The 131,868-nt window shown below is 54.9% G+C and overlaps 2 protein-coding genes across 3 annotated transcripts in view; both read right to left on the reverse strand.

The window, feature by feature from the left end:
- The window catches only part of SEMA4C (semaphorin 4C), a 56,365-nt gene extending 54,161 nt beyond the window's left edge, over positions 1-2,204 (reverse strand). Inside the window, exon 1 of one of the 2 annotated variants that reach the window (XM_044437491.1) lies at positions 1,871-2,204. The gene's annotated coding sequence lies outside the window, so the exon portion shown is untranslated. The remainder of the gene's footprint in view (positions 1-1,870) is intronic. The other variant, XM_044437490.1, reaches the window with a different exon arrangement.
- A 25,758-nt stretch (positions 2,205-27,962) lies between these two features.
- Positions 27,963-93,762, reverse strand: FAM178B (family with sequence similarity 178 member B). Its single transcript, XM_044437687.1, has 8 exons — positions 93,701-93,762; positions 89,646-89,822; positions 86,227-86,324; positions 71,488-71,578; positions 60,256-60,387; positions 31,998-32,075; positions 31,299-31,466; positions 27,963-28,295 (listed from the first exon to the last, which is right to left on the reverse strand). The coding sequence occupies exons 1-8, from the start codon at positions 93,719-93,721 to the stop codon at positions 28,260-28,262; spliced, it is 801 nt and encodes a 266-aa protein (XP_044293622.1). The 5' UTR covers positions 93,722-93,762; the 3' UTR covers positions 27,963-28,259.
- Between the last annotated feature and the right edge of the window lie 38,106 nt (positions 93,763-131,868).

Here is a 131,868-nt window from a genome sequence, read left to right on the forward strand (position 1 = left end):
TGGTGGTGCATACACACACATACACACAACTCAACAGGGACCTTTATGCGTTGCTCTGCTTTAAAACAAAGGAAGCTAAGCCAGACATGGGTTAATCCGTTGGCTGGCTAGCCCCATCCTTACCAGCTAAAAGAGCTTTCCCCTTGCCCCAGGTGTTTTCCAGATGTGTACTGGCTGGAGACTATGGGCATTGTAGTCCTAGACATCAGAAGAGCAGTGGGTTAGGGTAAGCGGCTTTAGAAGGACCCAAAGGTGTGTTGACAAGAGACATTAATGGAGCATGTGGTTCTGCTTTCTTCAAAAAAGCCTGTGGCAGGGATGGGGGCGCCGATGACAGTAGATTAAAAAAAAAGATGGGGAAGGAGAGGAAAGGCTGAGCAGATGAGCTTTCATCAGCCAAACGTCTGCTAGAATCATTTTCACGATTCTCTTGCAGGCAGCTGGCTTCTGGTTGTCAGCCTGCTAAGCAGGATCCAAGAGCAGCAGCTTCAGCCCCATCCACCTGTGCGAGGGAGACACGAGCTCCAGGCGCACTTTAGAGCCGCAGCTCAGTGCGCGCACACCGAAAACTAGGAGCGAAGTCCCGCTGGGCTCGCGGGGGCTGCTGTCTGGGAAGATGCGAGCACGCGCCGGCAGCAGACGCGCGCACTCCGCCTGGGCGCGCATGCCCCACTGAGCTCGGCGGAACTTACTTCTGAGTAAACAAGGGAAGGGCCGGCCGCTCGGCTGCCAAGTGATGGAGCAAGTGCCCCGGGGAAGAAAGGGGGGAGCCCCCGTCTAGAGCAGGCTGGAAGCGATACGGGAAGAAACCTGATCCGGATCAAAAGCAGAGACTACAAAACACCCCGGAGTGCGCACGCAGAAAGGAGCGGGGGATTAAGGCGAGGGTGGGCGAAGGGAGCGGCAAAACTTTCCACAGCTGTTTCTCTCTGGCTCAAAACGAAAACAGGCACAATGGAAGGTGCAAAGGTTTTAACAAACCCGCAACTTATGTGTAAACGCTTAGAAACAAAAGCAAAAGCTACAGTGAGCCACTGGATGTGGGGACAACAGAAGGGGAGTCGGAGAAGACGCTTGGACACGCATCCACTTGGGGCAGGAAGTCCGGCTGGAATCAGTGCAGCTTACTCCCCTGTAATACGGCGCAGAATGGGGAAGGGATGATCCAATGCCACATGAAAAGCACCGCCGCCCTTCCACACCCACCCACTGCAACACCCTCGCGATCTCCAAAGAGGGCGGCACTGCCCAGCTTTGCCTAAAAGCGACCCGCTGGATCCCAGGGTCGAGCTTAGTCGAGGGGCGAAGGATCGCGACCCGATCCGAGACCCGCTCCTCTTTCCACGGAGCCTAAGAACGAATTGCAAATCCGAGTGGGCTCTGCGCAACAGCGGGGCGATCTTTTAGAGAATGCGTGTGCGGGGGGAGGGGGGGTCGAAACACGCAATGCACCGGGGGGGGCGAAGTTCCGTACGCGCGCCCCTGCTGCGCAGGTTGCTACCGGAAAAAGTGGGGGTGCGAATGGGCGCGCGGGGGGGCCTCCCCGAGGAAACTCCCTCTTAGTTGGCAGGGCCGAGCGTGCGCAAGGAGCAGCTCCTCCGCACCCCCCCCGCGCTCCTCTGCACGGGGGGGCTCCCGCCTCCCCCCCCCCGCCTTTCTCTCCCTTTGGCTTGCCGCGAGCGATCGGGAGTTGTGCGCGGAGCGGCGCCCCCGGCCCGGAGACCCCTCTCCAGCCGCCCCCCCCCCGCATGTAAACATCGGGCCAGGCGCAGGGAGAGGGAGGCGGCGAGAGCGAGACAATAGCGGCTTCCCTCCGGCGCGCCGCGCCGCGCCGAGGAGCGTCCCTCCGGCTCGTTGCGCCCGCGCTTACCTCTGGCGCCGGCAGCCCCGTCGTCCGTCCGTCCGTCCGCTCGCCGATCCGCGCCCCGCCTGCCCCCGCGGCTCGCCCGGGCTCCCGTCAGCTCCGCCGGCGACCGGGATGGCGCTAGATCCAAAGGCGCGGCGCGTCCCCTCCCCGCGCGCTCCGGGGGACAAGGGAACGCCGACACGGCCGCCCTCCCGGGGAGCGAGGCGTGCGCCGAGGCCGCGCTTCAGCCGGCCTGCGCTGCCCCGCGCGGCGCAGCCGGAGCCGCCGGTCCCCTCGCCTGCCTCCTGGCTGCGCGCCGCAGATCCGGCGCTGCCGCTCGCTGCCGTGGCGCGGAGGCTCTTTCCCTCCGCTCGCCCGCCCGCCCCGGCTCCCTCTTTCTTCCGCACGCCTCCCTCCTTGACGTCAGGGAGGGGCGGGCGCCTGCCGGAGCGCCGGGCGAAGGGCGGCCCGCGCGCCCGCCCGCCCCGCGAGGGGACCGGCCTCTCCGGCCACGCTGCCCGGCTGGCCGAGGGCGCGGGCCCCGCGCGCTCTCAGGGCGCCGCTGGAGGCCCGCCGCGCGCTTCTCCATCCGAGGCGCCGGCGACGCGCGCAGCGGGAGGGGCGCAATCCGCGCCGAGCGCCGCCCAGCCCTTCTCGCCCGTCGGCTCTTGCAGCGCACGTCTCCGGCGCGGGTCCGGGGCGCCTGGTGCGCGCTCCGCCAGACAAAGCCGGCGCTGCGCTCGCCGCGCACCCGCGCGAGGGAAGGAGCGCCACGAGGCGCGGCGGGGTGCCGGGCAGCGCTGCCCTCTACTGGGCAGAGGCCGGCCGGTCTGCGCCGCCCCGGTGCCTCTGCGGCCTCCGGCGTCCCTTTCCCGAGGATGCAATCCTGTGCGCCCTGCCGGGAGTTGCAGGGCTTCTGGCTGCCTCAGCGCCCTTACCCGTGTATTCCTTGCGTGTTCCAAGCAGGGTTCGCCTCCCGGGAACTGATCCCAAATGCAGGACTGAAGGTGCAGCCCTTTGTCCGTTTAATCAGCCTGGCTGGGAATGGTAGGCTTGGGTAACCTGCGGTGGGTTGTACCCAAACACTTGGGTAGAATCCTCCCCCCCCCCCGCCCCCGTTCAAACTGTAAAGGCCAGAAGACCGTTTTGGCCACAAGAGAAATAAGGCAGGAAAAGATGCTTTTTGTAACATCTTGCCTTAAGAAGAGATCTGGAGAGCCTGAAAGCTTGCACATTTTTGTTGAGTTTAGGGTTAGCTGAACCAAGCTTAAAGCTGCTGTGCTTTAATTGGGAGCCAGTGAGGGGTGATAGTTTGGGGTAGGCCTACAGAATCTGGGTTCTAGTCCCCACAAAGGTGGCTTGGGGCCAGGCACTCACTGTCAGCCCAACCTACCTCACAGGGTTGTTGTCAGGATAAAATTGAGCTATGTAAGCTGCTTTGGGTTCTTTGCAAGAGGGAAAAAGGTGAGCCATAAATGCAGCATAACGATATTAATATCCTACATCGCCAGCACCACCACTGTGCGCAACGCTCCTCAGCAGCAGCATGCCTGTAATTCTTAACGCTTTTGTGAGGCAGGCCAGTTTATCCTTCCTTAGCCTGAGCACTGGCAGGACATGGCTTGATCAAGGTTTGCTCTCCAGTGAGTTTGTGGCTAAGGTAAAATGTGACCCAAGTGCTTCCTGGTGGGTGAAGGAGATGAGATTGGATGCAGACCATTTGTTTGATTCAAGTAGGAAGTCAACTGCGAGTGGTTTCAGCCCCCACGACGCACATTCTTTGCCCACTGCCATTTCTGCTTGAAATGAGAGCAGTCGCTGCTGCTCTCCCGTCAGAGGTGGGCAGCAACTGAGACGGCGTCATCCCCCACCCGTATGTTCTTCGCTGCTTTCCAATTTTTGTGTTTCTTTTTTCTATTGCACTGTGTAGCATTTAATTTGCATTTCATCGCACTGTTCGTGGATACTGGTGCAAAGCACCCAGAGGCCACTGGGCAGTATAGAAACAAACAATAACCAAAATATTAATAATCCCACTTGTGGAATTCCCAGAGTGGCTTACCTGGGGCGGGGGGGGGGGGGGGGGTGCTATTCTTTAGGAGTGGGAACCATCCAGACTTGGTCGCACCACTGCCTAGACTTTCTGGGGCTGATAGGAACTGCATTCAGAAATGCTCAGGCATTCCCGCCCTTCCTCATTTGTTTCCATCATTATGTTGTCTTACCGTGTTCTGAGGCTGAGCCTGTTTTAATCCACTTGTCACCAACCAGCCTGGCATCGCTTTTGATGTCGGGGGGCCCAGATAGATTAGTAAAGGACGCTGCCGCCGCCTCCCCACTGAGCAATCCTTCCTGGTGTCTCTCCTGCCTGTTATCTTGCAGCGGCTGGGCACTTGCGCAACAGACTTTCCTTCCCAGGCCCTGGCAGATTGCGCCTCCTGTACTACGTGGAGGACACCATGCGCATACTAGGCCAGAGCGCGGCTCCCTGTGGCCCCGGATCGCCAGCAGCCAGCATCTCCCCCAGCTTGGCATCCGGGCTGCTGTACGCGGCAAGCTTTGAAAACCGCAGCAAATTCTCAGGCGGAGGAGGGTGCTTTCCTTTCAGCTGAGAAGATGCTAGGTACTGACCCTGGGGCAGATTTATTCATTTATTTATTTCAAGTTTTTAGATGCCGTCCAATACTAGAAAGTCTCCAGATGGCTTACCCAAAAAACCCCAAAAAACAAAAACAAAGCAACCATATGCAACACACAACACAGTGCATCTGATAAATGATGATAATATCAAGGATAAAACCAATTAACTGTTGGAAAATAAAAGGGTCTTTGCCTGATGCTGAAAAGAATAGAGCGAGGGTGCCAGGCAACCCTCCCTGGGGCGTGTGTTCCACAGTGGGGGCGCCACCGCCAAAAAGGCCCTTCTCCGGTAGCTGCCGCCCTAATTTCCTTCGAGGAGGGCTCCTGGAGAAGGGCCTCTGCCGCTGAGCTCAAGGGGCAGCCAGGCATATAGGGAAGGAGGCGCCCCTTCAGGTATCCAGGACCCAAGCCGTTTAGGGCCATATAGGTCATTGCCAGCACCTTAAATTGGGCCTGGACTTCAATTGGCAGCCAGTGGAGACGATAAAAGTCCGGTGTGACATGGGAGTATCTACCGGTCCCCGTTAACAACCTGGCAGCTCCATTCTGGACCAATTGAAGTGTCCGGACCGTCTTCAAGGGCAGCCCCAAGCAGAGCACACTGCAATAGTCCAACCACAGAGATTCTGTTGCTGGTACTCACGAGGGACTCTTTCCCGATCATCCTCGCTGTCATTTATGGTTGTATTTGCATCCCACCGTTTTCCTTCTTCAGATCTTGGAGACAGGAAGCACAAGAAGCACGTGTTCCGCCGGTGGCCAGAGGCAAGGTGGCGGGGCTCCGCCTGGATGTTCCACGCCCCAGAAGCTCCCTGGCCAGCCTGGCAGACCTAGGAGCAAGCGAGACGAGCAGCGAGGCTTTGGCTCCCTGGGCCTTTGCCTAAAGCGGGCGCTTGCGCAAGCGACAGCCGACGTGCTGGATCTGGCTGGCAGGGTCCAAAGTTCTGAAGGCAACCTTCCAATTACCCCAGAAGACGTGTCCACAGAAGGGCGTGGGAGAGCTCGGGTGTGGCCAGGCTTCAGGTCTCCGGCAACAACTTTGGTTTGAGTTGCCACGGACCCAGGGAGAGGTAAGAGGGCCCCAGTGGGAAGGAAGCTCGGGGCAGGCATTTCCCTGGAGGCGAGGCCTGGGGGCATCCAGTCTGGGACTGGCCCAAGGCCAGGGGTGGAAAGCCTCCTTCCTTCCACGAAATGACCTTAAGCTAAGTGAAGCAGCTCTTCAGTGGATCCTTGCTTGGGGCAGCCCCCATGCACTGATGGGTCACCCCCGCAGGAAGTCTTCTCCCCTGCAGGAGGCGTTCGGCAGCTCTGGATTTCGTGGATCAAGCGGTGGAGTGATGAAAAGGCCTGTCCCAGTGCGCAGCCCAGCTGCGTTGTGTCATCACAGATGACTTCTGGCCTGGAATCCACGGCAAGAAACAACTGTCTGTTTCATGGTTCCCACGTCCTGCAATGGACTATGGTGACCTCCAGACCTGGGAGCACTCTTTCCATTCATGGTGAAAAGACACCATAGAGTACTGTGGAAAGAGTGGCACCAGAAGGAGCTGCTTCTGCCATTCGATCTCCGCTACCCATGGCTGCCTAACAGCAGAGACGTCATCACTTGCTTTGTTCCTGTTGGCTGCACAGGTTCTGCCTTCCCCTCCAAAGTGTACCTGCTTGCCTGTGGTGCTTCCCAATTGCTCCAGCCCCCACAGAAATGCGTTGCTGTTGCTGTTGCCAGTCGCAAAGTCAGGTCGGACCCGTCGCGACCCCAGGGACAACACTCCTCCAGGCCTTCCTGTCCTCCGCCATCCCCGGAGTTCACCCAAGCTCACACCCACTGCCCCAGTGACTCCGTCCAGCCACCTCACTCTCCGCCATCCCCTTCTCCTCTTGCCATCTATTGTGCCCAGCATTAGGCTCTTCTCCAGGGAGTCCTTCCTTCTCATTAGGTGGACAAAGTATTTGAGTTTCATCTTCAGCATCTGGCCTTCTGAAGAGCAGTCAGGGTTGATCTCCTCTAGGACTGACCGGTTTGATTGCCTTGCGGTTCAGGGGACTTGCAGGAGTCTCCTCCAGCACCACAATTCAAAGGCCTCAATTCTTCCGCGCTCAGCCTTCCTTATGGTCCAACTTTCAAAGCCATATATTGCAACTGGGAAAAACATAGCCTTGACTATATGCACTTTTGTCGGCAGGGCGATGTCTCTGCTTTTTAGTATGCTGCCTAGATTTGCCATCGCTTTCCTCCCCAGGAGCAAGCGGCTTTTAATTTCTTGGCTGCAGTCCCCATCTGCGGTGTTCTTGGAGCCCAGGAAAATAAAATCTGTCACTACCTCCATTTCTTCCCCATCTATTTGCCAGGAAGTGAAAGGACCGGATGCCATGATCTGAGTTTTCTTAATGTTGAGTTTCAAGCCAACTTTAGCGGTCTCCTCCTTCACCCGCATCGAGAAGGAGGCTCTTTAGTTCCTCCTCACTTTCTGCCATTAGAGTGGTATCATCTGCATATCTGAGGTTGTTGATATTTCTCCCAGCAATCTTAATTCCAGCTGGTGATTCATCTGGGTCCGCCTTTCTCATGATGTGCTCTGCATATAAGTTAAATAGGCAGGGTGACAGTATACAGCCTTGCCAAACTCCTTTCTCAATTTTGAACCAATCAGTGGTTCCATGTCCAATTCTCACTGTTGCTTCTTGACCCACATATAGGTTTCTCAAGAGACAAATAAGATGGTCTGGTACCCCCAACTCTTTAAGAACTTGCCACCATTTGTTGTGATCCACACAATCAAAGGCTTTAGCATAGTCAATGAAGGAGAAGTGGATTATTTCTGGAACGTCCTAGCTTTCTCCATGATTCAGCGTATGTTGGCAATTTGATCTCTAGTTCCTCTCCCTCTTCGAAATCCTGCCTGTGCTTCTGGTAGTTCTCGGTCCACATATTGTGGAGCCTAGCTTGTAGGATTTTGAGCATCACTTTGCTAGCATGTGAAATGAGTGCAATGGTGCAGTAGTTTGAACATTCTTTGGCATTGCCCTTCTTTGGGATCCGAATGTAAACTGACCTTTTCCAATCCTGTGGCCACTTTTGCATTTTCCAAGTTTGCTGGCATATTGAGTGTAGCACTTTTACTGCATCGTCTTTTAGGATTTTGAATAGCTGAGCTGGAATGCTGTCACCTCCACTAGCTTTGTTGTTGCTCAGACTTCCTAAGGCCCATTTGACTTCACATTCCAGGATGTCTGGCTTGAGGTCAGTGACCACCCCATCGTGGTTATCAGGGACGTTAAGCTCTTTCTTGTATAGTTCCTCTGTGTAATCTTGCCATCTCTTCTTAATCTCTTCTGCCTCTGTTAGGTCCCTGCCATTTTGGTCCTTTATCATGTCCATCTTTGCATGAAATGTTCCCTTCATATCTCCAATTTTCTTGAAGAGTTCTCTTGTCCGTCCTAGTCTATTGTTTTCTTCTATTTCTTTGCACTGTTTATTTAAGAAGGCATTCTTATTTCTTCTAGCTAGTCTCTGGAATTCTGCATTCAATTGGGTGTATCTTTCTCTTTCTCCCTTGCCTTTCACTTCCCTTCTTTCCTCAGCTATTTGCAAAGCTTCCTCAGACAGCCACTTGGCTTTCTTGCATTTCTTTTTCTTTGGGATGGTTTTAGTTGCTACCTCTTGTACAATGTTGCAAACCTCCGTCCATAGTTCTTCAGGCACTCTATCAGATCTCATTCCTTAAATCTATTTGTCACCTCTACTGTATATTCATCAGGGATATGATTTAGGTCATACTCGAGTGGCCTAGTGCTTTTCCGTACTTTCTTCAATTTAAGCCTAAATTTTGCAACAAGAAGCTCATGATCTGAGCCACAGTTGGCTCCTGGTCTTGTTTTTACTGACTGTATAGAGCTTCTCCATCTTTGGCTGCAGAGCACATTGTCAGTCTGATTTCTGTGTTGACCGTCTGGTGATGTCCAAGTTTAGAGTCGTCTCTTGGGTTGTTGGAAGAGTGTTTGCTATGACCATCATATTCTCTTGACAAAATTCTACCAGCCTGTGCGCTGCTTCATTTTGTACTCCAAGGCCAAACTTGCCTGTTATTCTGGTTATCTTTTGGCTTCCTGCTTTCGCATTCCAATCCCCCATGATGATAAGGATGTCCTTTTTTGGTGTTAATTCTAGAAGGTGTTGTAGGCCTTCATAGAACCGGTCAACTTCAGCCTCTTCAGCACCAGTGGTTGGGGCAAAGACTTGGACTACAGTGATATTGAATGGTTTGCCTTGGATTCAAACTGAGATCATTCTTTCATTTTGGAGATTGTATCCCAGTACTGCTTTTCCTACTCTTTTATTGACTATGAAGGCTACTCCATTTCTTCTGAGGGATTCTTGCCCGTAGTAGTATACCTGATGGTCATCCGAATTAAATTCACCCATTCCTGTCCATTTTAGTCACTGATTCCTAAGATGTCGATGTTCACTTTTGTCATCTCATGTTTGACCACGTCCAGCTTGCCTTGATTCATGGATCTTACACTCCGGGTTCCTATGGAGTATAGATCTTTCCAGCATCGGACTTTCCTTTCACCACCAGATACATCTGCAACTGAGTGTCCCTTCGGCTTTGACCCAGTCGCTTCCTTCTTTCTGGCACTACGAGTACTAGCCCTCTGCGCTTCCCCAGTAGCACATTGGACACCTTCTGACCTGAGGGGCTCATCTTCCGGCATCATATCTGTTTGCCCTTTGGTACTGTCCATGGGGTTTTCATGGCAAAGATACTGGAGTGGGCTGCCATTTCCTTCTCCAGGGAATCACAAATTTGGCAGAGCTCTCTGCTGTGACCTGTCTGTCTTGGGTGAACCTGCACAGCACAGCTCAGAGCTTCATTGAGCTACGCAAGCCCCTTCACCACGACAAGGTGAAGGGAATCCATGAAGGGGATAGAAATGTGTACTAAGGGAAAATGAGCAGTTTCACACAATTCCTCCTTTCTCCCTCTGCATTTTTGCACTGTCTCCCTGTTCCCAGGTGAGGAACACATCGCTCAGCCAATCAGATTGAAGCAAGCCACGACACATCTGTTGCTGGGGTGCTAAGGGCAGGAGAGATAGAAGGCTAGAAGCAGCCCTTTCCATGGCCAGTCTTGCCATGGGACTCTATGGTGCTTTGACACCAGCAATGTTAAAGGGACGCTCCCAGGTCTGGACCGCCAGGGAAGCTGTAGTGAAGCGCAGAAGCCTTCGTAATATCCTTCACAGAGGGTTCCCACGGAGGAATATCTGTCCTGTGACACAGGAAACCTGCCAGGGAAAGATGCCAGCCTTCATCAGTGGGCTTCCCAGACAGCCCAGGGCACGCCACAGAGCAAAAAGCGACCCCTCCTGGAATTCCAGTGTCTCCTTGGCAGGTCTGGTCTGGCTTTCTTCCAACAGTCCTAGTGGCTGCGTTTTCGTCCAGGACTTGCCACCGGACTGCCCTGCATCGTGTGGGGAGATGCTGCTGTGGGGACTGGGGCGTGCAGCCTCAGGTCTGGCTGAAAGGGAAAGGGTCCCCCCTGCCCCCGCCTCCCCCCCCCAGGCCGGCCAGCGGTGCTTCTCTTGATATCGAGCAGGTCCCTCTGCCTTCAGGGATGGTTGGGAAGGCCTCCCTGAGATGCAAAGCAGCCATGGAAGAGTGTCAAGGGTGCTGATGGACCAGGAAGTGTGATCCCTGCCACGCCCTTCACAAGCAGGTTGAGGCGCACAAACCGGCGGCTGCAGCAAGCAGAACTTTCCGCGGCAACGAGAGAGACGCCGCTCACTCAGGACTGCGCCTGGAGCAGTTGCTGCTGTGGAGACTGGCTGAAAAGTCCGTAGGCATGGCGAAAGAGGCGATGACAGCTGGAATCGGAAAGCATTTGCTCTAATAGCAAGGCCTGCCGAATCGATGAACGCCAAGCCAGGCGCTGCTTCCGCAGGCAGCTCCTCCCAGTGCAGCTGCAAGGCTCCTCCTTCTCCAAGGGCCGAATTCCATTGCCAAGAGGCCTTGCGGACCAGACCCCTTCCAGGAGTAATGGCAGTGGGGCCCCAACGCATAAACTGCCCGCATATTTCGCGGAAGGCTGTTTCTGCCAGACATTCAGCCGCAGGCAGGCATTGCGAGCTTCCCGCATCCAAGAAACCTACGCAAAAGCCGAGAGGCCGTCAAAAGACTTGCGCTTCGATGTGGCCGGGTGGAGGAGGCATGGCCTTCTGCGGAACCTCAAGGGCTGCACTGGGGCCTCAGTCCCCACCCAGTCGCAGGGGAAGATGCTGCATGAGGCCAGGAGAGCTGGGGGACGTGGGAGCCATTGGGCAGCTGCTGGGAGCCAGCTCCACTGGACTTTGCAGAGCCCTGGACAGGAAGCACAGGAAACTGCCTTCTGCTCGACCAGAGGCATTGCCCTCTCACTTAGTTCTGCCTGCTCTGACGGGCAGGATCTCTGCACGGTCGGCCTGGTGGCTGCAAGGCACCGTGGCCAGGTCTCCCGGGTCCCTGAGGGCACACAATCTGGACCTCTTCATCCAGCCTGCAACTCTGGAACGCTTCTCTGCCCACAGCGCCGCCTGGGGAGAAGCATCCAGACTGGCCCAGCTTCAGAGCCAGAGGAGGCGCCTTCCAAACCAAGGTTGCTTGCACCGGAGTCTGGAAAGTCCGATTGCGCTGAATTGCCAAGGGCCACTTCCGGGGGGGGGGGGCTGTGGAGCCCTCACCTTGCCTCATTCCCAGGGGTCTGCAGGGTGTCCAGATATTCCCCCGCTCAGGTTTCCCCCACTGTGCCTTCCATGCTTTTTGTTCTCCATGAAGACCCAGAGGTGTTCCCAAACTGCTGCTGTGAGACCCAGACCTGGCACTCGGGGCTGCTTGGGTTGCGTTCTGGGCTTGTTTAAACCATAAGTTTGCTGCTGGGTCGTTTCCCAAAGCAGAAGTAAAACAGAAGTGGCTTGTGCCTGGAGCAGGGAGCTCGACTGCCCGCCCCGCATTTTGGAGGGCTCCCACTTATAGGGCTGCCTGAAGTCAGAGGTGACTTGGTGGCACACCAGGCGGCCTTTTCTGTGCGCTCTCCGTTCTTCCATCCAGGTTTCAGACTCGGTTCATCCAACTGGCCTGACTGGGCAGGAGTTGCCCCTCCAGCATTCTGCCCCCTTGGAAGGGTTCTGAGCTGCCCTTCCCAGCTTGATGCCCGTCAGACACACTGCAGCACAACGCCTGACGCCCCGGCCAGAGAGAGGAGGGGGCTGATGTCCAGCACATCTGCAGGGGAAGGCAGCCTGCAGCATTTCCATTCTCCCGAGCGCAAAGGATCTGGGAGCCTTGCATGTGCAAGCAGAGCCGTCCTTCGTTGCGATACTTCATCTCGGCCGTGGCAGTGGGGCCTGTGGGCTGGTGCTCGGCTGACGCAGATCAGGGCTGATGCAGCGTCTGGGGAGCGCCTGGTTTTATGACAGCCCCCTCTCTTTTCCGAGACCGAGCCTCGTTCGTGGCCCGGCTGTCGTAAGCATCCCAAGAACATTTGGCCGGAGTTAAGTTGCTCGGCTCGAGAGTGTCGAGCAGGGAGTGACACGGGGTGACGTTCTGCAGCAAATTAAAAATGAGCAAGTCCCTGAGTCAGAGGGGCACCAGCCCAAGAATGCTTCACGGAGTCATCTGCAGGGCTGCTCGTTTCCCAAGAACGAGACGTGCTTTCTGGTGGCAAGGGAAGGTCGTGAAAGCCCAACTCCAAAGATAAAACAAAAAAACTTAAATGAAATAGAACAGTATCTTCCCCAGATCTGGGGAAAGGGGAACAAACTGTATGATGAGATTTGGTGCAGGGAAGTCTCAAGTGACGTGCCCAGGCAGGGTCCGAATCAGTGGTCCGGAGGCTGTGACTCTCAGGGAAAACGCCATGCTGGCGGCAAGCCGTGCTCCAGGAGCTTCCCAGGTAGATGCTGCAGTGGGTGCTGAATACTTTCAACATGGAGCTTCCCTTGAGGGTCTAGCAGCTGCAGTGGGTGCGGAATACCTCAGCCCAGGTGCTGTCAGGAGCACCAAGATGCCGGCATCTCACACCCTGCGTCAGCTGCCAGGGACTTACCAAACCCAATTCAGGTCGTCAATTCAAAAGCCCTAAACGGCTCAGGACTTGAGTATCAGAAGGACAGCTTTCCCCAGTACTGACCAGCCCATTCGTTCGGACTGACCAGGCCGGGCCTCCTCGGTGTTGCCACCCCAGCAGTGGAACTGACTTCCAGGAGAGACCTGACTGTTCCCCTCCCCGCCCTCATCCCAGGGTTGTCATTCAGGCACTGGTTAAAGGCCTATTTATTGGTGCACGCTCTGGGGACATCGGCCAAGTATTTTTCCTGTGTGGTGATGGCTTTCTATGTCCCTTGTGTGTATTTATCATGTTAGGCTTACCATCTTAGTAGGGTTTTAATAGGAGTCACAGCTTGCCCTTTGAGGGATAATTAGCTGTCCTGGGCGCCTTAAGAGGAAGGATGGGATAGAAATGAACTCGGGGCCAAGGAGACAGGACCGAGTGATGTGTTCTCCGGTGTCCCCCCCTCCCCCCCCTTTCCTCTTTTTCGCAGAATTAAGCAGAGCCATCCCACTCGGCCCGGGACAGTGCGATCTGCAGGACCTGCTGTCCTCACAGCGGAGGGCACCAGTCTTGGAGAAGGGGTTATCGGTGGCGGAAATGGTGCGTGGGAAAATAAATTCTCGAAACCTTCTCTCAGCGGCGCCGCTCCAGCCCACGCTGAGGAAAGCCGCGACCTTCGACGTGGCAGCAGCGGAAAGGGCGCATCCCACCCTTCTGGGCTCTGAGGAGCGGAGCGGCAAAGCACGTGCCTAGGCAAAGATGGTTTTCCATCTTTCTGGATGCAAGTGTTTATACACCACTTGCGTAAAAACAAAACGTGTTATTACAATGGAAGACATGAGCCAACTCCAAAATGTAATAAAAATACTTAGCAATTAAAAAAAGACCACACACAGAGGATGGGAGAGAGCAAGAGAAAGGCAGAAATGGGAAATCATGGCATCAAAATATTCCAAGCAAGCCGAACCGGACACTTTACAAAGAAAGAGAGGTTTTTGCCTTTGGGCTACTGGGCAGTATGAAAATGTAATAAATAAAACACTGTTCGGTAGACAAAACGGTGCCCAGTGACCTTCCTTGAGGAGGTTGCACAAGATCTTGCCCTCCTTGGCACCCTCCTGCAGACTACAACTCCCATGATCCTTGATGAGCCGCTCCCCCCCAGAGATCCTTGGGGCATTTCTCCCTTTCCAAAACCCTAGAAGGGGCTTTCGAAGGGGAGTATTTGCATTCCTGCCCACAGTTATTCACTGGAGGGAGGGCGGGAGGGCGGGCAGAGGGGCACGCGTGCACGCGTGTGCACACGTGTGTGCATGCAAGGGGGAGAGAGGCAGGTAGCGGGGCAAGGGCGGTGAGGTGGCTTGCAGTGGGCAAGCAGCAACCCCCGTGCCGTCCCCAGCAAGCTGCTGTGCGAAAAAGGCACGCCGCCGCGGAGATTTCCCGACCTGTGTGTCTCCCCAGCTAGACAAGAAGCCTCTCTCGAGGAAGCAAGTAAAAAGCATCCTCCTGAAAGAAGAACGGCCGAGTAAATGGGCTGCAGCTCTGTGAAGGACAACCTGCCACAATCCCACTTGTCTGTCTGAGGAGTTATTAGCCCACCCTTTGGCCAAAGAGGGAAAAAGCATAAAAGGAAAGGTTTCCAGAGGGCCTCCCCTGCCCTCAGGCTAAATGTCAGGACACAAGAGGAAAAGGACTTGGACAGGAGGAGGAAAACAGCAGGCCCAGCCATGGTGTTTGTCACAAAGCTCTTCCAATGACCAATTGGAAGGGAGAGCTGCTCTAGAGAACAGCCCGAGGCTGGGGGCTTCTGCCCCCACAGATGCCTGGGGGAGAGAGGAAAAGGTGCGTGGAAGCAGGTTCTCGGGGGTTGGCGCTGGCTCCGGGCAGATCGGTTCGGGTCCCTCGCTCTGCCGCAGCTGTCGGTTTGACCCTAACCAATCTGGCATGCTAGCCTTTTGGAGGAGTCCATGGCAAGTGGGTGAGCCTAGACCTGAGTGGCGGGGGGGGGCGGGGGGGCTGGGCCAAGATCCCCCCGTCAAGACGCATACACAGAGCTAACACGGTGCCGCGGCATCCCTTGCCGGGAGGGAAAAGGCCAGTCGCTGGTCCAGCCCCCAGCTGCCCCAGGAAGGGAGTGACTCAGCCGGCGCCTGCTGCGCCCCCTCCTCTGATGAGCAAGAGCTGCGAGCCACGCAGATTACCGGGGGGAGCCCCTCCGTCACAAGCGCCGAGGACCTGGAGCTCGCACGCCCACCGTCCCTCACAGCTCCTCTTCACCCATCTGGTGCTGGGCGGGATGCGAAGCGCCCCTGGCAAGGCGCAAACACGCGCGGCGCCAGCTTTTTAACCAGCTCGGCTCCTGGGCCTGCCCTGTCTGTGGACTGGTGTGCAGAGGCTGAGGGTGGGAAGATTTGCCCATCGCTCATCTTCATGGACGGCATCAGGCGAAAACCTGTTCATTCCCCCAGTATTTTAATTCTCAGATTGTTTTAATGGGTGGTTTTGCCCTGAACACTGGGTGCCGAGCTATTCTGACTCTTGCTTCTACTTTATGCCGCGTTGCCAACGGTGTTGTAAACTGTTCCGAGATGTCTGTGTGATGGGACAGTATAGGAAAGTTTTAACTAAATAAATAAATATTGTTAATGATGATCGTGTTTACGGGAGCTTGTAGCAGGGCAAGGGCGGCCTGCTTGCCTTTCCAGTGAGCCGGCCGTGCCCTCCCCGCAACTGCTCCATTCCATTCCACTCCCAGCCGGTTTTTCACCCAGCCCCTCCAGCTGCTTGGCATGCTCCGTCAGACCCATCCATCCATCCATCGACCGTGGGGTGCTGCCCACTCATGGTCCCCTTCCCCGACTCGGCCTCCTCCACTCTTGCAAGCCTCCAGGTTCCAGCGACTCCCTGGAGCCCTGGAGGGGACAGCATGGCGAACCAGGTCATTGGGCCTTTCAGAGCGGTATGACAGGCACGGACTGGCAGCAGCTGCTCAGCGTTCCCAAGGCTTCCCCCACTGTGCCGAGTGCTTTGCAATTCCCCTTTTCATGGTAGCCTGTGCTCAAGGCAGCCCATAATGCCCAAAAATATATACGCAGTGAAATTCAGTAATTCAAGCTGATTCACTAACAAGTACAAGCCAGCAAAATTAAAATAATTGCACCACAATTAAACAGCCCAGTAATAATTCATACAAGGGCCCATCATCAGAAATCCAAAGCCAAAAATACGAATTCTAGTAGCAGCAAAAATAACCCCGTTTTTTCTTTGACTAAAAGTTGCACCCCAGGAAACACTTGCGCTCGAGCAGTGCTTCTGCCTTAAGGAAAGAGGGCCCCCGTTTGTGTGGCATTTGCATATGTGAACGTGGCTGTGTCACTGCACACTTGGAGCGACTTACCCAGCCTGGTGCTCAGGGGAGCCTTGGAGATGCAGTCCAGGACTTTGGGAGGGAGGCCAGCGGGGGAAGACGGACTTACACCGCAAAGCGGTGCGTCTGGTCACGTGCCTGGGGGCCACCCAGGCGTTCGGTGCTGAAAGGTCACTTCCACGCCGCTGCTGCCCACCCTTCTTGGCTCCTTGGCTTTAAATCAGCCCCAGACCGGGCAGCCCATCAAACAGAGGAGACTTTCAAGCAGAGGACTGTTCTCAAGAAAGGAGGACCACTGGCTGCCCCGTGACTCATTCCGCACCAAGGAGAGATTTGCACTGGCGGTGGAGCCAGCCACGGCTCGGTGGCCCTCCTGGCTCAGGTGGAGATGAGCCAGACGAGAACAGGGCTCAGGACTCCCACTCCCATGGCGTGGTGGTCCTGAAGGCCCTCGCCCCTGTTGCTGGCTACCAAAACTCTGGTGACTGGAGCATCCTGAAAAGGGCCTCCACGAACAACTAGGCCGGTGCATGCATGATAGGTGGACCCTTAGATTATTATTCCTGCTAAATGGCATCTATCTCTTTCCTCTAGGGAGGAACCCAAGGCAGCTTACTTCCGTTCTCCATTCCATTTTATCCTCACAACAACAACCCTGTAAGGCAGGTTCACCTGGGAATGAGTGACCAGCCGTGTGTGAGCTACATGTGCTAAAAAATATCGCTAGCATTTGCACAGCAATGTTTTGATATTCAAAGTGCTTTTTACAAATGAGCATGGTCTCCTTACAGCAACCCTGCAAGGTAGGCCAACATTACTATCCCTTTTTTACGGGTGGCAGCAGGGCAAGACTGAGAAATAGCCCTGCTGCTTCTGTACCTTCGAATGCCACAATTTCCAGGGAAGGCTTTCAGGAATACTGGCAGTATTGTTCAGTAAAGTCTGCCGTTCCAGCAGTTGCTAAAGGCAGAGAAGTTGCAATGAGTAGAAAGGTTGGCCAACACGCCAACCAAACTGCAATTTGGAGCCAGGCCTTTCTTGTGCGCTTGGAAAAATGGATTATTTCTCATGTTGAGCCACTGTTAAACAGACAGGAGCTGCAGCTGATGGATGGGAACCAGGGAATGGCTAACTCAAAAGGTGGGAAAACGCTGACCTTTATTCCTGAAGAAATAACTGCCGCTCTAATTAGCAGTCCAGGTTCACCTCTGCTCACCTGCTGGGATATGACGGAACCAGGAGCGCAGCCAAAACGGACTCAGGCATAATATGGGAAGCCCTTCTGTCTCCGTGAGATGCTGGCTGGACGCTTCAGGCTACTCAGGTTCATCACCTACCCCTGCTTCTCTTCAAATGATAATTTGCAATTTGCAATTCCCATCTGGAGCCACTTTCGCTCTCTCGTGGTGGAAGGAGACGCTGACCCTAGCTTGGCCAGGCCTGTAATTAGCTCCGTCTAGGAGTGGGGCAAACCTGCAATTGGAGGGAGCCCTCAGGTGGGTCACACCTGAGCCCACGCAAGGGCAAAGTGTTCATTAGAAGCAGGGTGAATCACCCCGAGTGACCACCTGTGCCGTGAGCGCGGCTGTTTGCTCAGGATGCAGTCCCGCCGAGTCCACCCACGTGAGGCTGCGGTGGCATCGCTGCGCCTTCGCGTGCCAGGTTCAGCTCAGGGTGGGGTGAGGGATCTACAGCGGAAAAGAGGCGGGGGGTGCAACAATCCCCTGCCAAGCACCTTCCCCCCTGCAGCTTTTCTCCCGGCCGGTTTGTTTTCAGACCTTGCCTGTGGGGCAATGGGCCACGGGTTGGCAAACGCCACTTCTATATCCACTATTTTGTGGACTGCCTTTCTGTTATAGAAGAAAGCCCTTTCCGCTTATTCCCTACGAAGACTGTCTTGCGATGCAGTTTGTCAACCTGTAACTACAGAATTTGGGCTCCGTATCTGTGGGCGTGTCTTTCATGTGTTCATGGAAACCGTTTAGGAGGAGAGTACTTAACATGAGCCTATGGCGAGGTTTGCCCTGGGCTGCGGACACAGTGGCTCCCCCACCCCACTGCAGCTTGGGAGTGCTCCTCGGCCCAGAGCTGTCGTTTGAAGCTCAGGTGATGGCGGTGGCGAGGAGCGCTTTCCTTCAGCTTCAGCTGATCCATCAGCTGCGTCCCTACCTGGAGAATGACTGCCTGGCGACTGTGACACACGCATTGGTAACTTCCCGGTTGGGCTTCTGTAACGCGCTCTACATGGGCCTGCCCTTGAAGACAGTCCGGATACTTCAATTGGTGCAAAATAGAGCTGCCAGGTTGCTGACGGGGACTGGGCGTTGTTCTCATATAACCCCAGTCCTCTGTCAGCTGCACTGGCTCCCCATCGAAGTCCAGGCCCAATTCAAGGTGCTGGTTTTTACCTATAAAGTCCTCAACGGCTTGGGACCTGGCTATCTAAAGGAGAGCTGGCATCCATATATGCCCTCCTGCCCCCTGAGATTGGCGGGGGAGACCCTCCTCCAGGAACCCTCCATGAAAGATATTAGGAGGGTGAGTACCCAGAGGAGGGCCTTCTCTGTGGTGGCGCCCAACCAATGCAATGCGCTCCCCAGAGAGGTCCACCTGGTGCTGTCGTTATTTGTTTTTTGGCGCCAGGCCAAGACCTTTTTATTTAAATGATATTTTAATAATTATTAATATTATGTATTGGTTTTAAAATCTTTTAGCCAGGATGAATCCAGATTTTATATGTTCTTGTCTGAATAACTGTTTATTTATGATGTTGGAAGCCGTCCTGAGGCTTATGCAAATGGGACGGAAAAAAAATTTAGACAAAAAAATTTCGACATCCTTGGTTTGGAAGACCCTTGCTGGCAGATAACTGCCTTGCTCCCCGTGTTGCAGAAGCCTGGCAAAGCTGAGAGTAAAACCAAGTTGGCTGGTGGAACATGTACCCTAAAAGCACACAGGTTTTTTAAGAGGGACTTTGAAAGAAGGATTCTGCGCCCAATGGGAACATGTTTGCTGCCAGTACAAGTCCATATTGGCTCTAGACTAGTTTAACTGCCCTGGTTTCCCCCAAGGAAACATGGGAAGTGTAGTTCAGCTGAGGGGGCAGAGCATTTCCTGTTAACTGAACCACCCTCAGCCCAGGGCTTCGGTTCCCGGGTTCTCCTTGGAAGAGGGAGTTGCTGTGAAGCCTGCAACTGCAGTGTGTTTTGGACTACAACTCCAATCGTCCCCAGCCATGCTGGTGTGAACTTTTGGAGGGTGGCCAGTTGGAGCAGCTTTTCTTAAGGCTCATTTCCACACTTTAGTTGTGGCCCACAGCAGTGGTGTGTGAGACAAACGCTTCCGAGCCACGGGAGGCAATGCTTTCCCGTGGAGGCTGTGCAGGAGAACTTCCCAGGTGGACTGTGGCCCGTATCCGTTAGCGGCAGGGGTCTGTGCCGTTTGGACTTTTGCCTCAGGTGCCGAAGCATCTCGGCTGGGCAGCAAGGCACCCGTGTGTGCATCCTGCCATGCAGTGACGTTTGAGGAGACCCACCCAGTTGCCAGCTGCTGCGTTCCCTTGTACTCCCAAACAGACTGAAATGCATCTTGCATGACTCATTCTCGTCCAGTGTTAGGGAACATGTGTTTTTCTCAATCATAAGCTGGAAACACGCTTCACTGCTGCACCTGAAAATGCTTATTTCTAGAACACAGAGGAGTATGAGCAGCTTTTCCACCCTTTGGGGTCTGCATGAGTCCATGATCTGGGAGTGGCTCCTGACGAGCGGGAGGCAAGCTCAGAACAGCAACTCTTGCAGAGATGCGGCGGGCTGTTCATTCAGCCTCTTCTTTGTGGTGGGAATGGTTGGATGCATGAAACAATCAAGGCAAAAGCTAGGTCAGATCACTGAATCCTGCAAAAATCCGCAGCTCCCGTCTTTTGCAGGTGCCATTGTGGGCTCCTAAGAATTGTAATCTTGTTTTGTAGGAAATCGCTCGTGGTTGTGCAATTCTGCTTTGTAGCCTTGCTCGTGGTAGTGCACAGAGAGCTCCGCCAAGCGCGATTTGGCGATGGCTGACTGGTTTGGAGAGGCCGCTCACCTCTGCTGGTGACACATGCAGGAACGCTGCACTGAGAACGTCTGGGCAGAGCGAGGCGGGCGCACGCGGCTTATGCTCCATGAACATCTGTGCGCAAAATGTCACGCATGGCAGCTGTCCTCAGGGAGGGCCAGAAGCCCGGCCCATCGCGTGAGGGGAGCACAGCTGGAGCGGCAGATGGCCTGACCGTCATTCGGTGCCGACGCACAGAGAGGGGTTTGTTTGCAGGAGACGTTGGCTGCGAAGAACAGAGTGGGAACAAGCAGGCTTTGAAAGCCAGCGCTTGCTTGTGGACGGGAAGAAAAGGGGCCTGTGTGAACATACGGCCGAAGGCCCATGGCCGGGTCTGTGTCATGGAAGCCTCTGTAAATGCCCACTGAGAAAAAACCTCCCCACTTTCCATCTGCGGCGTTCTTGTCCTGCCTTCGCTGCGGTGCCTGGAGTTCGCTTTCGGCTCACAATCTTGCCAGGCTTTTGCGGACAGGTTTTAATCACGAGGCGGGATCAACCCCCTGGCCAGGAAGCGCACTGTGAAACTGCCTCTGAGCCTAACCATCTCCTGGCCCAGCCTGATCCACAGGTCATTGTGAGGATTGAGTGGGCTTTTAGGCCACCCCGAGCTCTTTGCAGGAAGGATCCGCTCACGGCACACGACAGGCTGGGGTGGTGAACGGACAGCTTTAACGGAAGACTGCAAACTAAGGATTTCTTTGCCCCTTCACTCGAGCCGTATGTAAGGATCATGCCTCTCAAGCAAGCACAGACGAACCAGCCAATCCAGAAAAAATACCACTCCTGTTCTGCAGCAATAACAGTAATTTAATGCAGACTGGTGCATCCCACCCCCCAATATGCACTCTTTAAGCGAAAGAAAAGATAATAATTTGAAGAGCCCTTTCATCATCCAAATCACACATATGTGTATTATGTGGTAAACAGACCTAGAAGAAATAATCCGGGGCTGCTGCACTGAAGACAGCTCCGAGCTGATGAGGGAACACTTCTGGACCCATTTGCGTCCGGCTTCCGGCCTGGATGTGACCCCAGAAGAGACTCGGAGGAAGCTCTATTCCAGAAGAGAAGTGGGGAGACCTACCTGCTGGTTCTCCTCAATCTTTCATGAGTTTGGATCCCACTGACCACCGTGTCCTTCTGCAAAAGGACAGTGGAGCAGGAACGGTGATATTGCTCAGGACGCGGAGACCCCCGGTGCTGTTGCCCATCTGCACGAAGCCTCTGGGAGCTGCCGGCCAGAGTCCTGGGTACAGCGGGATCAATTAGCCGAGGACATCCTTCTCCATTTGGCCCGGGTCACTGTGCGATCACCAGGCCAGAGGTGGAAGCAGGAAAGGGCTGGATGAAGACCAGTCTACCAATGCCGAATCTAGAAGCCCCGGGAGTTGTGAGCAGTCTGATGCCCAGGGATTGGGGGCCGTGGAGCTGGCGTGCCCCTTGCCTCCAGCTGTCCCTCGTGGCCCTTCTGCTCTGGCCAGTCCACCAGCTTCTGCCATTCCGAGGTCAAACTGGCCTGAGTTCAGGGTCGTGCTTTAGTAATAAGCTGGCAACCCACAGCTGTGCGCCCAGCATGGTCACCATTGCAGGCTCTGGGCAGCAGATGTCTCACTGTCTTACTAAGAGTAGAACCTAGGAGGGAGCGGAGCAAAGAGGGGGCTGGGACCCACTCCATCGTCTCTTTCCAAGCGGCATCAGTCCCGCCCCAAAGTCCAACTATTCCAGCAATGGTCAAAGCCATCTTCCCCGACTTCGGGCATTTGGGCTCTGATGCAGTCGTCTAAGTAAAATCCTTGGGCGCTGCAATCGCAAGATGTCAAGGATGCTTATTTTGTCTATTACTTGAAGGCTGGGCTCCTGTTTGCCTGTTCACTGCCCCGTGTTCCCGCGTTGGGAGTCATGCGAAACCAAAACATATCGAATGAATAGATGTGGCAACAGAAACGATCCTGGTGAGCACTTTTTGAGTGCTTGCCATCCTTTGAGGGGTCCTGGTATTCTTTCTCGCACCCTGCCATCCCCATATTGCAGACGGGGTGCTGAGGCAGCGGTGCCGGCAGGGTGGGATGATGGAGAAAGTATCTGCCCCCCCCAGCAGAAAATGCGGCTTGCCCATTTTGAATAAGTCGTGTGCATACACCCCATCATCTGAAGCGTGGCAAGATTGTTCAGTCCAGGGCCTAAAATTAGCTAATTGCACCTCTGGTTTGAGGAGGAAAGAATGGGGCCTCAGGCTCTTTTTCCCCTTCTCTGTGTAAATGAACAAATCCATCAGGGGTTTAAGGCGCTCTCCTCCAGAAGCGCCAGCAATTTGCAAAGATGCCCTTTGGCAACCAACGGTGTGCTTCTTGGAGGCAAACACAGCGGTATTGTTAATTGTGCATTCTCAGTGGAAGCAAAGTGCCTTCCCCTCCCCGAGGTAAGTCCCCACTTCTACGTTGGTTCTTTGCAATAATGCCAATGTGTCTCTTGTGTGAGGATTCACCCCATCCTGGGTTTTTCCAGTTCTGTTGAAAACAGTTTCTTGTGCAGCTGCCTGGCTTTGGTTTCCCACCCACACAGCTCTCTTTTGCCTTCCTCTGGTGCACCCATCTGGCTGCGAAGGGACACCTGGGCGCCAGCACACATTCCCCCGCGGCAGGTGTGAGAAAGGCACGGCGTGAGCACAGCCTCGCCTGCCTGGCAATTGGCCGAAGGCCTTCTCTATCCTTCTGGCTGGCCCATGATTGTTTGGAGGCTAGGAAACCCGAGGGGCCCCTCCTCTTCGTCCCCACAGCCAATTTATCGCAATCGTAACAGACCCGGTGGAGAAGCAATGCTCCAAGTCCACGTGGTCACTCCCCGTCCCGCTGGCCATCCATTCCCCCCAGTCATGGATCCTTTCCCCAGCTGCTGGAAATGAATACAGTTCATTCACTGTGGGTTTTGACCAACGGTTGCTGTTATGTGCCATCAAGTCATCTGTGAACGCCTTCCAAAAAGTCTCGCCCTCGACAGCCCTGCTCAGCTCTTGTCAACTCGAGATCATGGCTTCTTTTATGAAATTGAGTCATCTCCTAGTTAGCAGTCCTTTTCTTTTGTTTTCAACCTGCCTTGCATTTTCGTCTTCTCTGGGGAGTCTTGTCTTCTCATGATGTGCCCGAAGAATGACAGCTTCAGCTTTGTCGTTTTTGCTTCCGGGGAAAGCGCTGGCTTGCTTTGCTCGAAGACCCCCTTCTTTGTCTTTCTGCTGGTCCAGAGCATTTGCAGACATCTCCTCCAGCACCATGTTTCAAACACATCAGTTCTCCTCCTGTCAGCTTTCTTCACTGTCCAGCGTTCACACGCACACACACAATCCTGCATGTAGATGCAATTCGGCATCCTTTGGTTAAAGCATCTCAAACCGTGCGACTCGGCTGAACCCAAAGTCAGGGCCACTAGTCCCTCTTGCTCAGTCTCTCCAAGGACTGAGCTCGCAGGCCCTCCCTTCAGAAATCCTTTGATAACCAAAGATGCTCAGCTTTGAACCCGGACCTTTCAGTCCCGGGCATGCAGGGAGGGGAAATGTTTCTTCAGTGCACGTGCTGAGCTGGTTGAGCCTGGGTTTCAGAGCAGAGGCTGCTGGTTGCATTCCCAGTGGGGCAGTGGCTTTAGCTTGGACCTGGGAGGAGCTCTCCACGGTATCGCTCACAGCAGAAACTGGTTCAGCACCACAGACAGGTCCTCCACAGTTCAGGCTGAAGCCTGGAGCAGATGTACACCCCACGGACACTGCAGGGGCCTCCCTGGATTCTGAGAGGCAGGCCAAGAGCAGATGCTCAAGGCAGCAGTTCCGTGTAGCCACACCTTGCTCTTTCCTGGCCGTGCCATGGGACCCCAGATCCTTGGGAGCCGCTCTCTCACATCCTCTTTCTCCGACAGGCTGTGGACTTCCTAGTTGTGCCCAAGCACCAAAGGTTCCCCACCTGTGCATAAGGAGATGTGCTTCTTAATTTTAAAAAAACAACCACCCTGTACTGGCAGCGTTGCTCTCGAATCCTCCTTAGGTCAGGTCGCAAAGCCCGTGGTGTGGCCACGGTCCACCAGCTGAAAAGCGGCACCAGGCTCTTTGCGCTGCCATTCCTCCCAAAGCAGGGCGGCGACCAAAAACCTCTGGCTGGTGGCTCTTGGGGAGGCAACCCAGAGGCCCGAAGCTTCACCGTGATGCCAATCCCACATTGTGAGAGAGAACCAAGATTAGGGGAGGACGTGGCCTCTTCACCCTGGCGGGAAGCATCGGAGCTGATGGGTTCCCCTGTCATGGCACTTTTGCCGCTGCAAGCGCGGCACCCACCGCAAAACTGTGCAGGCACACTAACAGACAACACTAGGACCCCCCTCTGATGAAGAAGCCCACAGACCCTCCCGGCCTCCTGCAGCCTCCTTCCATCCCCTGGGCCAGAACAGAGTTCCTGCGCGCAGGCTGAAACGCCTGGCTCGTTCAATCCCCGAACTGCGGCTGCAGCCGTTCACTGTCCTGGGCGGGACCCCTTTTGCTTGGGCAGCACGGCTGTGTGGAGGTGGACTGTGTGTGTGTGTGTGTGAGTGAGTGAGTGGGGAGAGCGGGGCTGCAGAAATCAGGGCTGGGATATGGGGCGGGGGAGACCGTGATGGTTTGCAAGAGTTGGAGGGGCTGCACGGCAGCAACGGGGGCGGGGGGAGAACCCCACGGTTGGAGTAAAAAGGATAAAGAAGCTGAATCGCAATCTGGCTGGCTCACCGTGCTCCACTGCGGAGATCTTAGTGGAAGTGGAAGGGGCCTATAAGGCCGTCAGGTCCAGCCCTGGCTCAGTGCGGAACCCCAAGGTCAAGCATCCCCCTCTGCTGACTGTTCAGAGGCCTCCTGAACACCTCCAGTGTGGGGTGCCCACCACCTCCCTAGGCCCACCACTGCTCCGCTCTAACAGTCAGGGAAATTCTCCTGACGGCTGGCCAGAATCCGGCTGCCTGCCACTTAAGCCCATTATTCTGTGTCCTCGGCAGATCCATGCACGCATCATCGCCTGCTCTCTTAGCCAGTCTGCTCCAGCGCCTTTCTGAGGGCCATCAGACACGTGGCCCGGGCTTTTCCTGGCGTCCTGCAGCTTTTCCCACCCGGGTGCCCTCAGATGCACTGGATGACAGCTCCCAAAACGCCCACTATCATTTTAAATCCTGAACCCTTCCTGGCAGCGCCCGCCAGAGTCCGGCAGGTGCGCTTCCAGAGGGCGGGCCCTCTGCAGCCCGAAGGCAGGCAAGCGAGAAGGGCCGGCGGCACAGAGAGGCCAGAGCCGGGGGGCTGCGTGGCTGGGCTGGGGAGGGAGAATCCCACGGGGGGGGGGGGGGCGACGACTAATGGCAACGAAAGAGGCCGCACCGCAAGCACACCCCCTGCCTGCTCCTCCCCTGGGATCACGCCGGTGTGTGGCCAGTGCGTGGTAGCCAAAGCAGTGCGAGCGGCTGCGCCCGGCCCTGCCGCCTTCCGCCTGGCGGCCTTCTGGGCACCGGAAGAGGCAGGATGCTTTGGCCGACGCTCTTCTTGCTTTTCTGGTCAGTTGGCAGCCTGGAGGGAGGGTGGCACCCGCAGGCCGCTCCCTGCCCCGCATGTGCGCTTAGTCCGCAATGGCAGTTCCAGGAGGCCTCGTCCTTTTGGGAACATGAATCAACGGGAGGTGGCCTAGGCTGCCGCAGACTGGGGTGGGTGGGTGGGCAAAGCAAGTCGCATTCCGCACCCCCCATGCTCAACACTCTGCCTTATGTTACGTCAGCCCGACCCATCGTGACCCCATGGACGACATGCCTCCGGGCTCGCCTGTCCTCCTCCAGCCCCGAGCCCAGCTAAACCAGCGCGAAACCTCAGAAGGGGCCGCAGCGGCCTAAGGCAACCCAACAGGACCGGCCCCACCCGCAGATTCTTTGCCTTGCTGTGGTTCTCCAACAGGTTGAGATGCTGTCCTAAGCTTTGCTTCTCGCAAAACTCGGCCTGGAAGTTTGGTACTTGGGGACCCACCCCGTTTATCCAGGGACATGTTCCCTTTCCTTCGGTGCCGGCCACATTGGAATGTGATTCTGGAGAACTTCTCTGGGGTGCAGTCTGGCCTTCAGGCTGAAAGGGGTCCAACACTCTGTTTTGATTTTTTTAGCTTATAAGGACAGGCTTCTGTGGCTCCCCCTTTCGCCTGGCTCACACTGGCCGCCTACGCTTTCATTATGCATTCTGTGCGGCACAGACTTCCAGGAGAGGAGCCCCAAAATACACGGATGCATCTTGCTCTTGGGGCGGGGACAGGCCGTGCACAAGGCCTCCCACTTCTGTGGGCAGGCCTGGGAGGAGCAGGGAAGGCGGCAGCGAGCGAGACGGGGCAAGGCGGGCTCCGGTGCCCCTCCAGGCCCTCTCCTTTCAGCACGGCCCATGCAAGGGCCCTCCGCAGTGAGTCGCCCGTGTTCATGTTGGGTTGCTCTTTGGCATTTCCACTTTTCCCCCCCCCCCCCCCCCCCCCGACTCGGCAGCATGCCCTGGATGGGAATCCAGCGGGATGGAGTGGATCACACCTCGACATCTGCTTGGACTGGGCGTCTGTGCGGTCGTGCGAGGCGACGGCCAGGTGACATGACTCCAAGGTCAGCGCAGGTTATCTTGCAAGCCTTTTGCTTTCCATTTCTTTCTGAGTTGGCTTCGCAACTGCTGCTCTGCTTGTTGTTCAGCCAAGACACGCCTCAACGCTATCGCGGAAGAGGATTTCAGAGAAAAGATGGAACTTGGCCCCGGTCCCACCGGCATGTTTCCGATAACAGCCTGTAAACCCTCTTCAGCCAGAGGCCGGGTAATGGGATTTTGCTTGGCTGCTGGCCTGCGCCTGGAAGGTTCGGACTTTTTTAGCTCGAGCTCGAGGGCTAAACCTCATTTCGGAGAAGTCCTAGGGGGCGGAGCATCCCCAGGGTGGATGGGACCCAAGGCAAAGGAGGCAGGGCCAACATCCCAACTTATTTTAAAGTGCTCCCTTCCAGTAAGGAAGGGAAGCCATTTCAGTCTTTTAGAATGGAAGGAGATGGCACAAATGCTAGGAAAGAGCCACATGCCTGCTGGAAGGGGAAGGGGAAGGGGCATGGTGGGGGTATTCCAGAGGACCGGGTGGGGATTCCAAGGGGGCTGGTTTGGGGCTCCAGGTCTGCAGACTTCCACCCCTGGTTGTATAATGCCCTCTTCCTTACCCAGCCTTATCATGTCAGATGTTTAGTCAGCCCAGGCCAATTCGTTAAGGACTCCCTGCTCAGCTGAGGGCCTTCTGGCTGGAGGAAAACAGAAGTTGAAGACTTCACGCAAGGCCTTCTTTGAACAGACTTGGGAGAAAAAGAGAGTCCAGCTCGCACTTGGATGCAACGCCGTCCTTCCGGACCAAGCCAGTGCACCTCATCTCCTTTAAACATTAAAATTTGCACTTCTCTTGAACTTTGCGATGGAAGTCCCCAGTCAAAAATGTGTGCGGAAGTACTGCTGGAATGTGGGGGCAAAAACACATATATGCTAAGTGAACACAAGGTTCTAGGAACTCGTGTTTGGAAACCTGCTTCAAAAAGTGTGCATTAGGTACAGAAATGCATCGGAATGTTAATGTAGTTTTTTAAAAAAAATCTCTCAACTTAAGGGACAAACCAAGCTTGTTGGCAAAATAAGAAGCTACGCGAAACTGAGAGAGACAGCCAGAGTGAATGGACGTCTCTGGGTTCCGCAGCCAGGCCCCGTTCGGCCCAGCAGTTCTACGGGGACGCAGCCTTTGATTTCTCCAATGGCGTTTTGGATTTCTCTGTGCAGCCAGCAAGAATCCAAGCTGTTTTAAAGAGGCCCTTCTCCCCCCCCCCCCCCCCCGCAGTAGAGCACTTACTGTTACAACCTCAGGGAACAGCCAAGTAGAGAGAACTAAAATCCATTAAAAATGACATTTATTTTGGCCTCCTGCGTGCAGGGAGGGGTGGATATTCCTTCCCTGACTGTTTGCTTTGAAAGCCGGGCTTCTTAAAGGCACAAGGTTGTCTAAATAAATAGCAGGCATTGTTGGCTTAGCCCTTGCAAGAACTTTGCTTTTTTGAAAAACAAAGGGTTAGAAAGCCAGAGTTAAATTGCTTCTGCTTATGAGAGAAAGGGGTGGGGGAAAAGGGTGGGGGCCACAACTGAACTGCCCCCCCCCCGCCTTCGTTCCGCTGCGCTGGTTTCCTGGACGCTTCACCACGGTTCCCTTCGCATGCTTTTGCTCGGGCCCTAAGAAGAGAGGAAAGGCGCAGGAAGGAGACTTCGGGGCAGGCCTCGCAGCAGGCGGCTTAGGAGTACAAGCCGCCTGGGGGCACAGGGCTCCTGGCCCGCAGCCCCCGGCCCCCTCCTGTCTCCAGCCCCACCCGTCCAAGCCATGCTGCTCCTGTGCATGGTCGCAAGCAGGCGCAAAGCCCTATTCAAGGGAGCCAAGTGTCCCTCCGCATGCACAAAGTGCCTTCTCACAGGTGAGCACCTCCCTCCTGGGTTCACACACACTGAGTCGCGGAGCAGAGCCCAGGGCTGGCGCCGGCACCCCCCCTTTGGAAATGCGGCACGGCTCTTGTCCCACCCGGGGGGGGGGCACGCCGTGTGAATGCTGCCCAGAAGAGGTGCAGGGGCCGTCGCTGAGGCTGCTTAGATGTACGGCTCCTGGGGGCACAGTGACTGCACCGCCAACAGGCAGGCGCTTGGGCATATGCAGAACGCCGATGCTGGAAGGCGGAGGCACTGCGAATGTCAGCAGCTCATCTTGGCTGCCTTTCCGAGGCGGCCGGATCCCCGACAGGGAGGCCGGCTGCTCAGGCAGATGCGCGAAGGGGGACCAGTGTCTCTGCTGGGTTCATGGAGCTCCCCCAGACTGGAGCTGGGGCACCCCAGGCCTACAGACCCAACCCCCCCCCCCCGAGATTTCTGTTCAACCCTCTAGGATTCCCCACATGGCTGCACCTGTCTGAGGGGCAGTTTCACAGCCTGTGTGCAGCTCCCCCGTTTTAAAAGCTTGGGACCCTTCTCTGGGGTTCTCAGAGCTACACCACCCTGCCTGTTGTTGCTTTTTCCCCTGGCACCCCTGGAACGTGGGCTCTGGGTGCTGCTGTGTGGAACTGGGTCCGTGGGGAGAAAGCAGGTCCCCAGCCGTTCCAGATGGAGGGCCCCTAACGCCACCAGGGAAAGCTACGCCAGCCAGATTTGAGGAGGGGTCTCAAGCTGCAGTTGTTCTGCAAAGTGCTCCTCGAAACGAACCCGAACGGTGAAAGAGCCCAGTCCCGGTGGCTGGTTTGCAGGGTTCAGTGAGGGGCTACTGTCTTGACGACGCAGGAAGGATTGCCGTTTCCCTTGCTGACGCACCGTGTGCCTGCTCACGCCCCCTGGAAAGACTGCAAGCATCCCCTGCGCCATGGCTCTCCAGCCCGGCCGATCAGATTCAGTGAGCAAAGCCACCCGGTCAGGAAGCAAAAGGAGCTCATGGGAACCTGGACAACCATGACCCCCCGACCCCCCGATGGCAGCCACGGCAGTGGGCACAATTTCCCCTCTCCAGCCCAGTCCAGAGCCTTTCCAGGCCTTCCGGCTTCAGGAGATCCTGCCCGCGAGAGTTCCTGGGCAAGTTGGTTCTGGAGTAACGGAAGGATGCTTCTGTCTTCCATCAAGTTTCCAAAACAGAACGCTGGCGCTGGCCTGGCCTGCCAATCTAACCGTGGCTGTCCGGGTGGAGGTGCGCCCTTGTGCCACGGAGCACCCGGCTCTCCATGGAGCTCCCTGCCTGGTTCCTGAACACCTTGGCCCAAAGCGCCTTCGTGGGCTCCTCCTCCCCAGCCTCCGCGGCAGAGTTTTGGATGCATGAAGGTTTCCGTCATAGTCAGGCACATTTCAGCCACCCCTGCAGGGGCTGCCTGAAAAGCCACCTGGCCCATTCGGGCTTGGCCTGCCGCCTCTTTTCTGCTCAGGCAGGCAGGTGAGAAGGGGCCATTCCATCCTGCCTCCTGGCTGGCCGGCCACGCTGACATTCCTGCACAGAGCCCGCTTCTCCTGCTGCCTTTTCAACAGCCCTGGGCCACTCCATTTGGGGAACAGTTGGGCAAGAGGCCATTTCCTCCTCTTGCCATGTTTGAAACCACATCTGAGTATTTCCTCCTGTACTTCAGGCAACTCTTTGGCTCTACACGTTGAGACACACCTGCTACAATCCAGAAAATGGCTCCTTTTGCTTGCTTCTAATGTTTAGAAATCTTATTGCTGAACTGTGTAAACGGTGGCACAAATATGGTGGATTCTTTTGTTTTAAAGGAGTCTGAAGAGCTACTCTGAAAAGAGCGAGTGCTTTGCAGTAGAATGTGGCCAGCCATCAGCTGCCATTCAGAGCCAGACTGTGCCCAAAACTGCAGTGAAATCCCCTTGCCCCCTTTACTGAAATGGCACTCGCTGGAAGCAATGGGGGCGGCGTGATTTCCCCGTACTTCCCTGCGTGTGCAGGCTCCAGGTGTTCCTTTTCGTTGTTTCCTGGCCTGCTCCTAGAGCTACTCAGAAGCAGAGCTTTATCCATGGCGTGTGGCCACCCCTGCCCTTGGAGCACATGCAGAGCCTTCTGGGTGGATCCGCGGCAAAGGCCCAGCCCAGTTCCTGCGAGCCCAGCCCGCTGCCAGCTGTGGGCTTCCTGCCACAAGCTGAGCTGGGTGCGCAATATGGAGCCGGTGGCACCGAGATCTCATTCTTTCCAGGCAGACTCCAAATGCTGTTCTGCAGCACCACAATACCACTCGCTTGTGCAACCACCTTCTCCTGGGTCACACGGGACAGGTACTGGGGGGAAGGGGTGCTGCGTGTGGCCTGGGTCGCTGCCCCGTCCTCCACTCTGGACCCCCATTCAGCGAAACATGTGAAAGGGTGCATCCACGTAGAGCCTGGATGTGCGTGGACCCCATCTGGGTTTTCCACGCACCCGTCACTGGAACACACGGCAAGGGCCACTGTGATCCTGCTCCTGCCCCGCACATTTGCTTGAACATCAGAAAAGGTGTGGGCCATGCATTACAAATGCCCCCTGCCCACCAAAAGGAGAAAGCTGGCCTTCCAGCAGCAGATCAGAAGCCAGGTGCTCTAAAGAGAACATGGAACTCCTGAGGAAATCAGCTGCCCCCGGGAAGGAGGAACTCCTCAAGAATTTTCCTGGGGCTCCAAGTCTGTTTGCCTCGCTTGCGCACTCGTTCCCAGGGCTGTCCCTCGCACGGAAGTTACCTGCTGGGGACAGCTGTGCAGCCAACCCTGGGAGAGCAGCTCCTGCCACTTGATGTACGTTTTGGCAGCCAAGTCCTTGAGCTCGGTCCGGTACATCAGGCAGGGGTCTTCTCTGATGCCAGCGCTGACGTGTTGCTGTAGGAGGGCGCAGAGCTGCTGGAGATGGCCCTGGGTGGGTGGGGCGGGTGGCCGGGGGTGGGACAACAAAAAGAAGCATGAGAGGCGAGCAGCGGCTGGTTGCTTCCTCCGGACAAAATCGCAACAGAGCAGATGCAACGCTGTGCCAGGGAAAGCCGCATTCTGCTCCAGCGCCCACCAGTCACGGGTCGTCTGCCCCTCTTGGCTGGCCTTGCAGAATCCCCTCTGCTTTTGCAGAACTGCAGAGGGCAATGAGGGGGCCCTTGAAAGGTGAAGCCCCCCTCTGAAATGCGGGGGAGGCAGGATCCGGCATCCTTCAGGCCATGTGTGCAGCTCGCCGGCTTTGTGCCATGCCTGGCCCCAGCCAGCACTGCACGGAGCAAGGGCTTTTTTGCCTCCGTGGGCCCCGCGAGCGACTTGGCGCCAGGGCATCTGCGAAGCCAGCGCTCTCCTCCAGACTCGATGTTGGGTGCAACACAGCTTCCCATGCCTCGCGGGGTGGCCAGAATGCGGCTCCCCGGATCAAGCGACACTCCCCCACCGCCCGGGTCCCCGACTCACCTGCTGTCTCAAAGGCACCGCCTCGGTTCCCACAACCACGTTGGCCAGGGTCAGGAGGCTGTAGCAGAAGTAGTAGGCCTGGAGGAGAGTGAGGAGGGGAGACGGGTCAGGCGGGACAAGGTGGAGGCGGATGTAATGCCCCATCCTGTCAGCCTTCTGGGGCCGGCCACTTATCAATCCTTCTCTGAGTGGGATCCACAGGTGGCCAACACAGCTCATACTGGGCAAGAGGAGAATGGTGGCCACATCAGTTCTGTCTGGAGCCAACTGCACGTGCCTACCGACCATCGCACCGCTGCCCGGCCTGTGAAAGGGCAAGCTGCTTGCCTGTAACGGTCATTCTTCAGGTGGCCACCTGTGCATTCACACGTACGGGCACACGGCTCCTGCATGTGTTGCACAGAGACCAAGAGGAAATGGCAGGCGTGGCTGTGTGCCACACACGGAGCGCACCCCTTGCGGGCCCCCAGTCCAGCCAGCTCTTTCTTCCCCGAACGCTTCCAGGTGAGCGCATCCTAGCAGCATCCCTCACAAAGCTTGTGCAGCAATGCCCCTCTGGACACAAGGACCCCTGAGTGCTCCAATTGGCACATGATGCCTTCCTCCGAGCGCCACTTCCAAGGGAGGGCTGGGAAGGGCATGTCCAGGGTAACCATCCTGCCTCCCACTGAGACCTGCCGGGCAACAGCCCCGTCATCTTCTCAGCTCATTCTCTGCTCCCGGGCATGTCGTTCAATTTCACGTCATTGTGTGTTTGCGCCAGCCGCCTTTTTAAACAGGCCTGGTGCTTTTACAGGAATGTTTTCCGCTGTTTGGATGGTTTTAAATCCTGCACACTGAAAAGTGAGATGGTGTGTTATCAGCTGGAATTGTAGGAATCGCTGTGAACTGGCTCAAGGACCTTCCACTCTTGGGTGGCGGAGGGATGGGATTACGTAAATAAGCGCCGGACTGTTATTCTGCCTTCCTCTTTTTTGTGTACTGAGAAGAAGGGTGGAGAAAGCGGTGGGAAGGCACAGGAGAGCGGTTTGTGGAGGGGAAAGTCCCTGGATGTCCCATGGCGGGCACAGCATTCCAGACTTGAGGAAGGGCAGGTGCTCAACAGAGGCCTGGTCTGGAGGCATCCCAGGCTCTCTTCCCAAGCAGCCACCAAACCGCTCCACGCAACAACAGCTGCCTGGGCAAACTCTCTGGCCTCGGAAGCCTCCTAGCTGTATGCCAGGATTCCAGTCCCTTGGCTCATCTCCGCTCATCTCCGCAGCCCCCCGTGCAGAGAACCTCTCAGCTGTTTCTGGTTTGAAAGACGGCAGCCAACGTAATTGCATGGCTACGAAGCAAAAGAGGATGACTCTCTCGGTTTAATAACAGATGTGTGGGCACAAAAAGTATCAGCGAAAAAGCCCTGACAATGGAATCACTGAACTGGGGAAGCTGAGCCGGCCCTGCAGGCCCTCCTGTCCAACTCCCATCTTGATGCAGCGACCCAGACCTGGAGCTGTTTGTTTAAAAATGGTATTTATTTAAAACAATAAAGATAGCAATGCAAAGCAAATAATCTTCTTTCTGGCATGTCGATTCAAACCAGTGTAAACAAGGAACAGGGTCTGAATCTCAGCCTGAAATGCATCATTCCAAATGGGATAAACTCTCCATTTCTCAGCAAACCTATTTTCATGTTTTTGCTTCCTGCTTGCCTGTCTGTCAGAGGTGAGGATCATGTGGCCCTCTGAATGCTGTTGGACTGCAATTCCCATCATCCTTCACCACCAGCTATGCAGTGACATCTGGATGTCCCCACTCCTGGTTTTATGTCATTGTAAGTGTAAGCATGATAGCAACGTCTGAAATGCCCCCAGACATGAGGCAATGGCGAGCTGGTGGTCCTTTCAGCAGAAGTGTCAGCTGCCCTGACAACCATCCACAAATCAAACATTTCCATGCAGCACTCAAAGGCATCCTTAACGCTACATGACCTGTCATAAAGTCAGTAAGGTCCAAGTCGAATTAGTCTTATGGAATGGCAAAATATACGCATACAAGCAGCACCTTGATTTCCACATCTCCAACTTCTGCGGCAAGCCTTACTTTACACCACTGCTGGTGCAATATTTCCAAGAATGTTTGCATTCAGCCCATTGCAATTGTACATTTCCATCAAACCGACTGCCAGACTTCTCCTTGTAACACCATTTGCAATTTCCCTTTCTGCTGGTGTCTAAGATGCCTTGCATGTCCGTTCTGTCAAAGCTCTAACTTCAAAAAAATCCTGCCACTCGAGCCCTTCCAAGTATCACTTCTCTGTTAGTGAGAGCTTCCCAAGAGGACCATAGTTCTATAAAAATGCAGAGATAACACAATCTAATCTGAAAACAAGCAAGGAAGCCCAGCCCAGCTCGATACTGCTCCAGCTGCCCAGTGGTCCTTCACATTCCACCTTCCCATTGACCCCCGGAGAGGGGAAAGCTCTGTTGACCTGGCTCCTACCACCAAAATAAGTCAGCGGCGCTTATCAAATCGTCGCACGCGCTGGGTGCACGCGGAAAAATTACAGCCCAGGCGTGATTCGCTTCACCACCACATGCCCATGTGGCAGGGCTTGTCGGGGAGGGAAGCGCCCTCCTCACCAGCGACCGACCCACGTCGACCTAGTGAGCTTCACACTGGGCAGGGAGGGGAGCCCACCCGACGTCTTTGGACTGCCAGCCCAGCGCTCGAACCGCTACGCCACACTGCCTCTGGATTGGCTTTGCGCGGATCTAGCCCCTCCAGCTGCTCTCCACAGCTGCGGAGGCGAGCAGGGATGCACCAGACAGCACTGCGATGCCCCTTCCCGTGGTTGCTGCCTTGATTTTCTAGCTACTGCAAGGCTGCCTTCCGTTTCCAAATTCCGGAAGCGCGTAACCCTGTTAGTCTGCTGCAGCAGGAACTGCAAAGTATCACTTTAAAGATGAATAGATGTGTTGCGCACTTTGCAAGACGCATGAAGCACCAGCCTCCATGGGTGGATAGAGACATGGGCGCAGCAAGGGGCTGTTGGGAACAGGGGCCCAAAGGCCTTTCAGGGCAACCCAAACTTCTGGGCAAAGCTCAAAGCTCCAGGCACAGCACGGCGGCCACTGGCAAGGGGAACAGCGAGGGATAACGCAGCCTCGCTGGCTTCTGCTCTTATCTCGCAGACATAGGAGCCTAGCAGAGATTAGAAATGTCACAGACCCCCGTGCGCTTCCTGCCTTGCATGGCCTTTTGGCACCGCGGACGCCAGTTCCCATGCATGTGCTCCCGCCCGTGTGCGTGGGCTGCTGTCAACAGAGGATGCATTTCGCGGAACTGACACTTGTCCATGAAAGGTTGTGCTACAGCGGACCTGCCGGGAAACCCTTGATAGTTTTATCGGCACGATTGTGAGTCTTCATTCGAGCAGCTGGTAGCACTGCGGGGAAGGCTGTGGGGAAAGCGAGCTGGGAAAATGAGTCATGTCGAAGGGTTTTGGGGAAGCAAAGAGGGAAGGATTCCAAGTCACTGACACCAAGCACGCTCACATGCTGCAGACCTGGTAGTCAATTCTTTCTGGGAATTTCCTGATCTAGCCAGGTGAGGCCTGTCCCAATTCTTGCAAAATCCTTTGAAGAGTCTGCCTGGGCTGCTGATCTTTCCCCTTCAAGTAATCCAGTAGCCAAAAGGAAGGAGGAGGGAGGGGAGTTACACAGTCTTGCACAAGCTTGGCGGAAGAGGTCAGCCGGTAAAGGGGTTTGCAGGTAAGCTGTTTGCTGTGGGGACGCCAGTAAATTGCATTAAGAGATTGCCGGACAAACAGCTTAAGCTTCAGGTGGGGGTGGGAAAGAGGCCACCTTCGATTTTCCTGCCAAGTGCCAGGAGGCAGGGCAGGGCTGGCCGGCCCAGGCTGCCATCCCGATCTGGCTGTGTGCACAGGCTGCCCTTTCTTTCCTCTTAGAAGGACCCACAGCACAGATGCTCCTTGCTGTAGCACTCCAGCACTGCTGAAGAAACAAACCAGTCCTTGTTATACATCACGGGTTCAGACTTGGCCCCTGCAACTTTGGAAGGGGATGCAGCGTCCGTCAAGGACCTCGGCCTTTGGGAGCAGCTTTGGAAAATTCTTTACGGAATGGGGGGGCCCTTGCTGCGGAGATCAACAACTGTAAGGCAGCTGTGGAAACACCTGTTCCTTTTGTTGCTTGTGCAGAGTTTAAAACCTGGACGTTCTTTTGCAAGCAGGGGCTCGGCCTCTGACCAGGGGAAGGGGTAACGGAGATGCCAGTGCCTCCAAGGATCTGTTCACCTGCCCACTGAGTAAGCGCAGTCACCCACAAACATCTGGAAATGGGGGGCAGCTGTTGACCGCCAAGAGGGGACTGCCTGCATCAGAGCAGATGTGAGCTTCCCCGAGTCTCTTTGCAGAAGCAAACCCAGAGGCTGGCGTGCTCCAGACAGGCCTGCCGGCCTCTTTGCGCAACATCCCCCGTAAGCACAAACCTCAGCGCTCCCTTGCTTGTCACCTGGAAGCAAGGCAAGGAGCGCAATGATTCAGTGCCTCCTTGGCACGCGGCTCTCCCTTAAGGCTGCACGTCTGTTGGAGCTGTGCCTTCTTTCCTCTTCACATCTTCCTTCAGCCGGAAAAGGGAACAGGTCGGGAGCTGCCAACCCCGAGTGGCCGGGTTCAGGGATGCCGCCGTGCTTTCCAGGGGAAAGGCTGTACCTGGAGCCAGTCCAAGTAGGGGAAGCGGAGGACACAGGCGGAGAAGGCAAAGGCAGGCTCGGCAGCGACTGACTGCAAGGGCCATGGCTGACGAGGCGAGCCTTTGGGGGACTGCGTGTGAGAGAGAGATGTTAGAAGGTCATCCTTCAGCATTCATGCCAAGATCGGAATGGAGGAGAGCTGGCTGGTGGGGAGGGATGCTTTGCTCTTCCAGGCATTGATTGTCCTTCAGACACTCCCATGGCTGCTTTCACAAAGTTTTTGAGCCCCAGCTGAGCTCCAAAAGCAGAAGCAAGCCCAGCTCGGGCACAGAAGGCTTGGCTTGGCTTGGCATCCCTCTGTGCTATGCTCCTTCCTTTAAGCACCCCCCGAGGCTTCCGCCATTAACTGTGGGGCGAGGAACAGCATGGTGCCCATGGCCCTGACACCTTGCTGTTTGTGGACGAGGGGGCAGCCACAGCAGAGACAAGGAAGATGACTAAGCCTGCACTGGAGGGGGGGTCCCCAAAAAGCTCTTATCACCATTCATTCAGAAAATTGTGCGACGTGGCAGTACCAAGTCACTCTTAGGTACATACAACAATCTGGTGTTTCCCACTGTTTCTTCCATTTTTCTGTCCTGAGGAAAATCCATTAAGGGAGAATGGAAGGAACGGTCGCACGGTGCCTTTTAAAGGTTAGTGCTGGAACCTGTGTGCTGGAACCACCGCCGGCTGGCTTTCAGACAGCACTGAAGGCACCAGGCTCCGAAAAGTCTCTGGGACATTTTCCTGGGGTTTAAACCTGATCTGGGATTTCCTTATGGCTTCAGTGATGATTTTATTACCCTTCCCATTTAATTACTTCAAGGCTTCCTCCTTGCGCATTTTAATTGCATTTCACTGGTGGGTTTCCGACTCTGTGAGCTCTTTTGTCAGTCTTGTGCAGGGTGAAAGACAGAAACCAAACAAAGACACAGGTGGGATGCAGCCAAGTTTGGCTCCAGCTACTTCAGCAGTTAAAACACAGAGAAAGAAAGCCTTCGAGCTATTGGGCAACATAAAAATGTAATATAAATAAATACATAAATAAATAAAGCAGGTCTGAAAATGAAGGCGCAAGGCAAGGAAGAGGGATAAAGCAATGCCCACACTAAAAATGGAAGCTTCTCTACCTCTATAAAATAGGTCATGTCACAACCTCTACGGCCAACCAAAACTGCAGCAAACATCACGGTCTCCTTGCACAATCACTAGTAATAGGTTATTAGCAGTGCACAAAAGGTAGCAGTCTGCACCTTTAGCAACATATATCCATAAAACAGGCTCTCCACTCAAATGAAAGCAAGGGCCATCCTCTCAGCAGCATCTGATGGAGTTTGCTCCTGGCTCACATCTTTCTTTTTGCCACAGAGCGTCCTCAGCCTGCTACTGTTTTAAAGGGTCCACACGTGCCCAGTGTTTTCCCCACTTCTCCCGCACAGCGTTCATATATCTGTGTACAACTAAAGAAATGTTAAGTGCAGTTATTTGAAGGATAATTAATTAGGCAGCTGGGGATAAAAGGGGGAGTTTGGGGAGGGTTATTTTTAATTGCCAGTACTGAAATATGTAATAATAGACTTTGGAATGCAAGTCTGTTTTTTCCTGGTTTTGTTGAGTAGAGAGAAAATGCTAATAAATATGTATCTTTCCTTCCCTCCTCTTTTTTTCTAATCCTATACTTTTCCCAGTTGCCTTCCAGCCAAAATTCTTGGAGCAATTAAAAGAGCTCTAATTAAGCATGAAAGAAAATATAAAACCAAGGCAAATTAAAGTAATGAGCTGGATCGGTGGGCTGGGAGTGAGGAGAAGGCAGAGATTTCAGTGCTATCGTTCAAGCCTTGAATGCAGTTATTCAAACTGTAAGAGGAAGGGTTCCTTGTGCTGGGAGCTGTACAGACAGAAAAACAGGTGGAGGAGAGGTTATTCCCTGTATGTCTGGGATCCGAGCTTTGCCTGTCTGATCTTTTGAACTTTGTTTTAAACACTGCAGGCAAAAGAAGCAGGGACACTGTCTGGGGGGAGGAACAAGATCCAGGCGCTCAGTGGCAGCGTTCTCTGCAACATGCCACTGGAGCAAAATCACGTACAAGAGTGTGCTTGTACAAGATGGTGATGTACAAGATTGTGGCGGTCAAGTTGTGTGCAGCTTCTGGGACCTATGGATGAATGACCTCCGAAAGCACCCCTGCTCAGCTCCCACAAACGCCAGGCTGTGGCGTCTGTGATGGAGACCCCCATCTCATATTTGGTCTGCCTTTTGTTTCCCTTCGACTTTCCTGAGCAGGGTGGTCTTCTCGGGGGAATCTTGCCTTCTCATGATGTGTCCAAATCACAACAGCCTCAGGGTTGTCACTTTGGCTTCCAGGAAAAGCTCCGGCTTGATTTGCACCAGGACCAGCTCGTTCCTCTCTCTGTCAGCCCACAGGGTAGGGGCAACGCTCTCCTCCAGCCCCTCTATTTTCCTCCAGCCGCTTTCTTCCTCACTGTGCAAAGCCTTCATCTGCTGATTTATGCAGATGAGGCTGCTGCTAAAGGCACACAGGAACAGGTTTGTCCAAGACCCTGAGGGGGAGGCTTTAGAAAAACCATCCTATGAATGCTGTGGTTGGAAATGCTACCTTTGAACTGCTTCTGTGCTTTTAGCAGGCGGGCTGACAGGTAGAAATTAGGCAGGCCAAACTTTTCACAGCGCGGAGACAGGAGGCTGGGAAACAGTCCCCGCCGGTTGCAGGTGTGCTAGACTGCAATTGTCAGAGGCATGGAAGGGAGCCCTAAACCAGATCTTAAAGGCAGTGCAGAGAGAGCATGTGGGTGTAGCCGCAGTTCATAATAAAAGACCTAACCTTGCAGCACATCAGTGCCACCAATTTTAAAATCAGCTCCTGCATGCATATATATTTGCTTTTGGGCCTTTTGAAAGCTTGATCTATAGAGATATTCTATAGATATTCTTGATCTGTAGAAACCAGGTGGTGAAACTTTATGGTATCAAGCTGCTGCTAAAGGCAGAACTACACTGGGCAATGGAAAAGTTGGCAACCCAAGGGAAAGTGTATGGACCTACACTTCAGTGGCTCACATGCTACACAGGGAAGAGGCTGGCTGCCTGATTAAAGGAGACTCCAAGATAAAAGCCCAGCCTGCTGGTCTCCAAGGCATTCTTCTACCACTTGTTGAAGTGGACTGGACTTCTGGGAATTCTTAGCAGGAATCTAGCTCTCCGTGCATGGCTGTAAAGAGAAACTTGAACACGTGGCCAGCAAAGCAGACTGAAGGCTCAGGAGCCAGGGGAATCAGGAAAGCAAAATACTTCGCGTCCCATCCGTGGCAGTCGTATTATTTGTCAGCCTCTACCCTCTGTCCATCTGACATTTCTTGCAAGGGAGGGCAACAGCTCCCAAGAAGCCAAGCAGCCTCATCCATGGGTGGCTGCCTCTTTCCCAGCAATGCTTGTCCGGAGCCAAATGGAAGACAAATGAGCGCGCACTTCCTCAGCCGCCTCGTTCCCCGAAAGGTCAGGTATGGATCATGGGAGGAACTGTGCAAAGCTGAGCCCAGGCCTGCTTCGCTGGGTGGAGGCTGAGCTTAACGCAAGGGCCTCAGACGGGGCTGCCCCAGGCCTGCCTGGTCCTGCCCGACGTCGAGCAAGCTGCAAGCAGCTCATCTTCTTACAGGCAGGATTAGGTCTGTTTTTTTATGGAGCAGTCGAGAGGTTAAAGCTGCGGGAAGTGGGTCAGAAGCGAGAGCTTGTGTGACGCCAGGCGAGTCAGAGGCCATGGAGCAGCCTTCGGCTTGTCACCCCTGTGCTCTCCGGGGGCAGGAGCTGGAGCAGCGCATCCGGAGACCTTGCCCGGCTCCGAGACTCGGGCGCAGCCAGATTTGGGAGAGGCGTGGCTTTCCTCCTCGGTTAAAGGGTTCGCCTGCCTCCAAGCCCTCAGGCCAGGTCCACTATGGCGAGGTCCACTTGTGACGGAGAGATGAAACCCTGCACGGGATTATACCTCCCCTGCTTTCTGAAAGGGAACCCCAGAAGATGGCAAGGGGGTTCAGCCTCAGCAAGCTCACCTTCGGACTTGGCTGGATCAAACCTGGGTCCCTCCAGACCAGCCAACCAGCTTCCCCATGAGAAAGCCACTGGGAGGACTGCCAAGCACCTTCCGCCCATGTTCCCCAGCAGTTGGTCTCTGGCTCCCGATACGGAGCCAATGTGCAGCCAACGGGACTAGAAGCCCCTCCACAGGCTGCTCCAAATGGGTGGCCAGCGCGCCTTCCTCTGGCACCGAATGCCGCAGTTTAGTTCTGCACGAGGTGCAGAAGCCTTTCCTGTCCTCTGTCTGGAATTGCCCACCACCATCGGGTTCTTGTTATGGCGGCGGGGACGACACGTCCACCGGTCCACGCCCTCCACTCCATGCACGATTCTGTACGCCTCAGTCTACTCCTATTGGCCTCCCAAGCTTAGCAGCCTCCGCTGCCGCCCCGTCCAGTGAGGAGCGTTTCTCTGGCCCCCGGATCAGTCCGGCGGCCCTTCCCAAGAGCTGCTCCTGCTTGCTGATCAGCAGAGCTGCGGAGCAGAGCGATGGGCAGGCGAGCCTTTGCCCAACCGGAGGTGCTCCCCCCGCTGAACTCGTGCTGGCCGTGCTGCTGTTACGAAGGGCCGCGAGCTGGGCCACCCTCTGCCAGCCACCCTGCCTGAAAGCCCGGCAGAGCACGCAAGCGCCTCCCCGCACACACTCCCGTACGCCGAATCCAGCCTAAACATGAGCCACGCTGGTTGCATAAGAGTCCTGGAAAAAATGCTTGGTCTTTTGGGACTGGCAGCCGGCCTACTTAGATGCTGCGCTTGCTTTTGCAGAGGGAACGTTCCCCTTTGCCTGAGAATTACAAACAAGGAAGAGAAAAGCCGCCCGTTCAGCAGAAAGAGGGACTGAGTCACTCCGATGCCCTGGCCTTCGCTGGGCTTCCTCCTCTGCCACTCTTGGCGGCCACCTCCTGCGGGGAGGAGGAGGAGAGCGGCTGGAGAGCATGCATGGAGGAACCAGATGTTCGGGCTGGCCTTGAAGTCTGGAGCCGGTGCCCAGCTGTTTTTCTTGCCTTCCAGCTATTAGATTACAAACTAAACCAGGTGCCATCTGACAGAGATCTCGCCAGCCCTGCAAGATAATTGCCGAGGCGGTGGGAAGGGGGGAGCAAGGGGGGCGGCACAGGTGTGAGCGTATTTCCAGACAGCCGGCTCGGCTCCGGGAGCCAGGCAAGGACACTGTCCCGCTTTCCCTCTTGAAGAGACTCTTGCAGGAAGAAGAGGAGGGGGAAGACCCTGGAGGATTACAAATAGGGAAAAAGGATCTGTGAATGGAACAGGTGAATTGCCCCATAACTGCACGGTAACAGTCACTCTGGCGGCCCCAGATGGCCAGAATGAGACCTTAAGCCGCTGCCGCCAGTCTGATGTGCCCGCCAAAGGCCGGGGTACAACAGGCGGCCCCAGGTGGAGGTGCTACGAAGAGGCTTCCTGGACAAGCCATGCCCTTTCAGAACCAGCTTCTGGCTACGAAAAGGCGTGTGGGGGGAGACAGGCGGTGGGCCTGAAGTCAGAGGGGTCTGAAGGGGGGATCTCTCTCTGCCTCATTCATACACACAGATGTTTGTGCTGCAGCCGATTCTCTCCAAGGTGAACCAGGGCAAAGTGCTGAGAGGACTTTCCCAGGAGAGGCAGGGATGGAGGGACCTGGAATGGAAATCCGCACCCCATTGCTCACAGACCAGCCGGAGACTGCTGGAAACCTTTGACACACGTACTCTTCGCACCATCACCCATGAAACAGAGGGGCGGGCCCTGCACTCAGGAAAGGGGGAGAAAGCAACCCGCCAAAGGAGCTTAGCCTCGTAAAACTGAAGGTCTGCAGGGGCAAATGGGCCCTGCTTCCGGCAGGAATGTATGCCCGTGACAAAACCACAGAGGAACTGGGAGATTCGTTGTAGCAAAAATGAAACTGACTAGAGAATTACGAGCTATTTGGCTTAACAAATACATAAATGTTGGCAACAGGGAAATGAGAGAGGTGCTAGAACCTCTACTAACCCGGCCGCTTCAGGGACCTCTGGAAATTTTGTCAAGCCACTTCCGAAGTGATACGCAGAAGCCACAGACCTGCTCACTGCTGAGCAACTGGTTGGCTTCAGAGACACGCATCTGTTCAAGCTGTGTATGCCAAATAATCCCAGAAACTCTGAATTTAAAGCAGGAGGACAAGACCACCTGTGGGGGGCTCAATGCAGCCCTCCTGGGATCCAATCCAGTAGTGCAGGCAGGTGGCTGCACTGCCAGTGGGACTCCTTATCTGCTCCAGACGTTCCTCTGAACTTTAAAGGAGCTCTCTGTGGTGCTGAACATATTTGGAGGCCAGGAGCCAACGCTGGGGAAATGCCCGTAAAGTTCAGAGGAACATCTGGAGCAAACACGGAGCCAGCCGCCTCGTCTCTGTCCCTGAATTTCCCCCAGCCCTGGTTCAATCCCTCCCCCGCCGCCATTTTCAAAGGTTGAAATGCCTCTCCGAAGGCTCCATGGCCGGCAGCACAAGCTTTCAGCCGTGATGTGCCGGTGCATTTTCTGTTTTGCCTTTGCTTGCTTTGCCCCTGGCATCTCCATCACCCGAGGAGGCCTGCAAAATGGAATCCGGCCCTTGGGCGGAAAGATGCTCAGCACCCTCTTCTGCGTTGTGGTGGTTCTGCATCAAACGCTCTGAAGGAAGAGGAAGCTTGGGTACCATGTGGGGACAAAACCATGGCGGAAGAGATGTGGCGGGCAGCTATTTCTTTCACAGGGATGGAACCGGCCAAGGCACGGCCCAACCGGAGCTGCAAAGACCCGGCAGAGGTTGGATCCTCGGAAAGCAGCGGCGCTTGCCTCCAAGATGCAGCCACCTCTGCTCACGGAGCGGCTTGTGTCCACCTGTAGCTCAGAGAGCGGAGCCACGCGGGTCGCGAATGCCCTCCAGAAGGTGAGTCTGCCCTTCTCCACCTCGTGGGCAATGCGCCATGAAGCGGAGGTATGCGGGTGGACAAAAATTCGGTTGCCACTGCACATCGTGGTGCCAGAGACCTGGCAGTGGTTCGTGCTGCGCTTGGAGGGAGCTGCACGGCTCGAGTGGCCGTCCCCGCTGTCACGCCCCACGGGGAATCCAGAGATCCAGGCAGCTGCTCTGAACCCCATCAACAAACCATCCTAGCCGTTCTGAGCTGAACCGGGAGCAGGCCTTTGGTGCAGCTAATGAGCCTTACTTGGCTATTCAAGCCCAGGCCACCCCAAGCTGCTCCGCATGGCAGCAGGGAGCAGAGCTTGCTGGAAGAATCCCTTCTGTCCCAGCTGCAGCTCCACTGGGGGGGGGGGGGGCGCAGATGTGTGGGTGAAGCAAAGGCGGCAGGGAATTAAAAATGCCAGCCCTGCTGCAAACTCCCCAGCAAGTGTGAGATTAACAGATGGCCAGTGCTGCTGTTTTCCCACAGGGCGGACACGCTGCAGCCTTCACACCTCCCACAACTCCCCAGGAACCAAACTTTTCAAGTTTGGGAACGAGGATGCCCGTGATAAGCCTCGGCAAAGGCCTATCGATTGCAAGATACTGCTCAGGATGTGCCGTGGCATCCTATCAGCCCACAGCCGCCGTTCTGGGTTACACACCCCAATCACTGCCTCGCCGAGATTGTGCAGTTCCCTTTTCGCTAGGGCAACAGATTAAAAAGCGGACAGCGAGCCGGCTCTGCTCAGGAGACTGCTCTGCGAGGTCCACCGATGTGCCGCCCTCTGGATGTCAGCAGGTTGGCGCAAACAAAAGCTTTTCGCTGAGGAGCCGTTTCCTCACCAGAACCAGATTTGTTTCTGGCGTGGAAAAATATCCCTCGATACAAACATTAGTGATTAATAATGATAGATGTTTTCCGTCACGGTTTGTCAGTTCTCTAACATCTCGGGTTCAAAACACAGTTGTTGTTCTTTTGAAGTGAAAATAAATTAGATGTTTAAAGGGAGAAAAATGCTGATGGTTAATGCTATTGGCAGAAGCTGGTGGAGGGGGGCGGGGAGGGGACATTTACTCAAAATATGCAATTTGTTTCATGTGAAATGGGCTTTCTGGCCATGGGTGATTGAGTATTCTGAAGCATTACAATTCTGGTGTCACGTACATCGAATTGTTTTGCAATGTTTAACTGTCCCCAGTTGCCCTGGAATTTGGCTCAGGGTAGCAAAACATCCCAAAAATTAATACAAGGGTGCTTGGGGTCAACAGGGATGCAGATTGGCCTTCTGTGTTGCTCAACTTCTATGGAGTTGGTTTTCGGGGTAGGGATCCTGGATGCTGCTTTATCCTAGCCAGACATTCCGCCTTGTCGTGCTGACTTCGAAGAGCAGCAACTCGGCCGGGTCTCAAGCAGGGTTCTCTCCTGCTCTACCTGGAGATGCTGTGAACTGAACCTGGACCGCCTCTGATGCCTTCGCAAAGCCTCAGCCCAGTCCTGACAGGGCCAGGTGCACATGCGAAGGAGGAAGCGACGCTAGGAAGTGCCACTGAAAAATAATTTAGGGTTGTCCTCCGTGAAGTACTTTACATTTCCTCCTGACCCCCGTTGCTTCCTTCTTTTCACCCTCAAGGGTAAAAGTGGTGCCAGTCACCTACTTTCCGTCCTTCTGGCTTCTCCCAGTCCCACAAGAGCTGCCCCTCCTCAAAGAAGTTACTGCAGAGAGAAAGGGAGTCCTCAGTGCAGCTGGGGGGACCTGTTCTCCAGGCATGCGGTGGCCCCGTCTGGCCGTGCTGAGGGGCCAAGGAGACACAGTAGTCTTCTTGCCACCTGTGGCCTGATAAAAGCCCAGTCCGCATTTAACGACAAGCTCTGGATTGCTTAACCCCCTGGTTGTTGTTGGGTTAGGACGCCGGGTGCTTTCTCACTCAACACCCCAGGGTTCAGCCACAGGGCCTTCCCGGACTGTTTGCTTCGCTGGATGCAACGGGGAAGTGGCAAAAGCATGGGATGTGCGAACAGGTCAAGGTGTGCACACAGGACCCCAGGTGTTGCGTTGCTGTGTCTCTTTAACCTCAGAGCTTCCTCTAGTCTGTGGGGAGATGGCAGAAAGTCCTTCTGTGGGGCAGAGCAGCGAGACAGTCTGGCCAACAGGCACGTCAGTTGCAATGGTCCCTTCTTGGAGAGCGTCCTCCATGAGAGGCTCAGCTGCCAGAAACAGCCAGACATTCCAATGCGTTGCGCAGTAACTGTGACCATCAATGTGGTGTTCTTGCACAAGAGGGCGGGTGCGATTTCGGGGCAGCGGCAGACCTTCCAACTGGGCAGTCCCGTCAGGGGCCAACTCGGGCTGCCAACCAACTGCAGAAAGGGCAATGCGTGTGCCTCTGCCAGATTTTCTCAGCTGTCCCAGCGGGAATGGGCGAGGAAGAGATGGGCTGCGAGGTTGCCTGGATAAACCCATCATGCTCCCCAGTGTCTCAGCAGCTTTTGTTCCTCTGGACTGGGAACTCCATGGGTGGGGAGGTGTTGTGTCCTGGAGCCTCCCTTTGCTTAATGGAAAAGGTGGGTGCGTTCTGTGCTCTTCTCCCCTACTGCAACCCCATGTAAATGAAAAGGCCTCCAGGCTGCCGCAACGAGCAGCTGCCTCCCAAGCACCTGGAGCTTCGGTTTCATCAGAAGTGCTCTCTTCCCAGGCCAAGTGGCCTAGGGCATGAGCTCCTGAGAATGATGTGGATTAATGGGGAAGCCACCCAGTTAGAAGAACACAAGCAAAGCACCCAGGGATTTCTGGTATGCACGTTGAGTAGATACCACGAAGGATCACAGGAAAGGTTCCTGCGAGGAGTCCAACGGCCAGGCCTCCTCCTCGTGAGCAGAGGGGACCACGGTGGGCTCCCAGTAACTGGAAGAAGCCTCTCTCTGAAGCAGCAGCACCTCCATCTCCTCTGTGGTCCTGCCCACCTGTGAACTCAAGTGTGGGCTGCTGCTGAACTGTGGGCTGCTGTGCTGTCTGGACCCAGCGTGGTGAACCCACGGTTCACAACCCCATGACAAACCATGGCTTGTTGGCACAGCTGAATTCGGGTTCAGCCTGCTGGGCTCAAGAAGAACTCGCACACAGCCCCCGAGTGTGGGCACGCAGGCACTCTGGGCCCAGCTGTTATCTTCCAAGGAAGCATTCTGGGGCTCCCGGGTGAACCCACATCCTTTACATCAGTCCCGTCTCCTTCTCACTCTTTGGAAGGACACTCCGAATACCGAGCAGACGCGCCAATGGCTGCGGGTTGGTGGGAGGAAGCGCCACTGCAACCAGCGCTCCCCGCTTGCAACTGCTTCGCAGAGCCGGCCGGCGGTACTGGCATTACCGGGACTTTGTGCTTCCTTTTCCGAGTCTGATCATGAAGAGAACGGGTGGCGAATCTGGAGAGGCTTCTTCCGGGCCGCTGCTGCTCTTCTAGGAACCCGCCTTCACCCCTTGATAAGCCCCACCAGGGACCGCTGCAGGAGATGCTGGGAGCCAAGTGCCGTCTGTGGGGAGCAGCCTTCACCAAGGGTGTGTTGAATCAGCTGGCAACCCTTGACTAAGCTGTCAAGCCAACTGGGTATTAATGGAATTGAGCTGGCCGTGAGTTGGCAAGGAAACGGCCGGGTCGCCATCCCGGCAGCTGGGGCTGCTCCAAGCCAGACGGTTGCCCAAGCCGCGGTTGCCCAAGCCGCGGCTGGTCCCTGGGGCCGGGGTGAGCGGGGGAAGCTGTGCAGTATCATCCCAGCCAGGCGCTTCACGGGGCTCCCTTCAGGGCTGCCACCGCTGCCTTGCATGTAAGCACAGGCGCGCGTCTCTGCCCACCACCTGGGAGGACCCAGAGAACCCCCGAACCTCAACCTAGATAATGCTAAAAGTAATGATAACATCTGCTTGTGAGGAACCCCAAGGTGGCTTACATGCCCCTCGGCCTTTCCATTTTGTCCTCACAACAGCCCTTTGAGGTAGGCTAGTCTAAGAAGTCAGCAGGTGAGCTTCACGGCTGCATGGCTAGAACCTGGATTTTGGGGAGGAAACTCTCCTAAAACAGATAAAAAGAATTAAGGCCAGGGCAGAGAGTCTGTCAGGGCCCTTAGAACTGCGGAAATACACTCCAAAGGACAGAGAGCTGGAGTGGTGGTGAAGAGTGCGGGACTGAGACTCGGGCAATCCGGGTCCGAGGCCCTGCTTGGCCATGGAGCCAGCTGGATGACTTTGGGCCAGTCGCAGAGTCCTGGCCCAGCCTACCTCACAGGGATGCTGTTGCAGGGATAAGACTGAGAGCAGCAAAGGGGAGAATGATGTCAGCTGCTAAGCATTCTTGAAAAAAGGCAGGATATAAATCTAATACATACATACATACATACATACATACATACATAAAATATGGACAATGCCTGCTGAAATCTCAGAAGCCAGCAGGGGAGTTGAACAATATTCCTAGATGTGCGGGGAGAATAAACTATTCCATACAAGACAATTACGGCACAATGTCGATTTGCATAGACCACACAGTTCACAGTGTGCCTGGGCACAGAATTTAGATTGTGTATCGTACTTAGCAATTCGGGGCAGCTTTGCCTAAAGCCCACAGCAGTATTCTAGCTTGACTGGAGACTCTCTGGACTTCTCAAATAACTTACCAGATCACTATCTGTTGATTACTGAGAGCCAGTGTGGTGGTTGGGGTGTTGGACTGGGAGCTGGGAGAACTGGGTTCTAGTCCACACTCAGCCTGAAGGCTCACTGGCACACTCTTGCACTGAGCTACCTCGCAGGGTTGTTGTTGCAATAATAAAAGTGGAGTGGAGAACTGCATATTATTGTTATTGTTATTATTAGAACATTTCTATGCCGCCCCTTGCTGAAGCCTCGGGGCGGCTTACAACACAATACAATACAATACAAAAATAACAATATAAAATTAAAATTAATAATATAAAATAAATAAAAAATAGAAACGATATAAAAGAAGTTATAAAAGAAAAGTTATAAAAGAAAAGAAGTTGCCCTGGCCAGATAAATAAGTAAATATTGTTAACAATTAAAATGACGTTTAAATAAAAAGGTCTTCACCTGGCGCCGAAAAACAAATAACGACGGTGCCAGGCGGACCTCTCTGGGGAGCGCATTCCATAGATTGGGCGCCACCGCAGAGAAAGCCCTCCTCTGAGTACCTACCCTCCTAATTTCTTTCACGGAGGGTTCCTGGAGAAGGGCCTCTCCCGCAGATCTCAAAGGGCAGGTGGGCATATATGGATGTAAGCACTCCTTCATGTAACCAGGCCCCAAGCGGTTAAGGGCTTTATAGGTCATTACCAACACCTTGAATTGGGCCCGGACTTCAATGGGAAGCCAGTGAAGCTGTCGGAGGACTGGAGTCATGTGAACATAACGCCCCGTCCCCGTCAGCAACCTGGCAGCTCTATTTTGCACCAATTGAAGTGTTCGGACCGTCTACAGGGGAAGCCCCACGTAGAGCACGTTACAGAAGTCAAGGCGGGAAGTCACCAGCGCGTGTGTCACCGTCGCCAGGCAGTCGTACTCCAGGTAGGGGCGCAGCTGATTAATCAGCCGAAGCTGAAGGAAAGCGCTCCTCGCCACCGCTGTCACCTGAGCTTCCAATGAAAGCATAAGACAGCTTTGGTTCCAAGCAGAAGGAAAAAGACTGGGATATGGCACGCAGTGTAACAATAACAACAATATCGACAATAACAGCTCCAGGGCATAGAAAGATGGAGACATCCAACAACTGCCAGCCCGCCCCCTCTTTCCCCACTGACAAAGGGACCCTCCAGGATAATCGCTGCCAAAAGGGCCTCAAGCCCCCTTCCCGGCTTCTCAAGGCTCCCCTCCCTCCTCGGGCCCATGAAATCAACGTGGAGAGGGGGCAAAGGCCCGCGGGCCCGATGGAGAGGAGAGCAGCAACGCGTAGCTGCTTGCAGAGGAAGGCCTGTCACTCCCATGCAGGCGGGCGGCGTGTGCTCTCGCCCGTCACGCTCACACACGGGCTTCCTCCAAAGGCGGGCCTGCTGAATCTGGAGAGGCTCCCTGCCAAGCGTGCTCTGGAAAGCAGCTCATGAGCCGCCCCTTGGAGAGAGAGAGCGAGAGCACACAGCCGCCATTGCTCCCCCTACGACACTGACTTGGTGGCTTGCGTGGCCAAGGCTGGCCCTGAAGTCCCTTCCTTTCCCGTAACTCCCGGAGGCGCTGGGAGGGGGGCCGCTGCAGGGCCTGGCTCCTTCGGTCTGGTCCAGCAGGGCTTGTGACCAGGCTGGGAGACGCTGGGCAGGGCCGCCCTCACAGGAGGCGGGGGGAAGCCCTGGCCCCAGGCAGGAGAACAGGAGGTGCTGGGGAAGGCCCTTCGGCCCTGCTAGGCGGGCCTGGCCCTGCCGCCTCCAAGGACAGGCAGCCGCTCCAAAGTGCCCCGCCGGTCCAGCTGGAGGGGCTCACTGGCACATCCTCCCTCCCTCCCGCCCTCCCTCCGAGGCGGCCCTCCAAGCCAAGCAACAGCCCGGCAGCTGCTCTGCACCATCCAGCCCCCAGCTTTGCTTGGGAGTCCCCTCTGCATGGGCCACAGGGAGGCAGTTCCCTGGAGAGACGGGCTGGCTAAGACTCTCCCGAGGGCCTGGCAGGCCAGAGGGCCTGGTTCAGAGCCAAGCAGTTCCTCCAGCCCGCCTGCTTGGGCGATGTGACGGCGTGGCAATGCAGTGGCCTTGGCGTGACAGCGGTAAGGCGAAGCGGAGGGAGCGGGGCGCAGCGAGAAGGCGGGTGCACGATGCAGCCGGGCTGCCGGGCCCCTGGTCCACTCCCGGAGCCCCGGGGGCCTGCTGGGGCCAGCTGCCCCACAGGGTGCAGCTCTGAAGGGGGACCGTGGCGGAGGAGGGAAGGGTTGATGGTGTCCTTCTCCCGTGCTGCAACCTGCCCCCTTCCTGCGATAAATCTGTCCTCACCTGGCAATGAAGCCTAGAGAAACACTTCTTCCATTTGCTTAGCGTGATCTGCGGCCGGATGCAAATTAATTAAAGAATGTATTTCCTATGAAATTATTTCAAGGGGAAATTAATTGGCTGACATTGCCTCCTGTGAATGTTAAATAATTCCTAGTAATTATCTCTACATTTGCATATACAGATATAAATCAATGCATGTATGTTTTAATGCAGATTTGCGGGAGATGAGCTTGGATGGCTGGGCCCCGAATTTCTCATGTGCCCAGTGACACCTTTCGCTTGGAGGAGCTTTTCACCGGCTCCCAAAGCCTTTCCTTAGAGATGCCAAAGTCAGCACCACCTTCACTTCAAAGCTAGACCACTTCAAAGGCACCTGCTGGAAAACTGTCCTGCAACCCGGACGCCATTTCTTCATAAGCCCAAGCAGCCAGGAACTCATTTAGAACGCCATAAAGATTCTGGGCCAGGTAACTAAGAGATTCTGCCTGCCCTCCACGACAGTTTAGCATCTCGAGGAAGGCTTTCTGAAGTGCGATCTGCCGTTATGTCAACTTCTCAAGGTGATTCACCTTGAGAAACACGAAGACCGAATCTGTGTTCTCTAGACAGGGTACAAAAGGCTTCTATTCCAGTGGAACTTGGGTAGCCAGGGATGGGACAGAATAGCTGGCATTCCTTGGAATGATGTGGACTAGGCGCGCACGCAGTCATTTTTTAATAATTGCAGGCCCATTGTGATAATACTCACTAGGCCCACTCAGAGAGAGATCTTGGGAAAGTGCCAGGTTCGGAGAACCACTGCGAGGTTCCTTTTGACAATGACAGTCACATCCGCACCTCCTCAGAGAGGAGGCCTTAAAGCGGATGCCAGGTGTCACTCAGGAAGGCTTTTGTTTCCGCGTTACTGTGAAGTTTTGGCACCTTTCGGACAGCCAGCTAGAGCGTAATTACAAAAGCCCACCCTTTACAAATGCTTTTGTTTGCTCAGAGGTACAGTGTGGTTTGCGAAGTGAGGTTGGGGCGCCAGAGCAGGGCAGTTTTGGCAGCCACCCTCCCCAACCCGCCCTTCTCCCTTTGGCCTGGCTCCTTTCTGAATGGAGCGAACAAATGCCGGGGCACTTGGCTCTTTGCAAGCCGCAAAGGAGGCACGGGGTCTGAAAGCTGGCCGTGCCTTCAGGTCCCGGGCAGAAGGGAAATCATGCACTTCCTCACACTCTTGGGCTTGCTGCCAGGGCAGCGGCGCTGCGCAAGGACGGGCGCGATGCGCTCCTCAGGCGGCCAGTCCTCCCAAAGTGCCTAATTAGGGGGCCCTGGCCAGGAGAGGCGGTGACGGCCGGCCAGCCGCAGCCTTGGCTTCTTATCTGGAGAGACACCTGCTCCGCACATTTGATGCGCCCCTTATTGTCAAGCTCACTAGCATTCTTGTGGCTCCCTGCTAGGAGGCGCCCGGCTCCACCTGGGGGGCTCTCAGGGTTGCTTGGAACGGAGGCTCACAACTGAGCTCGTATTTACTGCTTGTCCAACAGACGCTCATCCTTGATGGGGGAGCGGCAAAAAAGTGGGCTGCACGTGTCCCAAACAGACGACTGCTTCTCCAAGGCCGTGCTCTTGATGGACCCTCGAAATGGGGGTGGTGGGCAGCCCCATCCTCAGGTGGCACCTAAGCCCTGGCTGCAGACGTACCTTGGAGGTGGGAAGCGGCCTGCTGTGTCACGTTCCTTATGCTGCCTCGGAGCAAAGCCACCTCAGAAGAGCAACAAGCTGGGCAGCTTCCCACGTCCCGCCGCTGCGCCAGCCCTGCTCATCGCCGGAGGCAGAAGGGACAAAGGGAGCTTTCGGGCAGCTGGGTGCTGACCCTGCTCTACATTTTGCTAAGGCTTTGCTCTGTGATGGCGTCAAGAGTGGAGTGCGGAGCCAAAGCTTGTGGCTGTGCAGCGCAGGGGCCCATGCGGAGCGCAGCGAGCGAGAAGCACGGCGGGGCAGGGGCCCGGGCTCCGTTTTATATCGGAACTCACGAGGCTGCTGCAATGTGCCCGAGCCCAGGATGGATGCCAGCACGCTTGCCCACCACAGTATATACCCTTTCAGATCAGGCTGCCAAACAGACGATGCCACGGCTGTCGCGTCAGAGCAGCTGTGAAGTGCGGGATGGAGGGTCTGGGCAGAAGGGCCACTCGTGTGCTTCGTGACCAGAGAATTCCAGGTGGCCACCCAAAGGGCCTCCAGGAACACCATTAAGCCCGGGTCTAGTGCCACTGGGTGACCAAGAGCCCTCTCTCTCATTTCTCTCTCATTTCTTCAAAGAGCAAATCCCAGGATCAGGTAACCGGCTGAGCCAACTTCTCTGTACTCTCTGCCTACAAGCGCAAGCACACAAGGGGCCACAAAGTTGACACACGCACACCCCCCAGAGAAGTTCTGCACGCCACAGTGTGCCTGGTCCAAGAAGCAACTTGCCTCTTGGCTCCACCTGCCTGCAAGGAAGTAAAGAGCGAACAAGCAGGGGCAGGACTCCCAAGGCTCTCTGTCTGCTAAGGATTTTAACCCCCCCACCCCCCGCCCCAGCTGTTCAAGAACGTACAAGCCCGGCATCTCCCCTCTGCTCCCTCTCGGGTGTCAGTTCCCAGCTGGCTGCCCAAGTGCTTGTGCTGCCACGAAGCACCGAGGGATGTGTGCTGGCTCGGCTCTCAGGCTGCAGCTCAGCTGCCTCACCAGCACCTGGAGTTCTGCAGACAAGGCCCAGCTGCAAGCCTGGAGCACCCTGTCAGGTTATTTGCTCCAGGACCCCCAGGGGAACTTGATAAAAGGGGAGCCTGCGAGGAGCATTCCTTCGAGTTGCGCTGTGCTCACGGCACCCTTTCACGAGTAGGAGGACTCCCTCTGTGTGGTGCCATTTGCTTTTGTATGCCACCGTTCCAAAGTGCCCTCTTCTGAATGCTTGATGGTTTCAGTTTGAAAATTGCCTCCTTTCCACTTGATGCGTTGGCTTTCTCTTTTCCAGAGGAGTGGCGTGTGGAAACCCAAAGCTTTGGGGTGCAACCAGCAGCATCCCTCTAGACTCCTGGACGAGGTGCCTGTTTTGAAAAGAGAGCAGGCACAGAAACCTTTCAGGTGGAGATGATCTAAAATTTCAGTGGCGGAGTGGCTTCTTCACCTGCAGGGTCCATGGAGCTGCTCAAACACTGCCAACACCTATACGGTCTTAAATTTCTCCCATGCACTGGGCAACTTTCCAAACATTTGTAAAGGTATTTTAAAAAGGCATTCTCCCTGTTGCAGAACAGACTGTGAGGAAGGTGGGCAGCAGATCCATAATGAAGAGAGGGCTGACAGGTGCTTTTCCGAAGCTGACATGCTCCAGCGCCATACTTTCTGCCCCGACACCGCAGGACTGCAGCAGCCCCAAGTACTACCGGGATCAGCTGGGCAACACCATAGCTCAACCTGGGCTCAACTCAGGACACAGAACAGTTTGTAAAGACTGGAGAAACTGAGTGAGTGCCCCAGACGGAAAGAGTCTTAATGTATTTTTAGGGTCAACAACTCCCTACGGCCTAGCAATAGCAAGACAAAGTCTGTTTATTGGTCCCTCTCGATTAAAAACTGGAAACTATTTTCGCTGCAATCCACAACTAGCTGTTTGGAAATCCCCAGGGTAGCCTGATCAATTGCTAATTTGGAAGAGCAAAACTGAGGCTGGAAAGCAATTCTCAGCTAAACAGGATCAACCTATCGTGGTTGGTTTCCTTCTGCACACCTCCTCCTCTGAGTTACTCCAGATGAAAGCGGGAGGGCAGGCTAATGCGTAGCCCAAACCGACAGAGACGAAACACGACAACTTCTAGCAGGCCTTTGGTTAACCTGCACTGCAGCAGGAGCACCAGACTGGACAAGGAAATCTGCGTTCCAAACGTGGCCCCCCTCTGAACGTGGGGAGCAAGTTAGTTATTTACGTCGTCTGTGCACTGCCTCGTAGCCCTGCAGGGCTCACTGTCTCCAGCTTGAGTCGAATCCATCAGCGCAGGGACGGTGGCCGAGGTGGACAGAGGGTAGCCCTGCATTTGAGGGTGTCCGCTCTTGGACGGGTCGGGTGCATCACGTCCGATTTCAAGCCAAAGAACCCCACGGAAGGAGAGAAGCAGGAGGCCTGGGCATTAGTCCTCGGGGGTTAGTACCTGGAGAACGAGCTGAGCCAACGTGCAGGTCATCGTCATTCCCTCCACTCTGGGGAGACGCCGCCAGCGCCTCAGAGTTCTTGCCTCGGCTGGTGCATGCAGCCCTCACCCCACCTTGAGCCTTCCCTGCCACCTTTTTGGCAATGCAGTTCCTCTTTTCTGCCAATACACACCTGGTCACCTGAAGCACCTCTGCCTCTGCCTTTTTGTATGCAGATGTTACACCGCTAGGTTTTAGAAAGTCTAATGACATCACGGGTGAACCGGACATCTCCTCTTTGCCTGCCTCAGGTGTGCGCCGGAGAATGTGGAGGAGGCGCTGGGACTACGGGGAAGGGCACCAAGCTGAAGAGGAAGGGGCAGGAAGGGGGCTGCACAGGCTGTGGGTGCTAGTTAGCCTTCACCCGGCAAAGCTAATGGGTGGAGAGAATTCTGCGTGCCTCCCGAGCAGAAGGCATAAATGCTCCACGGCAGCCGAATCCCTGCTCTGCGAGGAATGAATTCTTAATTTTGTAAGAGGCTGCATAGTTTTTTTCCTTGGCTTAAGTTATTCCACTTGGTCCATGGGGAGGGACTACAAAGCGCTGGAGCTCTACCTCTAACCAATGGAAATCTTATTCCGCAAGATCCTTTTGGCTTCTGAGATTTCAGCAGGCCCTGCCCATGCGCATTCAGTCTTATCTCGAGAGGCAAGTCCCAGCTGGTTTTGAAACATTTTCATTGCTTGCCGTTTCCCTTTGTAAAATGCCAGCACCGAAACTCAGTTCTGAAGCGAAATGTTTGTAATCTGGTTCTCACTGAAATTAAAATATCTATTCTGTTGGCCATCTCTGATCTTTCTTGCAAATGGATACAGAGGTCCAAAAAGGCTTCTAGAGAATGCACTCTCTCTTCCACTTGGATTTTCCCATATTTTCCCACTGCTTCTGCTCATGAGGGGGAGAAACAAAACAAGCCAAGCCAAGCGAAGCAGAACACTGGAAAGGTTAAGACAGAATAACTAGGGGCACCCATTTAGAAAAAACCCCAAACCTACTCCAGTCAACAAACTCTTGGGTTCTTCTCTACAAGCTACTTCTTCAGCTGAAGCACGTCTGCACAGCTCACTCCAGAAACGCGTGCCCTTAATTTGTTTGGGGGAACCGACGGATGTTGCACTGCTTGACCCGCAGTGTGTGGCATCTTTCCAGGGTCTGAGAATCAGAGACAAGTGGTCCGATGGCTCCCAACATACGCCAGCAGGAGAGCAGAGGCAGGATAAAGTGATGAACTTCCCAAAGCTGGAAAACAATCCCTGAACCTGGGGAACCTTCTTCCTTCCCAACCGGCACCTCAGTTCCCGGCCCCCAGCCTTGCATCCGTGGCCAAGTTTCAGACTGGCTCGGGTGGATGGCAGAGAGACTAGATCAGCGTGCCCTAGCCAGAACTGCACAATATCCATGCCTTGTGCTTTGTGTGGTGTGCAATACGATGGGTCATGCTATATGTAAGCCACCTTGCAGAGGGCTTAAAGGCTGCTAATAAACACACAAACACACACATATGCAGATAAGTAACATCTCTAGCTAAACTATCCGGATTCAGTGATCTCAAAATTATGCACCATTTTTCAAACGCCACATCATTCTGCTTTTACACTCTTTTGCATACTTGAATCTGCCTTTGCTAGATATGCGAAGGGAAGAGAACGGGGTTACCCATGACGTATGGAACAAATGAAGGGAACACCAGGAGGTGTCAGCAGGAAACGGGAAAGTGTGTGGGATTTTATCTGCCCAGGAACAGCAACCTTGCAAGGTAGGTTAGGCTAAGAGACAGGAGTTCCTCGGGGCCATCCAGTGGTCTCCATGACTGAGTGAGGATTCAGACTCTCTTAGTGCTTCCACACTGGCCTAACAGACGTGGTGCTTTCAGGAACGGCGGGAATTAAGCGGCTGCTTGCCGGTTCTTTGCTGGGGTCTCACGGCCACAGCAGTGGTGCAGCACTGGCTGCATCTGGGTCTGTGGGCTCATGCGCCACGGTCCCCTTCGCCAGTCTTTCCAGGAGGGGCCGCAGATTCAGCTGCTCCGAACTATACCAGCAAACCCGCTCTAGCATTTCCACCAGAAAGGCAGGGACCCTGGTAGAATGGATGGGTTTTCAGTGCCCACATCACCCCAAAATACTTTGCACTGAAGTGGGGGCAGGAGGGAAGCGTCCAAGTCAACAGCAAGAGAGGCAGCCTTCTTGGGGGGACCCCCCAACCGCAAAGACCACCTGGCACCAACATTATCATCTTTTCAGCATCAGGTTAAAACCTTCTTCTCGCAGCTACTGGGCAGCATACGATCAGGTTTTTAGCCAGGCTCTGGATTTTTTCTTGTTTCTGGGTATATGCATGTCTTGCGTGTTCATACGTTTATATGAATATGTTTCTTCTAGTATCTTTTAGAGGGAAACAGCCCAGAGAGCTTTGGCTATTGGGCAGTATGGAAATGTACGAAATTAAATTAAATGATAGCTTACGCCACTACATTGCTGCTGGGAAAATCCATTTCCTCTCCAGCTACTTTGAGGGCTGCAGCTAAGCTGAAAGGGACTGGGAAGACTGCGGGATGTGTGTGTGAGTGACAGGTGATGCAATTGTGCCTGTGAATCAAAAGGTTCTGGGGCTTCGGCCCCTCATTGCATTGGCCACCCGTCTCCCACCCATCAGAACCCATTGCCAGGGCTCTGTCGATGTTGCACTCTTGGCCACGGAACGGCTGACATTTCACTGTGTGGTTACGGAATATTTTACACAAGGGGAAAGGACCTGCCTGTAGACGACGCACTCTGTGCTCCGGGATCTTTGCACAGCCCAAAGCCTCTCCATTAAGCAGGGATACTACCATTTAGAAGGACGAGGGCAGCAGCCCGCAGGAGGTTCCAGGGGGCCGGGGTGGGCGTGGGGAGTGTGGAAAGAAGCGCTCGGCATTTCCAGAACGCGCCTGCAAAGTTTGAAAGACAGGGAGCAAGGGATCGCTTTTGATGGAGGATGCTGTCATTCTTATTCCAGTCCAGAAGTGACTGGAGCTGTAGAAGGAGCTAATGAGATAGCTTTACGCTAGAGATCAATTAATGAAGCCAGACCGATCATACATTCCTTTCCAGAGTGCCCTTTTCGCTTCCTTTGCCCTCGACTTTGGGGGGGCTGCGGAGGAAGATGAAGCAATGGCCACACTAGGCCCTTGGCCTGAGCGGTAACTGGAGAGGAAAGCAAGGGAAAACGAGGATAAATCATTCCTTCCTCAAACACAGCCGTGAGTGCCGAGTGAATGCTTAATGTGCAAGTCGGCATGGGATTAGGTCCAGATCCACACTCCATCCTGCATGCAGAGTTTTGTGCATGGGAGGTTTTGTGCCTAGCGCGTGGCAGCACAGAAACACGGACAGATCGGCGAGGCAGGGCAGGGCAGGGCAGGGCGGCCCTCCTCTGCAGGCGCTGGCTGCCCTCGTGACCCCCCCCCATGGCTCATCTCCCCGCTTTCGCACTAGCTGGGCGCCCCTCCAGCCCTCAGCCTGCAATTCATAGCCATACATTTCACTGCCTTCTTTCCTCGCTTCCCTCTGCAAACAAGCCCCAGCGGCTGGCAGTGAAGAGACATGTTTTTCTACTCCCGCAAATCCCCTCCTTTCGTCCTTTGATGCCTCCTGCCAGAGTCCCCCAGCTCCAAGGCCACGTGGACCTCACTCCGAACTTCTGATGCAGGAGCGAAATAAAGGCTTCGTTTGTAGTCTTGTAAAAATAAACCCCTGAACAACAAGCCTCTCACAGCTAGACGGATTCTCCCCACCCCCTCAGCATGCCCTGGCCCTTCTCTGAAGACCTCGCAAAACGCTTCCTGCAGGAATGATGAGGCTCTGGCTAAGGGGGCAAACCAGTTGGAGACTTCAGTTTGCAGGATTAAGCTGCAATGGGAAGGGACACAGACGTCACTCAAAGCCCCCCTCCACCCACAAAAACCCCTCTGTACACAAAACGTATGCACATACACTCATACTCCTTTCAGCAAATTTTCAGGGAGCTGACCTGCAATTAAATCGTCACCCAACCAAGCGAGAGCTGCAAGCACAGCCATTTGGCTTCATCTGACCCGGCAACCAAGTTAAATCTGACTGGATCCCAACTCTTATTGGGTGCATGGCACTAAAAAGCCTATTCAGAGTGAGGGCAATGCTTGATTGATGATGTGACGCTATCGACATGTTCCCTGATTGGCTAGCATCCCTTCAGGATCATGTCCCGGCTTCTAAAAAATAGTGACACCAAAGCCACAAACAGCAAGAACGGGTGGGAAAGGCAGGGAAAACCTTTTGAATGCTACTTACAGCTCCCCCTTTTGCTTTCAAAACAGTTGTTGCTAAAAATTCATCATACCTGCATTATTTGTATAACACTATTATTTTACAGGGATAAGGTACGGAACTTCTGTAGATGAAAGAAGTGAATTATCTGGCAACCTGCTTTGCTTTAATCATGATCAAGTAATTTCACCTCCCTTCTCCTCACACTCAGGCACACCACATCAAGTAGTCCGAGAAGAATGTTGCCAAATTGCAAAATGTTCGGAAAATGGCTCTTCCAAGGACTTCCAAGGAACTCAGTGAGGAACATGGGAAGCTCTGATGGCACATTAGCCTGGAGGTCCGCCGAGACCGGTACTGCCCCGTGGTCACCAGCTGTGAATCACGGTGTTCCAGAGGGACCAGAGTTCTCTCCTGCCACCTTGAAACTGGAGGTGGCAGGGACTCCGACGGGGGCCTACCGAATGCAAAGGGCAGGCTCTGCCACCAAGCTGTCCTACTCCTGGGGTGGCCCTCCCCAACCTGGTGGCCCTCGGAGACACTTGGACCACAACTCCCAGAATCCCCACCCAAGGGGCCATTGCCTGGGAATGTGGGGCGCTGCAGTCCAGACATGCCTGGGAGGCACGAGGTTGCGGGAGGCTGTCCTGAGGAAGCTTCCTCCAGCGCAAGACTTTTCAGGCAGCCTTCCTGGAATCCCTGGGTGGTTCCTCAGAGCTGTGCTGGGGGCATGTCATTGGAAAAGTTGGCCAGGGCGGATGAGGCTCCTGGAAAGGCCGCTTGCCCACCAGACCATATTCTCCTTCTGCCCTGCTTTGGGAATGTTCTGGGATCCTGCCTCCGTCCACATGGAGTAGCAGGGCCCAGCACCCCACAGGATCAGAGCAGGGGTCCGGAACAGCTCTCCAGAACCCTCTGCGACAGTTCTGCTGCAGAGGCACTGGAGCAGGGCTCAGTCACAGCCGACAGCCGTCCCGGAGGAGCCCTGGGCACGTCTGCAAACACACCCCGCCGTTCCTACCTCCTGGTCAAGCTCCGACGGCGCCTCCTGCTGGTCTCCCTCAGGCTGCCCCCGGCGCCTTTGCTCCTGCCACAAGCTCTGCTTCAGACGGGCCGGCTTCATCAGGGGCAGGAGACGGCTGAGCTGCTGCAACTGCGGAGGAAGAGCAGAGCGCGTTGTTGGGAGCCGGGAAGCAGGAGGAGACTCGGAGGAGGCCCGGGGAACGTGGAGCAGGGGCTTCGCCACGGCAACGCCAAGCGGCGGGAGCAGCCGCTTACTTTGCGGCAGGCCAGGAACAGCGTCCAAGCCGCAGTCTCCATCTCACTTGGTTCCACACGCTGCTCCCAGTGGCACGGCCAGAAAGCCATCAGACGTGCGAAGGCCACACTACCAAAGTGCATTGCACCTCACACTGGCTCAGCCCACAGGCGCTAGGAATTCACCGCTACAAAATGCGGGCAGGCGGGACTGATGTTATGGGGACGAATGACCTTCCTACCATGCGCAACCATCCTGCGCACTTGCGAGCAGGATCCTAGAGGTCCAAGAGAAGACACCGGGGCTGGACCAGTTTTCTGCATGCTGGGGGGCGAGCAACCGGGGGTCCCAGCTGGCAGCAATAGTGGCATGGCCCAGGTGTGCCTTGTCCTTCTCCCACTGCTTAGAGCTGGGTCTAAAGGCTATAGATGGAGGGAAGGGGAGCACAGCGGAGGCACGGGGTGGCGAGCGGTGATCCGATGTCTTCGGGCTGGCTGGGACGTTGGAAGAGGAGGAGGAGGGAGGAGGACGAGGTGGAGGCACCAAGGGGCGGCCATCCTTCGGGAGGGACAACCCAGGCCCTCACCTTGGGCACCAAGCTGGGAAGAGCCAGGCTCACATGTGCCGTGAGCCCCCATGGCAATTTCAGCCTCTGCTGTGGCTAGAATTCTGTTGTGCCGGGCAGACAGGACAGGGCTTGTGCGCTTCCTCCTCTCCTCCCTGCCTCAGTCATGGAATCACAGAACTGGGGACGGGCCGTTTAGGGCTGGCCACCGCTTGGCCTCAAAGAAAGTCCCTCTGCATTCTCTGTACTTGAAAAGGGAGGGCTTTGCAGGACCGTGTGAATGTCCTGCCCCAAACCCGTCTGCTGGACACACTGTGCCCACCAAGTTTCCCGGTTGCAACCCCTGCTGTTTGTAAGCCATTGTTCAAAAGGCGCAAGGTGGAAAGCACCTTTGCAGAATTGTCAGGGGGCTTGGGCAGGGCCTTCACTTCCTCAGGTGTGACCGACACAGACACACAAGTCGCTGTGGCAATGTGTTGCCAAGCTATGAACTTCTGGAGGCAGCTTGACTCCCACCCGCCCCAGCCGGCATGGCCGATGGTCAGGAATGGCGGCGCTCGAGTTGGAGACGTTTGCAGGCCCCACTTTGGGAGAGGTGGCTGCAGGGTTGACTTCCCCCATTTCTCTCCTGATGCCGCTCACTCCAGATAAAACTCAGCAGTGCGTGGCTTTCCTTTCAGGCAAGATTTCCATGCGCTAAAAGCGTTGCTACGACAATAAACACGGTAAGTGTGGCACATCATTTTAAACTGGAAAGGTGCAAGTTGATAAGCAGTGGAGAAGCTTCTCTGCCCAGGGCACCGCTTATTCCTGGCAGGAGAACTGGGGGCAAAAGTCTCTGTGGAAAAGGTGAATTTGGAGGGAGGAGTGGCTCTGGCTTGCACGGTTCTTTCACAAGGGGTGCTGCATTTCCGTTCGTAGCTATTCCTGGATTCCCGAGGGCACCTTCAGACAGGACGGGGCACCCAGAGGCTGGGGCAGAGGGAAATGGAGGGAAGCGAGACTCAGGTGCTTTATTCCACACTTGAAAGGCATGCTGGGGAGACGTCTTGCAGCACCCACGGCTCTCCGGCGAGGCAGCAGTGTGTGCCTGGTCAAGCAGGGGCTTGCGAGCCGGTGACTCTCCTCCGCTCCCACTCCGTCCCCGACTGCCTGGCTGTTCAGAGACGGTGACTCAGGCTGCCTGCTGAGCCCTTGTCTGAGGGCAAGACGAGCCCATTCTACTGGCTCAGAGGGGCTCGGCATCCTACCCGAGGCACGCAGGATGCCGGCTTTGGGCAGGGAATTTCCGGGCCCCAAAATATCCAAGGAGAAGACTTAGGGGCCATCCACACGGTGCTTGTCGCCTGGCTGCGCCGCTCTTGCAGCCTGCGTGCAGCTGATCTGCGGCCGCCCTTTGCCGCATCCTGCACAGTGCAAGAACTGCAGAGCCCCGTGGCCTTCGGCTAACCCGCTGCAGGGCAATAAAAAGAGAGGCACGCCTGCAGCGGTTGTGGGCACTGCAGGCCAAAAAACACCATGTCGTGACAGTGCTTGTCAGAAGATGTGGCGAGGTGCAGAACTGATGGTGGCAGCCTCCGGGGTCGATTCTGTGGGCATGGTGCTGGAGGCACGCCACTCCTGCGGTCCAGCCTCGCCTGTGGGGCTCGTTCCAGGGAGGCAAATTGGGTGATTGGTCCTTGAACCCAGTACGACTGAGCTGTGGGGCTGCACGGGGTCCCATCCGGCCCCAAATGCTGTTTAGCACCCGGTCGTGGGAGATCTGGAGTATGCTGACGACATGCGGCTCCGGCTCCCGATGACAAGGGAACCGGGAATGGCCACACAAGTCCACGACCAGTACCTCAGTCCAGCAATGGGCTGCACAAGCGCCGACAAATGGGAGTGGAGCCCCGGCAAGGCGCAAGTCTGGCGGGCGGGCGAGCGAGCGGTTCCCAAGTCCGGGAGGCACACGGATCGCCTGCTCCGGATGGGGCTCCACTCCCAGTGACCGAGGGGTCCTCGGTCTGGGGGTGCTCCTGGATCCGTCACGGTGGCTGGAGTCCCACGAGACGGGGGAGGCTTGGCGCGCCTGTTGCCGTCTCCGGCTGGATTCCCAGCAACGGCGCCTCCTGGAAAGGGGCGGACTGGCCACGGGGACTTTGGCACTGGTCCCCTCAGGGCGACTGGATTGCTGCAGCGTGCCCGTGGGGGTGCTGTGGGCACAGAGTGAGCGCCGGACGCAGAGGCGCAGCCGCTGCTGGGAGCGGCCTCCTTTCAGCTGGCGCGTCCTCTGCCGTGGGAACTGCCCCGGCCACCGACATGCCACTGGGGCGGCCAAGGGCTCCAGAGCTGCCCCGCAAAGCGGCCTGCCTGGCCTGCGAGGGCACTGGAGGGCACTGCCCTGGCGGTTCCATGTGGACCCACGGCCCAGTCAGTGTCCACACGAGGAAGAGCCTTTACGGTGGTGGCTCCGTGGCTGTGGAATGCCCTGCCGCTGGAGGTTGCTGTTTCCGGTGCCTACGGAGGACTCTCCTATTCCAGGAAGTTTTTTCTTGCTGACCAGCCACGGTCTCAGTGCTAAAATAACTGTAAGTTAAAATGTAGATGGATGGACGGATGGATGGATGGAGATACAGATACACAGTTTTTGTTCTTCCATTTACTTGGACCTCCAGTGCTCCTGCTTGGATGTGGAAATATTGGAAATAAGCAGAATAGATAGTAAAATAAAAGTAATGACTAAAATACGAATTGCAAGAGTTCAAGGCTCTTTGTGCACGTTATTTCACTAACGCTTCGAATATCCCCTGTAAGCTAAGCTGGGGGCATAGCATCCCCCTTGCAGATGGAGAAGGTAAGGTGGCGAGATAAATGCCCCCCATGAGTTTATGGCCGAGAAGAGAGCAAGGCCCTTCTTGGCTCCTGGCCGCACCCCTTGGCCGCTCTGCACGGCAACGACAGATTCAGCGAGCCACCTGCAGCCTGCCCCTCCGCCAGGCACCCCGGGGTCAGCGTGGCACAGACAGATGGGCCCACGCCGCTGCAGCAGGGCTGGCGACGGCAGTGGACCCAGAGCCTGGGTCCCGGGAGAGCCGGAGGAGGAACAGGGGGCGAGGAGTGGATCAGACTGTACACCCTGGGACCTTGGCCCAGCTGCTTCGTGCGCCGCAGTCGCAAAGGGCAAGAGGCGCCCAGGGAGCCGGCCCGTCCAAAGGAACCGCTGCAGTGGCTCAGCGTCGGCAAGGCTGCGGGGCTGGCAAAGACCGGGGAGGTCAGGAAACAATGCCGGCGGAAGCAGGGGGAAAGCGGCCCATGGGAGCAGCTCAGAGGACATTCTCCTGCCGTGGGACGGGGAGCATCTGCAGAACTTCAGAGGAGCAGGACATGCGGAAGGAATGCGCAGCCCCTCGCCTTGCCCTCCCGTCATGCGTCAGGGGAGCCATCACTTTTAATATGCACGTTTAAAGCATCCTTTCTAGCCATGCATTGGCCGAAACATTTGGTACCTTGCTTGCTTGCTTGCTTGCTTGCTTTTTTTGCAGAGACACGCTTCAGGTCTGAAGCGCCAAACCACTCTTGGGACGGGCAGCGGGAGGCACCTGCTGTGCACGCGTGATCTCCCGGCCCTGCAAGCCTGTGTGGCCGTTACGACTTTGTCCTCCTCCAGAGCCTCTCCGGTGTTTTCCAGCCGTTTTTGAGGAGCTTTTGTTTTGCAAGCAAGGAAAGCCTGGTATTTAAATTTAAAATCCAAAAAGAAGGGAGAACAGAAGTCTTGTGTATTGTTGCAAATCTGCTACGCTGCAGCTCCACCTCGCGGCTGATCGATACACTATACAGAAAAGCAGACACAAGAATCGCAGCGGGGGGAAATGTGCGAAGGACTCGCTTTGCCTCCTGCAGCGAAAATGGAAGACGCCTCGGTGGAGCCATGGCTCAAACCCTCTCGCAAAGAAGCCCTTGTTTTGCCTTAAACGTCATGGCTGATTTTTCATTTCATTTTGTTTTCTGGAGGGTGAGCCCGGCACGGCAGGCTCCTGCTAGGCCTTGGTCTAGGGATGCAGCCTTTCCCACGGAGGGATTTCCCAAGTGCCTTCTGGCCTGCGGCGAAACATGGGTTGTCTTCCTGCCCTGTTTGTATCATGTAGCACGGGCCTGGAGCTCAAAGGATTCCACCCATGTGTGCTGCACAGACATTGAACATCTGGTGGCCATGTGTCCAGTTGTACAGGGAACAATGGACAGTCCTCCATTTTGAACAGGTCTTCCATTTGAAGGACTGCCCAGTCACCATCCAGTTTGAAAATACAAGACCTCGAGACGGGACCACGAAGCTGCCCATCGGGATTTTGCAACTGGGCGGCAGGCAGAGGAGCAAGCATGGAACTCACCATCTTCCGCGTTGTGGTGGGAGGGACCATATTTCTATTTAAATGGCAGCAATTATTTTCCTGCCTTTATAAACTAACACATGCCCCTTTGATGCAAACTCCTTTTTAGCGATGTGTTTCCTCTCTGGAGAGGTGTAATTGGCCACCCTCATGGCATTGGCCACCCACACCAATCACCATGTTTCCTCTGCAACAGAAATGGGCCCGGGAAGAAAAGCGGAATGGGGGCAGCGCTCCGTCTTAGGCTTTCAGTGGGTGGATTCTCGCTTCTTTGTGTGCTTGAAAATAGGACCGCAACTCAGGGAAGCCTCCAAACCCTATAAGGGCCTGGTGGAAAGGCACAAGTCCGTCTCTCAGGCTCGATCACGGCTGTCCCGTCCCCCCACCACCCGGGCTGCAGTCTCTGCCTGCCGGGGTTTTCGAGCCTAAAAAGGAAATGGTCCAGCGAGGGGATGGAACGAGGCCAATCCCAGCCCCCTGGAGAGCAGGAAAGGCCGCTCAGAAAGGCCGCCTCTGTTCCCAGCCAGGCCTGACCTTCTCGGGGAGAGGATGTGGGCTGCTGCTGAAAGGGACCGATTCACAAGGCCCGGCCCACGGCTCCCCTTCCCTGACCACTTCTTTGTTTCCCATGGAAATGGCACGAGGGGGCAGCCTTGTGGGTGCCGGACTGATTCCAGGAAAATGCCTCCTCTTCAGACACAATGGTGGCGGGTGCTGGCAGGAGCGGAGCAGACACACTCCCCCCCGCCGCCGCCCGGCTGGAGCCTGCGAAGGTGGCTTACTCCCCTTGGTCCCGGTGGCAACTCGCTTGTTATCGGATCCGTGCGACTCGGCGCTCCAAGCAGCACCTCCGTTTGAGCAGCGGGCGATGGAGGAGACCCTGGATGGGAGGTGGCTTCTGCCTAGCCTGCTCGGCTCAGGATCCAGCCCTGCTGAGGAGTTAATTTAAAGGGTGAGCCACGCACTTGTTTCTGCAGGCCTCGAAACACCTGCTGAGCTGGTATTCCTGCCTGCTGCTGTTAGTCGCGAAGTCGTGTCCGACCCATTGCAGCCCCATGGACAACACTCCTCCAGGCCTTCCTGTCCTCCACCATCCCCGGAGTCCACCCAAGCTCACACCAACTGCTTCTGTGGCTCCGTCTAGCCACCTCATCCTCTGCCGTCCCCTCCTTCTTTTGCCATCTATTGTGCCCAGCATTAGACTCTTCTCCAGGGAGTCCTTCCTTCTCATTAGGTGGACAAAGTATTTGAGTTTCATCTTCAGCATCTGGCCTTCTGAAGAGCAGTCAGGGTTGGTCTCCTCTAGGAATTCCTGCCTACTGGCTGTGTAATGGCCGCTCGAAGCATCTCAGGGCTCTTACACGGGGGATCAGTTGGTGCCTTTACATAATGGACAAGACACTGAAAGAGGCCAAATCTTGGGTCCCAAAGTACGTTGTGCTTCTCAGAGTTTACGGGAATTGGGATGTGAGTACCATAGTTTCTACATTCCTCCCTTAAGTGGCCACAATATTTTTGCTAAAGCTGCAGTGTGGAGATGGGAATCCAAAGGGGCTGATGTACATGTGCCCCTTTTTGAGACCAGAAATTACCCTGTTTGCATTTTCTGGTCTCGGACGCAGATTCAAATGCCATCAGTGGTGGAAGTCTGAACACTTCTGAGCTTGCCATGTGACTTGTGGCCCAACAAAAGCTGTGCATGAATGGGCGTACTTCCAAAAGAACACATACAAACATGCTTTAAGCTGCAGGAGGAAAATGCATAGTTCTGAGGGATGTACCCCCTTGGGAAAACAGGCCCCAAAATATGCATATTTTTGTACAAAGGAACAATTAAAGGGCTTGTAAGCCTGATAGGGATGTGGGTCGGAATGACTTTTGGTGTGGAATTCAGAGTTTCGAGAAGCGTGGGTTTTGCTAATTTGCATGTCCCTAACTCCTTGGGATCGAGCGTTTGTCCCAGGGACTCCAGCCCCCCGCGGATCCTACTCTGACCTTGTGGGGTCCCTCATGGGGCCACGCTTTTCCCCACTGGCTCCGCCCCTCCCCCAATCACCAAGCACTGGGTGGGTGCCTGGCTTCGGGGATTTCCCCCCATTCTGAAGGGATGACAGGCCTCCCTCCCAAGACTGAGGGCGGATTGCTCCCGATTGCTCACTGATGTGGTTTGCGGGCAGATTCCACCAAGTTCTCCTCTTCCGAAGCTTTCCTGTTCTAGCGGAGCATTTCTGCTGCCTTTTTTTCACCCTTTTAAGAGTGCGGGAAAAGTCGTACTACCTGGACAAGGTGCAATGAACCAGAACGAGAAGCTGGAGTATTTCTGCAATTCCTCCAGGCCACAGTGCCCCTTCGGGCCACGTCATGGCACACAGAGGAGGGCAGAGAAGGAAAACAACCTGGAAAACAGGAGCTGTTCTGGATCCCTCCAGGAGCCTGGAGGTGGCTGGTTACAGCTCTTCTGCTGAGAGGCCTTTCACTGCAGGTAGTGAGAGCTTTAAATGCAACAGGCTTTGATCTTTGATATTCTGGGGTTCGGGCCCTGCCCCTGTGGCTCCAGGTCCTGTCCTCCACTTGAAAGAACATCTCCAAAGTGGAATTCTGCCTTTAGGTTGAAGGTGCTTCTGTGCCCAGGTCCAGATTTTGCGCTGGGAACCTGCTGCTCCGAGGCCGAGAGCTGACCCACGGGGACTGTGGGTGCTCTGGCCAGAGGGCTCAACCCCAGAAAAGACAAGTGCCTTGGGACTTGCAAGCGAATGAGAGCCGAATGGGCTGGGCTGGGCAGGCAGAAACCTGGAGAGGCGGCTGGTGGAGTGGGTTCTCCGACTTACTCCTTCAGGCCTTGGCTCCGGGGTTTCCAGCCGATGACAGCAGAAAACTTGAGCCGGGCTCTGCAAAAATCAGCACGCCCGCCCCCCCCAGCCCTTTAGGTCGGCTGCCTCGGGCTTGCCGTGGTGCGTCTGGCGCAGATCAGAGACGGGCTGAGTTGGCAGCCCTGCAAGCCCTGCGCAGACTTGCCCCAGTAAAAAAAACGAGTCTTCCCTCTGCCGGCAACGCTGCTTTCCTGCCTCCAAAGCAGTTCCAACTCTGCATAACCCCGTTCTGGGTTTGAATGTTAACAAATCAGCAGAAATTTCATTTCAACAGAGCGCGGGAGGGGGAGGGGGAGGAAAGCGATCTGTCAGTTCTCCTCTCCGCTCCTGCCCCACTGCTCTCCATTGTGCCTGCTGATTGCTTATTCTTTTTCCTTAAAAAGAAGCCCTGGAGAATATTTAAACAATAGCTTAGTTGCCAGGATGACTCACTAAACGTGTACAGAGCTAAATATACAAAAATAAGCCGCCCACCTGCATGCCCTCCCTCGGCACATGTGCACAGAAGCCGGGAGAGTTTCCGCAGCAATGGGCTTTGGAAGAAGCCAAGTCAACCATTTCAAAATTACATCCAATTGCTAGAACGGGCCGGGGGGGCTGGGGGGGGGGTCAGATGCAGCACTGGCCAACAACTCATTTTTTAACCCGGAGCTGGCTTTTGGACTGTGGAAGACTGACACTGGCTCTCTTGGCTGACCCATTCCTTCCCCAGTCAGAACACCCAGGTCTCCTTAATGTCTTTCTCTGCACCACATACAGCAAGGGGGGGGGCCTTCAAGCCTACGGCCCCCCGATAACTTGCACGTGCCCCTGTGCAGCATTCGGGCTCCGAAGAGGGGTCCTGTCTGCACAGATTCCAAGCCTGCTGGCGGGGGGGGGGGGGCACAAAGAGAAGGGAGAACAGGAAAGGAAGAGCAGTGGGAAGCACAAGACGGGAGGCAGGGCTGTGGGGAGAGAAGGACCCGTGGGGAGGCCTGTGCTCCATTCCCAACTCTGCCTTCGCCCGTTTCTGGCTTCAGCCACTGGCTCCAGCCCCACCTGAGAGATGCCAGCGATGGGGATGCAACACTTGATGCACAAACGTTCGTCGCCCACAGGTACGGGGAACCGGGCCAAGGCTCACCAGAGAGAAGGCCATGGGCCAGAAGTCCAGCTTGCTGGGAAGCCTCCGTGTCGGGGAAGGCTGGCTTAGAACACACGTGGCCTGCACCTGTCATGTCGGACCGAAATCTCTGCTCCCCAAGGGAGGGCCTTTTCTGCGGTGGCTCTGTGTTTATGCAATTCTTCTTTATGGGCACAGCAGAGTGTTGTGTCGCAGCAAGGAGACTGAGCTGCCAGCAGAAAGTTCCTGGTTCGGCTGCGACCGCGCCGGGAGGCCTTAGGCGAGGGAGCGCTCCTCCACCGCCTCCCTGCACCTGCCCGGCAGGAGGCCGAGTTTGATCCCACCCTCCAGGGCTACTGCAAAGATCCCTGCGAGGACGCACGGAGAGCACTCCGACCATTCCGCACAAATGCCAGGTATTGCTCTTGCCAAAAATCCAGGGAAAATCGTTACTATTGCATGATGCCTGCAGAGCAGGAGAATTTCTGCATCGAAAAACCAGTCCACCCGCAAAGGATTATTCAGCGATTCAACACTGGGCTGGCTGAAGGTCAGAGTTAACACTGTGTCATGTTGTCGCAAGATCCGTAAACCCAGGAATCCGGACGCAAAGGCAGGAGACTTAACAGAGCTGCCCGGCGAATGCCTGCGTGTAACTTCCCCTCCGTGTGGACACTCCTGCTTCATCTTTCCGGCACAAACCCTGATGCAGAGGACAGACTTCCTGGGAGGTCCTGCCCTGGCAGGTTGAGCCACGAGTTCTCTTTCTTGCGAGCAAGCAAAATTTGGGCATTGCCAAGCCAGATCTACAACGGCATCGACCCAGCTGATGGATCTTGAGCCCGCGCAAAAGAGCCTCAACCCTGCTCTCAATTTTCCTGGTTTTATAAAGGAAAGTAAAAAGTACAAAGGAGTCAATTTTCAGCATTTTTTTAACTTACTGTAGCTGTGGCCATTTTTATTCAGTTGTTTTGAAACCGCAGACCTCACTGGGTGTTCGTGGAAGGCGAGATTCACATTATTAGCCAAACAGGCTTCACCTCTAAATTGGTAGAACGTCGAGGCTTCTAACGGCAAAACCTTTTTGTGTAGCTCATCTACAAGAACACTTTTCAGCCCCTCTGATGCCAGATCTTGTGACCTCACATTTACACACACGCTCCTGTGCACGGGGAGACTCAGTGAAGCGTATGGCAAGGGTGTGCAGACAGAGGAGGCCACGAGCAACCTTCCTCACACTGGGCCGTCCTGAGGATGCCCGGCCACGCTAGCAGGCGGCTTTCCCTGCAGGGGTCCCCTCAGCCTAATCAGGCCCAGCTGCAAATGGTGCTCGGAGGTCGCGGCGTCACGATCACAGCTCCCGAAGCCGGGAAGGACGAGAATGGGCACGGATCGCGCAGCCAAGCTCCAGTGCGGGCCCAGGTCTTTCTGCCTGCAAGTCCCTCTCCGAGACCACTTGGAGGGCCACAAACGGCCGCGGAAGCCCAGTCTGGGGCAGGCTCTCTGAGCCTAGGTCAGCTTTGCTCGCCGGGGCAGAAACTGCGGCACGTGCCGGAGTGCTCCAGGGCAAAGCAGACACTAAACATTTAAGAGAAAGGACAATGCCACGGCGTTCCTTGCTTTTACAGATGGAGGTAAGGCCTGCCTGCACTTCTCCATGGGACACCAGAAGCTGGGCTAGGTTGAAGCCCTGAGATGAACTGAAACCTGCGGATTTCTTGGACGCTCATGAGAGGATCAGTAAAAGCAAGTAAGATGCCATGAGAGGTGCTGTTGGTCTCATGGGGGAGCTCAGTAGGCCCAGCAGTGCTCCGCATTACCCCGAAATCCCTTGCAATGTGCAGGAGGCAGATGGCTGGCCAGCCATTTCTTGGCCAGCAAACTGGGATACGTCCTCATCGGCAGCAGAAAGTTTGAAACCACTCACCTGTTTTGGAAAGGCTCCGCAGCATGATAGGGCAACCCTGCTCACCAGAGAAGCCCATCTCCAATAGCCCAAGGGGCTGGGAGAGGCCTGGCAAAACCTCACGCCTGATGCAACTGGGACCAAACCAGTTCCTCCCTTTTCCCACGTTTTCCTACACTCACCTGGACCTCGTCCTGCCAGTGGAGTCTTGGCGTCTGCATCTTTCCCAGCAGCTTCATGATGATGCAGAGGCTCAGGGTTCCACGCAGCTGTCTAGGGGAAAGGACCAGAGAGCATTAGTCCCTCCGACAGCCACCAACGGGCCTCCCGTCCCTTTGCCTGCTCAGGGCTGAGCTTCTGCAAGGAGCAGCTTAATACCGCCCATCTGCAGCCTGGTTTTATCCTTGCGAGGACCAAGGGCACCCTTTGGATTTCATGCCGCGACGGCCAAAATGCTCTGGGCTGGTCCAAGGGCTGCTCGCTGGTCACCCCCCCCTTTGGGGATCACTCAGGGCGGGTGCTGTCCGTCTCAATGGGGCTTTGGCAGAGAAAAATCCCGTGATGCTTGCATTGTGTTAATAAGCAAAAGGGAGAGGGAGACGCTTGGATGCGGGGCATCCAAGCCCCCTGGGGCAGCCTCGCTGGTGGTGGTGGGCCGCAACACCCTGCCAAGCCGCAGCCAGCGCCAAAGCTTTCACCTGCTCTCAGCTCCAGGCCGTGCCCTCCTGCCGCGATGCGAGCATCGCAGGTGCATCCTGCTCCCGAGCACCGCAAGGCCTCTGGAAGCGTCATGGGAAGCCGAGCATCTGCGCCAACAGATTGTTCTGCAACACCCTCCCGTTCGCACCAGGCACCCTCAGCTCTTCCCCGACGCGCGCTGGAGCCCAGCTTGTAAGCCTCCACACCCCGCGTAGCAGCAGTTTAATTGAGTCAGCTCCCCGCGTGCCGCAACGCAGGCTGGCACGGTGCCGCTCGGATGACGTCGCTGACGGCGGGGCCAGCAATCTGGGAGCCCAGCACGCGTGATTCTCGGGCTGCCTCCACCTGCCAGGCGCGCAGCCAGCCGGAGGCGTGGGGTGGCACAGCGGGAACGGGGCGGGCGAGCTGGGGGCGGCGCAGAGCAGCAGGGGCGCGGCTTCCATGGGGAAGGGGGCGGGGGGCTCCTTCAGCGCCACCACCCGCCTCGCCCAAGCCCCAGCCCCAGCCCTTCCACTTGCCCCCCACTTTGGCCTTGGAAGCAGGAGCAGGAGCAGGAGCAGAGACTGGGCTTCGAAGGGCCGGCCGCTGACTGCAGGACAAAGGACCCCTGGGGCCCCCGTGGTTTATTCAGGAGTTAAGAGCTCTTTGCATAAGGACCGGCAGAATCTCTCTCTCTTCCCATCTACCAATGAAGCATTTTTCAAATTCTAGCTGTCTGCAGCTCAGAGATCAGGTGTTTCCCTCCCTCCCTTTCCTGGAGTCAAGCTGGAAACACAGATAATGGCTACGCTCAGGAAAAGGCACATGGTACGCTCCAGGAACAGCACCAGTTCTCCTTGTAACCACGGGCTAAGCACCCTGCCTCATTCATGGAACTGGGGCTGCAGAGAAACCTCTCAGGGCTCTCCCGTGCCTTCCTAGCGCTCCTTCTGTCTCTTTCTTTACTGCAGAAAATTCATTGAGGAGGAAGAAAGAAGACCAGATCACTGCACTCGATGCCCTCGGATTTTTACTGTGAGGCGGCTTCTGATTCGAAACACCTGTAACACCACAGGTGACTTCAAGGGTGTTCTTCAGGTAAGGCGGTCGCCTGGCTCTCTCCGGGCATCACAATTTGCGATGCGTGGTAGAAATCCAGGCCTGCCAGCAAATCAGTCGGAGGCTCGCCTGTCAGCTTTGTCCTTCCTCCAGTTCATGAGGAAGGCCGCCTGCCCGTCTCTTTCACATCACCAGAGGAACGTCCGTCTCCTCGTAGGCCCATCCTTGACACCCGCTTCATTTTTGAAAAGAACATTTAAAAATATGAGCCCTTGCTCTGGTTAAGTTGTGCGGGGGGGGGGGGGCATTCCAACACCACCAGCTCCAGAAACACAACCTCCAGACCGTCCTTATCCAATCTGGTCCCCATTCCCCAAAGTTTTTGGACTTCAAGTGCTATCAACCCCAACCAGTATAGCCAGTGGTCAGAAATTTGGGGTGGTGCACTCCCAAAAGTCTGGAGGGCACCAGGCTGGGGAAAGCAAATCATTTTTCTCCCAATGTTTGGCCTCAGTGGCCTGGAAAAGGCATATCTGAAATTCGCAGAGAGCCAATAGGGTAAGGCAATTAGAGTGCTGGACTCAGACTTGGGCGTCCGGAGTTCTACCCCCTCTCGGCCATGAGGCCTACTGGGTGACTTTGGGCCCATCGCAGACCCTCAGCCTAATCTACTTCACAGGGTTGTTGTGAGGATAAAATAGAGGAGAAGGATCGTGCAAGCCTGGGTTCCTTGTAAGAAGAAAGACGGAGAACTCCAGATGTAATAATAGCAGAACTATTGAACAAGATCACACTGGCACTGCGTCTGGCCGTTCTTGCCCTTAATTTTCGCAGGCTCTCTTCTGCCCATTCACCGGCATACTCTTTAGCGACCCTGGTGCAGGTAGGACGCCTCCTCCAGCAGATCTTGGAGGGGAGGAAGCACACACCCAATTCCTGAATGAGCTGCCGAGAGCTCCGTGCAGCTTTTGTTTCTCGTGGAGTCCTGCACTACGGAAGGGGTTGCCTTCCGCTTCCTTCTGCTGAGGGTGTATTCGCACCAGCTGTCTTTCCGTGCGATGTGCAAATATTAATAGTAACATGTAAAATTCTGAATCCTAGTGCCGCTTCACTTACGGCAGGGATTCCTCCCATGAGCAGGTTCTCCCCTGCATGTTCACATGTTAGAATTCCATGCCCAGTTCCCGATTTCACCCTCAACCTGTTGTTTTGTGTGATTTACACAAAAGGCATTTTGCAATTTTTTTTCTTGAGAGCATTTGTGTATAGTCCTTCATTAAAACGTGTTCCAGAGTGATCCACAGTACAGTTAAAGAAATAAAAGCACAAACAATCATGCTCAATAAAGTACAACCTTAAAACCATGTTTCAGGTCTGAGCTCTACCCATCTTATTATGACTTTTCTTTTCAGAGTGAAAGGAACAGTTTTCCGTGAATACACAGAGGTGAATGATTCCTGCAAACATCCCATAATAATACTAGAGAGAGGCAGCCTGCAGAGTGGGAAGGAAGTGGGAGGGAGGAGAGAGATAAAAGAGGGTGGGGGAGAGCAGGAGTGTAGGAGGCATGGTCCTGTCCCAGGTAGGGTCTGCCCCACCTGGTTTTCCCCATCCTGGAGACAAGGCATGTACAGGACTGCAGCCTTAGCCATGTGCCACTTTCCCAAAATGGATTGGGACCCTTTCAGGGAAAAGGGCACACAAATCTGAAGGGACCCATGTATAGAATTGAGAGAAAACTCCTATCAGTGCAGCACGGCGGTTCAAGTTTCGGACTGGGGACCTGGGAGACGCAGGTTCAAGCCCTCACTCAGCAACAGAGCTCGCTGGATGGCTTTGGGCCAACCACAGACTCTCAGCCCAACCTACTTCGCAGGGCTGTTGTTGCGAGCAGCAAACGGAGAGGAGAACCTTGCAAGCCACCCTGGGCAACTTGCAAGGGGAGGAAAGGTGTTATGAATGTAATGCATCATCATCAGCCTCATCCTCATCCTGGCTGGCATTCTTCCCCTTGCAAGGAACCCAAGGGAGCCAACATGGTCTTTTCCCTCCTTGTTTTATGCTGCCATTTACAACCCAATGAAGGAGGGGCAAGGGGGAAACAGGCGCCAGCGTCAGAAGGGAGAGCTTCCGGGCAGAACGTGTTCAGCCTGCAGGACCCAACAAGGCCGGGATGCCCAAGGCACTTCGGAGCTACCACCAGATTCTGCAGCTAGGAGAAGCATCGCCGTCTCCGGCTCAGCCCAAGCCCCACATCCAGAAGGTCCGATAGACAGGAAATCCCACGCTTCTCACAACGGGGCCAGCCAGCTCGGTCGAGGATCCTTCCCCTCAGTGGAACCACGGCGCAGTCAGCCTGGGCTGCCCCAGTTCATGAAGAGGGCTTGTCTTGCCACAAGAGCCAGGGGAGTGCTCATTACAGGTGTTGGCTGCCCACAACAGCAGCATAATGATTTGGTGTGCTTAAGAAGTGATGTGGGCAAGGCGGCTCTCGTTTTTCCCTTGTAGGCTTCCAAGAGTTTTGCGCAGCTCTGCGGCATCTTGGCGAGCCATGAAAAGGCTTCAGAAGCTGGGAGGGGAGCCAGAGGACCAGCAAGGGCCAGGTCGACCTCCTGCTCCCTGAGCGAGGGCCCTCCTGGACACAGAGCGGCCCTGATGGACGAAGCGCTCCAGAAAAGAAGTAACACAACCCTCCCCGGCCAGCTTATTCCACTGTTGAAACAGGTTTTCAGAACCGAGAGGTGGAACTCCAGTGTCCTTTGCTCCATGGTAAGAACAGCCATGGTGAAACAGACCAAAAGCCTATTTTCGCGGTGCAAAACCTCAGTCCTGGGGGACAAATCCCACCAGAAGATTTTTGTTGTTGTTGTTGTTATGCCTCACCCAGTCATCTCCGACTAATGGAGAGCTTATGAATGGAAGCCCTCCGAATGGCCCATCCATGACAGCCCCTCTCAGCCCTTGCATCTTCACGGTTGTGGCCATCTCACATCTGGGCTTCCTTGCCCCCGCCTCTGACTCTCCCGGCACGATGGTCTCCTCCAGGGCGTTCTGCCTTCTCGTGGTGTGCCCAAGCACAATGGCCTCGTCCTGCCATTTCTAGCCATTTCAAATCTGCGTTCCTGCACCACACCTTTTGTCCACACAGCTTGTCTCAGATTCCCTTCCCGAAAATGCCACTCTAGACATGGGTCTACCATAGAACTTTTGCACTGAAAGGCGATGAAAAGCACTCATTCACCTGCACGATTTCCTCCTGCTCTAGTACCCTTTTAACTTCGTTGCTGCTGTATGGTCCAACTGCCTCCCAAGTGGGTTTTCCACTTTTGCTATATTTGAAGAATTCTTCGATGGCAGAGAAGTACCCCTCAAAATCCTTTGCTTGCAGTTCTTTTCTACACATTTTTGTTCTCCTCATTTGGGCACGACACCTAGTTTCCAAAGAAAACCCACTTTTCTCTTAATCGCATCCCTGACCCTGCTCATGAGCCATGCTGGGGACCCCTTGGATGTCTCCTAATTTGTGGCACACATTCTAGCTGAGCTTCCATTATTGTCGTGTTGAGTCACCTCCAAGCATTTTGGAGAGATTCTCTTCCCACCTGACCGAATTATGACAACCAAATGATGCAAGGTAGTAAAAAAGGCCAATTGCCCAACACAGAATTTTGACTCTCTCTCTCTCTCTCTCATGCACACACACACACACACACAGAGAGAGAGAGAGAGAGAGAGAGCGAGCAAGAGAACGGAGGCCACTCAGTCGAGCTACCTTAGATGTTTTGATGCAGTCGCTGCTGTGCCACTTGGTGCTCACCAAAGTGCTGACTGTCTGGCAGGCTGATCCAGTCACCCAAAAAACGATTAATCTGGAAGCATCGTGAGGTTTTTGCTGCAAGAGTCAGACCTCAGAAATTGCTGCTCTGGAGGGAGCCGGAGAAGTGTCCGCTCCAGAGAGAGAGCTATGAGGGGGTGAGCTCAGCTCAGCAATTTAGACAGTTTGGCCGCCTGCCAGCACTGGAGTCATTATTACTTCATTAGTTAGATTAGTAGAGAGACAGCTGACGATCGGCTGAAGCTACAGCATTAAAACAGGGGACCTCTCTGCCTCTGATTCCAAGGCCTATCACTCTGAGACTGGAAAGCTATGACCTGGCACACACGCACCTGAGTGTGTCATCACACTCGGTATGCCTTATGCGTAAGCACAGGCAAGCAAGAGATTGCACGGCAACACACAGAACACATGCACAAGGAATTCGGCACGCTTTGCTGAGGAATGCAGCAAGTGCCATCCGGGGGATCACCTTGGCCATTCTGCCCGTGCCGACTGTGTGGGAGCCCCGGAAAGCGACGCAACTGGCTTCAGGATTCCTTTTCTGCACAGGGAGACCAAACGCTCGTCCCGACCAAGTGTCCTCTGTGCAGGAAAGCATGGCACCCCCACAGAGCAATCTCTGGGGAGAGCCACGTGGAGAAGCCTTTGCAGTGCTGAACGCAAACGGGTGAAGTCAGGTCCCAGCATGAGAGTCAGTGGCGAGCCAGAATCTCCACCGCCAGCAAGATGCTATGGGAGAGAGAGACAGAGAGAGAGAGTGTGTGTGGTTTCAGGGCTGTGTCCACCGATGCTGCCGCGGCAGATGTGGGTCGCACTCAATTTCTGAAGCAAAAGAAGCTGGGACTCGGGTTCATACGAGAATTTTGCCCTGGAAGGGAGGGCTGCTCCTTACTTCAAGAAGAAGCTGCAGGTGCTCAGCGGTGGAAGTGAAGCCACTCTGCACATGCTCGGAGATAATTTGCTTCACAATGTCATTTCCTATCTGCTCCTTGCATACGAGGGAGGCTTGCCGAGAAGATCGCCACGGTGCATTGCCATCTCCACATCAAAGGCGTCTCTCCATAACGGGCCCGGCAGCCCGCCGGGCGTGCACCGGAGTTCACGCTGGATGAAAAGGATGGAGAAGACAGTGCTGGGGTGCCTGCACAGCGGGTGCATAAGCCCTGGCCAGCACTCATGGGACCAAGTCGGGCTAGATGGGCGTGCGGGCGGGAGGAGGGGACCGCAAGATCGACAGCACCCGCGGGACATTTCCATCCGATGTCCGCCCCTCGCTCAGAGCCAGGTCAGCTGAGCAAAATCGAGGAAGGCTGCAGGTCGTCGTGCCAAGCATTCCCGTTCCGAGAGAGCCACTGCGTGCTGATACTGTCAGCTCTCAGGGAGTCCTGGTGGGCTCCTGAGTGGCGTACAAATTTGAAAATAAATACATGGATAAATAAAATTCTGCAGACAGCAAACAGGCAGCCCTTGTCCTGAGCAACGGCTTGTGCTTGGACAACTGCAGCCGAGTTTTAACGAGTGGCTGGGCCGTTTGTGACCCTATTTCTATTGTTGTGTGAGAACCGCAGTGGCACAAAAGATAGATGCCTATCCTAGCACGGTTCCCAACTAGGCTCATCCAGAACCGGATTCAAACCTTTGTTCCCATGGAGTTGTCTTGCCGGCCGGCCAACATACCAGGCAAATCGCCCATCCACCCCTGCACGGTGCAGGCAGGCACAGGTACGTGGTGGCCGCACTGGCGTGCTCTCGGGTGCGTTTCTCAAACAGCCCCGCTGCCTCCATTCGGGGCTGGTGGGGGGGGGCGCCATACAGAAGAACGCCATGCCCTCCGCGCAGGCTGTCAAGCACAATCAGGGAGGCTCCTTAGATGTGGAAATCGCTGCTACGCCGGGCGACGCAAAGCAGTCCATCTTCGCGTCAATGTCGGGCGGCAGCAGAGCTGAAGCAGCAAGGCGCTGGGCTTCATCCCTGAACAGCTGCTTTCAAATACTTCGCTGGAAAGCACTCTGTCAGCAGAACGAGGCGAATGTAACGCGCGGGCAGCTCGGGCGGGAGGGAAATTGGCCAGGCACGTGCTTAATAGCAGGTTTGAGAATGCTGTGGTAGAGATTTATAAGGACGTGAGGCCCAGCCAGAGGAATTATTGGAAGGGGGTGCACTTGGCAAGGCGCAAGGGGCAGCTGAGGGGAAGGACTTCAAAAAATGCTTCCCAGCAGTGGCGTTTTCTGCCTAGGCAGAGAGAAAATGTGGGCCCTTCGCTGCAGCTGGGGAGATGTGCTGCGCCTGGGGGGAACCGCGGGAGAAACCCTGGCAGGGGGCACAGACCCTTATCGAGGAAAAGTGAAGCCAAGCCTCTCTAGGCCAAGTGGGGCAGAAGGAGCCGTGCCAAGGGGGCAACGGAGAAGCCGGCCGAGGGGCTCCAAGCGCAAGTCCGAAGCCCAAGCAGCACCGAGTGGGGAAACGGTGCACCCCTGACCCGCGTGTCGCTGGTAACGTGTCACGGGGGGGAAGCCAAGCATGTACCGAGAGCACAGGCCTGGTTCCCGCCTCTCCCCTGCCACAAGCGACAGCCAGCTAAGCAGGGAGGGACAGAAAAAGCACATGCAGTGATGTCACTCCGCATATTTTTTTCCAGCTACGCATCGCCTGGCAAGCTTAGGTTGGCAACACTCGAGCTGCATCACGCCTGTAACACTTCGCTTTGGCTCTGCTCTCGCTAAGATCCAGAAGTTTGCAAGGCCGGCAGAGTTCACAGGGTGCCTCGTACTTTCCTTGCGAAAGAAATGCATGCCACAGAACATGAAGGGGGGAACCAGCACGGAGGACTCGGAGCTCAGGGGAATGGCGACTCATTATCCCACCTGGTGCCACATGCTCTGGGAGGCAGCTGCTTCCCAGCAGAGCTTCCTCCCATCATCTGATCATGAACAGGGCCCTTCTGCGTGCAAAGCGGGAGCTGCCCTGACCTCTCCCCGCTCTCCCCAAACATTCCCCCCCACCCCCGTCACCAGGCTGAGACGTGGCTTTTGGGGAAGGCTAAACGGCTCCGCACAGCCTCGGCCCTTTCGCCGGGCTGCCCTGCGTAACTGTTTATAGACTGACACCGCTCATTCTCTTTTGCCTCCATGTCGCCTCTCTTCTGCTCTGGCACTTGCTGCTGGTGAGCGCTTTGTTTTTATTATTGCTTAGATTGGCGTTATTATATTTTTATTATTGGCGTTATGCTGTGCTGTTGGCTATGCTGGGCTTATTTTGAAAGTGAGGCGGTGCGGGAGGCTCAAGGGTTTGAAAGAGCATAAGCGTTGCCTCCTCTGCTGTCGTCTGTCGGTCCCTCGCCCACTGGACTTGCCTGCCCATCCCCGACCTCTGCTCTCCCGCAGGATATGGCCCAGCTCATGCATCCCTCCCGCACACAAGGCTTCCGCCCAGAGGGTGAAGTGCTAGTCGCTTCGGAGCTTCCCAGCCGTTGCGCAAGTATCACGGACCCCAAGGCTAAAGAGCCCCTGCCAAGACATGGACTGGGAGGAGGGTTGGATTCTGGCCCGGTCAGAGCACCCAAGAAGCCAGGAAGGGGGCCTGGGAGAATCCGACTGCTCCGCACTGCTCCAGCCCCCTCTCCCCAGGGACACTCTGGAGATCGCCGGGGGACTGCAGGGAGAGGACTGAGGCGCACAGAAGCGGAGCACCCTCCCTGGGGAGGCAGAAAGGCAACCAAGAAGTTTACGTTCAGAAAGGGGGAAAGATAAAACAAGTCTGGCAGAAATGCCTGCTTGGCTTCTCCCTTATCTCTCCTTCCTTTCTTCTTAAACTGACTCTTCCGTTCCCCTTTTCTCCCTCTTCTTTTGCTTTCTTTCTTCTTATTGTTGTTGAGGAGGAGGAGGAGGAGGAGGAGGAGGAGGAGGAGGAGATCACCATAATAGGCAATGCTCAGATCTGCAGAAGCCCCAATACATGTCAGTGACCTGAAGGACATGCGGGGAGAAGGGAACCAGTGGAAATGGAGGGTTTTGCAATAGGAGGGATCCCCTTTCCTTGCTAAGAAAATCAGTCTGGAAAGAAAGGCTTTGAACGCTGAGTGCAGCACGGCACAATCAGTGACGACAATGCGGAAAACTCCTGCAACGTGCCCCCCCCGGCCCCGCTCCGTCCTTTACTCTGCAGGGGTAGCACCGGCAAGCTCATCTGTGCAGGAGCAGGCAGGTGGTGCGGTGCAATGGCCACGTGCTGGGCTGGGACTCGGGAGCTGGGCTCTGGGCTCCCTCCGCCATGAAGCTCAGTGGCGGACCATGGCCTTGCAGCCTGACCTACCTTACAGGGTTGGCAGACAGTACAACAGAGAGGAGGAGGGTTGTGTATGTGGCCTTGGGCCCCTTAGAGAAAAAGAGGGGAAGAGAGAAACATAGAAAACAGAGCGAGCCGGAAGGGGCCTCCCGGGCCATCTAGTCTGACCCCCGGCTCCAGCCGGCTCCTCTCACGACAAGCCCAGCATGTGCACGTCCAGCCTGTCTTTGAACACCCTCACCGATGGGGCCTCCCCCACCTCCCGGGGAAGCCCATTCCACCCCCTCGGGGTCCTAACCGTCAGGAAGGGCTTCCTGGCATCCAAATGGAACCTGGGTTCCCTGAGCTTGGCTCCGTTGGAGGTGTCCTGCCTTCCTCCGCAGGGGAGAACAGGTCTCTGCCCCCCTCCGTGTGACACCCCCTCACATCCCTGTATGTCGCCATCAGATCCCCTCTGAGTCTCCTCTTCTCCAGGCTGAAGAGACCCAGTTCCCTCAGTCTCGCCCCTGCGAACTGGCCACCAACCTTGTGGCCCTACGCTGCACTGACTCCAACCTGGCTATATGCTTCCTGTAACGAGGGCCCCAAAACTGAACACAATACTCCAGTTGTGGGCACACCAGAGTCGTATAGAGTGGTAGTAATGCCCCTCTCGATATAGAAGCCACACTTCTGGCTATGCAACCAGGGGTGGTGTTCCCCCGCTTGACCACCGCATCACACTGCTGACTCATGTTTAGCCTGCAGTCAACCAGCACCCCGAGGTCCCTTTCACAAGTGCTGCTCTCCAGCCACTTATCACCTAACCTGTACTTATGACACCCTTTCCTATGCCCCAAGTGCAAGACCTTGCACTTCTCCACATTGACCGCCATCCTGTTGTCTCCCATCCACTTCCGTCTCCCGTCCACTTCCATAGTCTGTCCAGATCCTTTTGGAGCTGGAGTACCTGCTCCTCAGTTGTGGCCACTGCTCCAGTTTTAGTGTCATCTGCGAATTTGATCAGCAGACTGTTCACCCCTTCTTCCATGTCATTAATTAAAAGATTAAACAGGATTGGCCCCAGGACAGAGCCCTGGGGGACCCCGTTTATCACTGGCTGCCATCCTGATGATTCCCTGTTAATGGTTACCTTCTGCTTTCAGTCAGTCAACCATGCCCTAATCCACCAGACAGTGCTTTGGTTTGTCCTAAAACTCCTCAGTTTCTCAACCAGGATATCATGGGGCATTTTGTCAAGGGCCTTGCTGAAATCCAGGTATACCACATCCACTGCATCCCCTCCATCTAGCTATCTCGAAACCGTGTCATAGAATCCCACAAGGTCTGTCTGGCAGATGATGATGATGTAATAAATACATGAAAGAAAACCTTGTGCAGTTTAAGGGGACAGGAGAAAACAGCTGGAGTCTGAACTCATGAATGGAATGCAAAAGAAGGAAAGCCATCCAAGAGAAGAAGAAAGAGATGGGCAGTGCAGAAAAGGGCACGCGGGACCGGAGGACCATCGAATTTGGGAAAGGCACTTCCTTGCATCCCTTGGAGGCCATAAACCTGGGGACAGGGGCTGCTTGGCGGCTGGCTTTGGGCTCGGGGGGGGGGGGGATGGCCCAGCTTTCAGTGTGGGCAGTGCGGCGGAAAAAGCGAGCAGAGCGGAGCGCACAGAGCCCCCCTGAGGCTCTGCCCGCCTCCTTGGCCCCGTGTCAGTGGGCTGATCCCAGCTACCAGAGAAAAATCAAGCCCAGTTCCCAGCAACCTCCCTGGGCCACCGTCCAGTGGGACCCGCGGTCGCAAGAGGAGGGAGGGGGAACAGAGACCCATGCCAGGCTCAGGGGAGCAGGGGCAGGGCCGCCACGGGGAGCTGAGAAGAGGCGTCGCTGCAGGGAACAGAACAGGGGGGTCACTGCAGGAGGCGGCGTGGGAGAAGAGCACTTCCGAGCGCTTCCTCCCGTTTCCATGGGGGCCGCTGGCTGCGTTCTGCCCCATTGTTCGTGCGTGCATTTTGCCTTTCCGCTTCAGAAATGTTACAGGCCAGCTTTGGAAGGAGGCAACATGCTTAGCGGAGCTATAATTGTCTCCTATCGCATTCATTTGGCATTTTAAAAAAATGCTAATTGGGAGCCTCTCTTTTCTTCCCCAGTTTCCTCCCACCGCCTTTCTATAAATACTGTTGCTTGGAGAGGCCTTGTCAATGGGAGATTAAGCACGTAAGATTTGGCAACCTTGGGAATAATAATAATATTTTTAAAATAATAAGAGAGAGAGAGAGAGAGAGAGTGTGTGTGTGTGTGTGCGCGCACGCGCGCACAGCAAGAGCTGGAAAGATAACCGTAGCAGTGAGATTTCAGATGGAAATAACACACGGGCTCAACGGCTTCTGGCATTGTGCAGCATGGGAGGCGTTTTCATGAGCGGCTGGTTAACCCTCAAAAGCTTTGCTTCGGAAATGGCGCGTTCCTGCAGAAACCTGGGTGCGTGCGTGCGTGCGTGCGTGGGTGCGTGCGTGCATGTGTGTGCAAGCGGGACATACAAAAGGAAGCAAGACGGGGCCTGCTTTCAGGCGGGAGCGAAAGGGCCTTCTGGTGAGGGCGAAGGCTCCATGCTTAGGAAGGTTTAGAGGTCCTGGTCTGCGATCTTCTCATGGTTAAACTGAAGAGCTTGGACTTAAGAGCACATGCTGCAAGAGGTCAGTCACCGCCACCCCATTTGGTGGAGGCATCCTGTCATAAAAGACAAATGCAGTTGCCTTCTCATCACGCCCTCCCAGTGCACAGGCCTAGTTAAGTGTTTATTAAAAGATGATCAAGGGAAACAGAGGCGCCGCTTTCTGTACCTGCACCCAAAAAAACGGAAGAGTGGCCACAGGGGGGCTGCAGATTTGACCAGCGGAGCAGGGCCACAGCATCATGGAGGTGGGGGTAGCCCTTTTCTAAACAGCTCCCCTCTCTTCTCTGCTACCTTCCCACCCTGAGAGGAGGAAGATAAGCCGGGGTCCCTGTGGCTTTTCCTTTGCAGGCGGAAAAGCAACTGGAAGAGGCTGGCGTGGAAGCGGAGACCACCTGGGAAAAGGGTAACGCATGCACCCACCCACCCTGGCTGCAGCTCCACTAAAATTCATCCCTCCCCCCCCCTCCCAGCTGCATGTCAGTTAAAAAGCACCAAGCCGGGAGAGAGCCTGCAACTCCTGCCCTTCATAGTCCTGCCGAGAAGGTGTCGAGTCACTTTTCAGACTATTATCTCATTACATAAGGAAGTCACTTCACCCCCTCTGTGCCTGTAAAGAGGAGATAAAATACTTAATGTCTGCTCAAAGCTGTCAGGATTATACAGAGCTAAGTGGAACTATTATCCTGCTCCAACCTCTGGAACTGCCCAAAGAACTTGTCAAAAGAGGAAAAGAAAACTTCAGGGCAATCCTATGCAGGTGTGTGTGTGTGGGGGGGGGGAGTTAACTACTCCCAGAATCCCCAGGCTGGCTGTGGAATGCTGGGAGCTGCCAAAGTGTTTTTCTTTTTGTCTCAACCTGCGTAGGATTGCGCCTACAGGGGCTGCTGGAACATCACTAACCAAGCAACGAGGAACGAGGGAGGTTAACTCAGACAACGGCACACACAAATCAGGCCACAATCCAGAGGCTCCCCAGAGCATACACTTGTTTATTTAAGTGCGTACTTGCTGGAGAGGAAGCCCCACTGAAGCTGATGGGGCTTCTAAGGAAGTCGACCAGCGACTGAGCTGCAAAGCCGTTTCTCCTCTTGTTTGCCAGCATCTCCAAGGCCCCGTTCAAGCCAGGACTGCCCCGGAAGCCCGAACCTCTGCCCAATCTCCCCAAACCTCTCCAGAGTCCCGTGAGGATTCTCTTAACAGCCTCCATGGTAGGGAATGGAGGCAGCCTGGGTGTGGAGGAAGCCATGGGAGTTCATCCCCCCGTGCCACTGCCCTGTTTCCGCTTCCCTTCGCCAGCATGTGAACTCCTGGCCCCAGGAGCAGATGTCCTGGACGCCCTTCCTCTCTCGAGCGATGTGCAAAGGAAAGGGGGATCTTGGCAAATTTCCACTGCACTTCCCAAGGAAGGAAACAGGCAGCGCATTGGAAAGGAGATGGGGCCAGGCACGGCTATGGATAAGCTGCGGGTCATTCACCTCCCCACAACCCCACCAGCCTGCCTCCTGTGCCCCCAGTCCCTCCTCTGACCTTCTGTCTGGTGCCTCAGACCATCCCGGCTTCCTCTCCTAGCCCCACAGCACCCCACTTCCTTGGCCCCACTGCTTGCTGGGGCCCCACCCCGCCTGTCTGCAGCTAGAGGAACTGCTGCCGGCCCCACCTCCAGGGAGACAGCTGTGTGCAGAGACAGATGGCTCCGAGCACTACCGATCCAAACAAGTTGTGCCCCTAATTTGTCTTTCCCTCCTTCAGGGTAAGGGGCAGACAAGACGGGGGCAGCAGCAGGAAAGCACTGGAGGAGCATACATGGAAGACGGCCCGGCCCAGAAAATGCCAGGGATGAGGCAGGGCAACTGTATATACAAGTTCCCTCTGGAAGCGCCCTTGGCCAGCGTCACCATCAACGACGGGGGCAGCTGCACTGGTCCCCCGAGTACGTGGCCATGCAGGTGACGAACCACAGAGCGTGCGGGTGCCGCTTCTGCGAGCCTTCCTTGCGGCCCGTGGCATCAATTTTCAGCAGCTCCCAGTCCTTAATCGGAGGAATGTTGCCTGAAATAGGGGCCCCTTCCCCAGTGCATTTGTTTGATGAGAACACACGTTTCTTAAGACATTCTGCCTTGACAGGGAAGGGGCTGAAGGGGCTGACGTGCTTTTTGGGTACAGGCTGGGGTGAAAGCATAGCGGGAGGGCTGAGAGGAAGTGATCCGAAGGAAGCCAGAGGGTTTTGCATGCACCCCTGCACTGCGATGCTGCTCTGTCGACTATGGTGCATCACCCTGAAACGCTTAAAAACCCATCTGTGCAATCAGCACCGCCCAAGCAAAAAGGCAGCCACAGACGGGCGATTCCTGGACCATGAGGCACCTGCCCTTCCTGCCCTCGGGGGGGGACTCACCGTCCTCGGGCTGTGGTGTCTGCAAAGGCGCGCACGACGGCCACCAAGTTGTGATGATGCTGCGAGACGTGGCAAAGGGATCTGCACAACTCCGGAAGCTGTCAAAGGAAAGACGTTCTGTTGTGCCGCTCCAGGGTCCAGGCCCCAGAGACCCGGCCAAAGGCGGTTGGTGCCACCCAGACCATTCAATTGTGCTGCGCAGGCAAGCTCCGTGGAGGAGCTGTGGTGCACTTTCCATAGTACTACAGGTTGTAACCCTGTAGTAGTGGCTTACACTGTACTGTAGTTCACGCTGTGTGTGCATCTCCCGCCCACTGAGTGCTGTCCACGCGGCTGGATGTGCTGTAGCTGTGTGGGCAGGGAAGTGACAATTCACCCAAATACGCCATTCTCCCTCCCATGGCATTTTTCTGATCAATTATCACACACATTTGTACTAAAGCATTTTTAAGAGGACACCATGGTTGCCTGATGGTGTCAATAAAATTAAAAAGCAGCGAAAGAAAAAAACATGAAAATATGGATGTATAAACCTGCAGACTACAAAAATTGGAAAGCAGGATGTTGGGTCTTTCTGAAATAATAAAAATTATTATTATCATTATTATTTTTATTTTGAATGTGTGCTAAAACTCTTTTTCACTTAAGGGCTATTGTGCATTTTTAAAAAATGTAGGCACAGATTATCAATTTAAAAATCAGTTAATAATGATACACAGCTAAAATAATGTCAGCTGGAAATATAACACTAAAGGTGTGCCAATGCTCAACATATCACCGCAGAGTGGACAGAATTTGGGATGTCCCAAATTCTGCCTGGTAAGTCAAAAACGCTCCTCTTCAAAAAGGTGGAAGGATCATTCCAAGGAGATCTCTTTCTGGGAAGCTTGAGCTACTGTCCTAGTTCTTCAAATCTCAATTTCTTATCTTGAAAGTTTGGTCCCAATTATTATTAGGCACAATCATACAATATTAGGGAATATTTCTGGCAATCCCCTACCCCTTTTGCATATACTGGGGAAACTGAATACAAAAATGTACTTGGGAGATTGCATGCGAGAATGCAGGCCAATTTTTGTGCAAAAAAAAAATCACAATTGGCTGTGGAAACAGGACAAATGAAACTTCAGGCTGGGAAGCTGAGAAATAGGGTGGAGGAGAAATCCTCAGATTTTTCCATCCCTTCGTGTAGGTGAGCTCTTGGATGGACTCGCATCCTTCCAGATTCTGGAAGCTCAGGCTGCCTGGCCTGCTTGAGGGATCCTCAGCCCTCCCCTGAACTTCCTCCGGAGGAGGGGGTTGTTCTCCGACGCCTGGAGAGCTTCCATAGCACAATCCCAGGGACAGATGCCTGCCTACGAACCCAGCACAAGTCTGCTGGCCCGCTCTTTGGCGATGGGCCAAGCTTCTGGAGGCCTCTTCCTGCCCTTGGAGCTGGGGGGGTGGTGCTGAGGCATCTTTCTGGGGGGCTCCAAGCACCCCCTGCGTGCCCTACGATGCCTGGGACAAGCCCCCTTCCTTCCGCCTTGGCGAAGCAGAGGGCTAAGCTTGCTGAACCGACCAAAACCAGCCACGCTTTGTCGTCTCCTCATCCCAGGGCTTACATTACGGCATTTTGACAGCTCTCCTCTCAAAGTACCTCTTGCTCAGAATAAAGCGTTGGCTTTGGAAGGTTATAATCTTCCCAAGTGACTGGGAAAAGAAAGGACAACAGAAAGCGAGAAAAGGACGTTCTGGCACGACGTTCTTGGCAGCAAACGCACCAGCCTGCAGCACAGTGCGGGCAACACAATGCAGGCAACACGCACCCGGCCTGTCGGCCACCACTGCTCCCATGTCCTTGCGATACTCGCATGCAACTGCAGCTGACCCACACTGCGAGCTTCCCTCCACGCGCCCGGCCGGAATCGCTCCCTGCAGAGCCCTCTAACAAGTGCACAGACTCACGCCCAGGCACTGTTTCCCCTCTGGAGCGCCTTCAAGGCCAGATGGGAGAGGGGACGGGGAGAAGGAGCCGCACGGCGCTCGCCTTCCCCAGCAGGTTGCCATGGCCCCAGCCAAGTCAGGCACGCCAGTCTCAGCCAAAGGCACGCAATGCCGGCAGCCTCGCCAGGCTCTGCAGGGAATGGCAAAATCAAGGCCTGTGCCAAAGGTTCATTAAGCCTTGCAATTAATTAAGCAGCCACTAAATGGCAGGAACGATTGGCTGAGTTGCACAGGGAGGCAGGGCACACGTGGTCGACACCCGGTCTCCAGCATGGAGCCAAGAATGACGAGGGCGATGCCAGCAGATAGACCAAAATATCCCCAACACGGGAGCAATGGAAAAATCCAAGCCGGCCTGCTTCTACGGGGCATGCAAGGAATGATGTGATTTTTACTGTACTCGTTCCTGCCATTCCACAGACAGGGCAGGCCCCGAACGCTCAGCACTAATGACAATCACCAGCCTCTGAGAGCAAGCTGCAAGCCATGCAACTCAAGCAAATCTGCCTTCCTTTCATCAACTATTCCACTTCCGTGACCCACATTTGTAAAGCAAAACAAAAGTGGGGAAAACGGCGATGCAGAGAGGGGGAAGATGGAAGAATCGGAAGAGGAGAAGGCAGGCGGTGAATGGGTGCAGTAGCAGGAATCGGGAGTGGGGGAGTCCCTGGGGATCCCCCCCCGCCCCCATTCCGTACACTCCTTCTCTAAAGGCACTGGTGGAGCAAGCGGGTTTCTGTACCACTTCCCAGCGCTGCCACTGGTGCGTGCAGAGCCAGCTTCAACTGGGTGCCCGGGCAGAAGGCGAGATCAGCACTGCCCAGCTCTGTGAGCCGACACCCCAGGGGGCTCCCCGGGTCACTCTGCATGCGGCTTTGCAGGGGTATGATTGAACACCTCCCGCTTACAGTCCCGCCTCATTTTTCCGGGCTGGGCTCCTGTCCTTCGAACAGCTTTGCCACGCCAGGAATTGGAGCTTCCTCATCACTCTTCTTCCCGCAGAGAAGCTTCAGAGCATGGGGGCCCCACCAGCAACCCCGTGGCACCTTGGCATTAAGACAGCAAATAGAGAGGGAGGGAAGAGAGCCACATGCCGACACGCTCCAAAGTGGGATGCAATGTCCACTCCGGAAAAAAAGGGGGGCGGGCCTGGTGCAGGGGGGCATTACAGCCCTGACCCTGATATTCGCTAGCCAGCACCGTCCTGCTCTTACAGGCACGACTGCCAATTCCCCCTTTTAACAGCTTCTCTTCCTGTGTCTTCAGCAGGAACCTGACAGAGAGAGATTTAGTGCATGACCTTTCCACAGGCACGGAAATGCGTTGCTAAGAAAAGCGTTGCTGGCGAAAGGTTTGTGCCAACAGCAGAGGAGCAGGGTGGGTGGCGAGAAGGTGGCAGCCTTCCTGCAGTGGGCCGTGTGAACCAGCACTACCTTTTCCTGCCAGTCCTGGACTCCTTCGAGGAGGACCAGCAGCAGCTGCTGGAGCTCCATCTGCAGCTGCTTCCCCAGGTTCCTGTCGAGGCTGAGCCGACACAGAACGGCGAGCAGGACCACGCGCTGCCGGTCCGGGTAGCGGCCCGGGTGGGATGCCACGCACAATGTCAGGAACTAGGAAGGAAAGGAGAGATGCACACAGTGCCAGAACTTCCCCACGGGCTGATTCTAGCAGGGCTGCAGAGGAAAGGCGGGCTGGGAACGAGGCCGGGGCCCTTCCCCAGGCCTGACCCACTTGGAATGCTACGGAAGGGCCTTCCGGAGCTTTTCCTCGGCCCGGCACGCTTTCGCATCTGCATGTTTCCTGCGGAACGGCTGCAGCGAGCGAGCCGTGTGAGGGACAAAGAGCCACACGGCAGCGGTGGCTTGGGAGGGACCTGCCTCTGGTGGCGTGTCGCTCTGGCAGGAAATGGGGGTCAGCCCGATGGGCACGTCAGGCCCCAAGCCCCCAGACCAACCCTGGGTCAACTGCGACACTGGCTGCATGGCGCCTGCGTGCCCGTGTGGTCTGGGGCACTGAGGGGCCCAGGAGGACGGCACTGGGGGCAAATTAACTGGCTGGGATTGCACGGCGTACTAAGCCACGCAGCCGCACACATACACCGGATTCCCCCTAAGTTTCGCTGCTCCCAAGGTGCCGGGAACTCAGCGTCGGTGGCGGGGGCTTGCAATCTCCCTCAAGCCCCCAGGATCCTCACTGCAAGTGGGGGGAGTTGAGGGGTGCCCCCCAACACGCTTCGAAGCGTTGTCTTTGCTTTTTTTCATGGGGGGGGCAGAGCTTGTGCCTCTGGGTTAACCATATTTGGAAGAGTGAGGGCTGCCCAAGACCACATGAGCCCCTCCACAAAATGAGTGGAGAGGCTGCTGCTCAGGGTGCTTGCCCCCCGCCCCACCCCAGTTTTCCCAGGCACTCGGTGTTCTGGAAAGTGTGCTTGTTGGGGGACACAAAGTGCAAGGCACAGGGGAGGGTGAGGAGTCGAATAAGTTCGCCTGGCACCATCTTTACACTCTTTTCAGTGCCAGGAGAAAGCAGCTCTCTTCTCCAGACGTTTTAACAACTGACTGTATATTAGGATGTTATTTATTCTGTTTTTAGCCTCAGCGTATTTTAACTTATTGATATCTGACTCCTTGGCTGCCTATTCTCTGTTGTACTGTATGTCGCTCTTATGTGTTTTAACTCTTGATATTATTTTATGTAATACTGCTGCAATCCTCTTAGAGAGGCTAGTTATAGAGGGATACAAGTTGCATAAATAAGTAAGCTGTGAAGAAGGGCTGGAGTCAGGGCTTGGCCCAGTGCTTCACACCGTCCTAAGAAGCGATGGGGTCCTGCTTCAAGAATTCCTCCCCGGGGGTGAGTCTGGCTCCCTGTCCTGCGGTTTCTCTTGGGGCACCTCACCTGTCTTACCTGCTGCCATCCCCACCTTTGGCTGTCCAGGACCGGGGGTCCCGGCCCCTGTTCCTGCAGGAATGTGGGGAAGGCTTTATAGAATCACAGAACGGCAGAGTGGGAAGGGGCCACGAAGGCCATCCAGTCCAACCCCTGCTGCTGCAGGACACCAAATCCCACTCAGATGGCTGTCCTGTTTCTTGATAGAATCACAGAATAGTAGAGCTGGAAGGGGCCATGAAGGCCATCAGTGTCGCTGGGGCCAGACCACCAAGATCCAACCCAGTGCCTTCCCTGACGCCATCCAGGGATCAAAAGGTAGGGTGCGGGAGGTTGCGGCCGGACGGGGCCAGACATGCCAGTGGACGAGGAGAGGCAGAAGGGAGGAGGGCCAGAGTGACCGGCTGCCTTGCCCCAAGATCCTTCAGTGCATCCGCTGAGCGCTTCGCTGCTCACCCAAGATTCCCCGCCCCAAATCTTGCTTGCTAGGCTGCCTCCGGGCCCCGTGATGTGATGCTCCCGGGCCCACTCATGCCTTCCCTTTGTCCTGGACTTGACCTCTCCTTGCCAGCAGGCTGCGCTTGAGATCCTGCCGGCCCATGTCCTCTGCCTGGGCCCTTGCAGAGAGTGGGACCGGCTCCGCGACCGAGGCTCGCCGCTGTCATTCGAGATGGCAGCAGCCCCAGTGCGTGAAATACCCCAAGCAAGCGGGGATTATAGACGGTGGCAGCCAAGCTGAGCTGCTGCCTATCTGAATGTGTCCGCTGGCAATAAAAGGCAAATTAGACGTGTCACGCAAGGGGGAGGGCGCTGTCAGCTTTTGCAAGATGGATGCTGCCTTTCCCTTGCCAAGAGGAGCAGTGTGCCCGCGTAGAAGGCACACTGGAAAGGCCAGGCTGATGAGCAGAGTGGTGCCAACCCGAAGCCACATTTGGCTGAGCGGTGCTCCCCTGCGAAGGAAAGATCCCGCACATGCCCCGAAGGTTTGCCTGCGCGGTTGGAGAAGGACCACAGGGGGAACTGACCTCTGGCTGGTTCCTGCCCTGCCACCAGTCCAGATCGGATCTCACGGATCACTTGGTGACCCCATTTCCCCACTGATGCAAAGTGCAATACGGCCGGGGGAGTTTCACAGCGATGGCAGGGGCTCCCTGCCTCCCCGTCAAGGGCCAGGAGCGCAAAAGGGGGGCTAGATTCAGGGCTTGGCCCAGCCGGTTAGCCGGCCCACTGACTGCACAAAGCTGTGTCTGCACACCTTTCCTTCCCAGTGCCCACAAAACACCCACGAGCCACTGCATTGCTTGTCTCACCCGCCAGAAGGGATGAATGTTCACCGTGCTTCCTTAACACCTGTGCCGCTGGGCAAATCGCTCAGATGGAGAAACCCCGGGCACCCCGGCCTGTTTTGCAGAGCATCGGGGGTCCCGATGGCACTGGAGAGGCGCTGAGGCCTCCTTGGGGGACGGCACTTGCAGCCCAGAAGGTGCAGCTTCCCCTGCAAAAGTGCCCATCCCCCCAGCCACATCAAATGGTCACATATTTTCCCCTGGAAAATATTCAGCCCCCAGCCAGTTACCCGTTGCGATCGCCTGTAGGATGGGGTTCTACCCTTGCCATAGCTTCCTAGCAGCACGAGAAGTGGCCGCCACTGAATGCTGCCCTTCAGCAGCTTGTCTTTATGAGGCCGGCCTCTGGCTGGGATCCACGCAAACCTTGGAAAACGGGTCCTCGCGGGCGGCACTTTTCGCGGTGCTCGGGCTCAGGCATTCATGACAGGAAGGTTTCTGTGTAAGGAGCGGCTCTGGGGCATTTAAGGCCCGGCTGATTCCAGCAACGCTTTCCCCACTTGAAAACCCTAAACCGCTGGTTAGCAGCGTCACAACGAGCTGCCACAGAGATGATGGCGCTGTGTGACAAACAGGATCAGGAAGATGGAAAGGAAGCGAAGCGGGTGGCAGCGGAGATACAGATAGAGCTAAGCCACGGTGGAGTGGATTAGCGAAGACGATGCAAGCACTGCCTTCCCAAGGCCTCCTTTCAATGGCCTCTGGGCTTTTGAATGGACGGGAGTCTAGCAGAAGTCGAATCTGGGCTGGAAACCAGGCCTCTGGCTTGGGAAGGAGGATTCCCAGAACTGACACATTCAGGGCCTTCTCACACATCGCATGCTTTGGAAGCAAGCCCCATCTCTGCTAAGGGATGGCCGCTGATGCGGATGGGCGTGCGCCTGGGAACAAGCGCAGGCGAGCTCCGCTTCATGTCTTGGCCCCTCAAGATGCGGGACCCTGACATTCTAAGCTGATGGCCTCCTACCCTCGCCCGAAGGATGCAGGTGCTCTGTCTGCCTCCCCACCCCGATGGCTCATTTGGTGGAACACTTGTCTGGTGCTTTATTTTAAAACAGAAAAAAGATCCAACCATTTGAAAACACCTTTTTGACTCTTGAAACACTGCTCTATAAGAATCCACTGGGAAAGGATCTCCCCATGATCAACCCAGCTCCCGGGAGGGGCTTCTTTTGCCCGAAAGGCAAGGCTTGGGCTCCCCACTGTAAAGACAATGTAGGTTTGAATGCCCCAGGTATGTGCCCAGCGCCTACCTTAAATATATCTCCAAGCATCGCCACCAAGGTGGCTTGGCAGGGGCCTTCCCCAGGCAGGCTCTCGGTCCCAAGGCCTGCAACTCCAAGGTGCTCGGAAACCCTGCAGCAATGGGAAAGGCCAGAGGAGGTCAGCAAAGGGGGCAGTACTGAAGAATTGAGGATAAATGTATTAACAGCAGTAAGATTAATAATGGCAAGGAGGTGGAAAAGAAAAGGTGAATATCATCTAGCTGACTGGTATAAAGATGTCTGGAAGATAGCTATTAATGATAAGTTAATTGTGATATTAAATGGAAAAAAGGTTTGATAAGTGAAAATAAATTTGAAAGTATTTGGAAACCTTTTGTTAAATACGTTTTAATAAAAGGAAAGGGGTGTGAATCGGCACAAGAGTCAGTGCAGTTCTGGAAGGGAAGTGGGGGCAGCCTGAATGAATAAATGATCTTACAGTAAGTAAACAGAGTTGTCGGTCCTGGTGGAGGTAGCACTGATGTTGATGTATAGTTTGATCAGTGATGTTTAGTCCAAAGTGTTGCTATTGTGTTAATTGTATTGTTTTTCTTAGTTGTAAAAAAATAATAAAGGGGGCAGCCCTAGAGAACTGGACCCCCTCGGGGAGGAGAGCCAAGCTAGCCTCTCCTTTCACCAGTCGGCACAATCCAGCGGGTCCCCCTCCTGCCCGAGGGCCTCCAGTCAGCAGGCACCGTGCGCTGGTTCACCTCTGCAAACGTCCAGAGTGGAATGTGCAGGGGGACCTTGCAGAGCATGATGCTCCTCTGGCCTTAGCGGCCGTTTCTGAGGCAGCTGCTCCACCTTAGCTTGTGCCCACAGCAGCCAGTGGCAGCGCTTGCGACAGGCCTTGCATGGGATGGTGGCTCCCCTGTGGGCGCCAGGTAACGATGCAGTCTAGAGTTCGCCAAAGAATCAGAAGAGTTTTCTGGCTCCCGATGGTCATTTTGAAAAAGGGAGTTGCTTTACTAAGTCACAGCATACCTGTCCCTAAGGGTGAAGGCTGGGGGAAAACTCTAATTTAGAATATGTATTATCGGCATGTTTTGAAAAGGTAGTTTCAGAATCTAATGAACGCTGCTCTCATCAACTGGGGGCACTTCCAGATGAGGCTTTGACCGTGCGGTGGCCTCACTCGCAGAATTTTGCTAGGGTCCGGCTGTCTGACCCTGGCAACCCCACTGCCTTCAGTATTTCTTCAGTTTCTTCAGTGTTTTTCTTCCCAGAAAAAGTACTTATGTTACTGTGGGCTATCGGCACAACATCTTGGGGGTGATGGCGCTAGAAGCCCTTGATTCACAATGCGAGCTTTACGGGGAAAGACGCTCTGGGTCGCAGTGCTGTGGATTTTCTGGGGGAAGAGTTTCACAGAGCATTCGAGGGCATCCAAAGGGCAAGAGGTGCACATTTTCCACAGAGAAGGCCCCATGTCCCACCCGTGGCTTTTCCAGGTAGAAAAAACACCAGGCAGGGCAAGAGCAGATGATGCAGGTAGATGGACTGCCTTTGGGTGCTTCACACCGGCCGAAAAGGTAACTGCAGGAATGGCGATTCTCCTGGGGAGGCAGCTGGGCACCCTGACGGGGGCTTTTCAACATCTCAGCATTGCAGCACAGGGACACCCTCACACCTGAAGAGCACAATTGTGTCACGGCGAAAAGGCCCGGGGGCACGCTCTGCGATACAGGGGTGTTGAGCCTCAGGCCCATGAACTGGCCTGCCGGGGGCCCAAATCCCCTGGCCAGCCGTCTCCTCCCCTCCCAGGGCCTGCCCCAGTCACTGCCTGGCTGTTCCACAGGAGAGGCTGAACTGCCTCTGGGAAACCCGCTGCAGGGATGCACACTGCTGTTGTGTCCCCACCCCTTTGGCCTCTGGCCCCTCCCCTCGCACCCTCAGCCCCATCTGGCACAGACGTACGGCCCACGAGCTCCTCCAGAATTAAATCTGGCCTTGGGCTGAAGCGAGTTTGACACCACTTCTCCGGTGAACAAAAGCATCTCCTAAACTGTGAGCGCTGCAACTTTACGTGCCTCATTTTCAAGACAGGACAGGCCGGGCTTCAGGGACTGGGTGGACCTCCTCTGATCAGAAAAGAGCTGCCTCCGTGCCCCGGCAGAAGCAGTTATTTGTGTGCTGCCTGGAGGACCACCTGCCCGGGATCCGGCACCCCGCCCTGCTTACGGCTTGACATGCTGCAGGGCCGAAAGCAAGTTCTGGGGCAGCCTGGCTTAGATTAAGTAAACCTGGGCCCAGCTGTGAGCCTGGGCTCAACGGGCCAGCAGTGTTCCCCACAGGCCCGGGCCATCTCAGCAGCTTCACAACCCTCTCTTTCCGTGGGGACTGAGCAAACCCAGATGAGCTGAGTCCAGGGATAATTCTGCTCGCGAAGCCGTCTCCCCTCCGCACACCCGGAATCACTTGAGTCAGGCATGTTGCCGGCTGCTATTTTGAGAAATAACTTCATCCTGTCCCATGGGGGGAAACTTCCAACATGAGCTTTCATCATGGTAACGTGAAGCAAAAGGCGATTTCACGCTCTGCTCCAGATTCTGCTCAGCTAATCTAACTGGGGGGGGGGGGGCACTCACTTCTCAGCCCCCGCCCCGCGTTCCCATTAGAAACCTCCAATTTCAAGCCTCAATTTCTCAGCTGTCTCAAATTGCTTTTGGCTGAAACAGAACACGCAAGATCAGATGGGAGTTTTGGTTCCCCCACATACACACACACACACCCCTCTTTTATTTCTTCCCCCCTTCATAACGAAAAGTGATTTTTTTAAAAAGAAAGAAAGAAAGAAAGAAAGAAAGAAAGAAAGAAAGAAAGAAAGAAACCCTCTTTTTTATTAAAAGGCTTTCAGCTCAAAATTCTGACCTACATTGAAGACTGTATAATTTAATCAGGATGAAAGAAAGTGAGTCCTCTCGTTTCTTAATGCCACATTTTTAACTCTTCCCATCCTGTCAGTGAGAATTTTGATCAAAACAAGCACTATTTTCATATTCTCTGGGAAAACACACCAGTACACCACCATCCCACGATTTATGCCAGACGATAGGCATTTTCACACATGAGGCTTAAATCAGCGTGCAGTAAGAACCTAAATCAAGCTCTGGTCGGAAAGCGCATCTTATCTGCCTTTCGATATCAGGCTGGGATTAAGTAGATAAAGTCTGGCTTGGTTCTCAGTACCTCCCATGGAGTGGCCCAGGATAAAGTCTCAGGGCACCGGATGGAGTTAGGTGAGGCGGGAAGGAGCGCTGATTCCTGGGATTCCAGAATCACACGAGAAAGGGGAAGGCTAGGTCGGGCAGCCTCAGGAGGGGTGTCCCTGAAGAAAGGGGAAGGGTTGCCACCAACGGTGTGCAGAGAAGCTGTTTCCCAGCCCTTGGAACACACGAGCCATGCTTTTGCACATCAAGTACCTTTTGCTGATGTGCGTGTGTGAACAGATGCACGTGTGATTTGCACCTACGTTGCACTCCCCACTTAACTAGTTGGGCAGTGGTGTCATTTTGGGGGAGGTCGAAAGGGGGCACATGCTGGTGCAGTGCCAATGCAAAGCAGGTTCCCGGGCACCTTTTGGCCCCGAGCGCCACTCGTTCGTGCATGCACTCCATGGGCCGTCATTCATCAAGAGTGATGTGCGGCAGTTTGGAATGATTAAAAGTGCAAACATCCAGAAAGTGCAACAAAACTTCATGAATAAAGCAGCAGATAAGAGATAAAACAAACAGTATTTAAAACTCCTAAGCAAATAATTTCTGGATATGTGGTCCCATTAGTCTGCTACAGCAAAAACAACTTAGATTCCTGGGGAGCCTTGGATAAATTTATTCTGGCTTCTGTGAGCATCTGATGAAGAAGACCATAGTCTGCAAAAGTGTATGCCAGAATAAATCTGCTCATCTTTCAGGTGCCACAAGACTCTTTGCATTTTTCCAAGCTAATAAAACGCGCTAGCAGCAAGCAAGCCTCTTTGAGGATGGTTTGCAGCTGGAGCGTCCGAGTCCAGAAAGCCCCTCTTCAGCTGATGAGAGATGGACAAAACGGTTAGTGACAGATACAGTGGCCTATGAATTTTGGGAAATTATCAACCTCCGAGATCAAGTGTGCTAATTCTTACATATCTTGATTAGATGAATTAGAAAAGAGGTGATAATGGTGCTGGTTGGCTAAAGCTTTCAAGATATTTCACAATAAAGATTTATACACAGGTGGGAAAATTTGCCTGCAAGGGAGGGAGCTGTCTGATGATCATGATGCCTCGCAACTTCTCAACAAAGTACGGTAGAACAATGAAAATGGTACCGCATGGAAGTGCATAAATTTATCTTCACTTTGAGACTAAATATTATCACCTAACTGTAATTTATTGTTCTTTTATTGCAAGGTATATTTGTCTTGGTCAGATCTACGCATCATACAGTTCCATCTGGCGGCTTGTGAAAGTGTCATTGCCTAACATTTCCAAGGAACAGTTGCCTGATATTTTCCCTCAGAAGCCAAGATGCCTTGAAACTGTGCAAACAACACACATAACTTCCGCTACATTTGTGGCGAGGTTATATTTGCATCTCAAAAGTGCAGAATGACAGCAGTGGTAAAAAAGGCAGACCACTTATATTTGGGATGCAAAATTGGGGATCAGGACGAGAGTTGGGCCTCTCATTATTGTTGCATTACATGGGCCACTTATCTGCATCATTGGCTAACCAAGAAAAAGAAGTCCATGCCTTTCGCAGCCCCAATGGTGTAGAGGGAACCCACCAATCACAGCAGCGACTGCTATTTTTGCATGGTCCCCCAATTGCAAAAGGGACCTCAAGGACCATGAAATGGCCAAACATTCCATCCACACTGTGTCCTGTGCCCAACCGTGAGAACTTGCTAATTCCAGATCCACCAGGATCCCACTCTCTAGACTCAGATGATGCTAAAGACGATGAGCAGGATGCAGCTGATTTGGGGCCGTCGATGTCAGTGGACCCAAACTCTAGCCCACCATATGCTCCTCCTGAACCACATCTAATTTCACAGAGTGAACTAAATGACCATTTTCATTGTTATATCACTTTCCGCAGAAAAGTTATGGAGCATAATCGCACCCCCCCTCGCAATTTTGAATTATTCCGATGCAATTTTGACCTGAAGCTGTATCTTGGAAACTGGAGCCAATGAATCTTCCGGACTTAATTTTCCTTTATTAGTGACCCAATTCCGGTAAAATTTAGCTACTTTCATTTCTGAGGCTTTCTCCTTGTAGACCAGTGACATCAGTACAGAACTTAAGTGGCAATCAGGATGATACAACCCTTCAGGTTCTTTGGTCCTGAGCCATTTCTGGGCTTATCTTATCTCGCTGTACTTTATCAACTGATTAGTTGACTGTGTGTGTGCTCAGCCGGTCTAGATAAATATGTAGGTGCACAAACACTCACAGCACTTTCCAGGATTGTGTCATGCTCCTCTTGCAGCAGACAGCGTCCCATACTCCAGGAATCCTTGCAGTTTTCAAAGCCTGCCTCCTGCAGACCTCTGGCCCATGCAGTTTATCTGGCTCTTCCCATCTGTTAGCAAGGTCTGCCTTGGGCAGGGAGCTGCCTAAAATACAACTGCAGGCTGCCAAGGCCTGGAGTGGTCCTGCAAGGTTGGTAAGTCACACCAGGCCTTTCACACCTGCACCAAGTCCCCGGATAAGCCGAGAGGTGGAAGGCAGCCCGAAGAAAGCCTAAAGAGGATAAGGGCGCACAGAAACAAAAGACTCCCAACCAACCGAGCAATACAAATGGCTCCAGTGCTGAACCAAGTCGTGACCTTCACACGTGTCCCCTACACAGACAGGCTGTCTGTTCCAGAGCAATGCATCTCACACCCTGCGCTCAAATTCCTTCAAGAAAGGACCTTCCCTCCAGGAAAAACGCGACGTGGCTACCACCTTTTCTGAAGGAGGCTGCGAGATCCTTGGTCATGAAAAGAAGATGGTAGGCGAGAAGGGAATCTGACCCTTTTGTGCACTGTTGCATCAACCACGGGATCAGCAAAGGCACCTGAATCTCCACCCCCACAGGTAGAGGAGCAAAGGAAAGGAAAACATCAGCATGAGCCAGGAGTGCTTTTCTGTTACATAAGGAGGGCTCAACTTCTTGGATCAGGTGTGTGAGCTGCAGGGTGAGCAGGGGGACAGGAACTGGCAAATCACAAAGGCCGGGCACAATGGTGTCTTAGCAAAGCAAACGCCTCTGTTAATCCGGTGGGTGGGGAGCCTGCTGAATGAATGGGAACGGTTTAATCCCTCCCAGAGCAACACAATGTGAGAGGCTGGCGCAGAATTTGTGGTCCGGGGTCAAGAGTTCGGAAGGGGTCACGGGGAGCCTGGCTCAACCCCTGGGCCAAACGCAGAGGCTTGTTCACCAACCAATGATCAAGGATGGAAAAGCACAGCCAAGACAAGACAGCCATGGTGGAAAACACCGTGCTGGGGAAGAAGGGATGGGTGAGAATTCTGCTCTCGTTTGGTTTCTTAAGGATTTGCCAAAATTGGCAAGGTTTGCTGTTTTTGGAACAAAAAGGACTTGTGATTGCAACATCCAAATGTGAGAGAAACTGGAACACACAGATTCGTCCACCCGGGCCCCAGGCATTCTGCTCTGCTCTTAGAAGCCTGGGTTCGAGTCCCTGCATATTTAGCCATTCTGAACAGGTACGAGGCACATGGGCACACCATGAGCTGCACCTGTTGAATTTGGTGGGAGAAGACAGGTAAGCAGTTCACTTCAGCTTATTTTGATATGAACTGAATTTGACAGGGGCAAGTGCCGCATCAGACAGGGGAATCTATCATGGCACATATTCACTGTAAATGCTGCAGTTTAGGAACTTACTCATTTTTTACAACTGATTTTGAATTAGCACTAAAACGCTTTCCTTGTTTTAATACTATGTTAAAAAGTTAAACTACTTTTCCCGTCACTACTGCCAAAAGTCTTGCTAAAATGAAAGTGACTAGAAAGGTTTTTAAAAATAGTTCTTAAAAAACCAGCAAGCTGTATATAGCACTGTATTTGTCTTTCATCCAAGATATTTAATCAAGCTTAGGGTTCAGGTTTTTGGCCACAGGTGCCCAAGTGTCTTGGACCAGCTCCGCCCTCCTAATCCCGGGACAGGCAGGTTGCTTACCTGTAACCTATGGAACACGTTCCCCAGAGAGGTCCGCCTGGCGCCATTGTTATTTGTTTTTCAGTGCCAGGCCAAGACCTTTTTATTTAAAAGTTATTTTAATTGTTAATTTATTGATTGTATTTATTGGGTTTTTATGTAAGTGCCAAGATGTTTCCGGATTTTAAGGCTAATTATATAATGGTTTATTTACGTTGTAAGCCGCCCCGAGGCTTTTTGCGAATGGGGCGGCATAGAAATGGTTTAAATAAATAAATAAATAACTGTCGTTCTTCAAGGGGCCATCTGTGCATTCACACATCGGGGGCTGTGCCTGCGCAGTGCTGGGACGATTAAGCGGCTTTAACGGTTTTCGGCGGGAACTCCACCCCCCCTGTAGTATGAATGGGTGGAGTGTCCACCATTTCCCCAGTCAACTGAAGACTGCCTGTTCGCCCCCAGATAGAGATAAGTAAAAATCGAATTCGACCGGAAGTGTCAAAGGCAGAACTTAGCTGTCAGAATCAATGTGCGCGTGTAAATGTATCAGGATGGGCACACACATATGTAGGCATGTGTATACCGTGATCTACATCGACTTTATAAATAAAGCTATACACCGAGTGTGGCCAGCAGGCGGGCTGTGTGAATGCACAGGTGGCCACTCGAAGAACGACGGTCTCAGGTGAGCAACCTGCTTTTCTTTGCCGTGGCCTCTGTGCATCACCCATCATGGGCGATTGGTAAGCTTACCAGACATGGAAGCGGGACGGCATCATCACTGGAGAACTGAAGAGAGGACTGCGTGGCCGAAGGAGCAGTCCTCTGGCCCTGACATCTAGGCGGTAGTGTCTCGTGAAGGTACACGGAGTAGACCATGTAGCCACCCTGCAAATGTCGTGCATGGGGATGCGGGCAGAGAGGACGGAAGAGGCCACAGCAGCCCCTGTGGAATGTCCCTTCGGAGCGATTGGTAGGTCCAATCTGGAGAAGCGATAACACAGTACAATTGTCTCAACAATCCATTTCAAGAGTCTCTGAGTGCTAACCGGAGCTCCCTTGTCGTGTTCCGAGTATTTGACGAACAGGTGCTTGGTTTTCCTAAAGGACTCAGTTTGGGATTGATAAAAAGCTAAGCACCGTCGTACAACTACTGTATGCAAGGAGCGTTCAATCGGTGTTGAAGGCATAGGAAAGTAGGCAGGAGAAGCGACCTTAGGCAGAAAGGTTGGATCAGTGTGAAGAATGACTTTCTCTTTGTGAAAGTTTAGGTGTGGAGGGTCAACACGTAGAACGCACATTTCATTAGCTCTTCCAGCTGAAGTAATAGCTACTAAGAAAGACATTTTCCAGGAGAGACAGTGTAGATTGGTCGTGGCTAGTGGTTCACAGGGAGGCTTGAAGGACAACAGAAAGGCTCTGTGTCAGTACTACCGGTCAGATCGGTGGTTGAAGATTTTGTAGTCCTCCTAAAAAGCAACGGACAAGGAAATGAGGGAATACCAAGGAGCCTGAAATGCAGCCCCGATGATGTGAGATTGCTGCGATGTACACCTTAATGAAGGAGGGTTTAAGTCCGCCCTGGTGTCACGAGAGTAGAAATTGTAGAATGTTCTCAATAGTAGCAGACCGAGGTGCAAAGTTGTTAGCTGTAGCAAATGCGGTGAAGCACTTCCACTTAGCATTATAGGATCAACATGCAGTCGGCTGTAGTGCAGACTGAAGAACGAACTGTATGTCAGAGTGAAGACCAGTTGGATCCGACGAAGGTGTTGGTACCAATGTCGATACCAATGGCAGTGCTGTGCTGGGGAGTTCAGAAACAGCAGAAAGTAACGTCAGAGACATTGTATGTGTCGAATCCGACAAAGGTGTCAGTACCGATGGGAAAGAAAGAGTCAGTGAATGAGCGAGGCCACGAGGTTGAGAGAATGTAGATCTGGACGTTGAATGGTGCTGTGCTGATGAATAAGCAGATGTGGAATCTGAGGAAGGCGAAGAAAGCTGTTGCTGGAGAGTTGAAGAGTGGGGAACCACGACTGTCACAGCCACCAGGGAGTTATGAGAATCCCGCGAGCATCGTCTTGGCCGATTTTGGCTAGTGTGCTTGTTATCAACAGTATCAGTGGAAAGGCATAGAAGAATCTGTCCAAGGAACCATTAGTGCATCCCCAATCAAATTTGGGCTGATGCCCGCTCAGGAGCAATACATAGTGCAAACAGAGTTGTCGTGAGTTGCAAACAAGTCTACATCCAGTGGTCCCCAGAGTCAGAAAAGGTGTTGGCAAACTTGACAGTCTAGTTCCCACTCATGCATCATTGGCATGTGTCTGCTGAGAGTCGGCTTCCTCGTTGTCAGTCCCTGCGAGATGGTTAGGGGAGTGATCCCATGGGCAATGCACCAGTTCCAGAGGTGGAGAGAGAGATGAGCCAAGGGGGCTGACCCTGTAACGCCTTACTTGTTTATACAGAACAGTCACAATATTGTCCGATACAATCTGTACAGTATGGTCCCAAAGGATGTTCTTGAAGGAACGAAAGGCTTTGAGGACCGCCAGCAGCTCTAGATAGTTGATGTGTCTGGTGGTCTCGTGATCACACCAGGCACCCTGCATCCGGAAGGTCACACAATGGGCTCCTCAACCAGTCAGGGAAGCATTGGTACAGAGAGTCAAGAGTTGGTTGCAGCGGATTGAACAGAACTCCAGAAGACAGGTTGGTATCTACTGTCCACCAAGACAGGGTGTGAAGAACTGAAAGAGGTGGCTGAAGTAGTTGGTGTGGTAGATTGCGTTGTGGATGGAAGGTGCGGTTGAACCAAAGTTGTAAAGGTCTCATCAGCAGTCTGGCGTTTGGAACTACAGAAACTGTAGATGCCATATGTCCAAGCAGCTTCTGTATCAATAACACTGGAACAGTCAGTTGGGCAGTGACCTATTACAAAGATGCAAGTAGTCCGTCTTTTTGGTTGGGAGAAAGAAAGGCTCAAGTGTGTAGCGAGTTGAGGTGAGCTCCGATGAAGTTGATGACCTGGGAAGGAACAAGGCATGATTTTTCGACATTAATGCATAGTCCAAGTCGGTCAAGGAGGGAGCAGGTTGTATCGATGGAGGCTAGAAGGCCATCCCTGGAAGAGGAGACAATAAGCCAGCATCGAGGTAAGGGTAAATATGAATACCCTGAAGCTGAAGATGGACACATACAGGTGCCATACACTTGGTGAAAACTCTCGGAGCAGTGGCGAGACCGAAGGGGAGTACCTTGTATTCAAATATGTTGGTACCGACGGTGAAACGGAAGAGGCACCTGTGGGCAGGATGGATGCTTATATGGAAATAAGTGTCCTTCAGGTCTAAGGATGTGAACCAATCCTTTTTCCTGAGCAATGGAAGGATATTATGGAGTGTGGTCATTCTGATTTTTTTGGTTTTGATGTATTTATTAATGCCACGTAAGTCCAGTATCGGGCGCAGACTACCATCCCTTTTCAGTACCATAAAGTACCTGGAATGGAAATCATGCAGACCTTCAAACTGCTCCTTTACGAAGCACCTTGGAAACTTCATCCAGAAGGTCCGGAGGGGTAGCCATATATCGGATTGGTCTAGGAGGCGGCACAGTGTCAAACTTGATTTTGTATCCATGCTCTATGATGGTAAGTACCCACCTACCAGATGTGATGAACTCCCAGATGGGGAGTCAGCTTTGCAGCCAATCCCCAAAAAAAGAGGGGAAGGTAGGTTAGAGGATCGAGGGATGGTTCTCGCGGCCCGTCAACGCCAGCATTTGTCGGTGTCAGGACGACGACAAGCTTGTTGGTACCGTGGTGCGTTCTGCCTTCGGTTCCTCTGTTGACGCGGTTGGAACTGTTGGTGTCCCGCATACGGTTGGTAAGGTTGGTAGCAGTATTGAGAATGAGGCCACAGCCACTTATGTTGGTGCTGTGATGGTGTCTCCATATGACGAGCAGTAAGGGGAGCCTTGAGAATATTCTCGAGCTTGTTGCCAGTCTTGGCATGGAAGAACCCGGAAGCGTCGAAGGGCATGCTCTCCACCCATCTCTTAGTCTCATCTGGTAGGATACCCGAGCGTAAGTAAGCACGGCGACGGAGGGCGATGGCAACAATGAGAGCCCTAGAGTCACAACTGACATGATGTCTTGCTGTATTGAGTTGCTGGATGGAAAGCTGCATAGCCTTGCGGGTGAACATGCAGGCAAGCTCCCTGTGTTGGTCTGGGAGACTGGAGGTAAGGGACCCGATCGTTTGCATGAGGAAGTACTGGTACCTCGCCATGGTGGCCTTGTAACTGGAGATATGAAGACCGAGTCCCATGGCAATGTAGATATGATAAGATACCATGTCGATCTTTCGGCCTTCCTTGTCTGTTGGAGTCGAGTGCTCTTTGTCCTGTTGACCCTGGGAGGACTCGATGACAATTCAGCTTGGCTTGGGATGTTTGAGAAGGAACAGGATGTCTTGTTCCCAAACCTTGCACATCGACTCGAGTCGCCTGGACGTTGGTGCGGCTGACTGGGGAGCTGCCATGTATCCATCATCACTTACCTCAGTGTTGTAATGAAGGGCAGAGCGATGGAGCAGGAGTCCTCTTTCCTGACGATGTCGTAGATATTACCTTGATCGGAGTCGATCCGATGTTGGACATGGCTCTCCAATGGCTTTGTCATCCAAGAGAGCAGCTCCACAAAGTTGCCGTGAGAGTCTCCAGGTGGAGTGGACACCGCTTCTGAGCAGGGCACCTTGAGCCTACACTCCGCTTTACTGGGCTTGTCCTTCTTAGGTCTTTTGGATGCAGAGGACTCTGCCGAGACCTTTCTCATGGCGACCAAAGCCTGGTCCCAGAGCATCTTCCACAGACGGAAGGACTGGCCATGGCTGCACCTAGCAGCCCTGTGACCTTCTCCCAAGCAGAGAAGGCACAAGTCATGTGGGTCGGAGGGGGACATTTTAGCCCTGCGCTGCGAACACTTGCAGAAAGCAGCCTGCCGCGCCATCAAAGGAGAGAGGGGAAGAACAGTGAACGACAGAAGAATTAACAAGAACAACAACAGAAGAGTTAAAAAGAAAGTATTATTTTGGGGGGGAAAGGGGTAAGGGAGGAAAAACGATGTAAATGGGGGGGATTGGATGGATTGTAACTTGGATCAAGGAATAGAAAAAGGCTGTAAAGTCAAGAGTATAACAGTAAAACTTTTTAGAATATAGCTACGAGAGGCAAGCAAAAGGCTCGAGGCACAGCGAACAGCGGTCTTCAGTTGACTGGGGAAATGGCGGGCACTCTGCCTGTTTATATTATGGGAGGGCGTGGAGTTCCCACCGAAAACCATTAAAGCTGTTTAATCTTCCCAGCAACAGGCACTGCGCAGGCTCAGCACCCATGATGTGTGATGCACAGAGGCCACGACGAAGTTTGCGCATTCTTGATTTTCTGCTAGACAGCAGCTCTGGAGAAATGAAGACCGCCTGTCAAGAAAGGGGATGAGGCTCGCAGGGGACTGTGCCTTCCATAGCACCCCGCCGTGGCAAGCACCTTGCCCTACAGCCAGGCCCCACACTTCCCCGAGTGCCGTTTCACGCACAAGGCCCAAAGCGCCTGGGCCCCCCGTGACAGGCCTGCGTGGCCTTTTGGCGCTTCCAGCCCCGGCTTGCTTGCTCCTCCGGGCCCCACTTTGTGGCTGGTTTTTATGAACCTGCTTATCTTCCCCTTCCAGCATCCTGTAATTGACTTGCTTCTTTGCTTCCTAGCCTGTTTAATTAGGGCCCTGATGTGGGCAGAAAGAAGGGGGGAGGATTATTTCGCTGGATAATGGCTTTTGTTATTTTCCCCCTGGCTGCTGAAGTTTTGGAGCGGGAAGAGGGGAGTTAAAAGAGAAGGATGATTTACACCACGGCCTTCTCCCTGGGGGCTACAGCTCCCCGTCAGGATTTACAACTGCTTTGCTTCAAACAATGTTCAGGAGCCCGGCAGCTCATAAAAGCGAAGGACTGAAAGGTGTCGGCTGGTGGCAGATGCCGGGAAAGACTCCCCCTTCCTCCGCAGCCCTGCAATCCTAGCCCCGGGCCACCTGTTGACTGCTGTTCTGGGCAACCCACCCACTCGCCCCCCCGGCTCCAGCCTTCTCCAGGCAGAACTCCAGTTCCCCGAGACTGAAAGGGGCGTGCGTTTACCACTGGGCCAGGGCTGAAGCAAAGCTCGGGTCAGGGGACGCGCGGCCTGCCCAGCATCTAGAAGCAGCGGGGGAAGAGATGCTGCACAGCAGAGAAGCGGCCGGTGGGACGCTTCACCCCTTCCCCGGCTGGTGCTTTGGCTGCATGCTTTGCCGCTCTCCAGGGGGACACGTGTTTGTTGCTGCTGGAAAAAAGAATGCAGGAGACCAACAGCGGCCAAGGAAGAGTGCGGCAACCGTCCTCTGCCTACACCTGTCCACCCACCATTTTTTTAGATGTTCTGCAAACCCTTGAGTTCCATATGTCACGTCTCAACATCCACTTTGCGGCTAGACCACAGACTGCAGGATTTGATGCTCAGGGGCAGGCAGATCCTTTTCTAAAAAGCCCGTGTATCCATTCTTATGTCGGTGAGAAAGGTGGGGGGTCATGTTTGTAGCCCTCATGGTTGCTGAGGAAAGATTAAACAAGCAGAAGCCCAAAAACGGTAGGGCCAGTTCATGCAGTCCAGCCTGGCAGGGAGCAAGGGCCCCCCACTTGCCCTCCACCCAACTCCGTCTGCAGCGCTGCAGCCGGTGAGCCAGCCCTCCTTGGCAGCCTTCCGGCCCAAAACAAGCTGGACGCCTAACGAAGCAGCCCCGCGGGCGCTTGACGTCACTACGACCCCAGCCAGGCCCACCGCCCCCAAGCATCTCACTACACTCGGTGCAGAGCACCTTTCCGCACACGGCACGGCGGGCACGGCAACATTTCCTGCCCGGCCTCAGCCCCTCGGGGCCCAGCGGCAGCTCCTCTGCCGATCAGGGTCGGGCACTTGCAGCCAAGAGGGTCGTGGGAGGCTTCCTGCCACGGCCCCCCTCCCCAGCAGCAAAGGAAGCTGAGGGAAACAGCACTTGCGTCCACGCGAGGAATGGGGGTGTGTGCCCCCAGCAGGGGCGGCGTGAGCCTGTGCGGCACCCCAGCAGTTCAGGGGGGCCTGCAGGGCCACGGCAGAGCCTGCCTTCTGGGGCGGGCAAAAAGGGAGTCCCGGAGTCAGACGGGGGTCAACGACAAGGTCCCGGGCCCAGCCGCAGTGGGAGGAGAGCGGGGCTGGGGGCCCAATTCTGGCCCCATCGGGGGGACTGGTGATCGGTCAGCCCACCCTCAGCAGCCTCTCAGGAAGCAAATGGATCCCTCCGACCACGACCGCGAGCACCGGGAAGGCCTGGCGCTGAGGTGGGCGATGCTCAACGGCATGGCAAATGTAACTTGAAGGGGCTCAGCGCCGGCAGGCACGGCGGCTTCCCCCAGGCCTCTTTCTGGCTGTTCCAGTCAAAAATGCCTGATGGGAAGCTGTGCCCAAGAAGGCACATAAGGGGAGAGATGCAGCACTGCACGGATCCAGACCCACAGGGCCGCGCGGCGGCAGCGTTCTGTCCTCCTCTGCCTTCCGCCGCCCCCACAAGGGCAGGGACGGGGTGGGCTGCAGGGCTCGGAGCGCCCTTTGTGGCAGTGCAGAGTTGTGCATGGGTATTTGAGACCCACCGGCTTCACAAAAGACCAAGAAAACACACACACATAGACACCGTGATGCACACAGAGAGGGGACAACACAGCTGCCTGCATTAAAAAACATAAAAATCTGCGGCACGCCCGAGGGGCCAACGCCAGAAGGCGCACAAGCCAAGAATCCCAGTGAGGCTACCAGGAGCCCCAGCCTCGCTCTCCCAGCAGCGGCCTGCCCGCAAACCCCAGGTCGGAGGTGCCTGGGCAGGCGGGGCCTCGCACCCATCCTGCCAGGCAGCCAGCTTGCCATGATAGAGGGATGTGAAGTTATGCATTGTGCAGAGAAACTGGATAGACACGTTTCCTTCCTTCTTTCGGGATACTAGAAGGAACTGGGTATTTCCAGGAAGAGGACTGATGGGGGATTCAGGACAGGTGCACATAAGTCCTACCTTACCTCGCACATAGTTAAACTATGGAACTCACTGCTGCTGGATGTAGTGATGCCCACCAATCAGGAGGGTTTTAAAAGGGGATTGGGTAAATCCTTGGAGGACAAGGCTCTCCGTGGATACCAGGTCAGATGGCTGCATCGGAGGTAGTAGCCTATGTGTACCTATTGCTGGGGAACATGGGTGTCTGATCTTGGGACCAAAGGAAGACATTCAGTGCAATTCCTGATGTGAAAATTTAAAGGAGTTTTAGACGAAGACAGACTATTAGTGGCTCTGGTCGGCCTTACCTGAAGCTGAGCTCCCTTCTGACAGGCATGCTGGGTACCAAACAAAGCTGGGACCAGCTACGTGTAAGCTGTGTGCACCGCCAGAGGGGCTCCGTCAGTGGAAACATGCAAGCTTTTCACCTGCCGTGATGGAGGGAGGAGGACCCCTTACAAGAGACAAAGCCCAACCCGCTCTGGGACCCCTGACCCCATCCCTAACCTAAGATGTGCGGGGGGGGGGTGTGGCAGGCGAAAGCAAATCCCCTCCTCTGCCTTTCTCTCCAAAACCAACCAAACATTTAGTTCGGCGACCTTGCCCAGGCTGGTGCCTTCCGGATGCGTTGAGAGCCACTCCGACAATTCCCAGCCAGCACAGCTGTTCCGGAAGCTGCACTCCAGCACATCTGGAAGGTGCCCAGCAGGAGAAGGGCCAGAAAGCAGAGTCAGGAGCTTGGTCGGCAGTGTGGGTATCTTCTGAAATAAACCGTCCACAAGCCTTCAGCCGAAGGGCAGCATTCGCTGGTTTCGGTTGCCAAGTTGCTTCTTCATAGCTCATTCCCTACAAGCCTTCTCTTCCCTCCTGTTTTTGCTCCAGATTTTGTAATTAGGTCAGAGTATCTTGCCCAGCATGGAAAGCAAAGCGCCAGATAAACTGTTAAACTTGTGCTTGCTTGTAAGTGTTCACAATCAACTAATCAAATCATCTTTGCATAATATGTGTGATTAGCATAAGGTATCCTGCTCACAGTGAACTCGATGAATTTAAATGTGGCTTTCTTGGGTTTGGGGGCACTATTTGCAATAAGCCTTGTCTAAAAATATTACAACCTAGAGCTGCCAAGACAGAGTACTCCAGGCCCCAGCCTATCTATTCTGATCATGCATTCAACATAGGGGAAAAAATCAATGCTTTACCAAAAAATCAAAAGTCAAAACCAATTGGATTCCCTGCATTTAACATATCCCTAAGGGATGCTTCTTCAGTCTTCATTTAAGAGATTCCAGCCTTCCACCAATGTAGATGGATTGGACTAGAACGCCAATCATCCCCAGCCACCACAGTCAAAGCCTGGGGAAGCGTCTCGCTCACAAAGAAACCTGTAACTTTGCCCAGCCGTTCATATGATGCGATTGCCTATTTGCTCAACTGCCCCCTGTTGGTACAGAGTTGTATAGCATGGCTCAGTCTATTGGGCTAGTGTACCATCTAAACCAGGGGTCCTCCAACTTTTTTAACAGGGGGCCGGTCGAAAGGCTGCGGTGACGGTCACAGGCCGGTGAGGTGCTGCTGGGCGTGCGCAAGGCGTCTCCGAGCAAGTCCAAAGCCCACAAGCACAGCAAGCGCCCGCGCGGGTGGCAAACGGCAGTGCGGGCCGGATGGATGGCCATGGCAGGCCAGATCCGTCCCGCGGGCCGTAGGCTGAGGACCCATGACCTAAACCCTAATGAGATAACTAACTGGTGAACAATCCATAATTCACAATCTACCAACAAAAAGGGAATTGGTTCTCTTCATAGGTTATTTATGGTTAACACGCTATGGCTGGCTAGTGCAGATAGGTTAGAACAACTTAACCCGTGGCTCAACCTACACTCAACCCACGCTTCACCCTTGAGTGCACAAACGCTTGATCTGAACCAATCACTCTCTAAAAGAATCTGAAACAGCCAAACTTGTGCTTCTGGGTGGATAGCTCCTAGCACGAGGGAAGAAATCATGGGAAAGGACAGTTATAAATAGAGGGTGACATAATCTGGACATGCCCCCCCATCCATATTTGAATCAGAGCAGCACAATAAAAGCCCCCCGACTCACATCAGCCGTTCCCTGGCACCCCTTGTGCTACAAGGCAAGTGCAAATCTGGGTGTTCCACCAACGCGAAGGAGAGCATAATCACGGCCTGCCTGCATCTCGGCGCCAACATCAGAAAAGGAAAAGGAAAGGCAGGAGAGAGTTTCTCTGAGGAACAAAACCAGACTCACACCAGGTCTTCGGGCCCCGATTCTTCCGGGAGAAGCCCAGCGGGGCTCAAGGCAGTGGCGCAGGCTCCCAGACTGCAGAAGGCTTGGGTGATGTCTTTCAGCTCCGGGCACCAGGGATCCAGGTCGGCCGCGTCTGCCAAGAAACGAAAACGGGGCGTGAGAGGACGCGGAGGCAGAGCCGAGAGAGCACGAGGCCTTCCAGGCAGGCGGGGGTGCCAGGCTCCCCGGAAGCAGATTCCGCTGGGAGCAAGCCCTTCACCTTGCCAGTGTTCTTTGCCATTTGCTCCTGGGCATCTTAAGGCCTGATTTTTCTAACTGGGGCTTTACTGTCGTTGGCATTTTTAGGACACTGTGTTTCATTTTATATTTTGCATTGCTGAACTGTCTCGAGACCTCGGTAAGGGACGGTCTAGAAAAGTTTTACACACATAAATAAATCGTAAGGAAACACTGCCCAGGAGTTGGCACCTCGTTAAGGGGAGGCCAGCACCAGTTGTATTCCAGTTCCACCATCACTGACCTCCCCCCAGTGAAGAGTTCTTGGCTGAAAGAGTTCTTGAGCACTTCCAGTTAGAAATTCCTAGCCCCTCCCATGGAGTCACTGTTTTAAGGGGGAAATGCTTCCCCAGACTTGTGTTTCGAGGGAAGGCTGTCACGTTGGACCGAACACAGATGTTGCTTTGGCTGCTAAATAAACAAGCAAAAGGCTGGTGAGGCAGATTCAGCCTCGGAAACAGAAGAGGGCAAGGAGGAGGTAAGAACTTCGATCTAAATTCTGAAGTTTGTGAGATGGGCACACAGCTACACTGTTCCTCTCCATGCCCACTATGGGAAAGTAGCCCCAAGAGCTTCTGTGAAAAAGAATTTGGCCCTGCGGCTGAAAGGAGTTCTGCAGCCCCGAGACAAGAGCAGGGGAGAGTGCCGCCTGGAGAAGACCGAAAACACGCACGAGTGTCCCTCCCCTTTCAGTGCCGATCCTTCCGGGCTCGCCTTGGCCACATTTCCTTCCCCTTCCATGAGCCAAGCAGTTAAGCAGGAGTCAGGACAGCTCTCGGCTTCCACACACCTCATCTTCGCATCCCAGAGGCTGCGGGGCTCTTCAGTCTGAGATTTTATTATACGTTCATAAACAAAACGTAGCAGCAAAGGTAATGAAGCTTCCCATTTCGGGCAGTCAACTGTATGTTCCAGTGGGTAACGCTTTGCAGTTCATTGCCTCTTGTGCTTCTGGGACGCCCAGAATGGGGGACCAGTCTGCAGCCAGGTGCCAGTGACCGGTGAACGCTTGGCATTGCACCCAGCTGACCTCAAGGCGAAGCATTTGCCACAAAAGGAACGGCAATTCCTAGCTGTTCCGGCAAGGAACGGCAATTCCTAGACAGATGGACAGAGCGGCAGGAAGGTCACCATGTGCCCAAAGACCAGGAAACCTGCCCACGGCCCTCTGCTCATCCCCCTGAGGCTATTTGCTCAGTAAAGACCCCTCCCCAGAAGGGCCTGCTGGCCCGGCCCATTAGAGAAGCCCCGGGGCTGGTCAGGATGACTCAACCCTCATCACACAAAATCGTCTGGAGGAAACACCGTCTTTACTTCCTCCGCCAAACCACTGCTTTCTTTGTTAGCTGCATGAGTTGTGTAGTTTTACTTTAAAAAAGAAAGAAAGAAAAAAGAAAGAAAGAAAGAAAGCTTAACAGCTCCCCTAATTACCACTTGCACTAGGAGAGGAGGGAAACGCCAGCTTCTGGGAGCAGGGCGGCAAATCCCCTCCCTCGATGTTCCCTCCTCGCCTCGCAATTACCTGACGCCTGGCTGGGCCGCATCCGGAGCAATTTGGTTGCGGGGAGGGTGGTGGCGAAAAGAAGGTGCTCCGGCTGGGACAGGGTGCGGCGCAGCAGCCGCTGGGGATCTGGAGGATGCGGGCAGCGGCAGCCGCGAGCACACGCGCACACTTGCGCACGCACAGAAGAGCCCTTGTGCACCACGGTGCAAGAGGGAGGCAGGAGCGAAGGTGTGAGGGAGCTGCCTGGAGAAGATTTGGTCTCCCCAGGGCAGCTGGGGAGAACGCAGGCCCTGAAGCAGGGTGGGTGACGTGCAGCAAGCCAATTAAGACAAGAAAGAGTCACCTCCAGCGGCCAGCAGTACGGAACTTGAACGATCTATGCAGCCATTTGCTGCCAAAAGGTGGTGGCAAGCTGGGAACGGAGGCCCTTTGGGGAGGGACTTTGCGACCGGTGGCAAGTGTCCTGAGCCCCCGGAAGAGGCCCACCTGCGTCCAGAGACTCCAGGGGGAGAACTGAGGCCTGTGGACAGGCAAGTCCAGCCTCTCACAAGAACTGCATTTTTTAGGGGCCTCCCCCCCCCAAAAGACAAATGTTACGGCAAAAATAGGGATGGTGCTTAAAGCACTGGAGAAAAGGCATGTCTATAAAACCCAATGGCACTTGGAGTGGTGTGGCCCTCTTCCACGGGTTCGCCTCTTCCACAGGCAGAGAAGCCCCACAGCGTCTCCCAGGAGTAGCTCTTCTTCACAAGATACACCATCTTTGACAAGATGGCTGCCCCTCCAAAACACCGGTAAGCTGCGATCAAGGCGCCCGGCCTCCCCATGGAGAAGCTTCCCCACAACTGTCAGAGCCAAGGCCCAGGGAAAGAAGGGCCTAGGACCGACATTTGTGGGAGACGCATCCCCAACCTGCGGCCCCTAAATTATTTCCCCAATTTGGCAGGGGCCTTCATGTCCACATGGGTGGCTTTGAGCAGAAGCTGGCGAGCTCTAATAACTTCCCCAGCTGCGCGAAGCTGCAGCTTTCCAAATGTTTATTGCTCGTGTTTTTTCTCTGCAAAAGAAGGATAGCCCCACGGTGAAGCTTACGAGAGCCAGCAAGAGCCGAGTCTGGTAAACATGCTCCACTCCCCCGTAGCTGCAGCCACATTGAAAAAGCGGCTTTCCTGAAACCGAAGAGCGGAAGCAGGAAGGGGAGAGCGTGCCTTCTCCCTCTGATAAAGCCATTAAATAAATCCAAGTGCCTCTCAGTTACTTTTGCATCTGCCGGCCGAGGCTGCAAGTCTGGTGCCTGCCCACACAATCTTCACCAGGGCAGGCAAACCCTTTCACAGAGGAACGGGCAGCTGAGCTTTCCGTGCTGCTGCAAACAACTCTTCCAGGGCCGCTGCGTGAGAGCCGCTGGGCGCAGCACTGCAAATCTGCAACCTCGAGGGTTCCCTTCACCTGCACGTCACTGCAAAGCCATCTCCGTTTCAGGTGCTGTACAAAGTCAAAGGAAACGCCAGTTCCCACTTTGGGAAAAATGCCAGGCATCACCCCCGCCCTGTTCTTGTTTGCACAAAAATAGCACTTGCCTCCTGTAGCCCTGGTAGTTGTAAATTCCCCATGCCCACACGATGCAAAGGGCTTTGCCCTAAGATGATATCTATTTTTAAAAGCAGAGTGTAGTAGGTGTGCCCCGGAGAACATGAATGCACAACCTAAGCCACCCCGAGAAAAGCAAGTTGTGTGTGGCACAACAGCTTTGGATGTGCTCTCAGGCCTCACGTTTCCTGTTCCCTGCACTTCTCCCTGGTTCAGAATTTTGAAATTCCCGTCCCCTCCATCCAGGTGAGCAAGCTGCTGATGCCCCGAGGCATCAGGAAGTGGGGAATGTCTGTTCAGCAGGAGAATGAGAAGTGGAGTAACAGGAAATGCGAAGTGCTTGAACTTCCTGTTCCAAGGGATCAGAGAAAAACAGGCACTTGGGAGCTTTCCCTCTTGCAAAGGATCTGCCCGACAAAGGTGCACAAGTTCAGCAAAGGCCGCAGAGGCTCTCCTCTCGCTCAGCCCTCCAGGACGGTGCGCTGCCACGTCACCTGGGGCTCATCTGGCCCGCACATGCCGAGGGAGGAAGGAAACAGCTGCCGCTCTTTGTCCCGGGCCTCCGGTCCCACCCTTCCCCTCAGCCCAGCCTCTGACCTTCTCCAGTCCTCCCTCCAACCACTGCTGGGCTGTGCCCCACGGCCTCCCCAGCACTGATTCACGCCAGATGTTCCTTTTCCTGCGCAGAGCAGCGTGAGGCCTCCGGGTCTCCTCGGCCGGATTCCCTGATCTGACTCGCCCACTCTCCTGGCTCCTGCGTGCCCGAAGGGTGGGGCAGGAGGTGTCCAGATCCCGATGTGGGGGGGATGGCCGGCCTCACAGCACTGCCCATGACTTGCCAAGCCCCTTTGGTGGCTCACAGGTGCACCGGTGCAGAGCTAGGAGGCGGAGTGGTCCAGGCAGGGAAAAGGAGATGCAGGGCAGGGGAAGGGCCCGGAGAGGAGGAGGGAGGGAGGAGGGTTGCATCCACTGCCCAGAGCTGTGGAGGGAGGGAGGCTGAGCCCCCTTGCAGCAGGGGCCTGAGGGCCAACTCCGCCTCATGCAGCCACATGCCAGGAACTCCGGCTCCAGCACTGACGATTTCACTGCTCGGACGGAAGCGAGCAGCTGCCCCTTCCCGGTTCTCCGCCACCCCAGGGTGCTGTGCTCCAGAGCGGGTGCAGTGGCTGGCCAGGGAGGCAGCGGTGAACCTGACATGACCCGCCTCCCCCCACGCAAGTCCACTGGTGGCTGACTGGGCCTGCCCGCAGCAACCCTACAACTCCCGCTTTCGCCACGTCCCCTCCAAGAACTGGCCAAGAGCCAGGGTGGCATTGTGTTAAGAGCTGGGACTGGGACTCAGACGATCCAGGTTCGAGTCCCCACTTGGCCATGGAACCCACTGGGTGACTTTGGGCCAGTCACAGACTCTCAGCCCAACCTACCTCACAGGGTGGTTGTTGTGGGGATAAGATGGAGGAGATGTGAGCTGCCTTGAGCCCTTCGTAGGAAAAAGGCAGGATATAAATCGAAAATTAAATTAAATAAATACATAAAACGAACCCGGCGTGGAAGCCCCGTCTGGTCAGAACCCTTCAGAGCTGCTGGCTCTGAGCAGTACCTGCTGAAGTCCGGTCGCCCCGCTCCACACCCTGCATTCCGAGGAGCCCCCGGGTCCCAGGTGTCCGCAGCAACAGCAAAACCTGCTTTCTCCCACACCAGCTGCTGGTCTGAGAGATGACGCTTTCCCACAACCCATCAGCTTTTGGCTGCAGACTTCTCGGGTGTATTCGTGCTTACCCTCTTGGGCAGCTCTGTGCACCCGGCGGCATCTACGAAGGCAGCAGAACGGGCCACCAAGATCTGAACATGTTTGTGGCATGGACAGGTCTCATTTCGCCTTCCGCTTAGCACCCCGGGGAAGCTCCAGACTTGCACAGAGTGACCTAGACATCGCTGGCGAGGGAGAAAGGTGGGAGGAGCACAACTGTCCCAGAACAGCCTGGACGCATTTAATCCCAGTGCTCCTTTCCCTCCACAGAGCATGGCCACTGGCAAGCTTCAGGGGATGAGAGCGCAGAGCAGGCATTTGCAGCCTCTCCCACAGTCTCTTTCCAAGGGCCGGAACCAAAAGCGGTCACTGGATGCAGAAGAGAAAGAGGGCCCAGTTCTGCAGCCCCTTGTACACGCAGCAGCTCACAGACCTCGTGGGACTTGCACCAGGGATCTTCCAAGGCCCCATGATGAGTAGAAACACTCGTTTCCAGTTTGGGGCAGCCTGTCCTTCTCTGAATCCTGCTACCCTGGCCCATTTCCAAGGTTCTGGTTCTGTTCTGCTCCTGAGCTCCACTGTTTGTGTGCAAAAACTGGGGAGAGGCAGGCAATCACACTGGGTCCCGGCCTGAGTAGTCAAGGCCTTTTGGCTTTTGCCTGGACTATGCTATAGATTTAAACCAGATTAAAAAGGGTACACTTGATTTATGGGCAGCTCCTCAGTATCGTAATTAAAACTAGAATCCCAAGCCTGCTTGGAAGAAACCAGCGATAAATCTCTAGAAAAGTGGCTTCTATGTGCAGCGTTGATACATGCGTTTTCATCTTGGGCGATGCTCTGCAGCAAGGCCAAGTGGGCCTCCTCGCCCGCCGGCCAAAGGTTCTGGAACGCCTCACAAAGGAGGCAGGCTGGTTCCCCAGCGCTTGCCCTCCTGCTGGCGGGCGAAGAAGTGTTTGCTGAAGGGGCTTTCCTTCAGTCATTTGGGTACTGCTTATTCCTTCTCTTGTTGCCACGTCCACCCATTTCCTTTTATGCCGTGTTTTAATTGAGAGTATATTTAACTTTTAGCTGCCTTGAGCACTGCTTCTTGCAGAAAGTTGAGATATAAGGAAAATTGGATAGAGAAATACTATTTATGGCAGCTTCATCCTTCAAAACACACCAGCCCTTCAAACAGCAATCTCCTTTTATAACTTTTTCACTGCCCTGGCTTCCTTTGCCTGAGTCACAGTTTGGTAAAGGGGCAGAAAATTCTCTCATAGGATGCTTGCTAGCTTCCTCTCTCCCAAAAGTGCTACAGCTCTAATAATTTCTAGCCTGTTCAGGAAGGAATCACTGATACCAGCCCATGGCCATGTGGGCTGGGAATGATGGGAGTGTCAGTCCAACACATCTGCAGGGCATCAGGTTGGGGGACAGCCAGAGATAGCTTGTCCATGACTCTGTCCCACCTCTTTCTAAAGATACCAGCACTGGTAGTCATTGCTACGCATCCATGGCTTCAGTATGTGCTGGGTGAAGATGTGCTTCTTTTCACCCATCCTGAACCTCCCATGAAATCAGCTTCAGAGGAAAACCCTGGGTTCTAACATTATCGGAGAGAGAGAAGGCTGGCACCCTTCATCAGGCAGACGCTGGCGCAGCCGGGGCAAGGAGGGAGGCAACGTGCATCAGCGCCAACCTGTACTGACATATTCAGTAGTTGATGCCGACTTGGGGAAGGTGGTGTCCAGTTGCGGTTAATATGCATGCTTTGCACAACGACCGCTCGGCTCTGCCTGGCCACCGCGTGGGTCAGTGAGAGCCCTGCATACGGAACACCGGGGGCACAGGAGGGGACAAACAGGAGTGGGCGCAATTTGTCCCCCTAACTGATGGATGACTGAATTTGGTGCGCAAAACAAGGCCATCGGTAGGAACACTTGGGTGATTAAAGGCATCGTGGCTGCAGGCCTTCAGTCCCGGGGTGCTTTCAGGTGAGATGCTGCCCTGCCTAATGCAGGAATTTCTCAGAGGGTTCGGACACTGTACCTTCAGTCCATAGCCCTTCTATAGAGCTTTCTCTGCAGTTCTTCCCTTCCAGCATTTCCCTTATCCATAAGGCCAAACAGGTAGAGTGCCTTGGATGAGAAATACATCTCCAGGTTGGGGCAAAGACGCTCATTTCCTTCCCCAGCACCCACATATGCCTGAAAGCAACACCTCAGGTATTCACTGGCTCCCGCTGTGCTTTCCCACCTGGAATCCTAATCTTTGTTTGCGGCTCCACAGTTAATTGCCAGGGAGAAGAAGAGGAGGATGTTGCAAACAGAAGATGATGATTCTCTGCTGCCAACTTAGACATCCACCTCTGTTTGAAGTTCCCCCCACCCCCGAAAGCTTGGAGGGAAAGGGGAAAGGTGCATGCGTGGGGGAGGGTGCCGATGCGATGCTTGCGAAAGTACACAAATTCCCCAGAAACCGTTGCAAGAGAAGCAGGGAAGATCTAAAGCCGTATCAAAAAAGCTTTCTTGTCTGAGGATACCCACGTGGGCATCATGGACTGACCCACAATTCCAGCCCTTTGGGGACAAACTTTCTCTTGCACAAACCGCCATTCATTAAATAATGAATTTAATCTGAAGTGAAACTTTGCGCTGAATTTGGATGGTTCCTGTCCCTGGAAAACAACAAAGTCTAACAGACTTTCATGATGAGAAGAAAGCTTCCAATTAGTTGGGAAGGGTTCCACATGGTCTTAACCTATCACTCCTATATTTTTAATGTATTAAAAATATTCCTTGGCCATGCTACTGGCTGACCATGCACTCTGATTCGGTTCAGACGATATGACAACCCACGCCATGGGCCGAGCATGTTGGTTCCTGTACTGTCTGAATGCAGCTGGAAAACAATCCACAGCCCAACGACAAGCCAAAGCCTCTCTTCATAGCTTGTCTGTGGTTATCAGGCCATGGCCTGTTAGCACAGCCAGGTCCAAACACCATGAAGACCTGCATTTCAACAGCAACCCCACTCAACTCAAAGGGGCTTATGATGCTACTTATGGGATGCGGGAAACAGTCCGCGGTTCTGGCAGGAGCTGGGGTGGAATACAGGGAAAGGCTGTGGCCACTTGCGGCGGCGTGCCCCTTTTACAGATCCAGTCTCCGCCCCTTTTTGGACCAGTCCGGTCTCCTCCTTTGCAGCACCCCTTCCCAGAACCCCGACTGACCGGCTGAGAGGTCCCGATGAACGCTGATCTCCCAAAGGGTTTGGAAGGCATCTGCCGAGACATCTGGGTTCAAAACCATCAGCTGTAAAGAAACAAAGCACAAAGCGCAATCGGTTACCGGGGGGGGGGGGGGTGTGTACACACGCAAACCGTTGCATCTCGTGGGGTCACACTGTGGCATGAACTGCAGGCCAGGAAGTTTCTTGCTCTATTCTCGCTCTGGCCATAGTGCCCGGGAATATTAGACGAAGACTAGCTTGGTCAACCTGGAGCCCATGCCTACCCTGTGGCTGCGATGATGCTGGCCTACCCTGGAAGGCTGCCGCAGAGAATTCTGGAAAAGGTACTCAACGGCGCCCACGCTCACCCTCGCCACGTGATTGCTGACTCATCACCTGATAGCCGCCATCCCGTGCGACCGCCAGCCAATGTGCCGGAACGACCTTGGACCAAACATCGGTGGCGGAGCCTCCGGACCGCCAGGTACCCCCCCCCCCCCGGCAGCAGCCTGCGAGGCAGTGAGCGACGAGAGCAAGCCGGTCTGCATGCTGCGTGGAGCGAGGGGGCAGCAGCCTGGGATCTACGGCTCCGTCCAGAGCTCTGGGGAAATCCCGCCTGCAACGTTTCCCTTGAACTTCAGGGAGGATTTTTTTGGCGGTCTTCGCTTCCGACATGCAGAGCACTTTTAACAAGAGGGTGCGATCAAAGGCGGGACCTTTCCCCTGGCTGCCAGAAAGCCGTTTGATGCCACAGCTGTGTTCCCCTCCAAACAGATCTGGGGAGCGGATTTCAAATGCAGCGTGGGCAAGCCGGCAAGCCACTGCTCCTCTGCCCGGAGCTGCGTTCTGCAGCGTCTCTGCTCCCGGCAGTCGCTTGGCGCCCCTGCTCAAAAATGGCTCTTAGAGAGCAGTGCAGGCAACATGGCGATTGCACCCTCCTATCTGCCCCCACTGTGGTAAATCCTACATCACCTTTGCCCCCTGGCAGCTTCCTCAACCGTCAGCACAGGGCCAAATCCACTGGTGGGCTTGACGCCGCTGCATCCCCCCCCCCCCGCGCTCTGCCTTGCCGAATGGAACGCACTGTGGCGGCCGGCCCCCCACTCAAGAGGGAAGCGGCTCCCGGCCCTTCCGTGCCCCTGCCCCGACTTGCTCGCCAGCCCTGGCTTCGTCTGCAGGCAGCACTGGGACGTGGACTGCCTGACCTCGGGCACCTTCCCCCCGCCCCCCAGGCCCAGGCCCGACTTTGCGCTGCCCCGATGAGGCGCCATCTGGCTGAGCTCATTCACAGCACTTAAGTGCGTGTGTCCCAGGCCTGGCGCTCACTCGGCTGCCAGCACGAGTGCCAACCCTGTGATTTAGTACCTGGGCGCCTCTTTCCGTGCCGCTCAAACAATTAGGCAGCTCCATTTCTGTGGAGGGGGAGACCAGGGCGTGCAGCCCCGGCCACAAAGCAGGGGGGTGGAGCAGGGGCCATGCCCCCAGTCCCCCAACCCCCCCTTTACCAAGGAGGTGGCTCAGCTGGCCGGCCAAATGCACCTGGCCTGGCTGGCAGGGGGGCTTGCCAGTGAAAGATTCCCCCATGAAGTCGTGTGGAGGAGAACATGGGAGAAATGGATGGATACAGGCCAAAATGGGGAGAGGCGTGGGCGGAGGGAAAGCGACCGAGCAAAGCGCAGCGGGGAGGGGGCGTGATGGTGCCGAAAGAGTGGGGAAGGGATGACTACCCGGGGGTGTCACCCCCACACGCACCAGCGTGGCTGCTGGTGGGGGTTCTGAACACCCCGCACACTGCTGTCCCCCCCGAGTCCTCTGAGCGGCGAGAGGTGCGGCAGGTTCGCAGATGCGGCTTCCTTTGGGTGGCCACGGGATGCTTGCTGGTGTTTTTGGAGAACTGGGTTCACACGCAGCACTGCAGACAGAGAAGCCCATCTCTGGCATTCTGACGGATGCTTCAAAATCCACCCTTCCCGCATCAGGCCTCCAGGGAGGCGGCCAACGCCCCCAGGCTGCTGTTCTTTGCCCAGGATCCTTCAAGTCAGCACTCTCATTACGTCCTGGGTCTGCCTTCACCACACACCTTCTGCCCCCCTTTCTGGAGTTCTTTCGGGTTGGTCTGCGAAAGGGGTTGTGTTCATACGTATTTGGGGATTTTCTTTACAGCCGATGAGGCCTTACATGATCCGGATTCATCATCTGGGGTGGTGCACCTTTTGTTATTGTTTCTTCCCCAACGATGAGAACTAGATCCTTACAGCTTAAACACAAAGCAGGCCCAAGTGCTGAGATCATCACTTCTATTATTATTTTCTCAGGAGTCTATCTGGAAGAGGAGGGCTGGGGCATGCGAGCAAAACGAGGGGAAAGGGCCGTAATTCCAGGTCCTGACCCTTCCTTCTGAGCTAAGGCGCCCGCAAAGAACCATGAACAATTTCCTGTCCAGCAGGGTTTGTTTATTCTTTCTGCAAGATGCTGGGAGATATGAACTTCCCTCGCAGAAAGCGTAATTTCCAGGCAGGCCCATCCACGGTGAGGAGGGTGGTTCATTCACTGCAACAGGAGCAAGGCACCTGGACATCCAAGCACAGAGCCTCACTTTCCATGCATGAACCCTGGTGCAAGCCAGCTAGATGACCTCCTTGCTCGCCTCACATCAACAAAAGGGAGCTATTTTTGCAAAACCCGTCTTCGTTTCTGTGAGGCCTCTGCAGGTCAGACCCCTCCGGAGCCACGAAGGACAGGTCTCCCGCACCCCAGGTATCTGGAAGAGCCCCAGTCGTGCCTCCCCTTCCTGTTCCCCTCCCCGGGCTGCACAAGGAATCATGGAAGCACAGAGCCGGGGGGCCACACGGGGCCCAACTCCTGCTCAGCACAGGACTCCCAGTCCCAGCATCCCTCTCTTGGCTGCTCGGCTGCACTTTGAATGCCTCCAGGCGGGGAGAGCCCGCCGCCTCCCCAGGTCTCGGGCTCCACTGCTGCACTGCTGCAGCAGCCGGGAAGTCCTTCCTGATGCCCAGCTGGATCCCGGCTTCCCATCACTCGAGCCCACTGCTGCGTGAGCTGCACTTTGGCACCATCGGGAGGAGATCCTGGCCCGCCACTGCGCGGCCGCCTTTCAACTGTGTGGGCAGCGCGACCATTTCTCCCCTCGGCCGGCCGTCTCTCCTCCAGGCTATCGTGCCCGTTCCGCCATTCCCTCCACACAGGCATCATTTCCGGTTCCCCAGCCATCCTGGCTGCCCTCCTTGGAACATCCTCCAACCGTCCACCTCTTCCCTTCACGCACTTGGTTTCCAAGCCCGTCGCCATTCTGCACGGCCTGCTCTGGATGGGCTCCAGTCTGCCAGCCCCCTTCCAAAATGGGGTGCCCGGAAGTGGATCTAGCTCTCTGGAGGATGCCCGACCAGCCCAAAAGAGGCCGAAAGAAGGCCCCCTTGTCAGCCAGAGGCCGTCGCTTCTGTTATGCAACCTTTGCTCGTGCTCGTATTTTTAGCAGCCACGTTGCGCTGCCGGCCCCAAGCATGTGCCCGGAACGGTGAGCGTGCAGGGTTCACCCAGGTGCCCACTTCTCGCCTCTTGCGGGCGTGACGGTGGCATTTGTCACCTCTCGCCATAATGCCTGCCGCGGCCTGAAGCCTTTCCAACTGCTCGCATCGACCAACCCGCGCAACAAAACACTCTTTCTCGCATGCACAGTGGTTCACCTCTTAAGTCATTAAGGTTTAATAGTCTCAATGCACAGAACAGCGGGGGAATTTTTCTGCCTGGAGTTGTGTAGGTGAAACAAGATCATCGTTGCAGCCCCCTCTGGATTAAGATGTATGAACCCACAAGCAGCCAACATAAATTACACCCACACCGTGAACTCAGAAAGCTACTTGCCTACCAGACATATTACAGGAATAATTACTTACAGCAGCAACGGAGGAAATGCACAGAAGCACGGAGGAAGGACCTGCATGTGCAAAGTTTCACCTCCCGCAAGGGACGGGCCTTCTCACACACGGGAAGGCCATTCCGACACACGAGCATTTTCAGGGACAAGCCGTCCATCCCCAAGTGACGAACATCCCGTACTTACAGACAAGCTGTCATGCAGCCAATTAATTTTTTAAAATCACTGCAGAAAATCCCCATCACCATAGAGACAGAGGAAGCAAGAGGGGAGGGAGGGGCTCCAAAGCATGCCTTGTTGCCCCCCAGTCCAGGGAGGGAAATCTCTCTGGCATTTCCTTGCTGCACAGAGGTGGCACTGGCAACCTGCGGGGCGGGGGCTAGAGATCTTTGCAGTTTTTCCATTTTCACGGGAGTCCTGAACCCCTAATCCCCGCGGATGTGGAGGGACGACTAAGCACGGTCTGACTTGCATACAAATTCGACTTAAAGACGAAACCCCGTTCTCTCAGGATGGGAACCCATTTGTAACCTGAGGACTGCCTGTATTTTAAGAAGCGAGCTGGAGCACTCCCACCCAAGAACTTTCCCCCTGGGAATTGCCAAAAAAGTAAGGAAGTTAGCAGAAAACTGGCCCAGCGACTCTCTCCGTGTGCCGTGGGCACAGAAGTCCCGCGGAAATTCCCCTCACACCACATGGCAGCCGTCACCTTTTTTAGAAACCCAGAAAATAAAGAGAAATGAGTGCCACATTTCCAATGATGCAAGTCTAATCTGACCCAAAGACCCCAAAAAACAGGACCCTGAGGGCAGGTGGTGAGCTGTAAAAGGCCTTTCAAATATAGGAGCAGATCGTTAACCAGCCCCCTTAAAAACAGGAGTAGAGGCCTGGACCGGAAAAGTCCAAAGAATGGCCTGGGAGAGGTGAACTAAAAAGAGGCTTCTGCTTTGCCCCACCCCTGAAGGCTCACAGCGATGAGGGTTTGGCTGCCACGGCCCCCCAGGGCCTCCGTATCCCACACTGGTGGACGTCCAAGAAATGCCCCTTGCCCGCCTCCTGGGGGGGGCAGGGAGACAGGATCTGCCAACGAGCAGGAAGAGCACTCTGCAAACGCTCGATGCGAGGCAGGCAGGCAGGCAAGGGAGGTGCAGAAAGCATGCAATGCAGTCCCAGCCCGCGTGCGCTGGAGCCCGGCCGGGCCTGGCTGGCATGCGCAAGGGCTCAGGGAGCTCACCTGCCAAGGGAAGTGCCCGCTGCAACTTTGGTCCACAGCCCCATAGACTGGCCGCTTCCAAAGCTGCACCCCATTCAAGCACGCACTAGCCTTGACAGAAAGGGGGCAGAGAAGTGCCTGAGCAGGTGAAGCCCTTCCCGACAATGCAGAGAGGCGGAAGGGCTTGGATTTGGTTTTTCCATTTAGCCAAAAGTATGATGATGGGAGTAGGGAGATACATGAGCTAGACTTATTCGGAATAGGAATGGCAAAGAAATTAGCTTGGTTCATATTTTAAGGTGGATATATTGAATCCTGCACTTTCAAACTGAAACTCCATTATTTTTAGATAGTCACACTTCTCTGCATGTTCCAGGGGCACCCACTGATTTTAAAATTTATACACTGTGGGAAAGTACACTCAAGATGCAGTCTTACAGAGTTCAAATGCACTTTAGTAGGAAACCTGCTTGCAAAAATTGTGATATTGGGCAGCACTGCATCCAAAAAATCATTAGGAGAAAGACAGGCAAAAATGTGCACACATTTTCTGCAAGATTTCTTTTGTATCACTAATTCTCAAAAGTTCTCATTCCAAATGTGGAATGAACTTTGGATAGGAATAATCAAGCACTAAACCTGGCAGATTTGTCCGTCCCTACTTATGAATGGCATGTCTGGAGAATGCGGGGATAGATTTCCCGTTCCTTCTCATCTCATCAGAATGCAGAGGCTGCCCAACGGACAGACTTCGCAGGGAGCAGCTTGAGCAAACAGTGCGTGGCCGCTGTGAAAAAGCCAAACTTCGTGTTAGGCATAATTAGAAAAGGCATGGAAAATAAATCTGCCAATATCATGCCGCCCTTTTACAAACCCGTAAGGCTTAGAAGGTTGTGTACAGTTCTGGTAGCCGCACCTAGAAAAGAGGATGTTGCAGAAAAACATGTAGAAAAGGACAACTGAAATGATCACGGGTTTGGAGAAGCCCTGCTGCGAGGAAAAGTTAAAATCACTTGTGGGGGGCGGGGGGGAGGCAAGTATAGGAGACATAATACAGATGTTCAAAACTACAGGTGAAGCAGAGGAGGAGACACTTCCGAAGCACTCTTGGTGCATTCACAGGGGCCACAGCGGGTAGGTGGCTCCTTGGAACACCCCAAGTGCCCCCGGCAGAGGGACGGGCTCACCCTGAGCCCTTCAGCCCCGTTCTCCCCTTCCTGCCCCTCAGTCCATCCAGGGGAATCCTGCAGTGGGGCTGAGCCATCTCCTCGTTCCCTGTTGCGCCCCCCACCCCGTCCCCTTGCTCTTTCCTTTCTGCAGTCCAGCTTCATCGCCTGCCTTCAAGCCCTCCATTTTGAGAAATGCCCCCCAGCTCTGGAAAGGGAGTGCCCAAACGGCAAAGCAGGCAAGGCCGCGCAGCCCATTACGAGCCGGCTCGTGATGACGGCCTGCCTTGGCTTCGCTCACGCGATGCTTTCCAAGGATCCTTACAAACGGCACAGGGCAGTTGCAAGCTTTGTCCCTGCCCACGGCTTGGCACCTTTCCCAAGCGACGCAGCAGGCGGAAATCCAACCTGTGCAGCTTGATGCCCGGCTGCAGACGTGTACCCGCCAAGGAGTCGCTTTCCAGACACCGTGTGGCCATGCAGCAGTTTGCAGGCAAGAAGCCGCAAGGGCCCCGCCACATGCCCCACCGTCCCATAGCCAAGCGCCATGTCCCGCCTGCCACAGCAGGAGAGGAGCGCCATGTCCCGTGCCCCTCCGTGGCGCCTGTGCTTCCTGGCAGGGGGCGGAGCAGAGGAGATGTGCCAGGTGTGCAACAGGTGCAGCTGGGCAGGGCATGAGTCGGCATGCCGCCCATCCGGCCAAAGAGCCCGGGAACTGTGGGGGCCGTTTTTGCGAACACTGACAAAACCACGCCTGGGACATCGGTCGGGCAAGGGCCAGCAATGGGCCTGGGGGCGGCTGGGGCTGGGGCTGGGGACCCTTCGGGGCCAAGGGAGACTCGCCCCTCCCTCCATTCTTTACATTTGCGGATGCACCGCTACCATCACCCTTCTTTACGCTTTATCTTCCTCCTTGCCTTCTCTGGCAAAGAACCCCAGGCAGCTTACTTGGCCACCCTCCTCCTCTCCTGCAACCCTGACAACAACTCTTCAAGGTAGGCAAGGCCGAGGGTCAGTGACCAGCCCAAAGCTTCACGGCAGAGCGGGGACTGGAGCCCAGGACTCCACAGACCAGCTGCTACCGTTGCGCACGCTGGTCCTCCTTCCGCCGTGCCAAGAAGAACACGTCAGCTCGTTGCCACCCACCAAGCTGGCTTGCTTAGCGCTGCAGCCGCCCTGAATATGCTGCCAGGTGGGGGCAGAATTCCCACCCGCCCCACCCCTTTGCCCCACACGCAGCGCTTTTTGGAGCGCAAAAGAATCTGTTGCACAAGACTAACGGCTTGCCCAGTTAACCAGTCCCGCACCTTACGAAACGGTGATTAGAAGTGGAACCGATTAATCATGCCGGCGGATGAGCTGCCCCAGTGACAGACGCCCCACGCAGGCGGAGGCGGGAGCTGCGCCCTGCGCTGGGGGCAGAGAGAGATGAGCACCCGCCCGCCTTGTGCGTTGTGGCCACCTGGCGGCCGAGCCCTCTGGCCGGCCAGGGGCACGGGCACCTCTTGGCTTACCTGGAAGAGCCAGCAGCGGACGGGCTGGGGACATCGGGGCAGGCTGCAGTACAGGGAGGCCAGCAGGCCGTCTCGGAGGAGGGTCTTCTGGTGGGCGGGCTGGGACCTGGAGGCGCAGAGAAGGCGGAGGTTAGGGAGGAGGGCTGCGCAGGAGCACCCCTCTCCTCCAGCCCAGCGGAGGCTTCAGGGGACAAGACGGAGGGCCTCGATCCGCGGAGGGAGCAGCTTGAGCAGCAAGGGCAGGGACGTACGACCAGGCCCTGCAAGGGACCCACACGCCAGCTCTGTGCCCACCTCTGCTCTGGAAACTCCACCACAGGGCCTGATCCTGGTCCAGGCAGCCACGGCGGCTCATCTGTGCCCTCCTCTTCCCCGGGGTAGGTGCCCGGCCCTTCTGCCCCCCGCACCAGGGAAACGAGCCCGAAAGGCAGGCTGCCGGCCGGTAACCGGAGCCTTCCGGGGGGTTGTCTCTGCCCTCTCACACACGGGGTCTGTGCCTGCGTGGAGTGCAATGCGGGAAGCTGGAACGGCCAAGGAACTTTTGCCCGGCACTCTCCCCCGCTGTGGCTGCACGAACCTCCCTTTTGAGGCCTCCCACCCAGGGGAAACGGGGTACCCGGAGTGGCACCGCAGTCGGCAGCATCGGCGCAAACTGGACCGTGACACCAAGGCACAGAAGGCAAGTCGGCTGTGTGAACACACAGGCGACCACTCAAGGAATGGCACTTGCTGGCAGGCAGCCCGCCCGCCGTTCTTCTCCAGGGATGCTGTGAATCGCACCGGCGGGCGACTGACAAGCGGACCTACCGAAGATGGGCTGGAGTCCTTAATGCAAAAGGGAGAACAGAAGCGCTCGACCAGAGCCCCCCTTCCAGCCCCGGCATTTCTTCCACAGTGCCAGAGGAAAGGGCTCTGACCATGCAGCTTCCTGACAGAGTCTGGCCACGAAACAGCAAGAGCAAGTACAGCTGAAGCAGCCAAGATCAGAGCTGAGCTCAAGACCTGCAAGTCGATAGGTGTATGGTCTGGACAACTCGAGACGAGATGTTGGGAGGAGAGGGGAGCATCCTTGTTCGGCTTCTTATAACAGAGAAGACGGCACCGGGTGTTCAACATGGCCCAGTCCTTGCTATATAAAAAATGAGGGGCTGTCGCACGTCAAGCCTTTCGTGGAAGGAAGGAAGCAAGAAAACACAATGTCTTGGCAGAGGTGGAAGTCCGATACCCCCTTGAGCAGAAAAGGTGCATCGGGACAGAGAATCCCCTTTTCCTAGGGCAAAAACTGTGTATGGAGAGTCCGCCCACAAAGCTCTCGAGCTCCTGGATCAGCCACGTTCCATCAAAGCAAACCGGGGCCTGCGGTAGCCCGTGGCTCAAAAGGTTTTGCAGGGAGTGCCGAGCGGACTACTGGAAGGCCCAGCGAGAGAGGAGGCCTAACGGGAGAAGCAGTCCTAGGAGCACTTGGAAGAGGCTGCTCCCCCAATTATGGAGGCATCTTCCACCCATTTCCCCTCCCCCTCCCCCCAATCCTAATCCAGCTTTCTTTACGCCATGCTCTGCGTGCGTACAACTTCTCTGGTGCTTTGGCCAAAGGCTTCCTCTTCCTCCATGCTCCTTTCGAAGTAAGGACGATGCACCCAAAACTACATAAAGGAAGAAAGCAGAACCTTCTCTGGGGCGGGGGACTAGAAGCTCCTCTGTAAGGCAAGAGGGCACGATGCTCCCCGTGCGGCAGCCCACAAGGCAGTCCAGGTGGGACTGGGCAAGTGGACAGGAAACCTGCCAGAGGCAGCTGGGAGGCCCAAACACCCTCAGTTATTGAAGCTTCCCAAATCGAGGCTCCACACAGGCTCCCTGACGGCATGTGATGCCCAGAGGCCACAGAGAAGAACAGACAGACACAGATTTGACATCAGAAATGGCAACGTTCAGAAACCAGTGCAAAACATTCCCACCTTCCAGTCTACAAACTCAGAGCAGCCACTGAGGGGGCAAAGGGGCTTCAAAGGAGGTTACAATAAGTTAGAATTCATCAGCAAGTTTAATTTTATCACAAGAGTGTGAATCCAGATGAAGGATTTTCATCACTCTGCAGGTGCTAATTGGCTTCCCTTGCATCATCAGCCGGAACTCCACCAAGCATGTGGCCTGCACTTTCTGCGCATCACATTCTCCTGACCTCACAGTTCCTCCCCTCACACTAGTTATCTACTGAGACTCTCCATCATGTTCCACAGCCGTGGGTGGTGGCACATGGGTGCTTGGGCTACAATAAATGCGTCCATCTTTGAGGTTCCACAAAACTCTTGTCATTTTAGCCGCAACAGGGCTAACATGACAACCCCACCGGAAGCGAAAGAGCTGGACACGGTGTGAGGGAGCCTCCGTGTTATGGAACGGTTCAGCCCAAGACCAGGCACGGGGGCAAGCGACAGGGAAGGCTGCCGTGCTCCTGCGTTGCTTGTGAGCTTTGGATCGGGCCATCCGGCCGGCCGCAACTGGAAGGAGAATGGCGGTGGGACCAGGTGAACTGAGTGGGCCCGATCCTTCAGGGAGATGCTTTCAAGGTTTTTAAGTGGCAGAAACAAGAAACTGCCACGTGCCTTTGAGCAAGTTTCAGTTGGGAGCAAGGTACGACCAAGAGGGAATTCTGTTCTGCCCCTTTGCTTCCAAAAATGGATGGATGGGAGGTGTCCTCCCAGAGCAACGAAAGAGGTTTGCAAGGTTGGACAAATCCCTTGCCCGGCCTAAACACAGATAACAAGCTGCCGGAGAAAACAAAAGGATGAGTCCCTGAGTTTCTTAGATTTTAGCAAAAAGAGGTAGACTTGGATTGGGGACAGGCTGGGTTTGAATCCCTACTTAGTTGAGAAGGCCCTCGGGGCTCTAGACCTGGGACTAGAACCCCGATCGCTTGAGTCCCAGCCTGACATCCTTAACCACTGGGCCCTACTTAAAACTCCATCCGTCCACACGACTCTAAAGGACCCCCTGGAAAGCACAGGGGACACCGGGGGGGGGGGGGTCTTTGCCCGGCAGTAGTCCCAACAGACACCCAGCGAGCCTTTTGAGAAAAGCATCCCGTAGCTGCAGCATCGCCTTCTCGCTTGCAGCCACTCAAACTTGCAGCTCCGAACAGCAAGGCAGGGTCAGCAGGTCCCCGCCAGAAGACCACATTCAGCCAAGCGTTCCCTGCTCTGCAGCCAGCCAGGTCCAGCCCTGCTAAGCAAAGCCATTCCTTCTGTGTCTGCTGCTTGACAAATTGCATACTACGAGGGAATAAGCAGCCGCTTCCTCTCTCTGTGTGTGCACAAACCCTGTTTTCCCAGATTGCAAAGCTGCGCGCTGCACGCCTGGGGCTCACCTCCCTGGGCTGCCACGAGCGAGAGGAAAAGCGGAAGATGCCTGGAGGTTCCCCAGATGCTTGCCTGCCAGCCAGCCTGCCGCTGCTCCCCGGGGTGCACTAAGGCACCCCTCCCTCCCCACCCGACAGGATGTGGGAAGCCTCCAGAGCAGCCCTGGTGGCCTTCAGAGGCACTCAGACCACAACTCCCAGAATCCCCATCCAGCAGGGCCGCTGACTGGGAATTCTGCGCGTTGCACTCCAAGCGCGTGCGGAAGGCCCAAGGTTGGGGAAGGCTGCCCAGGGACTTCTCTGTTCGATCAGCGTGCACAGCAGCTCTGCGGACAGAGAAGGGAAAAGCCCGGAGTCCTCCGTGGAAACCTTTCCCTCAGGTCTCCTCGTGGCGAGGGACTCCCCCTTGCGAGTCTCCCCTCAGCTCTCATGGAAGCATCTACACAAATCAGGTTGGGGTAAAGAAAAAAGGGAAAGGCGGGGGCGGGGGGAGCCAGCTGCTTCTTCAGAGCCTTATTCCTGTACAAGCCCTGTAAGTGAAAATAAAAGATGCAGGGAGAAGTCCTGTGTGTTAAAGAGAAAACACAATTTAAAAGATACCCTGCAGCCCCCCTGTAAGCGGCTGTTTCTCAAATAAACCTTTCCCGAGCATTTGATGCCATATTTTTTCTGGGACAAAATATATTTAAGCTGCTCAGAACATAATGATCCGAAGTGATGGTTCCCCTCTGGGCCACACGGCTGTCATTCCGCTCCCTGACTGCGTCTGGGCAATTTGATGAATTTCTCCTCAGCAGGAATTGCTGCAGTTTTAGAAGAGAAAAGAGCTCCCAGTTCTGGCTCATCGGAAAAAGAGTTTCTTCTCTGAAACGCAGCGTTTGCATTCAGGCTCAAACACGCAGAAGTGAAACGCAAACACATTTTTCCCTTTCGTGCAAAGAACAAGCAGCATTGTGCGAGGGGCTGGGGGGGAGAAAGATGGGATTCTGGGGCAACCTAAATAGCTAGCAAGTGTTTCTCTTGCCTCTATCAGCAAGCAATTAATGGATGAGGGCGGCTGTACGAATGGCGGCTTGGCTCACATCCGCACTGCTCCAAGCACTGGCTGAAAGGCAGCTTGCTTCCCCCCTTCAGAACAGGCGGC

The sequence above is a fragment of the Varanus komodoensis genome, unplaced genomic scaffold (assembly GCF_004798865.1).
Source record: "Varanus komodoensis strain SLA01 unplaced genomic scaffold, ASM479886v1 scaffold30, whole genome shotgun sequence".
Classification (NCBI taxonomy): domain Eukaryota; kingdom Metazoa; phylum Chordata; class Lepidosauria; order Squamata; family Varanidae; genus Varanus; species Varanus komodoensis.

What these genes read in the sequence shown, in the direction of transcription:
- FAM178B (XM_044437687.1), bottom strand. Translation starts at nt 93,721, where the DNA reads ATGCTTGGAGATATATTTAAG. An exon ending in CGTCGGAGCTTGACCAGGAG is followed by an intron (nt 32,076 to 60,255) that starts GTAGGAACGGCG and finishes ACTCTCCTCCAG; the next exon opens with GCCTACTACTTCTGCTACAG. An exon ending in TGCACAGCTGTCCCCAGCAG is followed by an intron (nt 28,296 to 31,298) that starts GTAACTTCCGTG and finishes CTCTCTTCTTAG; the next exon opens with GGCCCGAGCAAAAGCATGCG.